This window comes from Schistocerca piceifrons, chromosome 6 (assembly GCF_021461385.2).
Source record: "Schistocerca piceifrons isolate TAMUIC-IGC-003096 chromosome 6, iqSchPice1.1, whole genome shotgun sequence".
NCBI classification, from domain to species: Eukaryota; Metazoa; Arthropoda; class Insecta; order Orthoptera; family Acrididae; genus Schistocerca; species Schistocerca piceifrons.
This window is the reverse complement of record NC_060143.1, coordinates 258,786,946-258,931,124: the sequence shown is the minus strand read 5'-3', so window position 1 is coordinate 258,931,124 and position 144,179 is coordinate 258,786,946.

Here is a 144,179-nt window from a genome sequence, read left to right as displayed (position 1 = left end):
ATCGACGCAGTGAAATATTGCTTCCAATACCGACATCGTGGTGGAAGAGAATAAGAAAGCCTTGGAAATTTTCTCTCCATCCGACGCACTTACAACCTGTGCTAAAGTTCTACAATTTCTGCTACCCACAAATCATGCGATAATGAATATGATTTTATTTCGAATAAATGTTAATCCTGATCCCGTAAGATATGCTTAGACTTTGCCAAAGATATTCCTTCCGAAACCTGTATGTTCCCAAACGATGATTAGTTTGGAATGGCTTTCATTCTGCACACTACCACGTTGAATATACAGAGTAAATTACGGAAAATAACTTGTGCCAAAGATATTCGTTCTGAAACCAGTATGTCCCTAAAATATTATTAGTTTGGAATGGTTTTGGTCTGTCTACTACCACTTTTGAATGTACAGACTGACATTACATTTTGTTAACTCCAAGATTCTGTGTTGGCGAGCTCTGGCAAGGTGATCTTCGGAGAAGGACTTTGTTACCACAGGTTGAAATGCTTGTTGGGAATAATACCTTTCGACAAATGGGAAATAATTTTACTCAGAACGTAAATATTAGCAGATTTAGAAGTGATATCACTGCCAAATGTTATTTCAACAACGCAGATACTACGAAATAAAATTCTGAGGTTTTTTAGCAGTGATCCTCCAGTTACCGCAAATGCTGCAACTTGGAATCATCCACGACAATACTTTCTTTCTCACAAGCCCTAATGATTATAGCAGTATTTCTCGAATTCTGGTGCCCAATGGGTTTCTACGAGATTAACAAACCGCATCTTCTAAACGTTTCAATTTAAGTACCCAAAACATATCTCTTACATTTCATGAGATTTGTACAGACGAGAAATCTCAGTTCTAGGAATCAACATCTGTAAAACAAGCAACTATGTTGTGGAAACCAGCTCGCTTCATTCATCGGCAAGACGAAGGGAACGATAGATTCCAGCGCCCAGGTTGACTGCGCTATGTTGGCAGAACACTTAGAAGATGCGACAAACCCACTAAAGAGACAGCCTACATTACACTTGTCCGTCCTCTGCTGGAATATTGTTGTGCGGTATGGGATCCTTACCTATCTTGGAAAAGGTGTGAGAGTGGTCACTGATATGATACGCATGTTGGGGTGGCAGTCACTGAAACAAAGGCGGTTCTCTTTGCAGCGAGATCTATTTACTTAATTTCAATCACCAACTTTCTCTTCCGAACTCGTAAATATTTTGTTGACACCCACCTACGTAAGGAGAAGATCATCATAATAAAATAAGAAAAATCAGAGCTTGAAAGGAAAGATTTATGTGTTCCCTTTTCCCACGCGCCATTCGAGAGTGGAATGGTAGAGAAGTAGTATGAAAGTGGTTCGATGAACCCTCTGCCGGGCACTTAAGTGTGAATTTCAGAGTAACCATGTAGATGCAGACGTAAATGTTGATACCGTGTCCCTTGAAGGCGTTTCATAATGGTCTGTACTGTCACTTAGTAAACGCAAAACGAGCGTAAGGAATATCAGACCAGCAGTGACATCGGATTGAAGAGCTCCTAGCAAACACAACTTGTCATTCTTAATGGATAGATATCTTCGGACGTAAAAGTAACTTCGAGCACATTCTAAAGGATTGTTACAGGAATACAACCTTTCACATTATATGTAGCTGACCTACTGAATAACGTTGAAAGTAGCACAAAGCTTTTCGAGAGTATTTATACTCTGTATAAAGAGAAGTCGCAACGCCAGAAAATTGAAGTAAATGCTGGGAAACCTTAAAGGGTCGATGGTTGGTGCAGGGCTTAGCAGTTAACCCGCACCATAAACAGGATGTAACGTACCGCGTATAAAAAGAACGAAAGACTCATTCTTGCACTATTACACGATTGCAGAAAAGTAACTTAAAGTACTTCACTTCCTCTAAATATCTGGGACAGTGGTTTCCAACCTTCCTTAGTGCATTACCCCTGAGTACAATTAGACATTAACTAGTACCCCTGCCATCTGTTGCCTCCATACCCCACATTATCACCAACTTTAGGACCTAACTAAACTGTAGAATGAAAGATTTTTATTAGAACACTTTCAATTTTAAAGTACTGAAATATGAATGATATTTAGTTTGCAAGCGCGCGCGCGCGTTTGTGTGTGTGTGTGTGTGTGTGTCTGTGTGTGTGTGTGTGTGTGTGTGTGTGTGTGTGTGGTAGAATGACTGACAAAGAAATTCGAGGTGCATCACAAGTGCTACCAATAACTCCTTCTGAGAAAAGAAAGCTAACTATTCACAGTGAAGATACACACCTGTTACAAAACATCCTTCCCCTCTCCATTGCGGAATTTGCTTGACCTGCACACTGCAACCTCATTCAGAATCAAACAAGTTTGAATTGTGCACTACACTTACTGTTGTTAAATCACTTCTTTGCTGCACGCATTACTTCTAAACTAGCATAAATTAGATACTTCAGGCTGTTAATGCTTTGTGTCTAACCACTCTAATAATATTTTTAAGTGAACACACCGCCATTTGACTGTATTGTTGTTTATTTAATTACGATCCACGTTTCATCCTTTAATAACATTTTCATGTGATTGACTTCCTGTCATTAATATATATTGCAGGACATCAAGCTCAAAACTGCCCATAAACTAAGATGTTTTGCAATGCATGTTAATGACATAGACTCAGTCACTTGAAAACTGTATTAAAGCCCGAAACCTGGCTCGTTATTAAATAAACAACAGTACAGTCAAATGGCGGTGTGTTCACTTAAAAACGATTGTATTATTGCTGCTCAGCAAAATGAAAAACTCTAATAATAATAATAATAATAAAACTGTGTACAACGCTATAACGGCTCTTAATATAGTTACTGTTGTGTCGTGGAAACTGTCAGTTGCGTCATTTATCTGCTTCGAAACGAGTATGAAGCAATTTCTGGACTACTGCAGGCACTATCTACAACGTGGAGAAGGCATTTTCTTAAGATATTTACCAATTGTTATGTATACGTCTCATTTTTATCTTCAGGAATGTATGGGACAAAGCTCACGATTGTCGTCATGTTCTCTTCACCGACGAGTGTCGCATATGGCTTCAACCTGACAGTCGTCAGAGACGTGCTTGGAGGCAAGCCGGTCAGGCTGAAGCCATAGACATACTGTCCAGCGAGTACAACAAGGTGGAAGTTCTGTCCTGTTTCGGGGTGGCATTATGTGGGGCCGATGTAAGCAGTTATGCAACGCACCGTAACGGCTCTATGATACGTGAATGCCATCCTCCGACCGATAGTGCAACCATATCGACAGCATATTGGCGAGGCATTGGTCTTCATGGGCGACAATTCGCGCCCCCATCGTGCGCGTCTTGTGATTGGCTTCCGTCAGGGTAACGACATCGCTCGGCTAGAGTGGCCAGCATGATCTCCAGACATGAACTCTATCGACGACGCCTGGGATAGATTGGAAAGGGCTGTTTATGGACGACGTGACCCGCCAACCACTCTGAGGGATCTAGGCCAAATCGCCGTTGAAGAGTGAGACAATCTGGACGAACAGTGCCTTGATGAAGTTGTGGATAGAATGCGACGGCGAATAATAGGCGGGCATCAATGCAGGAGGACGTGCTTCTGGGTATTAGAGGTACCGGTGTGTACAGCAATCTGGACCACCACTTCTGAAGGTCTAGCTGTATGATGGTACAACATGCAACGTGTGGTTTTATCAGCAATAATAAGGGCGGAAATGATGTTTATGTTGATCTCTATTCCAATTTTCTGTACAGGTTCCGGAACTCTCGGGACCAAGGTGATGCAAAACTTTTTTTGATGTGTTTATAAGTTGAGATATATAGAGTAATTCAATAATGTCATATGGATTAATGTTCTGGGTTAATTCGTCTTTGAGAAACAAAGTCGTTTTGCTCAGAAACGTGCCACAAGTATAATAGTTGGAGCTCACCCACAGTCATGTTGTAGGCAGATGTTTAAGGAGTTCGATATTTTGAATACTGCTTCACAGTATATTAATTCCCTCGTGTTTATTGCAAACAATACACTCCAGTTCAAAAGGTTCAGTGATGTACATAATTATAATACCAGAAGAATAAGATGACATTGATTACTCCACAGTACAGTTGTCTTTAGCAGAAGAACGGGTGCACAGTGTGGCAACCAATATTTTTATCACTTACCTAGTGAAATCAGACATTAGACTGCAAAGTAAAATTTGAGGGCAAATTTAAAATGATTTTCCTTGACACCACCTTCTACTCTGTAGAAGAATTTCTGATTTTGGAATACGTAAAAGGTAGTGGGAAGGAGTTACTAACATTTGCTGAGAAAAAATTCTTGTTGAAGTTCAAAATGAACTATATTGTTGGTGTAAAATGACTTGTTCTCAATCACTAGGCGCGACCGAGTGTAGTTAACACAGATTTTGGTTTTTGAGTCTTCTATTTTCGTTGTGCAATGGATAGATTCTAGTGAATACAGCCGATAGCTTTACTTATTTACTACGAAGTAATGTAAGGCCCATTAAGTAAACCGTGTTTACGTAATCCAAGAAACGCTTCTCCTAGAAGCTTGCAACTACGCATATGTCAACTCATACAGGGTAGGGGATTAATTGAGAACCTCTGCAGGTGAGATGGCATAATCTGATGTGGATAGGGACACTTAGACAGAACTAAGTTACTTAAACTTCTTACACTGTTGTTGGAAACACTCTTTGCCTATGTGACCTGAGAGTCCACAGCGATAGCACTTCACGTCAGTAGAGAAGACGTTTCTTCCATCATGACCTTTTGTCCCCGCGTTCGTTTGGAAATGCTGTGCTTATCTTCCTCGACACATCAGATAGCAGTACTGTCAAGAATACATCTAATGTCACATGTTCCACTTCCTGCGGGATGATTCTGTTCAGTACCTCATTGTTTGTCATCTGATAGATATACGCACTGACCCTCTGAACCCCGTGTACAAAATTCTCAACAGACTCATTTTCCTTTTGCAACACTATATTTAACTTTTTCCAAAGCATTGGCATCTTTTCTGCCCCGTACAACGTTGTACCAGACATTTCCTGAGTTCGTCGAACATTTCATCATTCCTTAGGTCCTCACGGTATTTAACAAGCGTTTTCGTTTCCTCAGCCAAGCGCAACTTGGGTACCTATAACAGCTGATTGTATTTCCAGCTTTGTAGCTGTCAATATGACATTTGCAAATGCTTGTATATCCTCCCCTGCACTGCCCAAAAAGGGTTGTCTAATCCAGTGGTGTCTGAATCGAAGGTTTGAATCCAAGCAGTCAAACTATAAGAGGCCCTGAGTGCTGTGCTGACGAAGTCCGCTTGTAGCGTCTCGTGAAAGCTCTCCCGTCTAGTTTCCGCTTTCTTGCTTCGCTAAGGCTACTTGCTCCAGCGCGTGGAAAAATTTTCTGGTGACCCGACCTCGGATTTTCGATTGACCAGCAACAGAAATTGTGGAGCGTGTGACTGAAAACATTACAAACGATTTTAGATATACTGACGAGGACAACAGCACTTTCTGGAGTTAATTATAAGAAGAGCCAATATATTAAATGTGATTGAAGGCCTTCACATGAAGCCGGCCGAAGTGGCCGCGCGGTTCTGACGCTGCAGTCCGGAACCGCGAGACCGATACGGTCGCAGGTTCGAATCTTGCCTCGGGCATGGATGTGTGTGATGTCCTTAGGTTAGTTAGGTTTAACTAGTTCTAAGTTCTAGGGGACTAATGACCTCAGCAGTTGAGTCCCATAGTGCTCAGAGCCATTTGAACCATTTGAACCTTCACAAGAAATCTGTCCTACAGTAGATCCTTTTCACGCAATTATTCCAAGGTGGGTACAAATTGTGTGTTTATAAAAGTCGTAGAATAACTGACAAATTTATCACAATAAGCTCTGCGATACTTGTTACCGTACATCATGAACATGCAGGCGAGAACGGGATTCCCATTTTTGTACAGAAAGTGTCGTTGAGGTCTGTTTCACTGAGAACTGGTGGGAAATCGAGTATGTCCCAGCTGCCTGTTACGTGTAAGCGTTCAGATAACCTGAGATGTATTTGAGGGTTGATTTATTTGCGTCTATTTGTGCCTTTACACTCACCAATTTAAGAGGGTATTGATATACAGCTCGTTCTGGCGAATCTAGCAGTCTTAATTTTCATATGTCTGCCCGTCTTTTGACGATTTTGTGAATTTTATAGACTTTGAGGGGTTTCACTGTATCTTACTCGTGATTTCATGCAAAGTGATCTGCCATACAAACACAATGTTACTTTCTCGCAACCAGTAGCTTGGAGTGTCCTACATTACAGCTCCATCTGCAAGATAAATTCCCAGAATAACTAACACTACTTGTACTGTTTATTCTTGATAACAGACCTCGCTACAGACGTTTAAGTTGTCCCCACCAACTTACTGAGAATCCAGCAGTGACAGGTATATTTCCATAGGGTAACACAGTGACCGTCTTGTAAATAAATACTTTTATAATATTTTCTTGCCACAGGTCACTTCAAACTGTACAATAAACCATTTAGATTTCTTGACAAATTATCATCAAATGTTCCATACAAGAAGAAAGAAAAATGGTGCCAACTAAATACTAATAAACGACATTTTACCTGTAACTACATGCACATTAATGTTACACTTTAATGGGTGAAAGAACAACTGGGAAAACCAGGAGAGATACCAGTGGTGTGAACGTAGTCACATTCTGATTGCTGGAACCGAAGGCTACACAGTTAATGACTAAAGTATAATTTTTTTTAGTTCTTTAGCCATATTGATATGTCTGACACAACTGCAACATTTCCACTGCACGAGGGATCAGTTTGTGTATGGGCCATTTTTCTTTCTTGGCTGTTCTAGCGATGCACAGTACTTTGGCACCGGGATTTCGGTGTGTACCGTGACTGCAGAGACGCACCTGTAATATTATATCAATTTATCTTTCCGAAGTGCTAAATGAAGCTATATGACTACCCTACGTGCTTATCAATGATTCACCCGTGTGCTTGAAAACACCCGGTCTGTTATCTGTTGCTCTAGGTATCAGACAACTTGAAAGTTATTCAGGCTTTCACAATGTATACAAAGACTGAAAAAGAAGATATGGTTTTAGATTATGACAAATGGTGCAGAACTGTTGGAATATCGGTGCAGTGGTACATTCAAAAAAAGCATGATCGTACCAAGCTTTCACAGGCTATCTTTCCAAACATGATATAAAACAGGAGTCGCACGTGTGTTTCGTTGTAAGATTAAGAGTATGAAGCAATCTAGGATGGCATCATTAAACAAATGATATATGCAGTGTGAGATTTGCGTGATGTGAAAATCTCGGAATGAATCCGCAGGAGAAATTTATGTATTAACTAAAGTAATATAGTAACTGGATAATGCTGGCGTCCAACAGACAATACCATTAATGCGTACTCCATTATACGAAAGTAAATGGCTTCCAGAGATAAAACCAAATTAGCTGAATGAACCAGTTCTTACTTTATATCTTGTAAATGTGAACTGCAAATGTGATCATACTATTGTCAACGCATATTGTAAACCTTGTAAATGTGTTCATAAATTTGTCCATTTTGTAATCTCATATTCTGAGTCTTTGTTTATTTAGAGAGGGAGTAGTTTAATATACTTTTTGATTGCATAATTGATTGAGGGGCAATTAGTCGGTGCACAATTTTATTGGCGAAAATTGGTACCGTTGTCGCAAAAGTAAGAACTCCGGAAATTTTTTGTGTGAAATCTAGTCGCGACTCTGTACTGGAAAGTGAGTGGGCAACAAGTGAAAAATGGGTATGTGAAGTAAATTTTTTGTCGGGAATAAATGGCAGGAGTTGTATAAGAAGAATTCTACCAAAAGGACAAATTAAAGGAACAGGAACGCAGTAAATAACTTCTAAGACTTCGTCAACAGAACTGGAGCAACTATGCACTCCTGCATACATAAAAGAGCTTTTACTAAATGTAATCAACGAAAGGAAAGGAAAGGGAGATGGAGAGGGAGAGAATGAGAGAGAGAGAGAGAGAAAGAGCAGAACGTGCTCACATCACTGGTAGAGGCATTGTTTGGCGTACTTTTAATCATTGTGCAAAATGTCCAGAAGTGAATAGCAATAACAGACAGGAGGAATCTTAATTTGATCAAGGGAAAAGGAAGGAAGATTAGGGTTTAACGGTCCATCGATATTGAGGTCATTATAGATGGCGCACAGGCTCTGGTTAAAGAAGGATCCGGAAGGAAATCGACTGTGTGCCCTCAAAGGAAACGTCATGGCATGTAACTGTAGCGATTTAGGGAATCACAGAAAACCTGAGTCAGCGGGCCAGACATGGATCTGAATTGTCGCCCTCCCGAAAACAAGTCCACTGTGCTAGCCATTGTGCCGTTAAGCTCAGTGTTATTAGGAGGAGAAAATTATTTGTGTCAGATAACTGTACATTTAAGAACATGTTCTCGTTTACATGGTATGTTTGAAAGATATTAGTCAATTTCACAATTATAAATAGCACTCACCTTACAAAATTCAAAACTGTTTTTTGGCCGCTACGGTCGCAGGTTACAATCCTGCCTCGGGCATGGATGTGTGTGCTGTCCTTAGGTTAGTTATGTTTAAGTAGTTCTAAGTTCTAGGGGACTGATGACCTAAGATGTTAGGTCCCATAGTGCTCAGAGCCAGTTGAACCATTTTTTGTTTTGTTTTTTGGCCTTTTCGTAGGTGCAGAGTGAACCCTGATGTAATTAAGAAAGAATCGTGAAACATTTTGCTCTGCAATTTTAGCCTTATTTCACAAACCCTATTCTTACTGTATGACCTAGGTTTGGGTTATAAGCCGCTTTCTTATACATGTCTCATTCCAAAGATTAAAACCAAGCAAAAATAAACTAATCGATTTATCCATGACTAAAACTATAAAATTTAATTCTATCGATAATTTTGGTGAATTACATATAGTTTTGCAAACCTAATTGTGCCAGCATTTTCAACATTCATTACTACAGGATTAGAATAACAATGAATAAACATACACTGGAGTAGAGGTATGCAAAGGAATGGAGGTTTTTTTTATGTGAATGAGGGTTAAAAGGTTCTTTTTCCATGCAGGATTTGAAATATGGTTTAAAAGGTGTGAACAATTAAACTGAATTTGTTCATTCAGTAATGAATGTGGTGATTCACACATTCATTTTAATTTCTAAAATTTCTAACAAGTGACTATTTCACCGTTTCCTTCGATGTGACGATTTGTAAGAATATATGAATCTGTAGTTTTCATTCATGCAATGTTCCGTGCAGGTGAACCTGGCTTAATCAATCTCCAACATCCGTCGTGTTCTGTGAGGCTAGTGAAGACTGACTTCTCAATCTGCCCAATAAAGGAACTCACACTCTTGGAAGATGATCTTGTGAATCCCACTTTTCAAGATGTCTGGTTGTTTATCATTCGAATTGACGCGACATACATACTATCGATGCTATATAGAAAATCACAGAGAATAGCCTTGCTCTGAAAAGTTTTACCTATAATACGAAAACTGCAACATGTCTTTTTCGGTTTACCTATGTTGTTCACAGCGTACAATATGAATTTAACTTGCTCCTTTTCTTTTTATTGAGAATTTCGTCAATAAAGTTTCAATCAAATTTATTATTTGTGGCTATTGTTTTTATGGTATTGAGATACCGACCTTATTTTTCTTGGGAATTTGTGATAGGAAGGAGGGGATGTTATGTGTCAGAATGCTGCATGTTTGTTGGCTGTAGTAAGTTGAGTAGAAGCTGGCATGAACGTGTCATTAAAGGTGTCTTTTCTGTACATTGTAGTTTTATAGTTCTTATTTTCTGTCTGTAAACTGATGTCTACGAAATTAATGCTGGAAACCCCTAACTCTATATTGACGATTATACTAGTGTGCCACTGGCTCATGTTTTCCAAAAACCTGTGGAGTTTAGTGAAACTTTACCACATACAGAGAATTTCATCAATGTATCTCACCAAAACATTTTTTGTCACTGATCCATTATTAAGAAAATCAGTCTCCCACTAGTATGTGAATACTTCTGCTAACAAGGGAAATGAGGCTGAGCCCATTGCCAGGCCATCTGCTTTCACATAATTGCTTCCTGGGAAGCATAAATAAGTTTGATTCAAACAGCATTCCATTCTCTTAATTATATATAGCTATTCTTCTGCATTCATGTTATGTAAATACAATGATTGTTACACAATATCTACAGAACCTTTCACAGCCATGTTCTAGAACCAGTTGTGTCCATCAAATGAGACTGCTTTTGCATCTGTTGGAATCTTAACACCTGTTAACTTCTTAACTCTATCTAAACTGTTCTTAATACTATATTTACTTGTGAAGTTGGGTCTGCTCAAGATGAATTTGATCTTCCTGTCTATATTGTGTACTGGTGTTTGTATTTCAAATACTTCTCAGCGGATTGAAACTTCTAGTTTGTGGAGACTGGGTAAGCAATACAACAATGTAGCTATACAATTCAACTGTAGACTGCTCTTAGAAACTCATTCAGAAAAAAATGATAGAGCAAGAGTTTACTGCCAGCTTAGACTAATCATTGTATTTAGCTCTTGGAGAATTTGTAGTTCTGTGGCTGCTCTAACTGGGAAAATTCGAATACTTTACTTCTACAATTCTTTTAGCAGCACTTCAATGATGATGACTACAGCACATAAAGAATACGTTAAAAGATAATAGTGCAGTTTACCGTTTATATATAAAACTTCAAATATGGTAAGTGGCATTTTAAAAGCAAAGGGTTCCTCTGGCACCTTTATGTCCCACAGACAGTAAGTAAATGTCTCTTCAGCTCAAAAGATAAACAACCAGACACCATGAGAAGTGGGATTTATGAAATCATCTGCTAATATTGCCAGTGTTGCCATATTGGACAGACTGGTAGGTCAATCTGCACTAGACTCAGAACATCATTGAACACTGCATAAATGAAAACCACAAATACAAAACAGATAGAAAAGTACTAAACATACAAGAAAAGAGTGCAAAGCTCACTCAGTTAGAAACTTTAGAAACTAAGGAGCATATGTGTGTATCCCCACGTTTATTAACTCAATTCAGTTATTAATCCCTTTTAAACAGTACTGTAACTACTACATAAAACTGCATTGGTGCGTTCATTCACATAACAAAAAACTCCATTACCACATGTAGCTCTACGACAGTTTATGTTTAGTGATAGTTATTGTAAATACTATACTAATGAACTGTGAACACTGTGCTAATGCATTTTCTTAATCCAAAGATAATTTGTGAAAAGTGTCAACAGTTATAATGTTTATACCTTAATGAATCGATTTAAAATCTTTACATTTTTGTCTTTGTTGGTTTTCATCTCTGTGATATGTACTAAAAAATGGACTCTCATGGGCTTAGGTTGTAGACTGGCAATAAGGCTTGTGGAGCAGAGCTAAAAATTGGTTTCATTTAGATAACAAGCTAGTTACTTCTCATTTTATAATTCATTCAGTAGATAAAGCAGATGGTTTTCATGTGGTTTAGCCAAGTCTCTTTGCCTGTCATTATGGTGCACTACATAACTGCGATATTTGCGTGACAATGAGTGATTAGTAATCTGGAGAGAGACCTGGAACTAATCGGAGTTGGTGTAACTTTAAAGTCAAGCATTAGTAGGTGTACCATGCAGGAGACTGACTTCTTAAGAAAGGGTATTTGTGCACTTTCACTAGCATTGTGGAGTCTGAAAGAGACATGATTACAGTTGCAATTTACCATTAAGTATTTACATTAATAATTATTACTAATCTACTTTCTTATGTAATTCAAGTGTTGTGTAGCCAAATAATAACAACATACCCCTGAAAGCTGCGGGATTCTATGGGTTACAAATGGGTCATTGTAATTTTGTGTTCAGTTTACTAATAGCAGAACTGTACTAATTCAGGCTATTATTTGCGCTTCTCTGAATTTGCACATATGTAGGAAAAACTAGAAATTGAGCTGCTCCAACTGGCTCTATTCCTTATATGAATATTAACTATTTTATGGCAATACTGAACAGTCTGGATAAGGTGTTATGAAACGGTAATCTAAATAATACACGATGGCAACAAAATTGAACACCATCATAGTTACAGAGAAATCTAACAAAAATATTAGAAACGATAGCACATAATCTACATGCAAATAGGGGGCAGCCTGAATGTGCAATCAGCCATAGGAGAGTTCTACATTTGTGTGGCCATATTGTCTGTAGTTCGTTTTCAACTATTGAGGATATCTTATTTCCATCTTTGCAACTACAAGAAAATGCGTGTTTTCGTCACCGAATTCGCTTCGTTTTATTGAAATAAAACATCATACCAATCTGTTACGAAAGATATTTACAATTTCACTGGCTCTGTAGACCAAAATCAGCCGAGAAACATGAAGAGAGAAAGCAGGTCGTCTTACTGTATCCTATGATGAATGAGTGAGAATGACACGGCCGTCAGTGAACAACACGTTGTCTAGAAGGGCCTTATCGCGGGATTCCTCTTTTCCTGCTCCTTTCCGTTACCGTATGTCAGAAATGTACCCAACAAGATTAGCTTCATATTACGTAAATAAGGAATAGAAATGGCTTTGCTTACAGCAAATACAGTTCAGTCCAATACAGGGCATAAATCCAACCCATTACCCCACTACCAGCAACTGGTCATATATAAAATGCAGTAAAACATGATACATATTACATTGCCTGAAATGTTAGAAAAATTCGTACTCAATACAAAGAACAATGTAACATCGACAAAGGCGATCTGGCAACTTTTGCTACACATTTAAGCGAATAAAACAATGTAGCTGATAAAACTGAAAATAGAACTAAAATATTATATACCCTGAACACCACACGGATGAACTAGAAATATTTTCGCGTTATGATATAAGACAAAATTCCACATTGGACGAACAAATCAGACTGGAAAAGTAAATATATATTGAAAATTTTTGGATTTTTGTTATAAAAGTAATACTTTCATTAGCGCCAACGGATTGGAACGAGATCTACATCATTAACAGGTTAGCGCCGTTTTATTTTAAAGGTTGTTCATGATTCTTTGCCATTTTGTGTTTTCCTTGGATAGTTGTCTAAAATTCGGACATGATGCTGTGGTGGTTCTATATGTACTGGTATTTATATGTTATGAAAAGTTGGAGTTAGTGTTATTCCGCCTGCTTCACAACTGGATAATTATTTACGTCAGTGATTCAGTTGTGGTATTTCTCACAGTTAGTTTTCCCGATACGATGTTTTTATGTTAAATGGCACTATCAACACACACACACACAATTCAAGATGTATAATTGGATATCACTTAAATTTGACGTTTGTAAATAATTTTTTGCTCTTATGTATTGCTATGCTAAGGAGATAATCGCAATTTCTGTAAGTGGGGTTAAAAACAACTTACTTAACTCGCTTTACTCAAATATGATTCAGAATTGGGAAAACTGATTAATTTTCTGTTTCAAAGGAAGAACCGCTAATCAAAAAAAATTTCCTACATTTACATTTATTTTTACTAGTCAAAATTAGCGAATATTAAGATTTATTACGACTCTCGGCCGTTATCATTTCCCCTGTGAAATTTCCATGAAGTATTACTTCATGCCGCGCGAGATTAGCCGAGCGGTCTTAGGCGCTGCTGTCATGGACTGTGCGGCTGGTCCCGGAGAAGGTTCGAGTCCTCCCTCGGGCATGGGTGTGCGTGTTTGTCCTTAGGATAATTTAGGTTAAGTAGTGTGTAAGCTTAGGGACTGATAACCTTACCAGTTAAGTCCCATAAGATTTAACACACATTTCATTTCATTTTTTATTACTTCATGAATATAGGAGCTGGTACAGAAAAAGATTAGAAACACTTTTGAGTAAAATTTGATTACATTTAGGCTAAATATTACATAAATTTTGTATGTTTTCGTATCTCATCACAAAATGGCTTCTTACACTACCCAGAAACAAAAGGGACGAGAGAGTGAGCTTTTTGCAAAGAACAAAGATGGAAATTACATCCACAGCTCATGTTAATTGATTACAGTTTCTTTGTTATTTTTCTGCGATAATATTTATTTCGTTACGACGTCAGTTTTGGTATATTTGAGAAGTTATTCAATATTACTTTTATCATGTTATGTGGCATATCGCCACAATGTATCTACCACACACCTTATTCACGAACAGAAGAAACACTTTACGCAAGATAACTAAGAATCAGATGTCACCCCAAAATATGCAAACTATAGGCACTCGTGAGACGTATGTATTATCAAATTCAAATCAACTTAACTTCTGGAATTTTTACTGAGAAATTGCATTTTTTTATTAATGAAATTTTATGTCTCTGTATATGACTTCTGTTCACATCGACCAAGAGATTGTATATTTTTGTACTTTTTCTTATTGGTTACGATAAGAAATCTGGCTGCTACTGTGGTTTCCATAATTGTACGAAGAAACAACTGGGTTGTTGACTCAAGACTCGAGCTTTAATTATATTTGCTTGCATCGAAATGGCAACACAGATAATTATAAGTAAAAGTAATGGAGAAGAAATTTGATATTATTTCTACTTCATTACTATGACCCACTGCAGATCTAATCCACAATAGTTAAAATGTCGCTCATTGTTGCAGAATAATAATCTAAGGATGGCCACTGCTGTTAGGAGAGAGATACTGTATAGCATCCCAGCAAAATTAGAATAATTCTTTGAATTAATATTTTATTGCCTATCGGATTGATATTTTATATATTTAATATAATTATGACACCACATCTGTGGTATATTTAATGAATGGACCATCATACTACGTGGCAAAACACATAAACAAACTCAAGATGCTACGAAATCATACAACACAAGAATGAAAAAGACAAATATGTTTACTAAAACAGAGAAAATGAGTTCCTGAGATGTAGACAACATGTACACCTTGATATCATCTACTAACACAGTAAAGCTGCTGAACAAAACATGTTAGAGAAATAGCCAAGACACAATGGTAATCACATCTCAAAATGAGACACTGACAAAGCTTCGTGTTGAGAAGAAATGGACTTCCATACGCCAAAGGCCAGACATTCTTGACTACATAGGCTAGTGAGGTATTGTTTCAGGACAACACATATAAGACAACAAAATCCCGAAAAATCGTACCTATAATCAAGCAAAAATTTAACTTTAACCTGTTCTCCATAAAGCTGTTTATTCGCTAACAATAAGAGAATAACAAAAAATTCTGTAATATATCTGACAACACCAATTATATGCATCCAACGTACGTGCTTACACTGTCCTGAAAAATTGTAAACTGTTAGTTGATGATAGGTCGAATTTCGTACCACCTGCAAAACATGGCCTAAACTAGAACTAAAATCTGAACTACTGAAAATGAAGTAGAAACCTATATTATTTAGAGCACATTACCATATAAAATTGTGGTTGTGGGACTACAACATTCTTGAAAAACAGCTGTGATACACGTCGCTTCTATTGTCACGTGCTCATCATCTCAGCTGAACTGTTTTGATCTATTCTACCTCCTCTGAAAGTTGCCTGGTCTGCAGTTTTACTAACAACAGTACTTGTAAATGTATCAAATGTCACAGTTATTAGAACGACTTTCGCTTTTAACTTTCAACTCTTTCCTTCCCAGACTAGGGTTCCTTGAATGAAATTAACCAATAACTCTTCTCCATCATGCATTAAAATTTGTAACATCATCACAGAAAATACCTGTATATGATGTTCAAGGAAAAAAGCCTCACATACTCTGCAGGAGATAGTACTGGACAAAGTAGAAGAAAAGTTCCTATAATTAACTGCGAGGAAAACAGCATCTGTTCATAAATGGGCCATTTTACTGGTTATGACTAATGTTCCGGATGAGATAAGTTTCAGGAGAGTTGGCATAGTAAATTACAATACTACTCATATAGGAGCAAAAGGAAATCCTCAAGCAGCCATACAGGTGAGGTGTCAGGACTGCTTCATTATCAAAGTCTGGTGAGGAACTGTCAAACAAATTAACAGGTGTCTTGTACCTCCGTTGTCTCTGCGGTGAATTAGCAGCGCTACTGGAGAATGTTACCCATCCATAAAAACAACTACTGTGGTCTATGCACGATGGGGCACTTCACCATTTTCTTCATTTCATCTGACAGTACCTCACCGCAAATTTAATAGGCGGTGGATTACTGAAGGTGGTCTGGTAGCGTGGCCTTCTCATCCACAGACCTGACTTTGTTGGATAGCTGGCTGTGGGGACATTTAAGGGCATTGGTATCTGCCCAAACCGCCGACGAAGTACCTGAGTTACAGGAGTGTGTGACCAATGCATGTGATGCAATATGAATGGAGCTAAATATGTCTGAAGGAGTGTGTGATTCATGGCTAGACTGAGCCGGAAGATATGTTTGGAGCTGTGTTAGCCGCATACTGCACTGCCTATAATGTCTTCTTGTACACTCGACAGCAAAGAAAGTGAGTCACGCCTGAATTCCAACATGTAGGCTGCACCTGAATGTATGCTACCAACATAGTATATCTGTGTTGCACATCGTCGCAACCCTCCACAGTACAGTCGTTCTAAGATACACAATGGGTACTGCAAGAAACTACTAGAGAACACCGGTCTTTATGACAGTCCGTCCAGATGTAAAGTAACACCACCATAGTACAGAAGAGATCAAACAGTCCTTAACGTTTGTAAACTAAACTTAATTATAATAAGTGACATTTCAAAAGTAATGGGACAACTAATTTTGTCACATAAATCGTTCAGTAATCCCTTAGGCACAATTAAATATTTCAGACAGTATATGGATTTATAAAGTTGTATGGATATTGGAACCAAGTTCTTTGCTGTCTAAAAGGTTTACCCAACACATGCTGAACGTCTTTCAACGTTCAACGGGGAGCGGTTTCGCATCAACTTTATGTAATACTAAGCAGTTAAAAGAAAGCGTGATTAACGGCGGCAACCACTCTGCGGAAATCCCAACATTAACAGCGAATCACAAGTAATATCACTGTTCAGATTACTCATCAACAGTTACTTGTACACAAAGTTGTACTTTAAATGACATAACCAACGGCTTTTGTTCTGGAACTGGGTGCAAACCCAGAACATAAAGCCATTGTTAGCCAAGCAAAGCTTTGTGCCTTATCGAGACTCGATCACTAGGCAGAAAGAGACGTCAAATATTGACGTTTGCACCAGTACCAGTTACCAGTATTCGAACGTAAATGACGATAATGTTTGTATGAAACCAGGAACCCTAATATGACAATTACCTTCTTGGTAATTAACCTCGAAAGACGTTTTATATTGTTGCATTGTCAAGGAACAAAGTATGCACATGTTTAAAATTGAATTGCCATCATGTAATGCTGGTGACAAGGATGCGAACCCAGCACCTAATCGGATTGTTGAATAAGTACGTAAAATTAGACTGTAGATATCACAGTTTGTCACCAGTAATGAGGTTGGAACCTTAAATGACGACTGAAGTTGTATTGGCTGACCGGGATTCGAACTCGGCACCTACCGCCGTTGTTGTCTAACCAGGAACAGACGAGAAGTGTCCACCATTAGTGAGATGTGCGCACGTTTAATCCAATATTGGTCAACCATTAGCGAGATGTGCGCACGTTTAACTAGAAATAAGGCGACGAAAACGTCTATGCTGACAGAGTCGAACGCCGCACACATGGTTATGAAGACACGTTAATAATCAAATTCTTATTCAGTAGTAGCTAGCAGTAGCATGTTTAGTTGCAAACCTTAAGGCCTTTCTCATCCCTGGTAACGTGTTGCCTAATATCTGCCGTATCATGGTGTTAATTGACAAGTGGATTGACTGCCGTAAAGAGCAATGTTCTCTAGTAGTCGTGTATCATTGAGATGTAAATGAAGTGCCTCAGCAGAAAGTAATTTCCGTCGTGCAGCACGTGTTGTTTCAGAGACACTGAGTACATGTTATAAGTACACAAAACGTGTATTATATACTACGTATATACTATTATTTGGAGAAGCTGCCGCCAAACCTGTTTACTTTTACATTCCGCTTAGTTGCCGTGGTTGAATACAGGTTTTCTTAAGGCTACATCTAATGCAGAGCGCTTACAGGAATGAATAGTTTCATGCGTCATGCTATTGTCAGCTAGGTGAAATATTTTGTGGTAGCTATGTTTAAAATGAATGTATTTTTGAACTTATTGTTCGTCAAATATTTGAATGAATCGTCAACTGTAGGTGCGCCTGCACATGTTATAGCATAACAGCTGTAGCTGCGTTAGTTTGTACTACAGACTTGGGTAGGTTAGGTGTAACTTTTGATCCTTCAAGGGGTGATCGTGGCCTTGCGGCCCGGGTCTGTACTAGCTGCGGCTCGCGAGCTACGGGCCAGCCAGGCTGGTCGAGGCGAGACGGAAGTTGGCGAGCTGGCGGTGGCGTTGGTGGGCCAACAGCCTGGGCCAGCACGGCTGCGCCGCATGCCTCTGCCTTTGCCGCTCCGTTTGACGTAAATATGTTTACCTCCTCTCCTAGCATCAGTATAAGAGCGGCAAGCAGAAATACACATCAGGCTGTCTGCCGTAATGCTTCACTGGGAGAGGTATCTTCGAGTTAGAGTCGTCCCTCTCATTGAAGAAGGAGGATGTTCCATCAGAGAAGCTGGCAGACGGTATGGCGTACCACATACCACTGCAACGAGATGGTGGAGGATCTGCCTTGAAAGAGGAACCACCAACAGGGCTCCTGGCTCAGGCAGGAAGAGAGAGAGCTCACGGCAGGAAGACAGGGACCTAGTGTCTAGGAGCAGAGAAAATCCTTTTCTGAACGCGAAGCAGTTGCGGCTCCAGTGACATGATTCGCCGAAGGCTGAGGGACGCTGGACTGCATGCACGACGATCCGCCGTGAAACAAGAGTTCAGCGAAGACAACGTTTTATACCGGCTAGCATTTGCGGAGCTACATCTTAGGGCGTCGTGGGACAACGTCATTTTCACTGATGAGGTGTTTTCCACCAGTAACGACGGTCGACGAATCGTTTACAGGTGGCAAGGGACTCGCCATCGACGTGAATATATAACCACGACGAGAAGAAGTGGCCGGCCATCTGTTACCTGTTGCGGTTGGATTTCTGCGAGAGGGGCGGGAAATCTTCACAGGATAGAAGGAACTCTGGACAGCGCGCAGTATGCCCACATACTGGAAAATGTGATGCTGCCGTCACTGCGAATGCTGTACGCAGACGGGGACGTCACATTTCAAGAGTGCCGTTCTCCCATTCACAAGTCTGCATTTGTCCAGCAGCGGCTCTCCACGATTGGCGTCAACGTCATGGACTGGCCGGCCCAGGTGGCTGATATGAACCCCATGGAAAACATGTGGGATGAGGTCGCCAGAACATTAACAGAGAACTGGCCACAAAACAAACCAAATACAGCGGACGCTCTTTGGGACTGTGTCCTGCAAGCCTGGGAGGAAGTTGCTTCTTCAGGCTGTTAAGTCCGACGGCTTATACATTCTATGCCAAGACTCATGATGTTGTTGTTGTTGTTGTGGTCTTCAGTCCTGAGACTGGTTTGATGCAGGTCTCCATGCTACTCTATCCTGTGCAAGCTTTTTCATCTCCCAGTACCTACTGCAACCTACATCCTTCTGAATCTGCTTAGTGTATTCATCCCTTGGTCTCCCTCTACGATTTTTACCCTCCACGCTGCCCTCCAATACTAAATTGGTGATCCCTTGATGCCTCAGAAAATGTCCTACCAACCGATCCCTTCTTCTGGTCAAGTTGTGCCACAAACTTCTCTTCTCCCCAAGCCTATTCAATACTTCCTCATTAGTTATGTGATCTACCCATCTAATCTTCAGCATTCTTCTGTAGCACCACATTTCGAAAGCTTCTATTCTCTTCTTGTCCAAACTATTTATCGTCCATGTTTCACTTCCATACATGGCTACACTCCATACGAATACTTTCAGAAATGACTTCCTGACACTTAAATCAATACTGGATGTTAACAAATTTCTCTTCTTCAGAAACGCTTTCCTTGCCATTGCCAGCCTACATTTTATATCCTCTCTACTTCGACCATCATCAGTTATTTTGCTCCCCAAATAGCAAAACTCCTTTACTACTTTAAGTGCCTCATTTCCTAATCTAATTCCCTCAGCATCACCCGAATTAATTAGACTACATTCCATTATCCTTGTTTTGCTTTTGTTGATGTTCATCTTATATCCTCCTTTCAAGACACTGTCCATTCCATTCAACTGCTCTTCCAAGTCCTTTGCTGTCTCTGACAGAATTACAATGTCATCGGCGAACCTCAAAGTTTTTATTTCTTCTCCATGAATTTTAATACCTACTCCGAATTTTTCTTTTGTTGCCTTTACTGCTTGCTCAATATACAGATTGAACAACATCAACAGAGACATTCAGCACAGAACTTTTCGTCACCTGATGTCTTGCTAAACATGCGCACATCTCGCTACTGGTGAACCAACAACAGCTATTTATCGTCTGTTCCAGGTTAGAAAACGATGCTGGGTTCGAAGTACAAAATAATGAAGGATTCTGGATAAAATACACTCCTGGAAATTGAAATAAGAACACCGTGAATTCATTGTCCCAGGAAGGGGAAACTTTATTGACACATTCCTGGGGTCAGATACATCACATGATCACACTGACAGAACCACAGGCACATAGACACAGGCAACAGAGCATGCACAATGTCGGCACTAGTACAGTGTATATCCACCTTTCGCAGCAATGCAGGCTGCTATTCTCCCATGGAGACGATCGTAGAGATGCTGGATGTAGTCCTGTGGAACGGCTTGCCATGCCATTTCCACCTGGCGCCTCAGTTGGACCAGCGTTCGTGCTGGACGTGCAGACCGCGTGAGACGACGCTTCATCCAGTCCCAAACATGCTCAATGGGGGACAGATCCGGAGATCTTGCTGGCCAGGGTAGTTGACTTACACCTTCTAGAGCACGTTGGGTGGCACGGGATACATGCGGACGTGCATTGTCCTGTTGGAACAGCAAGTTCCCTTGCCGGTCTAGGAATGGTAGAACGATGGGTTCGATGACGGTTTGGATGTACCGGGCACTATTCAGTGTCCCCTCGACGATCACCAGTGGTGTACGGTCAGTGTAGGAGATCGCTCCCCACACCATGATGCCGGGTGTTGGCCCTGTGTGCCTCGGTCGTATGCAGTCCTGATTGTGGCGCTCACCTGCACGGCGCCAAACACGCATACGACCATCATTGGCACCAAGGCAGAAGCGACTCTCATCGCTGAAGACGACACGTCTCCATTCGTCCCTCCATTCACGCCTGTCCCGACACCACTGGAGGCGGGCTGCCCGATGTTGGGGCGTGAGCGGAAGACGGCCTAACGGTGTGCGGGACCGTAGCCCAGCTTCATGGAGACGGTTGCGAATGGTCCTCGCCGATACCCCAGGAGCAACAGTGTCCCTAATTTGCTGGGAAGTGGCGGTGCGGTCCCCTACGGCACTGCATAGGATCCTACGGTCTTGGCGTGCATCCGTGCGTCGCTGCGGTCCGGTCCCAGGTCGACGGGCACGTGCACCTTCCGCCGACCACTGGCGACAACATCGATGTACTGTGGAGACCTCACGCCCCACGTGTTGAGCAATTCGGCGGTACGTTCACCCGGCCTCCCGCATGCCCACTATACGCCCTCGCTCAAAGTCCGTCAACTGCACATACGGTTCACGTCCACGCTGTCGCGGCATGCTACCAGTGTTAAAGACTGCGATGGAGCTCCGTATGCCACGGCAAACTGGCTGACACTGACGGCGGCGGTGCACAAATGCTGCGCAGCTAGCGCCATTCGACGGCCAACACCGCGGTTCCTGGTGTGTCCGCTGTGCCGTGCGTGTGATCATTGCTTGTACAGCCCTCTCGCAGTGTCCGGAGCAAGTATGGTGGGTCTGACACACCGGTGTCAATGTGTTCTTTTTTCCATTTCCAGGAGTGTATTAAAGTCGTTAAAATGTTTTGCTTTGTCTTCTTTTTCGTCATTTTTCCTCATTGGGAGCTAGATGAAGATCGCGTGGCAATAGAAAAGATACAATATGGGTTAATTTTCCTTTGAGTTGCCTTTTTAATACAAGTGGGTTTCTTTTGAATATACAGTTTGTTAAATATTCTATTCTGATTTCATTTATACTCTGTCTAGATACTTACAAACTAATCAGCGTAGATGGACTCTGTCACAGTAGATTTTGTTATTTGAAATACATCTCTCTCTTCCCCTCCATCCATGAAAACACCCTCCATCCTCCACACTATACGCAAATGATTTCATATTATGTTTACTCGATGTTTATATCTCTTATATTCTCTCTCACACACTCTCTCTCTTTGACACTATCGCCGCAAGAGCCCTTCTATTCCATTCCCCCAAAATTTTGTAAACAAATCTAACGTTTTCCATTTACGCTACATTTTCTCTTTTAATTGCTGCTGTCTTTACTCTCTATCATTCCTCTCAAGACCTATGAAACCGTATTCTTTGATCTCAACTTCCCTATAACCCATTCTTCGTTCTGAAAGCAGTCTTTCCTTATCTCTCGGTCTTAAGATAAAACGAACTGTGGCACACATCTAAGTAAACAACACTTTTCAAGAATTTCACGCTTATTTTTTTGCACTTGTATCCATTCCCAGATGCCGCCCTCCTTCCTGATATCCGTCCCTTGACATCTGCATCTACATCTAAATGACTACTCTGCAATTCATAATTATGTGCTTGGCAGGGAGTTCTGTGGTGTAGTGGATTAATCTTGTATTGATGTGTAAAACGTGTAGGTCCACTTCTCACGTCAGGCGTAGATTTTTAACACACACAAGTAACTCTCCTTCACCCCTAGTAACGCCAAGTGTAGAACGCGAGTAAGCTCCGTAGTTCAATATCAGCAGTAACGAAAACATGCCTTCGCTGCCGACTGGGGCAGAGCGGCATTCGTTTGAGCTGTGACAGATGGAGTAACCCCGGAAGGCAAAGACTCTGTCGCCAGCAAGCCATCGTAAACTAGAAAACGTATTTCATTTAATGAGCCAATGGCCATTTAAGTTCACAAGGCTCTTACTTTATTTGAAACTAGGGCGTTGAAAATTGTGGTGCTGGACTGGGATTCGAATTCGATTTCACTGTGTTCCCCATGATTGCAAACCCTTCTAGGCCTCCTCGAAAGGCACCTATCTGGTTTCGAATCCCGATCAGCACAAAATATTCATTATTTAATTTCAAGCCCCAGCATGTCCACTCCGAACTACTAGTGAAAAACAGTTGCATTTTCAACGTCTCTTCGTGCATTGTCAGCTGTAACGTGTTCGTTTCAACTCACAGCCACATGATGAGCTTTTTAGCACATTACAAGATCAAACGTTTCCTTACATCTTTTCAAGTTCAAACATTCCTCTCCATCCCGCTGGCGAAAACGGATTTGGGTCTGACGTTGTGTTCGTTGTGATCACCAACGACGATACGTTGTGGATTCAACTTCCAGCCCGCAGAGTATTTTTCATCAGATCTTTGAAAGTACAAACATGCCACTCCTAGCTATTATCGGAAAAGAATTTGATAGTTAAATTGTCTTCATGACCACGTGTGTGGGGTTTGAATTCCATTCAGCACAGAACTTTTCGTCACCTGATGTCTTGCTAAACATGCGCACATCTCGCTACTGGTGAACCAACAACACCTATTTATCGTCTGTTCCAGGTTAGAAAACTATGCTGGGTTCGAATCCTAGTCAGGCAAAAACAATTCTATCGTCATTTAAGGTTCCAACATCTCGCTATTGGTGAAAACATATGATATTTGACTTCTGATTTTACATACTTCGTTAACAATCCGATTATGTGCTGAGTTCGCATCCCTGTCACAAGCTTTAAATAATGGCATTTCAATTTTAAACATAAGCATACCTTGTTCCTTCGGAATGACACCATATTAAACATCGTTGGGAAGGGAACTTTTATGACGGGATTCCCAGTTCAGTACAAACATTTTCGTCATTTATTTTCAGGATCTGAATTGATAAGTGATACTGGTGCAAACGTATATACTTCACGTCTCTTTATGCCTAGGGATCGGTCTCAATAAGGCACAAACGAAGCTTAGCTTAGTTAGCAAAGGCTATAGGTGGTGGGTTTGAACCCAGGTCCAGAACGACGACGTTGGTAATGACATTTAAAGTTCAAATTTGTGCACTCGTAGCTGTTGATGTGTTACGATAACAGTGATATTACTGGTGATTCGCTGTTAATGTTGAAATTTCCGTAGAGTGCTTGTAGCCGTTAATCGCGTTTTCTTTTACTGCTTCGTCCAATATCCAGTTTCCAGAGGTACTCGCCGTTGAGCGACGTTCAGCACATGGATGGGAAACCTTTTCAAGAGCGAAAAACTTTTTTCCAATTGACGTACAGCTTTGTAACTCCATATATTTTTTCAGGTATGTAATTTTGACTAAGAATTACCCTACGATATATGTAAAATAATCCGTTTCCTCAGAACTTTTGGAATGTCACTTGTAATTAAGGTTATTTAATGAGTGTTATGGGATGTTCTCATGGCTAAGAACGTGTTTCCTAATATGTTTGGTAAGACGATATTAGTTGACGCTTAGACTGACTGCCATAAAGACCTTTGGTCTCTAGTAGTCTCTTGCGGTACCCATTGCGTGTAGTCAAATGACTGTACCCCACGGGGTTACGGTGCTTAGAGGACCTGCAACACAGCTACGTTATGTTGGTTGTATTTGGCATTGACCCACTTTTTTTGCTGTCAAGTGTACATAACAGACAGATTGGAATGACTGGACAAATTGTATATCTCAATTGATTATATACACAGGGTGTTACGAAAAGGTACGGCCAAACTTTCAGGAAACATTCCTCACACACAAAGAAAGAAAATATGTTATGTGGATATGTATCCACGAAAGCTTACTTTCCATCATAGAGCTAATTTTATTACTTCTCTTCAAATCACATTAATCATGGAATGGAAACACACAGCAACAGAACGTACCAGCGTGACTTCAAACACTTAGTTACAGGAAATGTTCAAAATGTCCTCCGTTAGTGAGGATACATGCATCCACCCATCGTCACATGGAATCTCTGATGCGCTGATGCAGCCTTGGAGAATGGCGTATTGTATCACAGCCGTCCACAATACGAGCATGAGGAATCTCTACATTTGGTACCGGGGTTGCGTAGACAAGAGCTTTCTAATGCCCCCATAAATGAAAGTCAAGAGGGTTGGGGTCAGGAGAGCGTGGAGTCCATGAAATGGGTCTGCCTCTACCAATCCATTGGTCACCGAATCTGTTGTTGAGAAGCGTACGAACACTTCAACTGAAATGTGCAGGAACTTGATGCTAGTACTGTAGAGCAATGAGTCGCATGTCAACACAAGCACCGAAGTCAACTTTACCTTCCTTCAATTGAGCCAACTGGCGGTGGATCGAGTACAGTACATACTGACGAAACTAAATTGAGCTGTAACATGCAAATTAAGCGTTTCCGGACACATGTCCACATAACATTTTTTCTTTATTTGTGTGTGAGGAATGTTTACTGAAAGTTTGGCCGTACCTTTTTGTAACACCCTGTGTATATATAGTGTTTCGGCAGCCCCTACCTGTGAATTTTATGCAGCCTGCAATATCTTCAAATACGACATGCAAGATTTTCATATTCTCTCACTCACTATGTGCAGACTATTAACCCTACAGAAAAAATTAGCAGGACGTTTTTGTAGGAAACTCAATGTTGTTAAGGGTGTAAGAGGTTCGAGCAGATGTAATTTCGATGTATTGCTCACGCGCTGCCTGCGATTTGCATGGTATAAGAGAATCTCAGACCAGAGAGCAGTGTTGACTGCAGTAGGAACTGTGTAGCTGTAGCAGTAAGTTGTTACTAGCGAGCGGTCTGGTCTGGTGTATCGTGTTGGCTGGGCCGGTCGTGGTGCAGTGATGCTGGAGCGTGAGCATTATTGTATAAGGTAAAAAGCAGCCTCGCGCATATGTAGTATTGTTATCTCAAGTCCCATGTAAATGTTTAAAATATCCCCTAATAATAATCTCTCTCATAAAAAGTAACTTGTAACAACCATTCATTTCAATTTAAAGAATTACTAGTTTCTCCAATCCATGATCATCCCGTTTATTGCAAAAGAAAAATCAGTTGTTTCCTTCCATTAATGACAAACCTTCGGCCTGCATTGCACAGGGCTGTGCCAGAAAAATTTATTGTAAGAGCAGATATATATGCGTTATCCGGCGACTGCATTGAGGTAAGAATTTTTCTCTTTTTATTCAGAATGATCTTTCAGGGCCATGGCGCAGCACTGCTGACGTCCAAATTTACCAGGTTAAATTCACAGTCAATTATTGAAAAGTTATAAGTGAGCGACAATTTAATTGAGAGGTCAGTTACATTGTATTATTACCAGGTTACTGAATTTATTTTTTTTTTTTTTGTTGGGACGTTACACTGAATGTGAACGACATTATTATAATTTTTACTGTTGAGAAGTTTAGGAATTTTTCTGTTTTGAGGTTACACAAAAAATGTGAGAAGAAATTTTTGTGGGGAGGTTACACATGTCGACATCCGGCCAGGATCCTTCTTTGTGAATTTCTGAGAAGTAGTCATGTATCTGCTCTTATTTACTTAATATTAAATGTAGTTTGCATCTGGCGCAACGCATTTACTAATTTGTCACTCTTTCTTTCACAGATCATCGGCAATTTATTGCTCTTGGTTGTAATTCTGTTTGTTCCATTTTTGCTTCGTCTTTGTTTCATTTTGTGCTTAATTTTGATTTGTGAAAAATGCCGCGAAAAACTGTTTACATTACATCGCGATGTGCAATGAGTGAAATAGCCGACTCGAATAATTTGACCGATAATACTTGCAACACTCAGTGAAATAGCGATAATCCTCTAATTACTGATAATCAGTGCGTATCGACCACTAGTAATGATTTTAATTCTAATGATGAGCAAACAAATTCAATTATGTCGACAGTAAATGTAACAATTGATGACGCGGCACGTTCCGTTTCGATGAACGCTGTACAGTTTGACACGCTCAGTTTGCAAAATTTGCATAGTGAACAGATAAATTTTTCTTACGAAGATGAACAATGTAGTCAGAATACGTCAGATTTATTTGATACCGGTGTAGTGACAAACAGTGCACATCCGATTAGGAGACCTTTTCGTGAATCAGATAATGACCAAATGATTTCACAAAACGTGACAAATGCAGATACACCATCATACAGTACAGAGAATAGAGTCGGTAATTTTGGCATGGATCAAGTTGTAGCATTATTACTACAACTCAAGAAAGAACAAGACGACCATTTCAAACAACCTAATGAATCGTACATACAACTTAATGAATCGTACAAACAACGTAATGAAAATCTCGAACAGTGGAATGAAAAACTAAACAACAATTTGAAACAACTTAATGAAAAACAAGACCACAGTTATAAACAATTTAATGAATCGAACAAACAGCTTAATGAAAATTTCAAACAGTCGAATGAAACACACGACAACCTTAATGAACAGAACAAACAACTTAGTGAAGTGATTACAGCTGTTGCCGTGCAACGACATTATACTAAAGAACAATTACGTGAGGAAATTAAGGCTTGTGCTAGAAATAGTAGCGAAGAGTTACGTGATACACATGCAGCCACAACAAAATCAATTAGACATGAAATTAGTGCGGTCGCTAAACAATGTTCTGAAAACGCAACACAGTTACGCGACGAGTTTAAATTAATGTCAGCAGAACTTTCAAACACGCTGGATGCGGAAGTCGATGAGAGATTTGAACAACACAACAGCCAAATTGACGAACGTTTTAAAGTGACAGAAATGAAAAATGTTTCAGTCTCTGACACGTCACAGCATACGCCACTTTCCGAACATTTGTCACACTCACACAGCCAGTGTAACTTAGGTAATTTACAGAGACTATGTGACTTAGATTCCGAACAGTCACAGACAAACGGATTATCATACAATCCTGAACCAGCTCAGACATTCGGAGACGATAATTTTGATTACAAGCACTTTCTATCCATGAGAAAATTAAAGGCATTTAATAATGACAGAACACCGATTCACCCTTTGGACTGGAGACAAAAATTTGCTTACGTATTTCCACCAGCTTGGCATGTAATGCAGAAACTAGCATTGGACTGGATACAACAATGTGTTTTTGAATTTTCACCGGCATTGCCTCTAATGCAGAAACTAAAATTAATTTGCAGCGCGTAACTGACCTCAGGGGATTCATTACGCTTCGATGAATATGTGCCGTAGCGTGCACAGGGCCCCGAGCCGTAGTAGTGCTATTTCATCTTTAGTTTTCTGCACTGCTGCCTTCTCTTCTACTATCCTTTATATCTATCAAAACAGCTCTTCAACTTTCGAACTATCTAGGATTAGAAACGTGTAAAGAAAACCTGATATGACAAGTTTTACCGAAAGTGACAATTTTCATTAGACACTCCAGAACTACCGGCGTAATTTTAATGAAAGACAGAAGTGTAATCATCAGTATGTACAAAATTTTCAGTTATCACAGACGCATTTTGGCAACAATAAAGGGTTTTCCCCACAACAACAACAATACCAGCTGATTAGCATACCTAACCTATAATGTAATGTGCAAGGTCAACCAAGCTTTAGTGTTTCGCCGCCTACACGTATAGCGTCGGCCCCGCCAATTAGTAACGGACAGCAACAAGGAAATCACTACGTACAGAAGACACATCATTTCAATTCCTATCGCAACGCGCCGTATAGCAATGACTATCATGACAGACGTAAAAGTAATGAGCACAATTTTCAGCGTACGTTTAATAACAGTCGGTCTTACCAGCAGCAGAATCATCTGCAACAACAGATTATCATGAATGAACCAGACAGTCGGTATCATCCCGTACCCAATATGTCAGGAAGAAATAACAGAACAGTACAAATAGTCGAAATGCCACAGCATCCTCCCGCAAATAACAGCACGTCAGAAAGAATTTGACTAGATACAGTACAGGTTGCCTCTTCCAGCAACGCAAGCAATATTTTTGACACAGAGAATCATGTTCACGAAAATGTTATTACTTTTGACGACAACGGAGACACTCTTTTGCATGAAAAACCTGTTATTAAAAAAACCATTTCCCACCCTATCATTGAAGTAAAGATTGGATCATCCACATTTTCAGCAGTGATTCTGGATCACCTATGTCAGTTATAAATGAGGAAACTTTCAATGAATGTAACAAAGAGAATATTTATCCTACGTTACAATTAGGCAGAACTAAAGTAAAAGGAGCAGTATCTAGTAAAGAAGTAGATGTAAAATTACAGACACACTTATCATTTTGTATTGCAGGTCATACGTTCCACTCAAATTTTTGGATTGTTCCGTTATTAACAACAGAAATTATTTTAGGTACGAATTTTTTGGTACAACACGACGCAGTTATTGACTTTCAAAATTCCTATTTAATGTTAAAGGATGAGATGTACAACTGGCATTAGAATTTCAGCACGCTTTATCTGCAGACGAACAGGCAATTAATCGAGCAGAGGTCATTTCTATATCGCGTAACACGGACTGTCATTCCACATTGTTCACAGATACGTATGTTCACAACTACAATACACCAGACGAAGCCGACTATGACGTTATGCAAATGATTTCTGATAAAGTTAAACAGAACAGTGCAAATACGGACGACGAACGTACAGAGCTACGCAAAATTCTTTTACAGCTAGCTCCAGTTTTTGACAACGTCCCTGGTACTATGTCCGGTTTCATGTATGAGTTTCAAGTTAAACAGCACGACACGTTTAAAGTCAAACATTATCCCATTCCATATATTCACAGAGAACAAGTTAAGAAAGAATTCCAAGCTATGCTTGACCAAGGTATTATTGAACCGGCAGTTAGACCGTACATAAACCCGCTCCGTATTGTTAAGAAAAAGGATGGTTCACTTCGCTTCGTACTTGATTCGCGTCACATCAATGATATTATTATTAATGAAAAAGATCGCCCACAGACACTAGAAGAACTTCTACAGAAATTTCATGGTACCGCTATTTATTCCACATTAGATTTGAAATCGGGATTTTGGCAAATTCAGCTCCATCCGAACTGCGGAAAGTACACAGCATTTCTCTCTTTTGGTGACTGTTACGAATTTTGCAAATTACCGTTCGGTTTAACTATTTCTTCAGCAGCATTTATTCGCGGTTTGAATACTATACTTCCGACTGAACTTAAAAACTGAATCACAACGTATGTAGACGACATTCTTATTGCAGAAGCTAACTGGCCTGAAGACAATCTGATTTTTGAACAACTGCTACAAACTTTTCGTGCACAAGGAATCACAGTTAATCTTAACAAATCGCACTTTTGAAAACTTCCATAAAATTTCTTGGACATGTAATTTCAGCAGAAGGCATTGCGCCTGACCCGGAAAAACTTCAAGCTTTACGTGACATTACTGTTCCAACGACGAAGAAACAATCACGCAGCTTTTCGGGATTAATTAATTTTTTCCGCAAATTTATTCACTACTCTGCTTTAGATACACCTAGATTATGCCAGTTGACTGGTAAAAACACTATTTGGTCCTGGGATAGCCAAGCACAGTCTGAATTTGTCAATCTGAAACAAGCTTTGTTGAACGCACCACATTTATCACACCCAGATGTTACTAGAAATTTTTCCATTGCCACCGACAGTTCTAACACCGCTTTAGGCGTAAACAATTTTCAGGAAATTGAAGAAGACGGTACTACAGTAATTAAAAACATCGCCTTTGCAAGTCACATTCTGTCACCTGCTGAACGCAATTATTCTGTTACAGAACTTGAAACATTATGTGTTGTATGGGCATTTACCAGATTTAGGCCTTTTCTTTATGGAAGACATACTACCGTTTACACAGACCATAGAGCTATCCAGTTTTTACTTTCAGCCAAATTTACACATGACAGATTAAGCAGATGGAAACTTTATTTACAAAAATTTAATTTTACAATTGTTCACATTCCCGGTACACAAAATATTGTAGCAGACGCACTTCCCGTTCTCTCAGCAACAATCAGCAAGACATCGCAACCAACTTCTGCCAAGCAAATTTTAGCGTCCTGTACATCCAACAAGTTGCATTTGAAAATTTCATTTCGTCGTCATTACGAGACATAGCACAGGAGCAGTGCAAAGACAACGTTTGGAAAGAAATTAAACACCTTTGGCAAGTATAAGAATAATGTTACCATCAGAAACCATTACTCTGTACGCAATGTCATTCTGTTTCGCCGCTCACACCATGACAGCAACAATTGGTTATTATGCATTCCTGACGAACCTGTTAACAAATTAATTTGGTATACTCATTTAAGTTACGCACATTATGCAGCCAGAAAATGTTTTCTTATACTGATATAGAACTGTTATTTTGCGAACATTTAGAAACGTATTCGACGAATTTTAGCGTCATGTAAAATCTGCCAGAAAGCTAAATCAGACACGACTTCACATATTCCTCCGTTACATCCCATTGTACCCGTTAAATTGAGACACATGGCCGCTGTAAACATTTTTGGTCCGATTCCCAGAACTAATAGAGGTTTTTGCTACTTCTTTGCCGCTGTTGAACTCACTTCGAAATTTGTTACCTTCATTCCGTTACGCAAAGCTACTGCTAAATCTGTTTCGAATGCAATTGTAAAACATTTTTTATTTCATGTAGTACATGTATTGAAAGTAATTTCCGATAATGGACCACAATTTCGATCTGCAATATGGACACATATGTTACGAGCTAGAATCATTTCTCCGACCTATATATCCAAGTATCACGCTTCTTCGAAACCTTGTGAACGACAGATGAAAGAAATTGGTAAACTATGTAGAATATACTGCCATAAAAAACATTTTGACTGGGACGTACACATACTCTCATTCCAGGATGTAATTAACTCCGTACCAAATGAATCTACTACGCTGTCTCCGACTGTTATACTGAAAAATGTTGAACCACCCAACAAAATTAGAGAACTTGTATCTTTTCCAACATCTCGTCGACTAGGCCACCATGAAATAATTGACATTGCGCTCAACAACATCAAACGTGCCGGAGAGCGCCGGAGAAGACAGCAAAAACAGGTTAGTACATGCTGTGACTTTCACGTTGGACAGAAGATATTAGTACGCACACACTATTTATCCAACAGAGGAAAAAGTAGATGCAGTAAATTTGAGCTTCTATACGCAGGTCCATACAGAATTCGCAGCATTCCTCACTCCAATGTAGTACACGTCGAAACTTTGAGAACCAGAAAAAGCAAAGGCAATCACCATGTCTCCAATATTAAACCCTTTATTGAATGAACATACTTTACGATTTATTACACTGTAATGCCATTTGCTGATATTTATGTGGCTACTTACGCAATTATATTTATATGACTATTTACTGATAATGATCATATTTTTTCTTGGCAAGTGCACGGCAAGGTAAGGTTAGCAGGTCGCTTTTCTTGTCGTTATATATCAGACCGTGCACATTTTCCATTTTTTGTTTATGTATGATTGTTTTCCTATCGAAAGTAGAATTTTTGTCTGTATGCACTATGTAATCTTTAAGATATAACAAACACCAGTTAACTTTGACATTTTTTTCCTATGACATCTCAATATCTTGACTATTCTACACTTTTTGCCACCACATTATGATACTGTGTGCATATTTTTTGCACTTGAAAACTGTCTATGTTTTTGACCTAATACGTTTTTCTGTCATGCTATGTTGTATGCTTAGTTGTATCACTAGAAACAAGTTTTTATCTAAAGGGTATATGATTTAAATGCAAGATATTAATCCTCATTCATCATTTTCAGAAAGCAATAACGTGTACAAGAAATAAATTAAACAAACCACAGTGGATTACTATGTATGAACGAAAGAAAATGCAATATCTTGTCATGAAGAGTAAATGGATCAGAATTGACAAGCATTAACTAGAATATACTATACACATCGTATGATAGCAGTCTTGACTAATTATTTTTCTTTCAGAATATGAGGCGATTAATGCAGGCTGTCAGACAGAACTACACATCTTAGTTTTAGTGATGAAATATGCTAGAAATAAGAAACTCTACAGTATGATTAGTTGTATGAAGTAAATGGTAACATGAATAATGAAGTGTCCTTTTTTGCAGATGATACTAAATGATGATGAATAATTATATGAAGAATATGCTAGTATGAATAATGAGGTTTTTCTTTGCAGGTGATGATAGTGATGAAGTTATGTTAATATGAATAATGAAGTTTTTCTTTGCAGATGATGATAATGATGACGTTTATATATTTACTATTAGTTAAGAGATGCTATATAGTTATTTAAGTATTTGTTGCAGTTCGTTTTGACAGTATGTCCTATGTCGCATGGTATAATGACTGAATGTTTTGGAAAGGACAGCTAGAGTACATACATATTGAGTACACGTTTCATTTCCTGTTAATTCGAAGTTCACTACTTTTCAGCATAATATGCGTTTCTTCTTTCAGCTCAATAATCCACTTTGTATTTTTTCCAGGAGAAGCTTTTCATGATACTAATGTGCTATAAGCACTTAATTATTAAATCTGTTCTAGTACTAGCATTTTTTTTACCCATTTGTGTGTATCATTCATGAATGTCATCACCTATACTCTGCTTGTTTCATAACCTTGCTACAGCTGACTCATGATGAATGACGTTATTAATCCTTATTTCCAGCAATAAGTCAAAAGCAATTATTTTAGTGCCCCAGCAATTAATTATCGATCCCAACGCAATTTTTTAGGTTAGATGGCCTTGGGCAAGTACAGAAAGGGCAACAACCTCAACGGGTGCAGGGCAAAGTCAGGACATGCGGGGACCAAACAGCAATCGGTATTGTAATTGTAAACTGTCGAAGCTGCGTTGGTAAAGTACCGGAACTTCAAGCGCTGATACAAAGCACCGAAGCCGAAATCGTTATAGGTACAGAAAGCTGGTTGAAGCCGGAGATAAATTCCGCCGAAATTTTTACAAAGGTACAGACGGTGTTTAGAAAGGGTAGATTGCATGCAACCGGGGTTGTAGTGTTCGTCGCTGTTAGTAGTAGTTTATCCTGTAGTGAAATAGAAGTGGATAGTTCCTGTGAATTATTATGGGTGGAGGTTACACTCAACAACCGAGCTAGGTTAATAATTGGCTCCTTTTACCGACCTCCCGACTCAGCAGCATTAGTGGCAGAACACCTGAGAGAAAATTTGGAATACATTTCACATAAATTTTCTCAACATGTTATAGTCTTGGGTGGAGATTTCAATTTACCAGATACAGACTGGGACACTCAGATGTTTAGGACGGGTGGTAGGGACACAGCATCGAGTGACATTATACCTCGAGCAATTAAACAAAGAACCGACTCGTGGAAATAACTTCTTGGACCTACTGATAACAAACAGACCCGAACTTTTCGACTCTGTATGTACAGAACAGGGAATCAGTGATCATAAGGCCGTTGCAGCATCGCTGAATATGGAAGTTAGTAGGAATATAAAAAAGGGATGAAGGTTTATCTGTTTAGCAAGAGTAATAGAAGGCAGATTTCAGACTACCTAACAGATCAAAACGAAAATTTCTGTTCGGACACTGACAATGTTGAGTGTTTATGGAAAAAGTTCAAGGCAATCGTGAAATGCGTTTCAGACAGGCACGTGCCGAGTAAAACTGTGAGGGACGGGAAAAACCCACCGTGGTACAACAACAAAGTTAGGAAACTACTGCGAAAGCAAAGAGAGCTTCACTCTAAGTTTAAACGCAGCCAAAACCTCTCAGACAAACAGAAGCGAAACTATGTCAATGCTAGCGTAAGGAGGGCTATGCGTGAAGCGTTCAGTGAATTCGAAAGTAAAATTCTATGTACTGACTTGACAGAAAATCCTAGGAAGTTCTGGTCTTACGTTAAATCAGTAAGTGGCTCGAAACAGCATATCCAGACACTCTGGGATGATGATGGCATTGAAACAGAGGATGACACGTATAAAGCTGAAATACTAAACACCTTTTTCCAAAGCTGTTTCACAGAGGAAGACCGCATTGCAGTTCCTTCTCTAAATCCTCGCACAAACGAAAAAATGGCAGACATCGAAATAAGTGTCCAGGGAATAGAAAAGCAACTGGAATCACTCAACAGAGGAAAGTCCACTGGACCTGACGGGATACCTATTCGATTCTACACAGAGTACGCGAAAGAACTTGCCCCCTTTCTAACAGCCGTGTACCGCAAGTCACTAGAGGAACGGAAGGTTCCAAATGATCGGAAAAGAGCACAGGTAGTCCCAGTCTTCAAGAAGGGTCGTCGAGCAGATGTGCAAAGCTATAGACCTATATCTCAGACGTCGATCTGTTGTAGTATTTTAGAACATGTTTTTTGCTCGAGTATCATGTCGTTTTTGGAAACCCGGAATCTACTATGTAGGAATCAACACGGATTCCGGAAACAGCGATCGTGTGAGACCCAACTCGCTTTATTTGTTCATGAGACCCAGAAAATATTAGATGCAGGCTCCCAGGTAGATGCTATTTTTCTTGACTTCCGGAAGGCGTTCGATACAGATGTGCACTGTCGCCTGATAAACAAAGTAAGAGCCTACGGAATATCAGACCAGCTGTGTGGCTGGATTGAAGAGTTTTTAGCAAACAGAACACAGCATGTTGTTATCAATGGAGAGACGTCGACAGACGTTAAAGTAACCTCTGGCGTGCCACAGGGGAGTGTTATGGGACCATTGTTTTTCACAATATATATAAATGACCAAGTAGATAGTGTCGGAAGTCCCATGCGGCTTTTCGCGGATGATGCTGTAGTATACAGAGAAGTTTCAGCATTAGAAAATTGCAGCGATATGCAGGAAGATCTGCAGCGGATAGGCACTTGGTGCAAGGAGTGGCAATTGACCCTTAATATAGACAAATGTGATGTATTGCGAATACATAGAAAGAAGGATCCTTTATTGTATGATTATATGATAGCGGAACAAACACTGGTAGCAGTTACTTCTGTAAAATATCTGGGAGTATGCGTGCGGAACGATTTGAAGTGGAACGATCATATAAAATTAATTGTTGGTAAGGCGGCTACCAGGTTGAGATTCATTGCGAGAGTCCTTAGAAAATGTAGTCCATCAACAAAGAGGTGGCTTACAAAACACTCGTTCGACCTATACTTGAGTATTGCTCATCAGTGTGGGATCCGTACCAGATCGGGTTGACGGAGGAGATAGAGAAGAACCAAAGAAGAGCGGCGCGTTTCGTCTCAGGGTTATTTGGTAACCGTGATAGCGTTACGGAGATGTTTAACAAACTCAAGTGGCAGACTCTGCAAGAGAGGCGCTCTGCATCGCGGTGTAGCTTGCTCGCCAGGTTTCGAGAGGGTGCGTTTCTGGATGAGGTATCGAATATTTGCTTCCCCCTACTTATACCTCCCGAGGCGATCACGAATGCAAAATTAGAGAGATTAGAGCGCGCACGGAGGCTTTTAGACAGTCGTTCTTCCCGCGAACCATACGCGACTGGAACAGGAAAGGGAGGTAATGACAGTGGCACGTAAAGTGCCCTCCGCCACACACCGTTGGGTGGCTTGCGGAGTATAAATGTAGATGTAGATGTAGAATGCATTGCTAGCAAAAGAAAGAAAAATATTACCAGTCCCAACTATTACCAGTATACAACCAACTAATGCTACCAGTTTAAGATATATTTCTAGTCCTAAATATAATACAAATTTTTCTGATGTATTGAATTCATTATATCTATGTATTATTGGACTACAGACCTTGAGTAATAGTTACAGTGTGTTACATTTTAAATATGTTCTATGTCACTTGAATGATGAGTTCTGAGTAATACTGAATGATGTTTTGTAATAATGCGTGAATGCTATGCCAATAATTTCTATAAATCATATTTTTGTTATGCTCTATAAATGCTATGCCAATAATTAACTCTTGTTTTGAATGATGACTTCTGAATAATGCATAAAACTGGTTTGTAACTGGCCAATGAGTGCCAATATTTACTGTAATCAAATGACTTATGAATAGTGTTCTGTAATACTCCATACATAGTACAGAAATGTTTAGTAACTAGTCAATGAGTGCCAACAATTACTCAAATCGGTTGATAGACTAGTGTAATTCTCAATGATGACTAGCATAAGACTTAATGTCCTTCACCTTCTGACCTAATTACCAGAAATTACTGCAATATCCGTTTGTCCTGTCCATCCTCATGATCATGGAGTACTATATTTGGTTTTTGCACTAATTCTACGTTGATGTGAGAGTATGGATTCTACAAGAATGTGGTGTTGACATATCAAGCCGTCCACCACCTTGAACGATGGAGATGTCATTATGGTCCTACTGTTTGGTGTACCTAATGTCCTACCAAAATGATAGCATTGAATATTAATACAACATTTCAGTGTCTTGGCTACACTAATAAATACTTCAGGGAAGAGAATTTCAGATTGTCTCACTTGGTGTTGTGCTTCTGTAGAATGATATGGACTTTCGGTGCAACTACGTGCAATCTACGGTGCTACAACCATGACGCAATCCTTCCCATTCCTTTCCTAGTTCTTGTAAAATGTTAAAGATTTTTACATTGCGTGTGCACTTTATTTCATTTGTTAATATGATCAGTCGTCCTAAATATGCTAAAGAGTTCTACAATGCGTGTGCACTTTATTTCACTCCATGATATGTTGTAAATATGCTAAATACTTCTACAGTGCGTGTGCACTTTACTTCACTCCATGATATGTTATGTAAAAATGCTAAAAACTTCTACAGGGCGTGTGCACTTTATTTCACTCCATGATATGTTATGTAAATATGCTAAAGACTTCTACAGTGCGTGTGCACTTTATTTCATTTTTAGGGTAATCAGTTCTTGTAAAATGCTAAAGACTTCTACAGTGCGTGTGCACTTTATTTCATTTGTTAATATATTTTGTACTCACTACATATACATTTTGTCATGTTCTGAACTCAGTGCTTGTGCACTCTATTTCATTTTTTATTCTGTTCCGCACTTATCAGTAATGTATATACTCAGTGACTGTAGACTTAGTAACTCAATAGATAATTGAAAAATTTGTTGCTCATGGCAAGTCCAATTGACTCACCATCGCTGCCAAATTTTTTGACCCCCCCCCCCCCCCCCCCCCCCGAGTGGAGGGTTATGTAAGAGGTCCGAGCAGATGTAATTTCGATGTATTGCTCACGCGCTGCCTGCGATATGCAAGGTATAAGAGAATCTCAGACCAGAGAGCAGTGTTGACTGCAGTAGGAACTGTGTAGCTGTAGCAGTAACTTGTTGCTAGCGAGCGGTCTGGTCTGGTGTATCGTGTTGGCTGGGCCGGTCGTGGTGCAGCGATGCCGGAGCGTGAGCATTATTGTATAAGGTAAAAAGCAGCCTCGCGCATATGTAGTATTGTTATCTCAACTCCCATGTAAATGTTTAAAATATCCCCTAATAATAATCTCTCTCATAAAAAGTAACTTGTAACAACCATTCATTTCAATTTAAAGAATTACTAATTTCTCCAATCCATGATCATCCCGATTATTGCAAAAGAAAAATCAGTTGTTTCCTTTCATTAATGACAAACCTTCGGCCAGCATTGCACAGGGCTGTGCCAGAAAAATTTATTGTAAGAGCAGATATATATGCGTTATCCGGCGACTGCATTGAGGTAAGAATTTTTCTCTTTTTATTCAGAATGATCTTTCAGGGCCATGGCGCAGCACTGCTGACGTCCAAATTTACCAGGTTAAATTCACAGTCAATTATTGAAAAGTTATAAGTGAGCGACAATTTAATTGAGAGGTCAGTTACATTGTATTATTACCAGGTTACTGAATTTATTTATTTTTTTTGTTGGGACGTTACACTGAATGTGAACGACATTATTATATTTTTTAATGTTGAGAAGTTTAGGAATTTTTCTGTTTTGAGGTTACACGAAAAACGTGAGAATAAATTTTGTGGGGAGGTTACAAGGGGGGTAGACCATCAAACGGGCCGACTTTGAGCAGGAGAGGCACCAGAGGACATTTTAATTTCCACTGTCTATACTTTTCCAAATAAATTCATAAAACTTTAACAGCATGACCAGGAAGGATTCAGGGTTCATATTCATAGGAGTGGAAGCTCAAAAACGTAACAAAACACATTTTTGTACATGTGAAATTTCATTATTTCTTCGATGACTTTTGCACAGCACAAACCATAGTTACAGGTGTATGAAACTCTAGAAGTTATTTAATTTATGAAAAAATGAATGAACTGTTACATTTTAAACTTCTTGTTTAGAAAAAACTCTAGTTTTATAGTTAATTATCTCAATTTTTTCCACAGTTTTTTAATATATTTGGAAAATTCTACAGTTTCATACACGTGCAACTACTGTTTGTATGCTTTGAAAAATTAATCGAAGAATCTCTCTTACTTAGGAAGAAAGGTGTGCCTTTTGCTACAAATGAAGCCAGTAATAAGTGAAAAAATGATGGAATTTCACATGTAAAAAAAGGTATTTTGCTACGTTTTTGAACTTCCACTGAGATGAGTGTTTTAGTCCTCAATCTTTCCTGGTCATGGTGACAAAGCTTTATGAATTTATTTGTAAAAGTATAGACAGTAGAAATTTAAATGTCCTGTGGTGACTCTCCTGCTCCAAGTCGACCCGTTTGACGTCCTACGTCCTACCCCCCTTAAGTTTTGTACTGGGAAAAGATTTCACTAGAGTCTACTTTTCGAATTATTCAATATAAAAGTACAAAAGTGACTTTCAATATTTCACGCGCAGCAAGCAAGAGAATATGAAAATCTTGCGAGTTGTATTTGCAGGAGCTGCAGTGACCCCAAACAAACACAACTCGTTATGTCTCTTATGTGCCACCCACTACTGACGGAAAGCGTCGATTATTTCTGCGTTAAAAGTAAAATGGTTTTCAAAGCGCAATTTTACAGCCTCATTCGATAAAGTAGTACTAATTTCTCTGTTGTGATATTCGTCGTATCGATAAGAAACACAATAAAACAAAATAACTAGTAGTCCAGCAGCGATAGCACCACACTGGTCTGTGCTGACGTCTCTCGCCATAGAGCAGCGGTGCTCAGTGGCTGATGGAGTTCAGCTTATTCTTTGAGTCTTACTGCCACTATTAATTACACATCGATTAAACAAATATCGCACTAAACTAATTTGAGACCGCTCTATCGAATGGGCACGCTGAATTCCGCTTTAAAATCCATTTCTTCTAACGGAAAACACATCAACGCTTACTGTGGACAATGACGTCGCTTGGGTGATGCAATACGCAGAATTTGCTGTGGCTGACTCTAGCTATGAAGTGACGCATTGTCTCATTGTTATAAAACGACCCTCATAATTTAATACTGATTTATGCGTGAATGAGCTAATATATCTTTATTGTAACGCAGTTGACTTAGCAAAATTTCTGATTGGAATATTTCCGAGAATGAAGTGGATGAAAAGGGGACTGCGAGGGGCGTGGCTTAAGTAAGGGGTGTGGCTTAGGCAGAGGCTGAGGCGAGATGAAGTCATCCATTGGCTCCTGCTTTACTCCTGTGAGTAGGTAACCTGACATTGTAGGTAAAATTTGGTCCTAAGAGTAGGTTAAACTCCTAATAATACTACAGGCCTTTTTCCTGTTGTGATGGTATTTTCAGTGGTGGAAAAGTAACGAGATTAAGAAACTGAATAAATAACCATCACCGGCCGGAGTGGCCGAGCGGTTCTACGCGCTTCAGTCTGGACCCGCGCCACCGCTGCGGTCGCAGGTTCGAAGCCGGCCTCGGGCATGGATGTGTGTGATGTTCTTAGGTTAGTTAGGTTTAAGTAGTTCTAAGTTCTAGGGGACTGATGACCTCAGATGTTAAGTCCCATAGTGCTCAGAGCCATTTGAACCAAATAGCCATCAGGTTACTAATGTGTAACGAGGCCTCAGACACCACGGTTCCATAATACCAAAATAGAAATTATTGCGGAACTACTACCAAAAATATTTTTGGTGGATGGTAGAGTTATATATATATATACAGGGTGTTTCAAAAATGACCGGTATATTTGAAACGGCAATAAAAACTAAACGAGCAGCGATAGAAATACACCGTTTGTTGCAATATGCTTGGGACAACAGTACATTTTCAGGCGGACAAACTTTCGAAATTACAGTAGTTACAATTTTCAACAACAGATGGCGCTGCAAGTGATGTGAAAGATATAGAAGACAACGCAGTCTGTGGGTGCGCCATTCTGTACGTCGTCTTTCTGCTGTAAGCGTGTGCTGTTCACAATGTGCAAATGTGCTGTGGACAACATGGTTTATTCCTTAGAACAGAGGATTTTTCTGGTGTTCGAATTCCACCGCCTAGAACACAGTGTTGTTGCAACAAGACGAAGTATTCAACGGAGGTTTAAGATAACCAAAGGACCGAAAAGCGATACAATAAAGGATCTGTTTGAAAAATTTCAACGGACTGGGAACGTGACGGATGAACGTGCTGGAAAGGTAGGGCGACCACGTACGGCAACCACAGAGGGCAACGCGCAGCTAGTGCAGCAGGTGATCAAACAGCGGTCTCGGGTTTCCATTCACCGTGTTGCAGCTGCGGTCCAAATGACGCCAACGTCCACGTATCGTCTCATGCGCCAGAGTTTACACCTCTATCCATACAAAATTCAAATGCGGCAACCCCTCAGCGCCGCTACCATTGCTGCACGAGAGACATTCGCTAACGATATAGTGCACAGGATTGATGACGGCGATATGCATGTGGGCAGCATTTGGTTTACTGACGAAGCTTATTTTTACCTGGACGGCTTCGTCAATAAACAGAACTGGCGCATATGGGGAACCGAACAGCCCCATGTTGCAGTCCCATCGTCCCTGCATCCTAAAAAAGTACTGGTCTGGGCCGCCATTTCTTCCAAAGGAATCATTGGCCCATTTTTTAGATCCGAAACGATTACTGCATCACGCTATCTGGACATTCTTCGTGAATTTGTTGCGGTACAAACTGCCTTAGACGACACTGCGAACACCTCGTGGTTTATGCAAGATGGTGCCCGGCCACATCGCACGGCCGACGTGTTTAATTTCCTGAATGAATATTTCAATGATCGTGTGATTGCTTTGGGCTATCCGAAACATACACGAGGCGGCGAGGATTGGCCTCTCTATTCGCCAGACATGAACTCCTGTGACTTCTTTCTTTGGGGACACTTGAAAGACCAGGTGTACCGCCAGAATCCAGAAACAATTGAACAGCTGAAGCAGTACATCTCATCTGCATGTGAAGCCATTCCGCCAGACACGTTGTCAAAGGTTTCGGGTAATTTCATTCAGAGACTACGCCATATTATTGCTACGCATTGTGGATATGTGGAAAATATCGTACTATAGAGTTTCTCAGACCGCAGCGCCATCTGTTGTTGACAATTGTTACTACTGTAATTTCGAAAGTTTGTCTGCCTGAAAATGTACTGTTGTCCCAAGCATATTGCAACAAACGGTGTATTTCTATCGCTGCTCGTTTAGCTTTTATTGCCGTTTCAAATATACCGGTCATTTTTGAAACGCCCTATATATGTATATATATGTGTGTGTGTGTGTGTGTGTGTGTGTGTGTGTGTGTGTGTGTGTGTGGACATTTATTGCTGCTATCACAGTCCTTCCTCATAAGTCACCTTTCCGCATCGCTCTTCCAGGCTGACCTATATTGTTAGCTCCTGGTGTGCATCACGACGTGACGGATTTCACGCTGTGCAGTGGCCAGAGAGCAGACAGTTCGGGTCAGAGGGCATACCCGCCACGCTGCGGGAGGAAGCGCGTACGGCCGCACCGGTGTGACCGCTGTGGTGCGGTTCGTTACGCCGCCACTGCTGAATGGGGTGGCGTTCTTCATGTTCGGGCTGCCTGCGGTCACTGCAGTCTTCCGTCGCAGTTGGCGTTTACCGTGAAACGCCGAGCAGCGAAAGCACAGGGGCAGCTCGGAACGTAATCAACATGAACCGCAGCTCAACCGAAAACATTTGAAAACCGAAATGCAGAAAGAAATTCATAATTATTTCATCACATACTCCATACTAATTTATGATACAAACCTAAATACGTGTTCGGTTGAGGCATAGGTTAGTAGCGCTTTTGTATTGAATGTTGGTATTCCGGTTGCTGTGGTTTTATTTATCAACTGTCGTTTTTACTTAATTCTCTTTAGGTATTTAAGCTCATACATTGTCACTGCGTGATCTATAGACATTGAGTGGAGCTATAAACGCTAAAAAGCGAACTGCCAAGCTGAGAAATCAGTACATTTCCGACATGTTCTTCTGTTTTAGTTCAATACAGGTGTGACAGATGCGGAGCCAGCCAGAAACATTTGTGTCGTAGATAGGGACAATGCCATTGGACAGAGCATGGCAAGAGAATGTTTTTCTCGTTTTAAGAAGGATCGTTTTGATATCAGTGTTCAGGAAGACATTCCGCGTTTCATTAATCCACAGTGATTCACGTTAGCATACTCGAGAACTAGCAAATGTGAAGATCTGTGATTATTACACCACCGTCTGACATTTGCATGTAATTGGGAAGGTCTAAAATCAGGTGCATCGGTACCGCACGTTCTCAGCCAAAATCACAAAAATTCCCTGTAGAAAGGTCTGTGCTCATCCGTAAAGATATTGTTATGCATCTCGTGGAACATCGACCTTATGATGTACTAGTTGCTTCCCCGAGGTATAACCATCACTTACAGGTATTGACAACAACTGGAAGCTCTTGTTGACGCAGTCCAAGAACAACGGTCGGGAAGAATGCCTGAAGTGATGGTATTCCAAGGTAACGCCAGCTCACGTTCTACAAGCTGACAAACAATACACAGGAGTTGAGTTGGGAAGTCATTCCTCACCCACCTTATTAATCAGATCTTTTGTTCAAATGTTTGTGAAGTCTTATGGGACTTAACTGCTTAAGTCATCAGTCCCTAAGCTTACACTTTACTTAAACTAAATTATCCCAAGGACAAACACACACACCCATGCCCGAGGGAGGACTCGAACCTCCGCCGGGACCAGCCGCACAGTCCATGACTGTAGCGCCTAAGACCACACGGCTAATCCCGCGCGGCAATCAGATCTTTTACCCTAAAATTTTTACCCTTCCCTGTCTCTATCGAACACCTTTTAAGATATTCCCTTTCCTCATGAAAATGCAATCCGAACGTGTCTCGACGAGTTCTTTGCGTCAAAAGCAGGTGATTTCTATAACAGCGAAATCGAAAAATTGCACCAGTATTGGCAGACTGTTGTAAGTAGTGAAGAAGAATATATCACTGATGACTAAATTCTCTGTTACATGTGTCTGATGTGTTTGCTGAACTTACGAAAAAACGCTACGTACTTATGCATCAACCTACTATTGTATAGAATGCAACTGGAAATTAGCCACTTGTTTGCTATCACGGGACCCTTAAAAATGGTTCAAATGGCTCTGAGCACTATGGGACTTAACATCTGAGGTCATCAGTCCCCTAGAACTTAGAACTACTTAAACCTAAGTGACCTAAGGATATCACAGATCCGTGCCCGAGGCAGCATTCTAACCTGCGACCGTAGCTGTCGCGCAGTTCCAGACTAAAGCGGCTAGAGCCGCTCGGCCTCACCGGCCAGTAGGGGACCCTTAACTGATATGCAAGGAAAGGGGCAGAATCGTTACTATATGCAAATCACTACCAGTGGGTATGTGCTGAAGCGGTACAGGGTGTGCAACTCAATATTATAACAGCCCTGGTACAAATCCTATGAAGGATTGCTAGTCTCTCATATAATTTATTCAGCAAATTACTGATTAATGTTTCTCTTCAAAAATGATGATGGGAAAGAATCTGGTGAATCTGACCGTTTAACAAAAAAACGCCGTTCTAAAAAATTTACAATTACATTTATTCTCTTTAAATTGAACACATAATTGATCATAAATTTGTATAATAAACAGTTATTTATATTACAGTAATTCACACGTATATTGAAAGATGTGTTTGCAATAATATAGTACACGCGACACTGCATGGAATCTAGCGTTCCTTTCTACTACGAGAAGCAGGAGCAAAGAGAACAAATGAAATTCATAATAATGATACACAAGTGGGTATTCGGACGCAGTACCATGATATCACTTAAGGGGGTAAAATGGTTCTATAGATGCCACCGCTCAGAAACCTCGATTCGAATTTTTGGCGGCTGGGAAATTAGCTGAAACGCTACAGGATGGAGCTGCGTATATTACTGACCGTGCGGCGCACGGCGGCGTGCTACATAGGTTCCACCTTGGAGACCGATTGCACTGCGACCGTGAAAAAAAATTAAGTTTATGCCTGGGTGCTCAACAAGTGAACCTGCGAATGAAATTACTCTACGGCGAGGGCGGCAATGTAAGCGATCAACTCGTGGGGAAGCCAGGAAGCAACTCTCCTCTTCTTATCCGCCACATGCCCCAACAGCAACCGCTCCTCTTGCGCCAGAACTCGGGCAGTTGCCGTCTATAAACAAAGATTTAACCAATTATGGCCTTACAAGAACAAATTCGTGTAGACTCCCACTACCGTATTCCATCAACTTAGGTGCCCTTCCCACCAGTTCCTCACGATACCTGCATATGTATGCTGAAGTAACAGTCAAGCAGCCTCTCATAGCCACCGCCAGGGCTTTACGTGGATATCTTCTCGGCGACAGGCACCGACGGTATAATATAACTGGCGTGCTTCGTGTGGCGCCATTTTGTCGGCTATCCATTTGAGCACGGCGGCCATTTCCCTGAAACGTCCCAGACAATACAACAGCCACGGCGCTGAATTGGTGCATTCCTGCACAAAACATGAGACTTTCGCGAGAAACTTGGCCCCTGTCATTGTAAAAATAGCGAGCGTCCACCAGTCTTGCCCAAGAGACCTGACATCAAAAGAGAAGCCGCCAGTCAGGGTTCCGGCCTCTGTCCACAATTTTCGGATATTTGATGTCTCCCCACCTCCTGCTGTCCCGAGTAGTCGGTTTCCTCACATCCAAAAAGTTCCCGCACGTCTCTTTGGGGAAATTAACCAAATTATAGTATGCATGTGTCTTAGTCAAGATCGTGTACATGTCGGTACATATCATCAGATTACCTACTTTGCATGGCAGTGCAATATATTAGCGAAACAATGTTTATTTTCATGCACGCAAATTTAGATTTTATAAATACAATACGATGTGGTTTGATGGCCCTTAATAACTGTCTGAAGGGGCTACAGGGCCTGCCATCTTGCGTTAGCCCATCGATTACATTAGATTTTTATAAAACGTGCGTGCCTCACTTCAGAAATGGGGGCAGTGTGGCACAACACCAAGAAAGAAATCACACCTATTTCGAACATTCACAACATGCTCAAAAGAACCAAAGGTTTCAGTAAAGAAACAAAGGTTAAGAATTGCCACCCTCTCTCCATTTATCAAAATAAAGACAGAATACATGCAGACATTCTCTGGTACACCACAGTCATTCATTCAGTTTATCACATACTTTCGGAGAACTGGAACCCATGCTGCAACCCTAATTGTTTAGATTGTGCCGGATGGGAACAAGTTCTCTATAAGTAAAAAATTACAATTAATCGAAACATCTGCTTGTGCCAGTAAGAAAGCACCACAGACATCCACAAGGAAAGGAAATGAAAACCTACACACAGTCCAGTTGTGTTTCTGACAAATTAACGTACCACACACAAAGATCTGTCCTAGAACAACAGATGTTTAATGTATAATGAATTAAAGTTGATCAATATCCTGCCATGTTCATTCATGTGTAGAACAATAGTCATACCCTAGACACACTCATCTACATCTACGTGATTACTCTGCTATTCACAATAAAGTGCCTGGCAGAGGGTGCAGTGAACCACCTTCAAGCCGTCTCTCTACCCTTACACTCTCGAATGGAGCGCGGGAGAAAAGAGCACTTAAGTTTTTCTGTGCAAGCCCTGATTTCTCTTATTTTATCGTGATGGTCATTTCTCCCTTTGGTAGGTGGGTGCCAAAAAAATGATTTCGCAATCGGAGGAGGAAACTGGTGATTGAAATGTCACGAGGAGAACTCATCGCAACGAAAAACGCCTTTGTTTTAATGACTGCCCCTCCCTTTCACGTATCATGACTGTGGCATTATCTCCCCTAATTCGCGATAACACAAAAAGAGCTGTCCTTCTCATATAAAAGCAGAACAATGCAACATAATGAATTACATGATGGTGGAAAGCAACCTAGCTCATAATGAACAGAGGATGACGTACATAGACATCTAGATTATGACAAAATGAGTGTCTAGTAGGATAGTGTTTACGTCTGTAAGATTATAAAATAATGAGAGCGAAGGATATCATATTGATAAAAACGTTGAGTAAAATTATATTTCATGGACAATATGCAGAAGAAAAGACATTGAAACATTAAATAATTAAAATATTGCAGCGTTTAAAAGGCTGAAAGTACCAAAAGCCAGTGTTCAGTAACTAATGTGTAAACTGTTTCAGTTGAGAACTAATCGATAGTATGAATGAACTTAAGTTATTGAGTGTGGAATTGTATTAGAATTCTATCAAAAAATGAAAGTATCTATCAGCAAAAAAAGTAGCAAACTGAATGTGTTCTGTCACATGTGTCTAACAAACATTATTTATATACAAACACAAAGAGAGAAAACGCACATGAAGAGTGTTGTGCTGCATTGAGAAAAATTTTGAGGTGATTAGTTGAGACATATTAGACAACAAAACAAAATTAAAATGTGCCATTACAGAGTGCAAACATGTGTATAAATACATACGAGTTGAACTGGATCGTGTTTCAGTTGTTGCAACAGTCAGTTGCCTAACATAATGATTGTAAAGAAACTTCCACAAGCATACCTCAACACAAAAAATTTACTGCACATAGTAATACATAGCACCTTGAGAGAGTTGGCACACGTGGTCTAGTGGTAGGGTCTTTGATGAGTAATCAAAACATATTGAGAGGTGGCATAAGCCCCCTCTCATATTTCTATCTTACTCTGAGTAATTGGATTTTCCTCTCTAATTGTATGCGGTGAAAAGTTGCTATTCCTTCACATGCGGACTTCCCACGCAGCGTCTCTCGCCACCCGGGTGGTCCAGTGACAGGCGAGTGCTGCTGAGCTTGAAAGGGTTAAGCTGATGGGTGTGAGGGAGTCGAGTGGATGCTTTTCAGACACCGACATTGTCATAACAGCGGGAGCGACACGCCCACAGGGGCCTGAAGGAGTGGCTGGGGCTAGATATTCCGTTACTTAGCAGAAACTTAGTGAAAACACTTTCTGATGGGCTACCAGCAAGGCGTGGGAATGACTTGTGTTCCCAGGCAGTCTTGGTGGGCCAATTTCCGCGTTTTATGCAAAATCGTATGTTTGATTGACTTGCTCAGGGCATAGCTCCGTGACGTAGCAAAATCGGCGCAGAAATTGGCGCCAAGAATCTCCATTGGTGGAATGGTAGTGCTTTGGCAATAGAGTGGAATTTTCCGCCGGTTTTCGAGTTGCTGATTGGGACGCTTAACCACGGCCACTGTTGTGGGGGTGGGAATGTTCTGTGTTCGGTTTGTATGGGTGCTCTTCAGGGGTCGGCTCTCGCCTTTTGGTCAGGGTAGGTTACAAGACTGAGCTCTCCCTGCTCTGGACAGCCTGCCTTCCGTTGGCTGTCTAATATACTATCATTCAATTGTAACTGTTCGACGAAGTTGCTGAAGTTTCGACTTCAACGTAACTTTCTGAGTACAGTTGGCAATTGAGCGTTCTGCGTAAAAGCGGCCTATGTTGTCCATATTGAGCAGTTTTGGCTAAAGTTGACTGGATCGGAGTTACTGTGTGACGCGCTTGTTAAAATCAATCACTGTACCTCAGTGATTGTGTGGCGAGCCTTATTCGTCTCCTTCAGAGGCGCATTTATATTAATAGGAATTCTTTCGTCTGGAACAACCAGTCCAGGATAATTTGTTTCGGGCTATACTCGCGATATTATCATCACCATGATGGGACGTCGAAGCAACCAGCCATCACTTCCGGTACGTCAGATCGTGTACTTGCAGTTAAGAAGGCAGCTTGGTAACGTATGTCCGCAGCACCAGCAGATTAGAGAATTTGCTCTGTGATAATCAGAGCTCAGCAGAGCGCGCCTGTTCCCGTTTTTTCTTACATGGTTCTGTCTTGGATGCTCATTGCCTGAGTTCTCACTACTGTAGCAGCAATTAATGTTGGGTTTGCTGGGTGTTTCTATAAAGATTTGAGTTGCAGGGAATTGGCTCCACATACCACTTGGTCATAAATGTCACAATCTAGTTTATGGACAACCTCACCTTCACAGCATTTATTTGAGTATCCACTTTCACGTGTTGTGAATGTTTTATGTGTTTTGTTTACTATTTTGAGTTTAGTCACAATAAATCAAATTGTTATTTTGGACAGAACTTTCATTCTGTTAATCGGTAGAGCAACCCTTTCATTTCTCACTACGTTAATGAAACTTTACTCAATTTCTATTCAATTAAATTAGAGCAGGTGCCAAACTCTTTTCTACTCCACTTGCAGGGTCGATTACAGTCAGTTCACGTTTCTTCTTAATACGTGTGCAACAGCAAAAGTCGGAGTTCGAAAAGGCGGGACTTAGAGCATCATTTAAATATGAAGTTCGAGAAGAATTTAGTGTTAATTACACTGTTAGCCCCGGTACTCGCAATATTTGGTCCCAAGTTCAAAACTCGCTACTGCCTAAACTTTGATTAATCATCAGCATTGGCGGGCTAAGTCTTCCGGCGTAAGAAGTCACCTTCATTCTGTCAACAGCCTTGTCATAGAGCGCTGAGGAGCGGACAGAGTTTCACAGGACTCTCTTGTCCTTGGGGTGTTCAACTGCCCCTACAGGAGGAAGAATCAGCAATGATCAACGGCATGTGAATGCACAAGGCAATGCATGAAAGACTCATAACGTGTATCCGTAGGACATGTGGCCTGTGATTGAAAAATTGTCGTGACGAACTCTCAATAGGCAAAAGGTTCTGTAATAGTGCCGTATTCGGATCTCCAGGAGCGGACTGGCGTCAGGGAGGAGACCATGAGAAAAATATTGAATAAACAACGAAAGGATGACGCTCTACGAGTCGGGGCGTGGAATGTCAGAAGGTTAAATGTGGTGGGGAAGCTAGACAATCTGGAAAAAAAAATGCAAAGGCTCAGTCTAGATATAGTAGGTGTCAGTGAAGTGGAATGGAAAGAAGGCAAGGATTAATGGTCAGATGGGTATAGGGTAATATCAACAGCAGCAGAAAACGGTATAACGATATTAGGATTCGTTATGAATAGGAAGATAGGGTAGAGAGTATTTTACTGTGAACAGTTCAATGACAGGGTCATTCTTGTGAGAATTGACAGCATACCAACACCAACAACGATAGTTGAGGTGTACATATCGACGTCGCAAACTGAAGATGAAAAGATAGAGAAAGTATGTGAAGATATTGAAAGGGTAATACAGTATGTAAAGCGAAATAAAAATCTAATAGTCGTGGGGGACTGGAATGCAGTTCTAGGGGACGGATCAGAAGAAATAGCTACAGGAGAATATGGGCTTGGAAAAAGGAATTAGAGAGAAGAAAGACTAACTGAGTTCTTAATAAATTTCTAATAGTAATAATGAATACTCTGTCAAGAAACACAAGCGGAGGAGGTATACTTGTAAAAAGCCGTGTGTTACGGAAAGATATCAGTTAGAAATTCCGAAATCAGATAGTGGATTGTAACGAGCACCTAAGAGCAGATACAGAATCAGATCACAATGTAGTAGTGATGAAGGGTGGGCTGAAGTTAAAGAGATCAGTCAGGAAGAATCAATACGCAAGGAATTGGGATATGGAAATACTAAGGAATGAGGAGATATGTTTGAAGTTCCCTAAGGCTATAGATACAGCAATAAGAAATACGTGTAGCTCAGCAGGCAGTAGAGTTGAAGAGGAGTGGATATCTCTAAGAAGGGCATTCACGGAATTTGGAACGAAAAACAAAGGTACAAAGAGGGTAACTGCGAAGAAGCCATGGATAACAGATTATTTCAGTTGATCGATGAAACAATGAAGTACAAAAATGATCAGAGAAATTCAGGAATACGGAGATACAAGTCGCTGAGGAACGCAATAACCAGGAAGTCAGTGAAGCTAAGATGAAATGGCTGCGTGAAAAATGTGGAAAAAATCGAAAAAGATGTGATTGTCGGAAGGACTGACTCAACATATACGAAAGTCAAAACATCCTTCGGTAAAATTAAAAATAAGAGTGGTAATATTAAGAGTGTAACGGGAATTCCATTGTTAAATGGAGAGGAGAGTGCGGAAATGTTGAAAAAGTACATCGAAGGCGTCTATTAAGGGGAAGATTTGTCTGGTGTGACAGAAGAAGAAACATGACTTGACAAGAAAGGGATAGGAGATCCAGTATTAGAATTTAACAGAACTTTGGAGGACTTAAGAACAAATAAGGCAGAAGGGATAGATAACATTCCATCAAAATTTCCAGAATCATTGGGGAAGGAGCAACAAAACGACAATTCGCGTTGGTGTGTACAATGTAAGAGACTGGTGGCATACCATTTCACTTTCGGAAGAGCATCATCCACACAATTCCGGAGACTCCAAGCCGGAGACTACCAGAGAATTATCGCACAATCAGCTTAACGGCTCATGCATCCAAGATGCTGACAAGAACAACATACAGAAGAATGGAAAAGAAAATTAAGGATGTGTTAGACGACAATTATTTTGGCTTTATTAAAGGTAAAAGCACCATGGAGGCAATTCTGACGTTGTAGTTGATAATGGAAACAAGACTAAAGAAAAATCAAGACACGTTCATAGGATTTGTCGACCTGAAAAAAGCGTTTGAGATTATAAAATTATGCAAGATTTTCGAAATTCTGAGAAAAATGGGTGTAAGCTATACGTACAGACGGATAATACACAGTATGTAGAAGTGCCAAGAGGGAATAATAAGAATGGACGACCAAGAACGAAGTGCTCGGATTAAAAATGGTGTAAGACAGGGCTGTAGTCTTTCACCTCTACTGTTCAATCTGTATATCGAAGAAGTAATGACGGACATAAAAGGAAGGATCAGGAGTGAGATTAAAATTCTAGAGGAATGGATATCGACGATATGGTGACTTTTCTATCCTGAGTGAAAGTGAAGAAGAATTACATGATCTGCTGAAAGGAATGGTCTAATGAGTACAGACTATAGACTGAAAGTAAATGGAAGAAAGACGAAAGTAGTGAGAAGTAGCACAAATAATAACAGCGCGAAACTTAACATCAGGCTTGGAGGTCACATGGTAGATGAAGTTAAGGAACTCTGCTCCCTAGGTAGCAAAATAAGCTGTGACGGACGAAACAAGGAGGACGTCAAAAGCAGACCAGCGCTGGCAAAAAGGGCATTCCTGACCAAGGGCAGTCTACTAGTATCAAACATAGACCTTCATTTCAAGATGAAATTTGTGAGAAAATAAGTTTGGAGCACAGCAATGTATGGCAGTGAAACACGGATTATGGGAAACCAGAACAGCAGAGAATCGAAACAATTTGGATGTGGTGCTGCAGACGAATGTTGAAAATTAGGTGGACTGATAAGGTAAGGTATGAGGAACTTATGCGCAGCTTTAGAGAGGAAAGGAATGTTGGGAAAATACTGACAAGAAGAAGGGACACGGTGACTGAACATCTGTTAAGACGTCAGGGAATGATTTCCATGGTATTAGAGGGAGCTGTAGAGGGCAACAACTGTAGAGGAAGAGAGAGATCGGAATACATCCAGCAAATAAATGAGAACGTAGTTTGCAAGTGCTACTCTGAGGTGAAGAGGTTGTCACAGTAGAGGAATCCGTGGCGGGCAGCATCAAACCAGTCAAAAGACTGATGACTCATATCTCCAGGAAACAGGTGAGCACGATCGTGTCGAGGGTGTGACGAGAGAGGCAGAGGAGGCTGGAAATGGTGCATGGTGAAGTGTACGAAGCCCGCTGGCGAACACTACGTGCGATGCAGCTGCCAAGAGCACAGTGTCTCGTCAGGTGACCATTACGTAGCTTTTTGATGGAGTGGCATACATTGCGTCCATTCTATCCAATCCCCTAAGCCAGACGCCAGCAGGTGCATGGACTTGCCCCGCATCCTGTCACAGGCTAGTGTTAACGGTCGGCCGAGGTGCGTCGGCTTGCTACTGCCGGCTTGCACATGAGCATGTCACGTCGACCCTTACTGTCCGCTTGCAATGGAGAGACCAGGAGTCCCTTAGTGCTGGCTGGCATGTACCAGCCCCCCGCCCCCAACTCCCGCCCCCCCCCCCCCCCCCCATGGTGGGCCGTGAAACCGTCGTGTCCGGCGCGACCCCGTATCAGCGAACGGGTCTCAAAGCCATGTGTGCTGTGCCTTCTCATCGAGAGCGAAAACTGTTGTGGCTGGGAATTATAACACATCGATCGCTCGAGGACTGTCTCTGGCCTTGCGCTGCACATGAGTCGGCTGCTTAACTGTTCTCTCCCTCTAGCACACCCCTCCGTACTCGTGTACTGGGTCGCGCAGCGGCGACTGTAGGGCTTCATTGCAATCACTGTACAACAGTGACACATTCTGTTTCTGGTGCACTGTCCACAACCCCTAAAAATATATACAGCTGCGTGAAAGCAAAGAACTACACATCTCGTGAGATGCAAAAAGGAACACGACACAAGGTTAACCTAATTTCTACACTAATCTGGCAATGTACATAACTTATTCCTGGGAGTGCCGCAACTAGTGTATCAATTCCTAACTTGCTCAAGTAAGAGATTTAGAAGTAAATGGTTTGGTGACCACCTATTATTATTAACTTGAAGTAGTGTTTGTAAAAGCACTCCGCTTTCAGGCCACGAGTGGCCTACCGGGACCATCCGACCGCCGTGTCATCCTCGGTGGAGAATGGCGATAGGAGGGGCGTGGGGTCAGCACACCGCTCTCTCGGTCGTAAGATGGTATTCTTGACCGAAACCACTACTATTCGGTCGAGTAGCTCAATTGGCTTCACGAGGCTGAGTGCACCCCGAATCAAGTAGTGTTTATGATTAACGAAATCAGAAATCCAATGCTGCCCGTCACTATCTACTTCTAAAAATAACCTTATGAAATGCCGTGCATAGAAAATCAACACGTAGGTAATTAAATACGCTTTTGTAATTATTATGGTGCAGGTAATGGGTAGTTAACATAACTGAAATTATCTGCATACTTTTTGTTTTGGAAGATTATGAATAATTTCCCCCTCTCCTTTATGTGTGTGTGTGTGTGTGTGTGTGTGTGTGTGTGTGTGTGTGTGTGTGTGTGTATGTATGTGTGTATGTGTGTGTGTGTGTGTGTGTGTGTGTGTGTATGTGTGTGTGTGGGTGGGTGTGTACACATCAGGCCTACGCCTATTTCTGCTTTATTCTTCACTTCCCTTACATGAGGACTGCGCCTGTGGACATAGCTCAGCACCTGTGGACATAACTGCAACATATCTCTGAAACTCATTGTCACAAAGAAAATAACATCAGAACGGCCATCGGCCTGCACATTCATCGACGAGGCCGAAATTGTAAATGAGTATACGTAATTGATTGATATACGCAAAAACAATATAATTCTCATTGCATGTTACTGAAAAGCTTGATGTCCCCGCGGCAGTGCGGAACTCCCCCGTGACATGGCGTACCTCCCGCTTAGTTTCTGAGATTTGTGGATCTATCTGTGGTCTACATGCTGCCGAGCAGGATGATTTGATTTCTTTGAAACATAATATATTGATGGAAGCTGAATGAATGAATTAAAGTTTGTGCCACGGCCGTCACTTGATGCCACGTCTCCTTGCTTATTATGCGAGAATGCTAACCATTACACCACCATTACTATAGCTAACGCTGCTGAACGGACAAGCCAATTCCAATGCCATAAACTTCAGTTCATATCTTGAGCTTATATTCTCCTTCTTAGGAGATTCCGGCATTGGAACAGCACCCCAGCGTTGGACGTAGATAGAGACTTAAATGCCTCTAATTATAAGATAGTAAGATACTGTTAGTCGTGAAGACCTGCTAGATCTTATTACAGATCTAGAGCACACGAAATTTGTGAAACCTACAAGTTAGTAAAGAGTGTGTGAGTTGATCGGTTCATAGTTCGGGTGTCAGTATGATACTTGGACATTGGACGCATCACTATATCACACAGTAAATTGTGGACGCGCCTAAGGTCACTGCGACATTGAAACAATCGCAAAACGGTGGGGTGACAGCAGATACGGCGATGGTGGGCTCTATGGTCCCATCAACACCTTAAGCATTGGACTACGGAACCTGGCACTCCAAAAACTGGAGAGACCTCGGCCTCCTATTTAAAACAACTATGACCCTGCACACTGCTCGCGAGGGTGGGCAGTCTGGCTACCTTAGCATCCTAAGAACACAACAGATATTCCAAGGATTGATGTCTGCCCTAATGTGTGGCCGTATTCGTCAGAAAGAAAACTAGTAGGGCGTCAAGTTACCTACGCGAGCGATAATCTCTCGTCCTTTTGCACTCTCATGTAAAAAACACCCCTGTACTGAACCAAAACTTTCGATCAAACCAAAGACTATTCCACTACAGTCACGACAGGCCTCAGGGAACAGGAAGGTGTCATTCTCTACGGAGCAGACAGATCACGAACACGTCGAGATATTTGCCAAAAACAAAAAAAAAAACTTCGACAACCTGTTCTGACACATGCACGAATATATCCAGGGACCGCGTCTGGTGCCCAACTGCCATTCACGCAAACCAAGTAAAATTTGACCCAGAGAAGCACACCAAACAAACAAACAAACAAACAAAACAAAAATAAAAAATAAGCAGATAATCAAGAAACTATCATGGATCCTATTGTACACAGAGTACCACAAAGAAAACAATCAGAGAATCAGACCTAATAGCAACAAAAAATGAAAATAACAAATGACAAAGTTCCTGTTCTCGATGTGGCTTGACATGACTCACTTGGTGAAGTCCAATAGAATTCCTCGACCTTGACTCCAACTCCAGTGAGTGTGTGAGCTATTTTCCACACACGAAATGGCAGGTTATAAGTCGCGAAAAACTTACGGTGCTTTTCTCCCCTTTATTTGACAGACGAGAGCACCTTGTCCCCAACACGAAATTCCCATTCTCTCGCCGTTCTATCAGCACGTGCCTTTCTGCTTCGGGCTGCCGCCTGAATCCGTTTAAGTGCGAGTTCAAAAACACTTCGATGCTTCTCACGACACCTGTTTTGGGATATTCACAGCTTTTCTGATGAGGTCCTCAGGTTGCCTGTTGAGCCGAACTGTCACTGCTGCCAATTGACTCCGCGCAGTTCGTCGTTCAACAAGTCTAGGAAATCGTTCAAGAACATATCCCACGTGGTGTGTTGCCTTCTGCTGTATATCCTGCATAGGTTCCCCAACTGTTTCATTACCACCCTGTTTAGGTGGTAGGAGGATATGAAAACCGGTGATGTTTTGTGACTCCTTCGTATCTTTCCACAACGATGCCCGGAATTGCGGACCGTTGTCGAAGATCATTTTATCAATAATACCCCTCTGATGGAAGGAAATCGTTTCTGAATGCCCTAGAAACGGTCAGCGCTGTCACCCTCTTTAGTGGCGTTAAAGTGACCAATTTCGACGTCAGTTCAACGAGTATTAAGGTAAAGCAATACTGCCTCATGGTCTGGGGTAATGGTCCCACAAGGTTTGTGGTCACGAGTTGCTACAGTCTGCTGAGGACAATGGAGTAAAGAGGGGTCTGCACCATTGTAGTGGTGTGCTTAGCTTTCCGACTGTTTGTGCACACAGGCAGAACATTGGCGATTCCTCATTCCATATTGTTGATATGGCCAATCGTTCTTAATTTCTGAAAGCACTCTCTCGCCGTAAGTGACCAAACTGACATGGATGTGTCAGATAATATTGTTAGTCAGGTGTTCCAGCACACAAAGACTCCAGAGGGAGTCATTCACACTACTACTGTGGAATAAAATCCCTTTCCGAAGGAGACAGACTGATCTCATCACAGCTTCTCTCTGCTCTTTCCATTTCTTTTTTACTTTGTCAATTCCTGGGTCCTTATCCTGCTCGTTTATTATGTCTCTCATGGCAACTGTTACATCCTCTTCTAACGCAACCTGTCTCATATGGTAGAAACAGAAATGGTCTTCTTCGAGTTCCTCATGGCAGCTCTCAACGAAGCCAGTCAGCGACCGTGACAAGGCGTCAGCTATGACGTTCGTACTCTTGAACTTTGAAAATCAAACTGATGAACCGCTTATTAGTCATTTCACCGTGAGCAGGAATTCCAGGACTTTGTGGTTTGTATAGACCCTTGTCCTCCAACCATATAAAAAATATCTCTCTGGCCTCCCCACATCCCGGCGTGTGCTTCCAGCTCGGTTAGAGAGTGATTTTTCTCACTTTTCGTGAAGACGCGACCCCCAAACGTGATGGTTTTCTAAACCGGATTTCCAGCATCCATATATTTTTGGAAAATCAACACGCCAAGTGACAGAATACGTGCCTCCAGTAAGGCCGATTTGAGCGACTGAAACTGCAGTTTTGCCTCCTCGTCCCATTCGCAAGGCGTATTCTTTCCCGTGGGTGCAGTAAGGCGAGAACAACTCAATGTTTCACTGTGTATGAATCGCTGGCAGAAATTGACGACGCCTAGAAACGCTGACAAATGTCGCTTTGTCGTCAGGCTAGGATACTTCGCTATTTCCTATATTTTTTCTGAAGTAGGTCATATTCCCTCTCCCATAATCACGTCCTAGGAAGTAAATCCAAGAAAAGGACTTTCCAGTGTCGACCTTGACACTGAGTTCCTTGAAGGCATTCAGTGATTCTCATACGACGACACTGTGTTGCCGTAATGATTTCTCAACTATTAACAGATCATCCACATATGTTGTGACTCTCTGTTTGAGAAAATCAATGATGATACCATGTAGTCCTCTGATAAAGGCTGAAGACGATACATTCAGACCGCACGGCGGCCTCCTGAACTGATAGCACTACCCAAATGGAACGGTTATGTACTGCCTACCTGCCAAAAGCTACTGCGCAGATTTAACGACGGGGAACTCACACACTGTGGAAGTTCTCGAGCAGTTCCTCCAACCACTCTGGTCTATCAGTCTCAGTATAATGATAATTGGTCGGGGTCTTAAACAAGGCGAATCGATCCATCTTTCTTTTCCACTGCCTAGATGGGGTTGTTGTAAGTGGTTCTCGCCGGTTCTATCACCCCGTCATTCAACATGAATTGCAGCCGTTTCCCGATCCATACGCGGAATGGCGTAAGTAAGATTTGCAATCCTTCATATGAATGTGTGGAGTCTGTTCTTTCGCGCATGAAATAAGAGACATCAAGAATTCATATAATATATTAGGCTAGGTGGGCAATGCATCCACCCTCTTCAGTGTGGATGCGCAAATACGTTTGATCTCGTATGGGAATCTTAGAGCAGCGAACATGGAGGAAAAGGAAAGTTACTGCGGATGGGTGGCGCTCGATGGCAATGTGGATCGGCCGTGAGGCATACCGCCATATTCCGATAACGCCGCGTCACGGATGTCGCAGTGCTTCACGCACCCGTCTAGTACGCAAGAGATCCCGGGTTCAAATTCAGGCCTAATACACATTTTCACTCGTCGTCGCTGATTCTGCGTTTCTGCGTGTGTCCCGATGCAGCTGTCAGCCGTGATCAACTTCCTTTTCTTGTCTTCTCCCCCTCTCTACCTTCAATTTACATAATTTGAACCGTTTGCTATCAGACATAAAAAATAATGGTCTTTTATTCAGCTATCAGAATACTTTTTCATAGTAATTTATCGTTTTCCCGAGCTACCACCTCTCAGGCATTATATCTTCACTCGCGCTAGAGGACAATACAAAATTTCTTGCGCACGCGCTATTAGCTTTCCGCGACATACAATAGAGCCGCCGTTCGCAGTCTGAATTCAGTTCCGGCAATTTCGTGTGGCAGCTTATTTGTCTGTAGATGACGGCCAGGTTGACGGCGGAAGTATTGTGTCAAGGTGACTTAATGATCCGGCTGTACATCCGAGAAAAATATTATTATTATTAGTGATTTCTCTGGTTTCGGCTCTTAGGGAAGAATAGGCTGCCATTCCCTCTAGATATTCAGAAACCCCACTGAAGGTATCCCCTGGAGAGTTCAAGCCCTCATAAGGATGAAGGGTACGGATTCTGCATATTAATGTCGACTGATTGCTGTCTGGATTTTTCTATCAGATAATTTGACCCACTGAAAATGGTTTGAAAATAAGAGCGTAACGCGTCTTGCAATCCAGAAAATAGCAATTTGTTTGGAATCAGAGACAGAATTAATACTTTAGGGACATACGTAAACACGATTATTTTTGAGCATCTGTCATATAGAGTATAATTTACGACATAATAAACTGTTGTCTCTCAATACGTCCATAGCTTCAATATTTTAATAACTATAGACGTTCAGGGCCAATTTACCAACAGCCATTTCCTGTACGTTGCTATGTTTCTATGCAAGTAAAGTCAGTTAACAAGAAAACTTTATGGAAGAGAAAGAGTTAATGTTCAATTTTCATTTCTAGTTTTTCTAAGAGTATACCATCAGTACACGAACATGGCAGGTATACTGCTGTAGCCAAATGTAGCGTGCTCTCACAATCGGCGGTGCTACATACAAGCAGCAGGTAGCGAGCGCACCGGTACAGGATTGAGACGTGCCCTCCTCCACCACGTCACATCACATGACCTGATCTCGTGTTCTCCGGAGAGGGATGAAGCTGCCGACATAGTGACACAAGCCACTGTTGCATTCGGCTTATATCTTTGCAACATACGTCACATATAGGCTCTTCTTCACCACCTATGCTGCACCCTTGAACTTTGTTTGTTCTTTGATTTCCCATAGCAGTACAACGGGCTTTACTCACGGACTTCCAGCAGTTCATATTGTTATTTCTTTGCGCAACTGCAGTCGGAAATTCGGGTTATGCGCCGAACTCTCAATCCGTACCGAACTTGTAACATGTGTCCTTGTTCAAATAAGTGGAACGGAATTGCTGTTTCAACACCTGTCATCATTTAGTTCAAGGAGAGGCTATACAGGTATCAAAATCCGTTCACTTTCTCTGCTAAAGCTGTTGTTAATCATTTTCCAATTTATTTCAATAACATCTTGGAATAAATTAAATCATTATTACCACATGGTGTTAATGATAAGGAGGTTTATGAAAAATTTAGGAAATATAATTCGGATGTTATACAACTCATATTTTTGTGTGGTTAACAAATGAATCAGCAAAGTTTTTGTTTATTCTTCAGTCAAACTAGATCTGGTATAGTTGAGAGACCGGCACCACTTCGAAATTATTACCTATTTAGTATGTCTTAGCCATGAGCTTTTCTGTCGGCACTCATGATGGCTAAAGAGGCTAAAACTTGATTTTAAAAATAAAATAAATAGTTCCATCGGTTTCTGATTATGTTAATCGTATATTATTTGTTGTTTATAATTGCTAAACCTACGGTATTTCAGTATTCATGTTAAAAATGCATTTAACGTGCGTTTACTGCCTCAAAATCTGTTTTCTTCTAATGAATACCATCAAGTGACATGGAAAATTTGCCTACAGTTTTCGCGCCCGTAGAATTGTACAGATTCATGATTGAAGAAGTCGGATCCTCTTACATCAGGTTAAAGCCATGTTCCTAACACGAGCAGCACACAAACACCCCAGCGGCTGCCTGGCATAAGTGCACCCAGCAGCGGCTGCACGTAAAGTAACACGCTGTGCACACTACACTCGAGAGACTTCGTAAGTGATCGACCTTTTGAGACTAATTACCAAATCATGAACAATAGCATGTGTCTTTCTTACTCTTCCCCTGGTTTTATTTGTAGTTGATTTGTATTAACATTGGCAGCACAAGGTATAATTTCCGCTAAATAAAATCTGGCTGAACGTCATTTAAAAATATGAATAGGGTGTGACGCTTTTTCTCGAAATAGATTTTACTTATCTTTTTACCATATATAAATGATTTCAAAACTATTAATTTCTGAGGTTACGGCAAAGAGAAGGAGTCAATAATCGACGTTACTAAATAAGCAACCACGAAATGACGGGTAACAACAAGATATTTATTCAAAAAACGTACATATAAAGTGTAATTAATAGAGACACCGACTTTTCTGAAGAAAACTATCGTTTCCTCAGAATGGCCAAAATATAACTAAATTACAATTGTAACCGAAAAACACGGAATACACCTAAAGAATCTCACTGATATTCAATAAAATAAAACATAATAAAATTATATTCTGTGTCTTCAGGCGATTTTTACTAGCCTCACTATAAGTCCCATTATCTGATACTAAATGTCTTCAGTAATTACATTTCACTAGAAACATATCCATTTCATACTCCGATTCAGTACTGTGTTGTGTTGCAACATATATCATGTCATATTTTCGGAACCTAATCAAAACCTCTAATAAGCAGTTTTAAAAACTGTTCAATAATATAATGCAATGATCATTTCAATTTCAGCCTTTCGCTTTCAGAGACCATATAACTCTGACAAATGGAAATCAACGCATCTCTTTGCACTACGGGCTGATTGACCAATACCTCAGGCGTTGTCAGCGAAGTGTTCTTCCATGCAATCTCCCATGTGCTAACAGTTGCGTCCTTGTATCGCAGTATGTGCTCTGAATACCCTAACATACACTACAAACAACAAAGTAGAATAGCTATTGTCATAAGCGTTGATTATTTTAATACATTTTTTAATAGAGCATTCACCATCAACGGTATAGTATTTTATGATTTTATATGCTGTCTTTGTCGTATCCTACTCCTACCAAGGAGCAGCAGCCTCTTATTCATTAATACCCCTTTCTTTGCACAAAATCAATTCTGTTAGTTTGGCTGTGGGCTAAGGCTAATTTCCTCCCCTCTCCAAGCTTAAAAACGAAGGGCTGAACTGTTGGTATGCACAGGACAATAGCAGGGACGAGTATCGAACAAAGAGAAGACAAATGGAAGTCAAAGACCCCAGCCCTCTCTGTCTTGCCGTAAGTGACTTGGAGCACGTTGGTAGAGCGATATTTCCCGCTGAATTCGTGGGCGCGTGTTTCCATTGATTGCTGGAAATTAGAAGCTTCAATACCTCGCTAGAAATTCTATCAGCAAAAAGGGGCGAACAAGGAATCTGTAGAGCACGCTATGGACGCGAGGGGACACTTTGAGTACCTGTACCACGAGAAAATATCGTTGAGACGGAATGCAGCTGCTTTCTGGTGTACAGTTAGGCTGCTCTGTGTCCCAAGCTCTTCTCGAATCGCTGAAATCTTCGCAAGCCAAACTCCTTACACCACCCTGTTTTAGACGAGTTCGTGTGTTCGTTCTCTTGCTTCAATAACTGTAACTAACATCTCCTCTCGCTGCCTTCTTATTGTTGTTGTTGTGGTCTTCAGTCCGGAGACTGATTTGATGCAGCTCTCCATGCTACTCTATCCTGTGCAAGCTTCTTCATCTCCCAGTACCTACTGCAACCTACATCCTTCTGAATCTGTTTAGTGTACTAATCACTTGGTCTCCCTCTACGATTTTTACCCTCCACGCTGCCCTCCAGTACTAAATTGATCCCTTGATGCCTCAGAACATGTCCTACCAACCGATCCCTTCATCTAGTCAAGTTGAGCCACAAACTCCTCTTCTTCCCAATTCTATTCAATACCTCCTCATTAGTTATGTGATCTCCCCATCTAATCTTCAGCATTCTTCTGTAGCACCACGTTTCGAAAGCTTCTATTCTCTACTTGTCTAAACTATTCATCGTCAATGTTTCACTTTCATACATGGCTACACCCCATACAAATACTTTCAGAAACGACTTCCTGACACTCAATTCAATACTTGATGATAAGAAATTTCTCTTCTTCAGATACGCTTTCCTTGCCTTTGCCAGTCTACATTCCATATCCTCTCTACTTCGACCATCATCAGTTAATTTGCTCCCCAAATAGCAAAACTCCTTTACTACTTTAAGTGTCTCATTTCCTAATCTAATTCCCTCAGCATCAACCGACTTAATTCGACTACATTCCATTATCCTCGTTTTGATTTTGTTGATGTTCATGTTATACCCTCCTTTCAAGACACTGTCCATTCCGTTCAACTGCTCTTCCAAGTCCTTTGCTGTCTCTGACAGATTTACAATGTCATCGGCGAACCTCAAAGTTTTTATTTCTTCTCCGTGGATTTTAATACTTACTACGAACTTTTCTTTTGTTTCCTTTACTGCTTGCTCAATATACAGATTGAATAGCATCGGGGAGACGCTACAACCCTGTCTCACTCCATTCCCAACCACTGCTTCCCTTTCATGTCCCTCGACTCTTATAACTGCCATTCTTCTTTCTTTACAAATTGTAAATAGCCTTTCGCTCCCTGTATTTTACCTCTGCCACCTTCAGATTTTGAAAGAGAGTATTCCAGTGACCATTGTCAAAAGCTTTCTCTAAGTCTACAAATACTAGAAACGTAGGTTTGCCTTTCCTTAATCTTTCGTCTAAGACACGTCGTAGGGTCAGTATTGCCTCACGTATTCCCACATATCTACGGAATCCAAACTGATCTTCCCCGAGGTCGGCTAATACCAGTTTTTGCATTCGTCTGTAAAGAATTCGCGTTAGTATTTTGCAGCTGTGACTTATTAAACTGATAGTTCGGTAATTTTCACATCTGTCAACATTTGCTTTCTATGGGATTGGAATTATTATAGTCTTCTTGATGTCTGAAGGAAATTCGCTTGTCTCACACATCTTGCTCACCAAATGGTAGAGTTTGGCCAGGGCTGGCTCTCGCAAGGCTGTCAGTAGTAGTAATGGAATGTTGTCTACTCCCGGGGCCCTGTTTCGACTTAGGTCGTTCAGTCCTCTGTCAAACTCTTCACGCAGTATCATATCTCCCATTTCATCTTCATCTACATCCTCTTCCATTTCCATAATATTGTCCTCAAGAACATCGCCCTGTGTAGACCCACTATCTACTCCTTCCACCTTTCTGCTTTCCCTTCTGTGCTTAAAACTGGGTTTCCATCTGAGCTCTTGGTATTCATGCAAGTGGTTCTCTCTTCTCCAAAGGTGTACTTAATTTTCCTGTAGGCAATATCTATCTTACCCCTAGTGAGATAAGCCTCTGCTTCCTTACATTTGTCCTCTAGCCATCCCAGCTTAGCCATTTTGCACTTCCTGACGATTTCATTTTTGGGACGTTTGTATTCCTTTTTGCCTGCTTCATATACTGCATTTTTGTATTTTCTCCTTTCATCAGTTACATTCAGTATCTCTTCCGTTACCCAAGGATTTCTACTAGCCCTCGTCTTTTTACCTACCTGATACTCTGCTGCCTTCACTTATTCATTCCTCAAAGCTACCAATTCTTCTTCTACTATATTTCTTTCCCCTATTCCTATCAATTGTTCCCTTATGCTCTCCCTGAAACTCTGTACAACCTCTGGTCCTTTCAGTTTATCCAGGTCCCATCTCCTTAAATTCCCACCTTTTTGCAGTTTCGTCAGTTTTAATCTACAGTTCTAACCAATAGATTGTGGTCAGAGTCCATATCTGCCCCTGGAAATGTTTTTCAGTTCAAAACCTGGTTCCTAAATCTCTGTCCTACCATTACATAATCTATCTGAAACCTTCTAGTATCTCCGGGGTTCTTCCATGTATACAACCTTCTTTCATGATTCTTGAACCAAGTGGTAGCTATGATTAAGTTATGCTCTGTGCAAAATTCTACCAGGAGGCTTCCTATTTCATTTCTTAGCCCCAATCCATATTCACCTACTATGTTTCCTTCTCTTCCTTTCTCTACAGTCGAATTCCAGTCACCCATGACTGAAATTTCCGTCTCCCTTCTCTACCTGAATAATTTCTTTTATCTCATCATACATTTCATCAATTTCTTCATCATCTGCAGAGCTAGTTGGCATATAAACTTGTACTACTGTAGAAGGCGTGAGATTCGTGTCTATCTTGGCCACAATAATGCGTTCACTATGCTGTTTGTAGTAGCATTCCTATTTTCCTATTCATTATTAACCCTACTCCTGCATTACCCCTATTTGATTTTGTATTTATAACCCTGTATTCAACTGACCAAAAGTCTTATTCCTTCTGCCACCGAACTTCACTAAGTCCCATTATATCTAACTTTAACCTATCTATTTCCCTTTTTAAATTTTCTAACCTACCTGCCCGATTAAGGGATCTGACATTCCACGCTCCGTTCCGTAGAACGCCAGTTTTCTTTCTCCTGATAACGACGTCCTCTTGAGTAGTCCCCGCCCGGAGATCCGAATGGGGGACTATTTTACCTCCGGAATATTTTACCCAAGAGGGCGCCATCATCATTTAACCATACAGTAAAGCTGCATGCCCTCGCGAAAAATTATGGCTGCAGTTTCCCCTTGATTTCAGCCGTTTGCAGTACCAGCACAGCAAGACCGTTTTGGTTAGTGTTATAAGGCCAGATCAGTCAATCATACAGACTGTTGCCCCTGCAATTACTGAAAAGGCTGCTGCCCCTCTTCAGGAACCACACGTTTGTCTGGCCTCTCAACAGATACCCCTCCGTTGTGGTTGCACCTACGGTACGGCTACCTGTGTCGTTGAGGCACGCAAGCCTCCCCACCAACGGCAAGGTCCATGGTTCATGGGGGGATTGTTTCGTTTGCAATTCATTTTTTCATTTATTCCTTGATACAACAGAAAATGACCTGGGATTCTTGTAGTAAAAGACAGACTTCAAGCTTTTGGACTGATTAACAGTTACTTTTAAACGAAGAAAATTTGAACTGTTTCGTATGCAATTCAAATTTGCTTCGTTTAAAAGTAACTGTTAATGAATCCAAAAGTTTGAAGTGTGTCTTTTACTACAAGAAACCCAGGTCATTTTCTGTTGTATCAAGGAATAAATGAAGAAATGTGTGAGATACGACTAAACAATGCATTTCACTTCATGAGGCGCTATTGTGCTGCTCGTAACCGTTGCGTTAGATTAAAGAAATTGTATTACTAGTTTTCTGGCCGGAAATTCACCCCATCTCATTTAACCACAATGTATCCATTACACATATGTTTTACGACACCATCATTTGATAAAAGGACAAAAGTAATTAATGATTAAGCGTGTTAGTGACGCACTTTTGCCTATTTTCAAGCAAGACTGCCGATTAAGGTTACTATTTTACCACTAGATCACTAAATGCTACCGAACTTAAAATCACAGCCGGCACCTCATAAGGCGTGTTTCTGCATTTGTCCATTCCTATAGTTTGACAGTAGCTTTTTCTGGAAAATCTTAAGTCCTAAACGATCCATGTTGCATAATAATATCTAGGCCTGCTCCAAAGGAATATCTCATTCTCTCATCGCTTCAAAAACTGTCCTTAGCGTAGCTTGGCATCCATCTTATAAGCAATGACGTTGGAGACGCAGCAGTCCATATTGCATAGGACAGCAATGGCAGGCGGACATAAGTTGAGGCCCACATAAACGATCGTCTGGGTAACTGTTAGATTGTTGTGGAACTATTGCAAGATTTAAATAGCCACCATCGGCACATGCTGCATATAAGGGAAGGTCTATGACACACAGGTACGTGTACAGAAATTGGAAAGATAGAGACATTTCCGAAAAGACACTCTGACAACACCATTTTATGTAGTAAGATACCCTTGTAGGTTTTTTTCTAGTCCGCTCGGTGAGCAAGATTTCAGTCATATGAGGAATACTTCTGAACTTAAGAAGTAATTTCAAGCGTGATCCCGGTTCCAAAGACAATAGGTTTTGTCAGTTGTGACTACCAGCCTAAAGAGCCATGGTCGCCAAATACTGACTAACATAATTACTTAAGAGAGAAATACTTGTGTAAGTTGATGTTGGGGCAGATTAGCTTAGATTTTGGAGAAACATACGACCACACAATGCAGTACTTAACCTACGATATCTCTTAGGTGACGAAATGAATAGGGGTAAACTTACGTCCATAGAATTTTGAGAATGAGAGAAATCTTTTCACAATGTTGACAAAAATACACTCTTTGAAATTATGAATGCATCAGGGATCAAATAGAAGAAGTGAAAAGTTATGTACAACTTGTACAGAGAGCAGCTTACAGTTTTATGAGTCGGTGAACACGAAAGGAAATAAGTAGTTGAGGATGGAGTGACACACGTTCGCAGTCTCTCGCCAACGTTATGGAATCTGTACGTTTAGCAGGCAATAAAGAAAAACAGATTGAAATTTGGAAAGGTAATTAAAGTTCAGGAACAAGAAATAACAATCTTGCAGTTTCCCGATGATATTGTAATTCAGTCAGAGAAGACAAAAACTTGGAAAATAATTATAACGATATGGATTGTATCATGTAAGGACATTACAAAGGAAATATCAACAAATGTAAAATGGTGATGATTGAATGTAGAACAAATCATATGATGCTGACGGCATTAGAGGCATTTAAGGCAGTACACAAGGTTCGCTGTTTGGGCAGCAGATTAATATTCCGACTGGCAATAGCAAGAAAAGCATTTCTGTAAAAGAAGGAATTTCTTAACATTCAACAGAATTTAGCCAAGAAGTCTTTTCCTGATGCTTGTCGTTGGACTGTAGCTATGAACAGAAGTGAAACGTCGACGAAAATCAGTTCAAACAAGATGAGAAAAGCTCTTGAACTGTGATGGTGAAGATTAAGTAGGTAGATCAAATAACAAATCGGAAGTTACTGATCGAATTACGGAAAAAATGTCCATAGCGTAATGTGACTAGAAGAAGGGATCGGCCAATATGACACATACTGAAGTTCAAATACGCATCAATACGTTAATGGAGTGAAGGGTGTGATAAAAGTTGTAGAGAGAGATGTAAGCAGAATACAGTTCTCGTGGTCAAATGTAGTTGGTTGTATTAATTATTCAGAGATGAAGTGACTTACGCAGGCTTCATTAGCTGAAGAGCTGCGTCAGACTATTCCTTGAATGAAGTGCACAACATTAACAATATCAGTAAGCTGAAATTACTTGGAAAAATAACTGCGACTATTTACTTCTGTTTCTGTGTGGTTTTATGCGTCCCACCTCCACTTCCTCACCTGTGCTAAGCTCTTCACCTTCGAATAGTACCTGTACCCAACATCAGCAAAACTTTGTTGAATGTATTGCAGTCTCTGTCCCCTGTGCAGTTTATGCTCACCGCAGCTCCATCTAGTACCATGGAAGTTAATCTGTCTTGCATTAACATATGTTCTAACATAAAGGTACTTGAAACTTCCGGGAGATTGAAACTGTGAGCCACATGACGAGTCGAAGCCGGGACCTTTCACATGCTGGCAGACAGTTTTGATCTCCCAGGAACTTGCATATGAGGGCATGCTTCGCTGCAGAGTGAAATTCATGATGGGATCAAGTTCTTTCCTTTTTGCAGTGCTTTCTATATGCTTCTGTCCTCCACAGTTCAGCGGAGGGCCATCTCTTTTTTATCTTATCGTCACACCAATTTCTTAAATGTCCTTTTGTTGCACCACACCTCAAACGCTTCTATTCCTTTGTTTTCCGCCTTACCTGAAGTCTATGATTCACTTCCAGACAATGCTGTGCTCCTCAATTTAAGTCCTATATTTTATATTAGTAGACTTCTTTTGACATGGAATGACTTTCTGCCTGTGATAGTCTGCTTTTTTATGTTTTCCTTACTTCGTTTGCTATACTTTATTTTGTTTCCAGGCCTGGATTCCAGCACTTCGTTGTCGTCAATTTTGATGTTTTTCGTGGGGTTATTCTCAGTCTACAGAATGTGTTCATTAGACTGTTGATTCAACTTTAACAGTTCCCCAAATTTTTCCTCACTTTCACCGAGGATAGCAGTATAACCAGTGAATCTTATCATTTATATAATTTCACCCTGAATTTCAATCCTTCTCCTGAAACTATCTTTTCATTATGCCATTGCTTCTTCGATGTGTACACTGATATAATTCGAGGATTTCTACAATTCTTCGTTCTTGTATTTAATGTGTATTCCCCATCTTTCCCTGTAACTTACACTTACTTTCCTGGGATTTTCAAACACCCATCACCATTGTACAATACAGAATGCTTTGTCTAGTTCGATAAATCCTATGAAATTGTCTTCATTTATCTTAAGTCTTGCTATCATTAACACGTTCAACTGCCTCTCTGGTGATCTTACCTTTCCAGTAGCAGAACTGCAGGTCTCCTAAAAAATCCATTCTTCTATATGTTATCTTGGTCAGCAACTGGGATTAATGAGCTGTTTACCTGATTGTACAATAGTTCTTGCAGTTTTCTGCTGTTGCATTCTTGAAGACTGCGTATGATATACTTCCGAGAGTCTGATAGTTTCTGCTCAACAAGCTTAATAGTCATCTGGCTATCATCACCTCAAGTGATTTCTCATATTCTGAATGAATATTATTTGTTTTTTGCACTTTATTAGATCTCAAGGCTTCCAGATCTCTATTAAGCTGCGACTATTACCGAACACCTACGTCATAAATATGGACTCCAATTTTGCTTCTGTTCCGTCATCAGACAGTTCCTCCACTTCGTAGAGCCTTGAACGTACTCTTGCCGTCTATCCACTCTCTCCTCGATGTGTAACCGTGGAATTGCTCTTGCATTTTTAATTTTGAAGCTTTTACTTGTAATCTGACCGAAAGTTGTTTTGATGTTTCTATGTACTTAATCAGTTGTTTGTATGACCACTTCTTTTTCGATTTCTTTCCTGTTTCCTAATCCCTTCAGTTCATTGAAATATTTCTTCTGATGCTCAAGGCTTTTCGTGCATACACTACTTGTATCCATACTTGTTCGTTCAGCTTCTATGACTGCCCGTCATTAGAGATGTCCATTCCTCGTAATATAACTGTCAGTTCTAATGATTATTATCTGGCACTAACCGACGTAAATTATTGAGGACTGCACCAAGAATGATTTCAGTTCTGTGACCACGTGGCAGTTGACTTACCTGCATATAAAGAAGGAAGGACTTAGAGCCGTAATTTCACTGGTACTACGTTGACGTCTATCGTTATTTGTCAGGTATAGGTGTGCTAGATGATATCGTGTTCATGGACTGGAGACACTCATGTACCGAGAATGCTTGCTCTGATCATTACATGCAAGAGAGAAGAATTTCGCATTGAATAGGTCACTTAGTCTCCAATAATCCAGATCGACTTGCGTGCACAGTTAGTTATAAATATCTACTTCCAAATTTAAATTAAGGACATGTGGCTTGTACAAATTTATTGTGTTCAATTCTCCAGTATGATTACACCTCGAAACTAGTTGGAGAAAGAAATATAATTATCAACTTTCAGGCGAACTGAGTATGTCTTTCATACAGTCTCTTGAATTTGTGAAGCTAAACCTAGAACTATTCTCATATAAACTAGTAGCAACCAATAACATCCATATAACAAATGTGTTCTTACGATGAACAAATCTCAAAAACTTTTCATCAAACAACTAATAAATTTTGTTTGTCCATGATATATGTGATATTACTCTCTCTATAATGTTTTGCTAACATCAAATACGTCTTAGAAATTAGAATATGACACGTAGATTAACGTCAGAGGAATAAATTCCATTAATCCTAGAACTGACAAATATACATTAAATTCGACTTTTACTGGAAACTCTTTTCATCTGGAGTTATTTTTTGTGTTTTACGGACGGTAGATATGTCATATTGACAGTTGCGTTGATGGACGTCCGAAACGTAAAAATATAAATGTTTGCAAATGTGTGTCATGTTTGGCTTATGAGTTTATAAATCTCCACACGGCAGCCGTAGGCACTTAATATTCATTTGTGTTCGCGTGTTCTCTAACGGTGCTACGTACTCATTTTGTTTTACGTAGGAATGACTGTATAGTATGTTGTTACATTACATACGTTTTTGACTCTCCTTCGCAAGCTTCGTTTTTGCAATAGAAGTGAATAACATTTGACTTAAGCATTTGTTAGGGTATTAAGCAGAGTTCAAATGAAATTTGTGCTTGTCCAAGCGAATCAGAAGAATGATATTACGGTATTGATTTGAGTATAGTGATGGTATGTGCGTATTTTTCTCTGTAAATATTACTCGAAGAAGTGAGATCTCATGCAGAAACTGATATCAGGAAATCTCGTAGACTGTAATATTAGAAATATTGAGAAAGTTATTGGATGGTAGAGATCCGAATAGCTTCAAACGACGTCTCAAGAGAGAGCTGTTACCGCGGGTTATTCGCAGACGCTTCACGACCACGGAGATATACGACAAGCGGAAATTACATTTCGACAAGCCATATTACAGCGGCGGCTCCTACATCTACCGGTGGCTGTAGACTCCAGAGTGCACCGGATAACGTAGATTGGATCGAAAACGAACATCAAACGGCAATGCGAAATTTCGTAAAGCGTGATTAGCCGTAACGTAGACGTATTACATCTGTAGTAATGATTTGGTTATTTCTCGTTAAAGGACTCGAGTCCCGGAAGGAGTGAGTAACAAGTAGCAAGCTAAACATCGATCCTTTCCCGGTATTAAGCTAGTTAAGGATTCGAATAGCAGACGCATGGAATTTGCGTTGTCGGGACTAGTTTCAACGACGGGTATGTCAGATTATCGTAAAGTAATGACGAAAACTTAAGAGAAGCTCCAATGTCGCTATTCGTCTAAAGAAAATAATGGACCCTGTGTCAACAGATACCGAGTACAATCGTCATAGTGAAGTGGTTCCTTTTGTATTACTTAATTTCCTGTTCACTTGAATTTTACACACATCAAAAAAAGTGTTGCATCACCCCGGTTTCCAGAACTCCTGAAGACAGATGTTGACTGTGGACTTTGTATCACAGACACACTCTCTTTGACTGTTCAGAGATTTCACTAAACCTTCACAAGGATGAGGCCTGCCGGAGTAGCCGAGCGGTTCTAGGGGCTACAGACTGGCACCGCGCGACCGCTACGGTCGCAGGTTCGAATCCTGCCTTGGGCATGGATGTGTGTGATGTCCTTAGGTTAGTTAGGTTGAAGTAGTTCTGAGTTCTAGGGGACTGATGACCTCAGCAGTTAAGTCCCATAGTGCTCAGAGCCATTTGAGCGATTTTGAACCTCACAAAGACGTAAACAACAATGCATGGGCAGCCCCTATTAGACTTGAGGGGCCCGACAGCCGATCAGTTCCAGTCATTCCACCAGGGAGGAGGTACATGGCTCGTCCGTAGTTAAACCAAGCCTATATGGTCAATACCGCATTGTTACTTTATGGCAGGAAGGGATCTCAACAAGGGAAAGTGTGCCAAGAATTCGGGGCGAAACGAGAACAAAGATTAGATTCACTGGTAAAATTGCTATCGTCAGAGAACGTGAAAGAAGGATTACTAAATATATTGAAGAATTTGTTTCTGAGCACAGAATGTGGACTGACAATAAATCGAAGAAAGACAAATAATGCGAAAAGTAGCAGAAAAGAAATAAAAACGAAATGCTTAACATAAAGGTAGGTGATCACGAAGCTGACGAACTGAATAAATTCTGCTATCTTGAAAGCAGAAAAACTTATAACTGTCGAAGCAAGGAGGATACATAAAGCAGACTAGCACACGAAAGAGGAGAGCTCTCCTGGTCGATGAAGCTCATTAGTTCATTAGTAGGCCTCTGAGGATGAAATTTCCGGTGTTGGGAGCACAGCATTGTATGGAAGTTAACAACGGACTGTGGGAAAGCCAGAAGAAAACGGAATCGAAGCAGTTCAGGTGTGGTGCTACAGATGCGTGTTGAATTAGGTAGACTGATATGGAATGAGGAGGTTCTCAGCAGAATCGGCGAAGAAAGGAATATATTCAAATCACTGACTAGAAGAAGGGACAGGGAGACTAGACATGTATTTAGACATCGTGGAAAAACTTTTGTCTTACTAGTGGGAGACGTAGAGGGTGCAAACAGTAGAGGCAGACAGATATAGGAATACAACCAACAAATAACTGAGGACGTAGGGTGCAATTGCTGCTCTGAGTGTAATAGGTTGTAGAAGGAGAAGATTTCATGGTGGATCGCATCAGACCGGTCAGGAGGCTGAAGAGTAAATAAATAAATAAAAAAAAGAGTATGATACTTCTGTTTAGAACCTGGGACCTCAGCTCTGCGGTTCCTCCTCAGCATACATTTTCTCAAGCACAAATCAAATAACATTATCATTTTACGTCTAAAAAATGTTTCATTGTCTCCCTAAAGATATTTCTTCGACATTTTGGCAGAGAAATCTTTGGTATTTCATATATTTTGTACACGTACTTCTTAGCGTCTGGTTTATATCATCAAGTAGCTGTTACACGTGAAAAAAGTGACGACTTAAAGAAAAACACAGGACAGCATGATGACGGAATCCCGGACCTCTGAACTCTGGCACTTACGTACTATCCTCCTATTTTCAGGTCCGACTATCACATGCCAAAGTGGCACTTGACAAATAAATAAAAGTGCTTCTGCGATGAATATTGGTACATAATATTCTGCTAATTTCAAATAACACTCACAAAATTTCCTTCTCCTCATTATGTATCAGGTGAATTCTCACTGCAGTTTTCCACGAATCGCACATTATGCGTTGTTCCTGCCTATAGCATGAGGAGAACCAATACAAATAGACAGTCATAGAACTCTGGAGTTGACACAGTCGCACTGTTAAGTTATTCACTTTCACCTGAACTACGTTGAAACAATGGGCGCTAGGAAATGAATTCTTCTGCAGGAAGTGTCATTTTGTGTTAGCACTCGTACATTTTTGCGTGTTTTGGGGCAGGAGCTGCACTTTATGAGAGATATTGAAACATACCTTGAGAACTGCTGCTGTGCTCATATTTAGACAAGAAACCACAATAGCAACTGGTTCGATGTTCGGTACTTGTGATTATAATGATTATGAAACACACCTCTAATTCAAGTTGTTAATCAACATTACACTACAAGCTGCACCTAATTCACACGCCTTTCCGAACATTTTGTTACTCAACTGATACGCGCGATTACAAATTCCTGAACAAACTGGTACATCGATGACTCATGCACATTTTTGAGGCGTGGCTGGCTGGTAAGCCGCATATTTTCATACACTCTAAGATTTAAAAGGTTTAACAAATGCGACTTATGTCCTCGTGTGCAGTGATGCTAAGCTCCGCAGCATTTGTTCTACGTGACATGAAATATACACTCATCAAAAAAAGTCTGGCTTCACCTCGGCTCCGATAGTTCCGGAAACTCTACAGAAAATTGGAGTAGAGATCAACATAAACATCATTTCCGCCCTTTTTATTTTTCATGAAAACCACACATTTCTTGTTGTTCCTCCACACAGCGAGACCTTCAGAGGTTGTGATCCTGGTTTCTGTACACACAGGTACCTCTAATACCCAGTAGCACGTCGTCCTGCATTGATGCATTCCTGTAGTCGTCGTGCCATACTATCTACAAGTTCATCAAGGCAATTTCGGTCGATATTGTCCCGCTCCTCAACGACGATTTGGCGTAGATCCCTCAGAGTGGTTGGTGGGTCAGGTCGTCTATAAACTATTTTTGGAATAGTGTCTATAAAGAGGCGATTGAAATTAGGTTGGCTGATAATTTAATCAACAGAGAAAATGGGTTTCCTCTTAGCAAAACGTGGAATCCTGTATTATCTTGCATCAAATCTGAACGTTCTTCGGTGCGGCCTTGATTTCGATATATCGTTGCCAGCAGTGTTTCACTAAGGGCGGCGCCACCTCCCTGTTTTGGAAGCCAGAAACCGTGATGGGCGGCGCATGCGCCGTGTACTGAACGATGGCCTATATAGGACGTCGAATTGCAATCTTGCGTCAGTTCTCAGCGGGACTCATCAGCAGAAGCAGCATTTCCTGAAGATGGCGAACAGTTGGATCGCCGAAATATCGAGTCAAGTTGATTTTAGGATCCGGCAGCAAACCCGAAGAGACTTTCAAGACTTATTACGCCGGGAAAGCCTACGTAGTCACGTCTATCAACAGCCCTTTTCAATCTATCATAGACATGTTCGATAAGGTTCATATCTGGGGAAGATGCTGGCCATACTAGTCGAGCCATGTCGTTATGCTGAAGGAAGTCCTTCAGAAGATGTGGACGATGGGGGCTCGAATTGTTGTCCTTGAAGACGAATGCCATGCCAGTATGCTGCCTATGTGGTTGCACTATCAGTCGGAGGATGGCATTCACGTATCGTAAACCAGGTACGGTGCCTTCCATAACCACCAGTGGCGCACATCGGCCCCACATAATGACACCCCAAAACAGCAGGGGACATCCACCTTGCTGCACTCGCTGGACAGTGTGTCTAAGGCATTCAGCCTCACCGGGTTGCTTCCAACACGTCTCCGGAGACTGTCTGGTTGAAGACATGCGACACTCATCGGTGAAGAGAACGTGATGCCAATCCTGAGCGGTCCATTCGGCATGTTGTTGGACCCATCTTTACTGCGCTGCATAGTCTCGTGGTTGCAAAGATGAACGTCACCATGGACATCGGGGGTGAAGTTGCGCATCATGCAGCCTATTGCGCACAGTTTGAGTCGTAACACGACGTCCTGTGGCTGTACAAAAATCATTATTCAACATGGCGTTTCTGTCAGGGTTCCTCCGAGCCCTAATCCGTAGGTAACTGTGCTGTCACCGCCAGACACCACACTTGCTAGGTGGTAGCTTTTTAAATCGGCCGCGGTCCGGTAGTATACGTCGGACCCGCGTGTCGCCACTGTCAGTAATTCCAGACCGAGCGCCTCCACACGGCAGGTCTAGAGAGACGTACTGGCTCTCGCCCCAGTTGTACAGCCGACGTTCATAGCAATGGTTCACTGACAACTACGCTCTCATTTGCCGAGACGATAGTTAGCATAGACTTCAGCTACAATTGCTACGACTTAGCAAGGCGCCATAATCCTTTGCTATATATATTGTGGTTATAACGTGTATCCTCCAGAGCGATGTTCTACAAATGTGGATTAAAGGTAAGTATTCCAGAAGCTACGTACTTTTCTTTATAACATTCATTACGTATCCTGTTTCAGACCTCACGCCAGCCTGCGTGAGTTTAAGCGCGTGCCTTTCGGCTTCCTCTCATTGTGTCTAGACTGTCTTGTCTAGACACAACAGTAACGATCATCCACTGCAGTAGTAGCCCTTGGGTGGCCGGAGCTAGGCATGTTATCTACAGTTCCTGTCTCTCTGTATATCCTCCGTGTCCGAACAACATCGCTTTGGATCACTCCGATACGCGTGGAGACTTCCCTTGTTGAGAGCCCTTCTTGGCCCAAAGTCACAATGCGGACGCGATCGAACAGCGGTACTGATCGTCTAGGCATGGTTAAACTACAGACAACAAGGAACGTGTACCTCCTTCGTGGTGGAATGACTGGAACTGGTCGGCTGTCGGATACCCTCTGTCTAATAGACGTTGCTCATGCATCTTTCGGTGGGTTTAGTGACATCTCTGGACAGCCAAATGGACTGTATCTGCGATGCAATATCCACAGTCATCGTGTACCTTCAGGAGTTCTGGGAACCGAATGATACAAAACTTTTTTTGATGTGTGTAGTGCCGCGTTGCTAGTGACAACTGCCGTCGGCCGTGAGAAGTTGCTAACAGGCACGCCTCGTCCGAGCGCTTAAGTTGTGCCGCTTACCATCCGCTGCAGGAGGGAACTCTACGTCGCCAGTGTTGCGACTGGGGGTCACAACAGGCTCAACACCACGTTTTGTTACGAAGTACGAAATACGACGACAAGGAGACGTCCAGTGTAGGTCTAACAAGGGAAAGACGCCACCTCGAGTGGCCAGGAAAGATTGAAAGTACACTATTTCACCAAAAGAATGAAGCATGATGTGGGGGGGAAGGAAATAAATTGATATCTCACATGTTGAGAGGATATGTGATGTTATTTCAGTAATTACAGTATCGAGTCGCATTCGGAAGAAAGCTGGCGGCATGGGTCTATTTATCAGTAGACCAAGCATCCCTTCTCCCCTGGATGCATGCACCAATTCGACTGCGAAGGTGGTCATAAAGCCGTTCTATATTGTCCTGGGTCAAGTAGGCCCGCAACTGTTGTAACTGGTCCTTGATATCCCGGATGCTGGTACCGGTACAGAGTTGACGGTCGAGCTGGTCCCACACATGTTCTTTTAGGGACACATTTGAGGATATTACTTGACACGAGTTCCTCAACGTTACTCAGACAGGTCTTTGAGAAATGATCCTTTCGTAGACAAGTTTTGTTCAAATGTGTGTGAATTCCTACGCGACCAAACTGCTGAGATCATCGGTCCCTATACTTACAAGCTACTTACACAAACATAGGCTAAGAACAACGCACGCACCCATGCCCGAGGGAGGACTCGAACCTCCAGCGGGAGGGGCCGCGCAATTTGTGACATGGTGCCTCAAACCACGCGGCCACTTCGCGTGGCACTAGTACTGTCCTGCAAAAGAATGGAGCCACACTACTGCTGCATGAGAGATAACAAATGAGAACGCAGGATCTCCGTGACCTAATGTGGTTTGTGATTGTATCACTGTCTTCTTTATCCGAGTTCTAAATGCAGCCAAATAACTGCAATTGTGAATCAGACTGCAAGCCCAAAAGAACATTATCAACAACGATTACTGTATATCTTAACGACATCTTGCAACCACAGATTTAACTTTTCTCTAGTTTTCACGCTAGGTGCTTTTATTTATTTTTTCTTAAAATCAGGCATCAACAGTACTTTGGATTAGACGAATGTGCTAGTCATCTACATACTTCCATAAAAATTTAGCACTCATTTTGTCTGCAAACTCAACAGAACATTATCAATATCGATTACTGTCTTCCATAATGAAATTCTTCAGCGATAGAAGGTTTGTAAGCCAGATGTCTTTATTTTGTTTTATAAATTCAGGCATGAACAGTGCTACGTAACAAATCTTTGCAATACATTTGTTATGTACAAGGACATGAATCGTGAATAAACGTGATTCACAGTAGGGAAGACCGCGGTTAGGATCAGACATAGGGGTGAGTCTTCATTTCCTTCCGTAATTCCTACATTACTCCAGTAGAATTTACGACGATATTTTAAATTAATATACCTAGATCTCTAGCTCTAAAACGGTTAACGCTGTGTTAAGTTAATGGCCTGAGTGCTACAATAAGGCATTATGGCACATATTCTGATGTAAAGTACATGAAACGACAGTTCCGATGGTCTGTGACAGCTCTATAGAAAAATCATTTCATATAATTCATTCCAGCATTTTATGAGCGGTAAGCACACACTCTGTTCGTTTTTTTCGTAACGTTTAACTAGATAACTTCTAAGTGGCCGTGCGGTTCTAGGCGCTACAGTCTGGAGCCGAGCGACCGCTACGGTCGCAGGTTCGAATCCTCCCTCAGGCATGGATATGTGTGATGTCCTTAGGTTAGTTAGGTTTAATTAGTTCTAAGTTCTAGGCGACTGATGACCTCAGAAGTTAAGTCGCATAGTGCTCAGAGCCATTTGAACCATCAATGTTTGGATAGCTGTAACTAGATTTTCTGACATTGTAGAACCAAGTTTAGGTGATGATTTCAAATGATCATTGAAAAAATATAACTTTTAATTGCTTTCACCTCCCCTGTAGCCGAATCAATGGTAACTGAATCAAACCTTAGCGCAGAACACAGGTCTTGCTGGCGGTATGTTGGCTTGAGTGATTACACTTATTGAGTTAAAGCCAGAGAGCCCTACGAAGATTCTCTGTGTGTATCGTTTGAGCCTCATGTCACGTCGTCAGCGTCTAGGCGGGTGGCTTGCACGACGCTGCTGAACTAATTAGAGAGGCGGGCGTGAGGCGACTTGTGCCAAGGGATATTGCTTGTCTTCAGCAAGCTGGGATTCCGTCTGTACACCAGGCCGTGGCCAATAAAACACTTGGTGAGTGGCTGAGTGTGCACCGAAATCTCACGCAAAACATTAACTTCCGTTACGGTTGGAGCATTATGGACGAAAATACGCAGGGCTTGCACTGTTAAGAGGAACCTTAAGGCCAATTAGCACCGATCACTCATTGAGTTAAACCAAAAAAAAGAAAGAAAACGAAAACGACAAGTAGCACGCAAGAGAATGGCAAGTAAAACAGTAGAACGGAATAGTTACAGGAACGTATAAATTTAGCAATATTTAAGACAAATTACCAGAATAAATTACGATTAAGAATCAGTTCACAGAACCAAACGATATTTAGAATTTAGGGCAGATGAGGACTGCTTAAAGAGCAGAAACAGGAATAAATAGGAAATTAGGTATGACGTCAAGTTTTTTGTTACAACCGGTCAAAAGGTTTGCGTTACTCATCAGATAATGGGGAGACTAACATTGCTGATTTTCTTGAGACACAGGAAAATTAGCAAATATTCAGGATGTAGACTGCAGCGGAAAATGTGATTATGTTGTATGAATATGAAATGGAGTGTACTTACATGTAGCCATGTGAAATGATGTTAGGCACACGATGAGCCTAACCGATGATGGGTATCAACTGGAGACAAAGTCTATAAATGAGATTACAGTACACGGTCTGTAGGGGGTGTTTTTTGGTACAGTAGATTTACGATGAACAAGATGATGATGACTTAAATGTTGGCAAGCACTGATAAAGTTAACGAACAGATAGAGTGGACCTTGACAACGAAGGGATGACTTGTGGCAAAAATCAATCTGAACAAAACCAGTAATCCGTTCAGTGTGCTCTAATATTAAAGCGAACCAGCACAGGTTTATTGTGCTACGAACGGCTTTGTTCATTAGAACATCAGGTTATCGGGTTCTGCCAGTATCATGATCTAAGAAGCCTGGGTGTCTCATGCACGATCACTAGCTGTCTTGTGCAAGATCATATACACATTTCATTAAATACACTCCTGGAAATGGAAAAAAGAACACATTGACACCGGTGTGTCAGACCCACCATACTTGCTCCGGACACTGCGAGAGGGCTGTACAAGCAATGTTCACACGCACGGCACAGCGGACACATCAGGAACCACGGTGTTGGCCGTCGAATGGCGCTAGCTGCGCAGTATTTGTGCACCGCCGCCGTCAGTGTCAGCCAGTTTGCCGTGGCATACGGAGCTCCATCGTAGTCTTTAACACTGGTAGCATGCCGCGACAGCGTGGACGTGAACCGTATGTGCAGTTGACGGACTTTGAGCGAGGGCGTATAGTGGGCATGCGGGAGGCCGGGTGGACGTACCGCCGAATTGCTCAACACGTGGGGCGTGAGGTCTCCACAGCACATCGATGTTGTCGCCAGTGGTCGGCGGAAGGTGTACGTGCCCGTCGACCTGGGAAAGGACCGCAGCGACGCACGGATGCACGCCAAGACCGTAGGATCCTACGCAGTGCCGTAGGGGACCGCACCGCCACTTCCCAGCAAATTAGGAACACTGTTGCTCCTGGGGTATCGGCGAGGACCATTCGCAACCGTCTCCATGAAGCTGGGCTACGGTTCCGCACACCGTTAGGCCGTCTTCCGCTTACGCCCCAACATCGTGCAGCCCGCCTCCAGTGGTGTCGCGACAGGCGTGAATGGAGGGACGAATGGAGACGTGTCGTCTTCAGCGATGAGAGTCGCTTCTGCCTTGGTGCCAATGATGGTCGTATGCGTGTTTGGCGCCGTGCAGGTGCGCGCCACAATCAGGACTGCATATGACCGAGGCACACAGGGCCAACACCCGGCATCATGGTGTGGGGAACGATCTCCTACACTGGCCGTACACCACTGGTGATCGTCGAGGGGACACTGAATAGTGCACGGTACATCCAAACCGTCATCGAACCCATCGTTCTACCATTCCTAGACCGGCAAGGGAACTTGCTGTTCCAACAGGACAATGCACGTCCGCATGTATCCCGTGCCACCCAACGTGCTCTAGAAGGTGTAAGTCAACTACCCTGGCCAGCAAGATCTCCGGATCTGTCCCCCATTGAGGATGTTTGGGACTGGATGAAGCGTCGTCTCACGCGGTCTGCACGTCCAGCACGAACGCTGGTCCAACTGAGGCGCCAGGTGGAAATGGCATGGCAAGCCGTTCCACAGGACTACATCCAGCATCTCTACGATCGTCTCCATGGGAGAATAGCAGCCTGCATTGCTGCGAGAGGTGGATATACACTGTACTAGAGCCGACATTGTGCATGCTCTGCTGCCTGTGTCTATGTGCCTGTGGTTCTGTCAGTGTGATCATGTGATGTATCTGACCCCAGGAATGTGTCAATAAAGTTTCCCCTTCCTGGGACAATGAATTCACGGTGTTCTTATTTCAATTTCCAGGAGTGTATCTCCTGAAATTCGTACTCGCTTTCTGTAAGGATAGCAATCTCATCAGTGAATCTTATGACTCGTATCACTGTACTCTGAATTTTATCCCATTCCTGAATGTATCTTTTATTTCTGTTTTTACTTCTAAACTGTACAGATTGAAAGACAAGAACGGAAGACTGCCTCTCTGTCTTAAACATTTTTAATACGAGAAATTCATTTTATGTGTTCCATTCTTATTATCAATTCTTGGTTCTTGGAAGTACTCGTATTATATATTACCCATCTCTCCAAATGTCTTTCATGTACTTTACTGATAATTTCGTACAGCTTGCACCATTTTACATTGTCGAACGATTCTTCTAGGTCGACAATTCTATAAAGATGTTTTTTCTTCAGTGTTTCTTCCATAAACAGGCGTAAATTAGGAATTGTTGTATGGTGCCTTCACTTTAATAAAGCCAGACTGATCCTCATCCAAGAGGTCTTCATTTTCTTTCCCATTCTTTGGACATTATTCTCGTCAGCAATTGTGATGCCTGTGCTGTTAGGCTGGCGCTAGGCCGGATGCCGTGTCTCACACCTTTACTGCTCGCCATGCTTCTGCCACACGGCTTGAACAAAAATTATTTTCTACACGGAGGCCACTACTGACAACGTTAACAAATCAGTAGAACGGCAGCAGTCGTTGTCGAGCGGATCGTATTTGTTGTCAAGTACTTGTACTTCGTCAAATATGTTCAAATGTGTATGAAATCTTATGGGACTTAACTACTAAGGTCATCAGTCCCTAAGCTTACACACTATTGAACCTAAATTATCCTAAGGACAAACACACACAGCCATGCCCGGGAGAGGACTCGAACCTCCGCCGGGACCAGCCGCACAATCCATGACTGCAACGGGCTAGACCACTCGGCTAATCCCGTGCGGCTGTACTTTGTCGTTTTTCCACTTCAAAAGTAGTGCGACTCACTTCACCTACTTTGTTGGCATGAGAATGTGACGGCAGCGTGAGAACAGACGAATCCCAACATCAGTGGCAGAATGTGGGAAATTGTTGAGGGATATTATATGAGTATGCTGTTGTGAGGACCCGTTGTCTACAGTGCTTTGTTACGTTGTAATAATGTAGTTGTTATCTACAGTTGCTTCTATCATCTCTGTTTAGGGAAAATAGCTTCACAATAGTGGAAAAACCTGCAGCATGCAGTCAATAATACGTTAAAAAAATCTCATGTGCGGCTACGCACAGATCATAAATGTACTGTGATATGACGAGATCTTTCATATTCACTCAACGTGATTCATTAAAAGCGTGTTATAGGGTTCTGTCTCAGCCACAGCTTAAATGTCTAATAAAAAACATCTGAAATGGCTGCCGAAAACTGCCGGTACAAGGAGTCATCCACGCTGTGCTAACGATCTTGTCAAAGAGAATGGAGGGGCGAACAGAGGTTCCTCGCACCCTCTCACCCTTGTCGAGGGAAACTGCCCCAGAAAGTTGAGAGAATCAAAAATAGCCAATGCCATTAGAACAGATAAGGCAATGGAAATCAGTGAATTAAAGGCATTTCGTGCTCATGTTCAGGAGATGTAGTCTGTAACTGAAAGAGTGTCACGATGGTTTCCCCATTGGCTAAAGATTCCGGACTGGTCTGTCATTCGGATCTCCGGGAGAGGACCGAGACGGGGGAGATCACCATGAGAAAAGACTGAATGAACAACGAAAATACGAGTCGGAGAGTGAAATGTCAGAACTTTGAATGTGGTATTGAAGGTAGAGAATCTGAGACGGGAAATACAAAGGCTTAATCTAGACATAGAGAGTTTAGTGGAGTGAAAATAAAAGTCTACTTTTAGGATTTTACTGCCGAGAGACATTGTCCTATTTAAAATTTTGTAACTGTTGTAAGTATTATAGGCTGCAAATACGTGTCATTGTCTACAAGTCGATTCTGTGACAACTGCTTATCCATACTGCATACCACATCCGAAGTATTTGCGATGCAAGTGTTATGTGACTCACCCCGTATAAGTGATTCACAGTTCACTAACATTCATTAGGTAGAACTGGCACTTTCTCAGCACGATAATAGTGATATAACGTATCCCATAAGAGAGAAAGAAACAAAAAATATTTTTCATGACTTCTTTCAAAGAATTATTAAGTGGTTCTCTCAAGATAGACTCTCGTTATATTTTAAGAAAACACAATATATCCAGACCTGTAGTACAAATAGTCGTAGCAACAAAAGATGTAGTACATGAACGGGAGTCAGCAAACAGGTTACAACGCTTCCGCTTTCGGATGTACATGCCGGTTTTAAATGGGACAATGTCTGTGGACAGTAAAATCTCGATAGTAGCTTAGGTTCCAGATTCCTCAAATATCTTTCGAAATCTTACTGAATGCTTTCTCAGTATATTATTTTGAAAAATTGGTTCAGGAGTCCACTGGAAGTGTAAATGTCGGTCGAAACATACTTTACCTCTTAACCAACAAATTATCGTAACCATATAGGGACAATGATAATTACAGGGAGTAGAACCCATACGGTTGTTGTGCCTAGACTGGATACCATATGATCCAAACCCCATCCCCCCCCCCCCCCTCCCCCCAAATAAACGCAAAATACATCCGCTTACTAAAGCAGATGAAAATTCTGCTTGACACTTTCCTAAGAGACAGTCTCCGCTCCTTCCAATCTAACAGTGTTAGCACAGACCAGACGTGGTTTAATTTTAAAGAACCATTATGGTCGGCATTTGACAGATATATACAAAATAAATTAATAAAAGGTGGTACTGATTGCCTATGGCAGTCAAAACATGACAGAACACTGATGCACATGCAACGAATAAAGTATGCCAAATTTAAAAGAAGTCAATATCCCCATGATTGGCGAAGTTCAACACAAGCTTGAAATTCAGAGTGGATTTCAATGAGAGTTTGTATAACGGTACTCTGTCTCGAAATCTGGCAGAAAATCCAACGAGATTTTGGTCGTATGCGAAGCATGCTCATGGCAAGACACAATCAATACTTTCATTGCGAGGTAAGAATGGTGATATTACTGATGATAATGCCACTAAAACAGAGTTACTAAACATGGTTTTCAAGAAATTGCGTCACAAAAGTAACATGAGTAACAGAAGCAGATATCTTCGGTGCAGCGAAGCAGCTTGAAACGCCTGGTGAAGGCACGGTCTCCGGTCCAGATCAAATGCCAATCAGGACCCTTCCAGAGTTTGCTGATACAATAGCTCCGTACTTTGTGATCATATACAATAGCTCGCTCGTAGAAAGATCCGTACCTGAACTTGCACAAGTTAAATCAATACGCAAGAGAGGAAATATATACATATCATCAACGTCGATTTGGAGTATGATACTGGAACATGTACTGCGCTCGAATATTATGAATTACCTCGAAGAAAACCGTTCACTAACAAACAGCCAACACAATTTCAGAAAATGTCATTCTTGCGAAACACAACTGCCTCTGTGATATCAAGCTGTAGTGAACGCTATCAACAGGTAACGTAAAACTGATTCCATAGTGCCAGATATTCAGAAAGCTTTTGACACCGGTCCTCAGAAGCGACTTCTAATCAAATACTGTATATGTTAGGGATTACTGCGCTTACAAATGGTAAAATGATTGTTTATTAAAACACGTGCAGTTTCGCGGCTTCACGCCGCATCATCAGGTGAACCTGAGCTGTGCATGGCTCCTTTTCATGCCATTTATTGTTTGTCATCTTCTATTACGGTACTGCCACCTCGTTTTCTTGCTCCATTTACTGACGTCACTATCTTCCTGCCTTACTTGCCCGTGATTGGCAGCAGCAGCGCGTATCTGTAAGTGCACTGTCGTACCATCTCTGGAGCGACCGATAGTATTGGAACGTCCCCTTTGAACAATTATACAAGACTGTGCTTAAACTGACACACAATATTTTTTTTAGCGCAACGTCATCTGACTTTCAACAATCTCTACAAAAGAATGGCCCTGACTAACATTAACCTATACCTTTCACAAATCACTTACCTCACAAAAATCTTCGTTACTCGAACTACTGCAATACAGCGAGCGCCACTACTGCCAGCTAAATAAAAGATTCAAACTTCGGAAGGCACTAACTACTGATAGGCATAGATAGCAAATGAAAGATTTTAATAGAGAACAAACAATGTATTTACCTTCATAGTCATAATATATATAGCAGTTCATGACATCCAGTCTTACAAATTTCATAACTCCGCCATCTCTCTCCCCACATCCACCACCGCTGGCGGCTCACCTCCAACTGCGCAACGCTACGCGCTGTTCACATCCAGCTGCCCAACACTACAATGGCAGACAACAATGCAAACCAGCCACAGACTGCACACTGCACAGACAGTGATTTTCATACAGAGCGCTACGTGGCGTTACCAATATAAAAACCTGAACAGCCTACTTACAGTATTTCCGGGTGGTCGTGTGTCTGACAGTGAGTTAGGGCGATATCGGACCTGGACCGGTTGGAGTCGGAACGCGGCACAAGTGCAGCAGTGAAACGCCTGCGCTAGGAGGACAGAGCGTATTAGGTTGTGGAAAGTGGCCAAAATTAGTTCCTGTCAGTTGCACTCAACATACAAACTTTACTAATCAACACACAATATTGCAACAAGGATGCAAAACACTTAAAATTTAAATCGACCTCCCTTGATTAACCTTAGATCGGCTGTAAGCCACACTCAAAATCCAAGACACAAGGCCTAAGCAAGAAATTGAAATACAAGGTTCTTCTGGAGGTTTCACCCTAAAATATTTTATAGCTCTTCAATCTAAACAGCCTGAAGACCTTAGCAATTTAATTTTAATGGAACTTGGCAGGAGGCCGCATATTAAGCAATAAGAAGAGTTACATTCAAAAGGCAGAAGGCCTTATCTTAAAACATTTCACGCAAAAGGACAACACAAAAACATTAATTTAAGAGACATTAAAACTCGGCTGAAGGCCGCACATCAGCAAATAATTTAACGGCTTAAGCCCCAGAAAGAAGAGTTTCAATTTTAAAAGGCAGAAGGCCGTATGTTACAAATTGTCAAACAAAATTCGGCTGAAGGCCCCTACGAAAAATAACAATCCCATGCCTTACGGGCAAGGCAAGAACATTAATTTACGAGGTATTAAAACTCGGCTGAAGGCCGCACATCAACCAAATAACTAAATCCCAGACAGAGAAAATACTATGTAACACACAAGGAACGCCGCCCAGAAATTTCCAAGTGTCGGCCCAGAATTATGACACTAACACCTGTTTAGGCGAGACAGGCAGCCGGACCATCAATCTCTAAATCAGGAGGCAAGCGAACCGACAGTCAGCCGACTAACGAACCATCTAACTGATTTCGGTCACCAGACCAAAAACACTACAATCAAATTGCCCACGAGGTGCAGAGACCAGTAACACTCTTCTTCAAATACTGGTTCGTTAATAAGCCAAGGCACAATAACTACTGACATACATGAACATCGCAACGGCTGTGGAACTACACGCCGTGGCGGACAGCATCAACACGATAAGAAAACACTCACTCGCTGCTCTGTCGCAGCCGACCAACTGGCTACTGCAGTATGCAGACAGCATTGCAGCTTTTAAAGCATTGCTCAGTCGAACTGACACAGGGAACACAGTGTTGCACAAAACACTGCCACAAGAAACTCGAACACTCGTAAAACGAATCACTGATGAACAACTAGAGCAAATCACAGGCGGATGTACACACAAACCCGAAGGACGGTCGGTGATGAAACACATGTCGTCTGACCAGACGGCCGACCAACAACCTAGGTCGTTGGCACTCAAACCATGTGTAGTGGATGGGTGCCAGGAGATGCCGTATTAAAACTCGGCTGAGCTTTTCTAAAGATTTATTCGCTTCCACTACAGTGCTTCGTTGACCTCGGTCCGCATCACAGGCCCTGTAATGCTGAGGCCACTGCCCCAGCGACCTGTGCAACGCAACACTGTGTCGTGCTGTCCTTGTTCGCCAGCTGTAGAGTTCCGATTACGTCAGGATGGCTATACCAGCAGCCGACTCAGCGGCCACCATCCCCATTGATTCCGCGCTGCTCCACCGGGAGCCGTAGGCCAGCCCTGCTGCTGCTTCTTCCTCGTCTGGCATAGCTGGGAACGTGGAAGCAACGACCACCCGTGATATGGCGTCGGATTCTGTGGCCCCTCGCCACGAAAGTCCCAGCGTGTGTCAGGAGCCGTGACGACTGTCTGCGGTAGCAAACCAAAGAGTGGCCCGCCCCGGCTGGCTGTGGATCCCGCATCGGCCTTAGAGGGTCGAACCAACCCTGCTGTTGCTGCGTGTAGCCCGGTGGTGTGACACGCGCCGCCGTGCAGCAGAGCTGCACACTTCGATGACTCTCGTTAGGAAACATCACCTATTTATACTCGGCTGCCTCTGTTTCGCTAACGCATCGCCCCGAGTCACGTGCGCCCAACACCCCGGTTGTGCCATTGGGCCCCTTCTTCCTGTAACTTGCGACATTCTAAATGCTGCATTTACGTTTTTCAGTGGTTCGATGGCCCCTGTGGCCTCCATTCCACTTCTCAACCGATGGTCAGCGTTACTTACTGGAATCCGGCCCGCACCTGGCTGTACCTTGTGCTCAGAATATCGGACAAAACTAACTTTCCCTATCCTAGACGGTGGTGCCCCTACACATGTGTGTCTGCAAAGGTCGGGCGAGTCTTGTCTACCCAGAGCTCACTTCAGCTCCAACCCAACTCAACCCAATGTCCAACGGGAACTGGGAGACACGGCGATGCGGGCCCACTGGTACGGACCAATCATGCAGAGGTAAGTCTTGCCCATTGGCCACAACGTCTCAGCACAAGAGGCGACCAACTGAACGACCGACCAACGGTCGATACCGCTTCCATCTCCGTCCGTCGGACAGTTCATCCTGTGTCGCAAGCGGTCGGCGAGTACTGGCTGTCCGCGCCTCCCTAGCGCTCCGTCCCCGACTGTTGCTACGTCCCGACGGCACTCCAACCGCTCCAGTTACGACCTCCCTCTAACTCACTGCCAGACACATGACGACCCGGAAATACTATCGGTCGCTCCAGAGATGGTACGACAGCGCACTTATCGATACGCGCTGCTGCTGTTCACGGGCAAGAAAGGCAGTAAACGGAATAAGAAATCGAGGCGGCAGTACCGAAGTAGAAGATAACAAACAATAAATGTGATGAACCCGAGCTGTGCATGGCTCTCAACCTATAACGCAAAAAGGAAAGTACAGTGTCACAACGTTTCTTGGATATTAAAATTAATAAAGGAATTTCTAAAACGTGCTCACGACGTTAAAAGGTCGTATTATACGCATCGCTTCTAGTCAAAATTTTCTGTTCAGAGAATATCGTCAATACTATGGCGATCGAAAGGTAAAAATATGTGATCTATTGTTTAAAATTTTCCTGAATCTAAAAATAAAAATTTATAGTGAGCGGACGCAAATTTTTTTAAAAAAGACGCCGGATTGGCGATAAAGTATTGTCACTGCTAACATGATTAATCACGGCAGACGCAAATTACCACGTGGGAAGCATCAGGTGGCAGAGATAATACCTGTATGACAGCAGTGTTGGTCAGTGCAGGGCAAGGCAAAAGCGGCCCGCACGAACGACAGAGAGAAACTAGTCGACTTGCGGAACGGAAGTTATTCATGTGGAGAGAATGACGTCATATACTTATGACCAGGAGCGCTGAGTCACTACCTTTACAAGCAAGAATAATACAGAATTTTATAAAAATTCCACTTTCTCTAATATACTCAAAATATGGCTTCCTTTTTTATGAAGTATTTTTAAATTGTCTGAAGAGCTTGTGATGTTGTGGCTCTCATCGCGTAAGTGCGCTGTTAAAGTAGATAGCGGATTATTTAAGTTAAGATGTTCTTGAAATCTTATTCGACATAACCTACCGGTTTGTCCTATATATTTCTTAGGGCAATCACCACATGTAATGCAGTATACAGTCACTTCACCGTATTTATTTAGCGCAGCGTTTTCCTTATGCCTCACTTTTCTGCCTGGAACTGAAAATGTAAAATACGTTGGGATAATGTTTTTGAATCTCATTCGTCTGCCAATTTTTTTCGGATATTGCGACCATATATTGTATTCCACAACAAAATTGAACGTTCCTCTGTCTGTTCCGCTGGTCTAAGCGTTATAAAATGTGCCTCTAATCCGCTATGGGAAGGAAGATTTTTTTTCAATATAGTTCTATCAGTAGCGTCAGCAAATTCTCGATCATACCGTTATACACTGTATAACTTCATATTGAGCCACTTGAGCTTCTGAGGTAAGGGGCACTGCATACATACAGTTTAATCTGGCTCGGAATGCTGTGGATCTGTACTTCATTGGATGACATGACTGTCTGCATATAGCCAGATCTGTCGTGCTGGCTTTCTGTAAATATGGAAACTACATTTCCATTTTTACACTCTCTTGGAGGTCCAAAGAAAGTGTCATTTTCAGCCGACTGCCCAATGAACTGTATCTTTTGGTTCAAGCAATTTCGGTCCTACAGAAACTAGTCACTTTCAACAATATTACCATCATGTAGTATAAAATGATCGTCAGCACATCTGTCCCATAAAATTAATCTTCTAGCAAGTTGAGGAAACTTTGTCATAAATTCTTGCTCGAAATTGGTCATAAAAATATTTGCCAAACAATAGGCAAGTGGTGAGCCCGCAGCTAAGCCTTCTTGTTGTTAATAAAATTCATCGCCGAATTTAAAATAATTAAATGATAAAACAATTTTTAATAGAGCCTGCATTCTTTCAGCTCCTTAGATGGTGTGTGAGTGTAGCATAAGGAAAACAGAGGCTAAACGACGCTAACTTGTAAACATATCAAACAAATAAAATTAACACCTGAAAGTAATGTCTTTTCCGTAATGGTACGGTAGTAGCGTTGTACGATACACTTGTCAATAGCAATTACGTTAATTGAACTTATCATTCAATAAAGAAATGTCAGTCACGATATTCCACATATTGTTGGGAGAGAATCCAATTGGTCTTCTTACATGTGCGCTGTCTGATCAAAAGTATCCGGACACCCTTATATAATGCAGAATTTACTACTAGATGTCTCAATAGGTGGACCCGCCGGTGTAAAAGGAGGTACTGCATATTTTGTTGTCAGTACAGAAGCAGTATCAGCACAATGGGTTGGCCAGAAGACCACAATGACTTCAAACGTGAATTAGTCAGTGAACGTCAGCTAAAGAACAAATCCGTAAGGGACATTTCACTTCTTCTAGAGCCACGCAAGTCGACTGTTGGTGACGTGACTGTTAAATGGAAACGTGAAGGAAGAGCTACAGTAAAATCCAGACCAGGTACACATTATGAATTGACGGACAGGGCTCATCGAGCATTGCGAAAGGTGATTGTAAAAGAAAAAATAGCATTTAATCAACGGAAGGAATCATTCATGAGGTCCAAAGTGCTCCCAGAAGTCTAGCTATCACAATGACAGTGCTTACGGAATTAAATGAATGGGGTACAGTGGCCATATAGCTACGCACGAACCACAGGTGGTGGAAACAACGACGCCACTAGATGGATGATAGGCAAGGAGTAATTACAAATGATGAACTGTGCTCCACCCTGTGAAAATGAGACGGAAATGTTTTAGTTTGGCTGCTAGCTGGAAAATGTTGTCTGCCATCATGTGCGGTGTCAACAGTAGACAGTTGTTTTTTTCGTGCTTAGTATGTGGCCCCGTATTGCACTTAAGAGAACGCTCGATGACGTGTATAGGGACAGTTCGCAAAGCTGATTTTTTATATCAGCACGGCAATGCACCCTCTTAGCATCTGTGAGGCAATTATTTACGGACAGTAACATACCGGTACCAGAAATGGAGTGACTTCTGCAGAGCCCCGATCTGAACTCAATGGAACCCCTTCACGGCTAGTTACGACCTCAACTGTAGTCCAGGCCCCAGAGTCCAACAACACTACATCCTCTATTGGAAGATAGGGCTGCCACTCTGCACAGCTCCTCAGCCATTCAGACACCTAAACAGCGGAGTTTAAGTCATTATAAAGGCAAAAGGTTGACACACACCGTATTAATGCCTACTACATACTTTTAATGAGATAGTTTATATGGTTACAATATGTGTGATGGTACGTCACATAAATGGACATCTGGAGAAAGGGAAAGGAAGTTTTTGTTGTGCGACTTGTGAATTATAAATTATTTAAAGACTGTGTACGCGTGCGCGATGTATAAGAAAGATTAAAAAACTAAAATTATACCACCAAAAATCACAAACAGCGATATAATATAAAAAAAGAACATTCTTTTTGTGTGTTTACTGAAAATAAACATGACCAGAGACTATTGCTTGATTGAAAGCTCTCCTGTTTTTCTTTCGTCTAGAGGTAGGCCGCCATTGTAGTGCTGGATAATATTTAATATATGTTTAGTTGTAATTTAGTAAAATATACTTATAATTGTTATTAGAATGTGTGTATTATTGACTTGGTTGTCACCTCTCATGATCGCAACCATTAATTGTAATTAACCTAATTTTTACAGAAATTCGTAGTGCAGGGAGTTCATCTCCCCTAGCAGGAATTAGTCGGACATTACGCTGACGATTCATATTATTAAATGTAAACGCGAGAGACTTCTCAGTTTTGATCTTTCATTAATTTCAAAGTTAAAGACAGTAGTGATATATTTCATTTCCCATAATTCACAGCTCTGAATAAGTTCAGTATGTTTCATTTTGGCCGCACAACGGCAGATGAGATTCTCTCCAGTTTTGCCTTGCAAATAATGAACAAGAAATATTAAAAATATTTTCATTCAATAGGCTCCGCAATACCTCAGTTAATCTTTATGTAGTTTGGTACATAAATAACCAGTAGCCCCTGAGACCCATATTAATAATTACAGTTTGCGTAAGAATACGCATATTGTCTTTTCTAAGTAGCAGCGCTCACGCAAACTGTTTATTAGAAGGCGGTGAGTCGCGCGTTGTGTTTAGAGAATATTATATCGTACGTACTTCGCGGCAGCCGATGTCCGTACGAGTGTCTCATGCTAGCCCACAATATTTAAAGCCACCCCAACCAAAAATCATAAAATATATAATTGTAATAATAGAATATATAATCATCCCGTGATAACGGACACACACCCATATATATACACTTATACCGTGATACATGGTAGAACCTCAGTTTACCATGCACACCTTGGTTGTGAATAGCTGTGTTGTTCGTCCCCTGGAAGTTGGGCAGGAAGAGATGGTATTGCTACCTGGGGCAGCCCTTGCACCAGATCTCACTTGATTTCCTCTTGTGCTATTATGTAGAAAAGCTTGTCTACGAGACACCTATTGAGACTACAGATCTCCTCACCGGAATACTGCCTCGTTAGAGCATTCTTGAAAAAATAGTCTGATCGTTGTATCGGGTGTGAAGAAGTTCGGGGCTGCTGTGTCACGCCTGTGTTTTTACACTAAATGCTGGATACTTTTTCTTGCAACACAGCTAGAAATATGACTTCCCGGCGGAAGTAATGTGGGCTCTGTCCCAAAAATATTGCTGTATTGTGAATGGTTGCCACGGCTTTATACAATCATCACAACAAATTTTTAACTAGTGTTGAGTCTGCGAACTTATCGCTGATCGGCTGCCGTGTATGATAGCAGCCCCATGTTGGGTGGATAACTGGCAAGTTTTGCTCGACATCTTGTCAGCCATTTCTCTCCTATTGTCACAGAATTAATTTTGTTAAACGATTTTAAAAGATTTTTTTGTGTAGAGCATCTATAACTTGCTTCTAGCTGCTCTGTTCATCCCAGATTAGCTAATAAATGTGGATCAAAGATTTCTGTCTCGTACAATTCACCAGGGTTGAAATTTTTCCATCACTTAACCTCTCGAGTCCATTCTCCGTATACTGCGGATGCACTGCATACAGCGTTGTTTCTGCATACACGGTGGCGCCAGGACATAAAGAGTCCCGTATTTGCAGTAAAGCGGGCGCTGGCATTTGTCGTGTTTACAGTGACGTCATAACGTATGACACGGTCTGCTGTTCCGGGAAGTGGTCGCAGGTGTTTGGGCACACACAGCTCTCTGTGATTAAGCGGGTCGGGCACTCGCAAGGGGTTTTGTCAGCGCCTACGGGGGGCAGACCAGGCGCCGGTAGGCAAATAACTCGCCTTAAATACTGCAGTAGCAGCACCTGCGGCTGTGGGATTTTACGAGTGTACACGGGTTCCAGGTTAAGCGAAGCAGTCTGCAGACACAGATGAAAGTGTCAGGCAGGTGAAAGCTTTGTGGTTTAGCCGAAAGCCTGCTACATAAGTTGTAACAATTACCAGGTAGCTGTAAAAATAATTGTGATAATCGCCCTTTCTGGATCACTATTGCAGGACTTTTAGCGTCTCTGTAAATGTTTCGTTGAGTAATGTGGCAACTCTTTCAATAGGCTCGCTGAATATGTAGTCTCTACACTTTTTATTTAAATCCTGTATCCATCCTCTTTCCCTCTGGTGAAAGCTAAAGAATTGAATTTAAATTGTGAAATGAAAGTGGAAAGCAAGGTAATCGGATCTTCGACTTGTAATGTTTTTCTTTCTCACTAACTGGTTTTCCGGTTGTTTGGCCATCTCTACATAACAACTGACTAACGTTCACAAATACCCTAGAGCGCAACAGTCGTGCTTTTTGTCATGTATTTTACAACCGAATTACTTACTAAGTGTGTACAGCTTGTAATATTTATGGCTTAGTCAGCCATAATATTAGGCTCCAAGAAGCTGTTCCCAGAGCGGTGGAGATGCAAGAAGTATATAGATGACGAAATGTGGTGTGAGGTACCTGTGACAGGTGTTAGATTCGGTACCATTCCCGTGAGAAAGACCGCCTGCATAATGCTGCTACTCTGTGATTGGCTGCTGTGTTCGGAGCAATGGCGCCAAAATGTTAAAGTATAGTAATTTTTATTAGTTAAACTACTCATTGGAATAACTTCACTATTTAATATAAATATCTCTCAACAGCTGACTATCAATCAGTCATTTTAGAATTATTAAAAACAATTTAAATCAAAAACAATAGACTGACGAAAATGCAGACGAAGCACTTCGGAAGTGTTCGGGTCACGCCTTTTCTGGTATGGCGCGTGAAGTGTTCCTGTTCGTCACTCTGGATTAGGCAGTAGAGAAGAACAGACATGTTGTCTATCGTACGTTGTGTTTGCCAGTATTCAGTATTAAATGATTCACTCCGGTAGTCATGAGGCACAGACACTTGCCACAAATAGTGTAAAGATACATTTTCGTAAACATTGTGTTTGATCATGTACTTTGCTGTATCAGAAGGTGTTGTATTAAGATCACGTAGTCTTCTCGTTTGGCTATATTAAAATACGCGAGTGACATGCCAAAGAAGTGATACATTATTTCAGGACAGAACATCACTAATAGTCAGTTTCAGCCTCAAGATACAGAACCTACGACCTGCATGCTGTAGTCTGCGCTGGGGACACCAACTTGAAGACAGCAGGTTAGTGAACTATAACAGAACCTTCGTATTCCACACAGTGCAGTGGAAACAACTAGGCGCCTCGCGTGTACTGCATGCACAGAACAAATGTGCTCAGTGACACGTCATCTGCAGTAGTGCAGAGAAAAGTAAAGGAGGATGATCGTTATTAAATCCAACAATCAATTCATTCTTCCTTTCTTGCCGTAAGCTGTGTAGAAACAAATAAATACGGAACAGATAATCCACTTCGTAGACAACAGCTATTGTAAGAGAGGCAAATTTCAGAGCAAAAATCTCATGGTTTCTTATTTGTAACACAAATTAGTATTTCCGACTTATTTTATTTTTCGAAGAGGGCTTTGTAACTCAAATACTATGCGTGATACGAGAATATTAAACTATAGTTTTGAGATTAAATTATACCAAAACAGCACACCGCTGCAACGGTGGAACGATCAACTCTGAAGTGTACTGTGACACACTCAGCAAACTGAAGAAAGGACTTCAGCGTGATCGTGACCACAAAAATGCAAACGGACTTCTGTTTCTTCGTGACAATGCGAGGCCTCATACAAGTATGCTCACCCCAGAGGAGGTCACAAAGCTTCACTCGACGGGTCTTCGTCATCCGCCTTACAGCCAGGATTTCGCACTTTCAGTTTCCCATCTGTTTGACCCAAAGAAGGATGCACTCCGCGGGAAGCAGCACACTGATGAGAGGAAGATTACTGATGCAGAGAAATGTTGACTCAGACGTCGATCTGTAGAGTGTTACCATGGAGGAGTGCCGGCCCTTGTAGTAAGGTAGCGTAAGACCACCTATTTCAACGGAGATTACATATATTGAAAAATAGGGTTTTGTAGCCAAAAGTGGGGGGGGGGGTAATATGTCGTGTGAGAATCATGAATAAATATAACCTGCTTTCAGACCAAAATGTGCATTACTCTTTGATCACCCCTCGTATAATTCAAGTTGACGTTACATTGAGTGTAGCTGTTGTACTGCGTGATGGATGTGCTCTGTTGCACGCAATAATTTAGACCGAGTGAAGGATTTTATGCCAAATGGTTACTGACACTCAGTTGCTTCCAGTAAGCACGTTTTTTTTTTTTCTATTTGTTGCCTATATGTAGAATTTCTGTGTTTGCTTCGTATCTGTGACCTTGCCTCGGGACATGTCAGCAGTTGTCGACTTTTGTAATCGCCAGCTAAGCTCAAACTCATATGACGTTGCTGTTTGAGAAATGTAGTGCTTAATACAGTCCGTAATTGTCATTTTGTAAACTACACTCTTAGCCAACACCTGTATTTTATCTTCGTAGTACCTCTTACATAGAGTGAAGTTTCGTAGTAGAAAGATTTTGAAGTTTTTCGTGAATTACTATACAATGCAACACCTCGAAGCTGCAAGTCTAATTAAAAACGCCTTGACAACTGTACAGATCCTTGACATACCGCCCTAGTTCCCAATTTGTCACTTACAGAGCATGTCTGGGATCCGATATCAGACACACATTTTCATAGCAGTTTCCTAACGTCTATCTTGAAAAACTGATTCAGCGTGTGTTCAAGGCACAGCAAGAACTACCTCGAGATGATATCCTTGTCACATTCAGCATATTTGCATCCACATCTATACTCCGCACGCCACCTTGCGTACTTTGTGTACCACTGTCTCTCTTCCCTTTTCCTGGTGCAGTCTAGAATAGTTCGCTGTAAGGACGATTTCTGGTCAGCCTCTGTGTGGACGCGAATCACACTCTTTTTAAGTTTACGGTCTTTTTGCGCGATAACTTGGGTGGAAGCAATATATTTGTTTACTCTTCAAGGAACGTACGCTCTCGGGACATTTACGGTAAACCACAGCATGACGTAGAATGCTTCTCTTGCAGCATTTACCGCTGGGGCTGGTTGATCATCTCCGTGACGCCTTCATGCGAACTAAATGAAGCTGTAGTGAAACGCGTTGCTTTTGGCTGAACGAGGGTTTTGTAAACTACTTCCACTGTGCATGGACTCCTTTTCCTGAAGATTCCACCAATAAATCTCAGTCTGGCATCTGCCATTCCGTGTTTACCTTTATGTCGTCGTGCTGCTTTAAAGTCCTACACATTTTACGGAAATAAATGGTTCTAGTGATTGTTCTGCAATATTGTGATCGAATAGTAATGGCTCTTTCTGTCTAAGTGTACGACATATGACTGATGACCATAGATGTTAAGTCACAAAGTGCTCAGAGCCATTTGTACGAAATATGATACATTTGTTTATATAGAGGGTAGTTGCCACTTCCTGCAACAGGCGTCGATCCTCTGCATGTCTTCCTGCACTTAGCTACAACTGTATGATGTTGCGGCCTTTCTGGGTACAATAACATACCCGAGAATCCTCATGGAACTTCCAACGTGGCCTAGTATGTCATTAACATGTGTTGTGAAAAGTAATGGACTTTCAGCACTCTCTTTGGGTATACTCGAAGTTATACTTGCATCTCAAAGATGTCATGCTGTGTTCTGTTTGCTAGGAACTCTACAGTCCCACTACGCTGGGTCTGAAAGTCCGTGCGCTCGTATTTTGTTCATTATGCGACAGTGTGGAACTGTACTGAACGCCTTACGGTATCCACCTGTGCACCTGTATCTGCTGCTTTCTGGGCCTCGTGGGCGAACAGAGCGATTTGTGTTTCATATTATCGGTGTTTTCGGAACCCAAGTTGATTTCTACAGAGGAGATTTTCGGTCTCCGGAAATGTCACAATACGCGAGCGTAAACACGTTCCAAAATTCTACAACAGAACGATTTAAGAGATATAGAGCTACGGTTTTTTGCATTCACTATGTAAAATTATGTAGGAACCCCATCGAGTCCTGTTGGGTGATTTCAGTTGCTTTTCCGTCTCATGGCCACTTATATCGATATCAGCTATTCTGCCATGCGTCCGACGATTTGTAGAAGGTAGACATACTACAGTGCGATTTCCTCTGTGAAACAGTTTTGGGAAAAGACATTTAGTATTTAGGATTTCTCTCTGTCGTCCACAGACACAGAGTATATCATAGTATTCATACTCGTGCGATCTCAAATCACACAGATCTTGGTCATACACATCATTCCAAAATGGAATTTAGGATTCATCGTTTAATACACGTTATACGGTGGACATCTCTGCAAATTTTGATAAATATCGAACTAGCGCTCCATGGTGTAAGCCTTTCGATTTCTTTTCAATGAAAATGCATCACTATTTCTGTGAAAACATCTCCTCTGACGTAAAATAACAGTTATATGTGAACTCTTCTCTCTGATTTTATCGTACCATTAGGAGAAAAATTCTTCATCTATACCGCAATTACTTACTACTCTGTTTACCATAATTTGCCTCAAAATCTATTTCGACACCCAAAGCCGTCTAAGATGTAGTCAGAGTATCTAGCTTACTTGATTGCCCCTTTAAGTGTTGCGAGTGCCGTTTTCTGTTCGTTTACTTTACAGAAGCGGCATTTCGAAGCCGGTTTGCACTATAAGGCAGAGTTTCTTTGATGTACAAGACACAGGAATGCCTGCCTGTCACTGCTTTAGATCGTTCCTCCACATGTTACTTGGTTTATTACTACCGTGCCAGACGTAAATGAATTCCCAGAATTCATTAAAATTGAGACAAAAGTTTATTTGCCTTTCGTGCCTGTCAAAGCAATGGCCAATCACTTTGATCTTCCCATATTACCTGCATATTTCAGTATTTAACAGTAATAAGGAAAGTTACGGTGGCACTAAATAATATGAAAGGAAGAGAACTGCAGGAAACGAAAGAGATATGAAGGATTTAATTTAGGAACACGTCTTTCTCTTTTTACTTGGGAATATGAAGACATCATCTGTTCTTGGTAGTATGTAATTCCAGTAAGTACGTCTTTACGGGAAGAACGAGACGACAGAGTAAAACATTTCGAAAAACAGTATTGATGTAAGATCAATTACGTTGGATGACCCAGTATTAAAAATCGATGAGCAGAGTCATTTATGACGCAGGTCGTAAATTGTCGAATTTCGTCTTTGTTTAGGGAAAAATTACTTATTCGGCATCACCATGTCATGTACGTGCATTTCTGGATAAATGGCTTTTTCAAACGTTAATGGTCTCCAACTATACGCAACCACAGTCTTGAATGTTGACATTTTCCATAACGTGATTGTCTCACTTTTTTTAATTATCTCTGGGAATACTGGGAGAAGTACCTTCATCCATCTACGTACGATATGGTCAATTGCTTTTTAGTGTTTTTTTTTCATTGAAGAATTAATTAGAAGTTACCTACTTTCTAAGTATAAGCACTGTTATAGATGGTATCATATCCAGAGTTTGCGATAAGATAGTGATATTTGTACTTTGAATTTTTCAAAACTATTCTTATTCCGATGCAAAGGCCTTGTCTGGGACTGTTACTTCTTATGAGTCCAACGTCACAAAAATGGTTCAAATGGCTCTAAGCACTATGGGACTTAACAGTACCCTAGACTTAGAACTACTTATATCTAACTAGCCTAAGAACATCACACACATCCATGCCCGAGGCAGGATTCAAACCTGCGACCGTAGCAGCAGCGCGGTTCCCGATTAAAGCGCCTAGAACCTCTCGGTCACAGCGGCCGGCTCCAACGTCACACAGTGGACATTTCTACCATGTTCATTTCTGAACTCCTTACGTTAGCATTATATTTATGGTGAAAGGTAGGTTTAATAAAACTAGTTTTAACCTGCCTGTCGCTATATTTTGGTGATTCTTAACTGAAACAGCTCATTTTGTGCGCACATGTGTAAGGGATAGTTAACTGAGATAACTCTCTTAGTACGAAACATCACAGTGTCGCCGAAACTAGAACGCATCACTATTCCTTTGGAACATGAAGGTCATCAGTTCTTCAATTTAAGTGAGAATGTTTCTTTGAAGTTCATAGCCCTCACTTAATGTATTGATTTCATTGGTCTCAGGCTTCTTAACTACGTCTTAACGCAGTCATGTTCATAGCAGCAACTGAATTCAGTTCCACTTTCATCTTAAGTTATTGATTGCTGTATTGCTTTTCCATATTAAACTGTCACGTTGACTTGGTAACTGTTGAAGTAGTAAAATAGCCCGCCAACGGATGTTACTGGCTAAGAAAGGTTACTGATATTTCTTAATGGCAACTCCTCCTACTCATTAGATGAATTTTTGGATATAGTACGTGGTCAATTTCCCGACCTCCAAAAAAAAAAAGTAAATAAATAAATAAATAAAAATAATGAAAAAATTGACTGTCATGTAATATTTTGTCTAATGTAATATCTTGTATAGACATCTTTTATTAACCTGACACGTTCCACATCATTACGAAGTGTCGTATTCATGATCTATGGAACAAGTACTAGTCTAATCTAGTCTAATGTAATCTAATCCAACCGATTCCGTGGGCAATTCCACAGAAACCTCGACGAAAGCAAACGATGAATCGCTCATTATGACCCGACCACTCGACCGGAAAACTTATGTTTTAACAACGTCTGCAAAATGGTCATATATGTTTTGGTGCAAACCGGTTGCACACGATCTTTCCACGCGAAACCTCAGCAACGACTGTTCTCGCATCGCATAAATCCACTAGTGATAGCGCTTAGCCACTGATGAATGAAAGAGCAATACAAATAACTCCTGCCGGAAAAGATGCGTTCAGCTTCGAATGTGATGCTTAACGGGTACGACTGACTACATCATACCCCTGTCTATAACTGTATCCCTTTGAAAGCATAGACATCACAAGTATAGTGGAGTTTCCAGTTTACTAATTTAGCGTATCTTTTCAAAACATCCAACTTCTGATTCAGTAACGAAAACTTCTCATCATACGATTCCGTAAATAGTTCCTTACCGAGATCCAGCCTATACAGGGTGAGTCCGTGATGGTGCTACAAATTCTCTGGGGTAATGGAGGAGGGTAAATGTATGAATTTGACGTAAGAGACTCTGGTCTGGAAACGAGTGAGTCGAAAGCTATAAGCGAAAATTGTTCTGATACCTCTGACAGTGGAATTTATGTACCGGTATTGGTACTGCTAAGATTATAGAGTAGGCAACCCCGACGAACAGTTAAGGGTAGAGGTTGGAATAATAACACAACTAATCCAATGCATGTGGCGTACTGTGTACTGACATCAGCATTAGTGGTGTAAAATGTCTCTACTGTAGTAGACTACAATTTATGTTTACAAGTTGAAGTACTGAAGTCGATCAACCCTAATCAAATGGAGTTGAATCCGGTGATGGAACTGGCAGACATGATTTTCGCGATGGGCAAGTAAATGGAATCAACAGAGAAACGGAAACGTTGTACAGAACCAAATATCCTTGAGGAAAACATCCGGATCACCCTTATGTTTCCACGACTGTTCCAACGATTAAGTGAAACAGGGCAATTTGTATCACAGTACAAAGACCAAGGAGGACACCCAAATGCATGAACTTCCGACTTGGAAGATGTAGTGTTTGCTCGAGTGGATGAGGTGCCTGCAATCGGCACTCTTATAAGTTGCACATGAAATGAAAGTTTCGCATTCCTGGAAATGCAGCTACACCACTACCATCCTCAGAAACAGTATTCTTTGAGTCCGGCTGACTCTCGTGTCGAGTTCAGCCAATGGTTCTTGCAGCGCCTAAAAGTCCATCCTCGCTTACCCGCGTACGTACTTTTCACGGATGAAGCATGTTTCACCACAGACGGGGTGCTAAATAGTCGCAATAGTCATCTTTTGGCCGATCATAATCCCCACGATACAGCTGTGAAGTGCCATCAACATAAATCATCAGTAAAACTAAGGTTGGCATAGGCATAGTGATTACGTACTAGGCACACTTTTTCTTCCTCTGCGCTTTTAGGCACCAGTGTACGCATTGCTTACCAGAAACATACAACTCAGGTTCCTGGAACATATCCACTTGTTATTCGTGACTGAATATGTTTCCAACATGGCGGAGGCACATGCCACTTTGGACTGAGGCTACGCGAACACTTGGATCAGACATTCCCCGACAAGTGGACAGGCAGAGGGGACCCTGTTTCGGGGCCAGCACGCTCACCTGATCTCACCCTAATACTTCGTCCTACAGCGAGACTGTGGAACAGATTAAGCGTCTCTTATTCCGACATATTGTGACATTTAATAAGGCGACAATAGGGGCACGTAATCAACGCGTTCAGTTGTCGGCGGACACGATAGTTATTGGTGTGTCGCATACCGATATTTGTTCCATGGTTTGCCTGTCTGATAGTTCACTGGCAGCTATTCATTAGCGAACCGCAGCGCTGTGTCAAAAGGTCAGCTAATGACAGATGCCGGCCTTTGATTACAAGTGTGCCTCAGATGTTAGTGTCCCTTGTATGAGAACGATGCAATGTAGACGAGTGATGAAATTGAGTCAAACAGTGCTGCGACCAGTCCTTAATAAGGACTTTCATGTTATGCTTTGCACACGGTACGACTTACACGATTGACGTCAGCGAAATTAATATTGGCCACTACTTTCCAAGTACCTAAACGATACAGCAAATTTTGCATACACGCATCTGAAAATGCTGACTCAGAATTCCTACAATAATTTTTTGCATTTTAGAAATACTAACGTAAAAAATAATTTACATTAATATATCGCATTGAACGATAGTCGTTTGTCCTCAGTCGCATCCATATCACATACTAAATATATTCAAATTCAGTGTGGATGTTGTTGTGGTTCTGGTCTTCAGTCCAAAGCCTGGTTTGGTGCAGCTCTCCATGCTACTCTATCCTGTATAAGGCTCTTCATCTCCGAATAACTAGTGCAACCTACAATCTTCTGACTATGCTTATTGTATTCATCTCATGGTCTCCCTCTACGATTCTTAACCTAGATGCTTCCCTCCAGTACTACATTGGTGATCCCTTGTTGCCTCACAACATGCCACTACCAACCGATCCCTTTTTCTAGTCAAGTTGTGCCACAAACTCCTCTTCTTCACAATTGTATTCAGTACCTCCTCAGAAGCTACTTGATTTACCCATCAAGTCGTCAGCATTCTTCTGTAACACCATATTCCAAAAGCTCCTATTCTCTTCTTGTCTAAACTGTTTATTGTCCATGTTTCACATCCATACATGGCTACATTCCAGACATATACATTCAGAATAAACTTCCTGACTATTAAATCTATACTCGATGTTACCAAATTTCTTTTCCTCAGAAACGTTTCCATGCCATCCAATTCTACATGCTATATTATCTCTACTTCGACCATGATCAGTTATTTTGCTCCCAAAATAGCTAAACTCATCTACTACTTTAAGTGTCTCATTTCCTAATCTAATTCCCTGAGCATCACCTGATTTAATTCGACTACATTCCATTATCCTCGTTTTTATTTTGTTGATGTTCATCTTACATCCTCCTTTCAAGGCACTGTCCATTCCGTTCAGCTGTTCTTCCAAGTCCTTTGCTGTCTCTGGCAGAACTACAATGTCATCGACAGACTTCAAGGTTTTTATTTCTTGTCCATGTATCTTAATTCCCACTTCAAATTTTTCTTTGGTTTCCTTTATTGGTTGTTCAATATACAGATTGATTAACAGCCCTGCCTCACTCCCGTCTCAACCGTTGCTTTCCTTTCGTTTCTCCCGACTCTTGTAATTGCCACCAAGTTTCTGTACAAATTGTAAATAGCCATTCGCTCCCTGTTTTTTACTCCTACCACGTTCACCATTTGAAAAAGAGTGTTTCAGTCAACATTGGCAAAGCTTTTCCTAAGTCTGCAAATGCTAGAAACTTACTTTGCCTTTCCTTAACCTAGCTTGTACACGTACAGGGCTATTACAAATGATTGAAGCGATTTCATAAATTCACTGTAGCTCCATTCATTGACATATGGTCACGACACACTACAGATACGTAGAAAAACTCATAAAGTTTTGTTCGGCTGAAGCCGTACTTCAGGTTTCTGCCGCCAGAGCGCTCGAGAGCGCAGTGAGACAAAATGGCGACAGGAACCGAGAAAGCGCATGTCGTGCTTGAAATGCACTCACATCAGTCAGTCATAACAGTGCAACGACACTTCAGGACGAAGTTCAACAAAGATCCACCAACTGCTAACTCCATTCGGCGATGGTATGCGCAGTTTAAAGCTTCTGGATGCCTCTGTAAGGGGAAAACCGATGGATCGGTCGTGGTGGAGATCATGATCAGCAATTCATGTCATGGCCTCCACGCTCTCCCGACTGAACCCCATGCGATCTCTTTCTGTTAGGTTATGTGAAAGAATCAGTGTTTAAACCTCCTCTACCAAGAAACGTGCCAGAACTGCGAGCTCGCATCAACGATGCTTTCGAATTCATTGATGGGGACATGCTGCGCCAGGTGTGGGAGGAACTTGATTATCGGCTTGATGTCTGCCGAATCACTAAAGGGGCACATATCGAACATTTGTGAATGCCTAAAAAAACTTTTTGAGTTTTTGTATGTGTGTGCAAAGCATTGTGAAAATATCTCAAATAATAAAGTTATTGTAGAGCTGTGAAATCGCTTCAATCATTTGTAATAACGCTGTATTTTGCAAACGTGACTTATTAAATGCTAGTTCGGTAATTTTCACACCTATCAGCACCTGCTTTCTTTGGAATTGGAATTATTATATTCTTCTTTGAGTCTGAGGGCATTATTCTGTCTCATGCATCTTGCTCACCAGCTGAAAGAGTTTGGTCACGGTTGGCTCTCCCAAGGGTAGCATTAGTTCTAATGGAATGTTGTTTACTCTTGTGGCCTTCTTTCTAGTTAGGTCTTTCAGTATGGATAGAGAGCGTTAAAAGGAAGTGTTTAATCTCTGTGAGCCCAACATTCACGTTAGTCTTTAGTCAGTTTCAGAATTTGTTTACAAACGCGAAACGTTTCGTATTTTTACAAAGTGTTTATGTTACGCAGAGTATCAAATCAAGGCTGGACATAGCATTCCAAGGCAACATTCCTTTAACTTTTGGTAAGATGTTAATTTAATTTAATACTTTCCTAGGAAGTGAGCAAATGCCTAGGTGTTTTACATAATCAAAGTGTAATATTACATAAAATATCATTTTCATACTAGAAATTTGTACATGTAATGGAAGTTAAATTAGAACATGAAAGTTATTAGAATCGTGTCTGACAGCCTACTTGTCTCAAAGTAGATGTGCTTTAATACCTTTTGACCATTACTAATATGTAATAAACTAATGAAGAAACAACGTTTGACAATATATTATAAATACGCAATAACCGAATTCCAACAAGAGTGGACAGTAACTGTTAGAACAATGATGTCTATGGATCTTGTAACTGCCAAAATATTTCAGTTATCTTTTTTTCATACTTCGTCTTATACATAACCGGCATTCTTCTAACTGCTTAGGCAAAGTATTAAATAAGATGCTTTTCATTCCGATTTTATAGTTTGCCGGTACTATATAAATTTAACTTCAAGGATGTTTTCTTCTCTCGCAGCTACTAATCCATGACCATGCTTGTCTGGACGGCGTTACAAGTCTTATTTGTAATCTTGGGGTCATGACAGCAGGTGACCCCCACGTAATCTGTTCTAGCAAGTAATTAACGTTCATGAGCCACACTTGATAAAGGTCATGGTTGTAAATTGATTAATAGCTGTTTAGGGAAAACTTCCTCATTTGAGAGCGAAGAGTTTGCTAGTACTTACAGCAACGTAGTTAGTAATGGACCTAACACATAGTGACGATCACTGATAATGAATACAGCTTAGTTCGAACTTTCTTTTCTTTTTGGAGCACAAAGGCTATTTTCTTACTAACTTCCGAGTAAATTGCATTTGTTGTTTATTCTAATTGCATTCGATTTCGAAACAGTTATCGAAATGAAATACAGCCGTACGCTGTGCCACAGAATCCTCTAACACAGAATACATACGACGTCTTTGCTATAGTTTTTATAGTTACCTTAAGATGAAGACATAACAGGTTTCGAATCCGACTGCCACCATAATGAACGACAAACACAGCTGAGTGGAAAATCAATATAAAAATAACGTATGTATGCCAAAGTAAACTAACTTACGGCTAAAGGTCGCATTACCTAATGTTATGGAACCCACAAAAGCGACAAAGCTTGTTAAAATGGTGTATGTGAAGCAATAGAATTGTATAACTTTGCGGAATGAGTGCTTCACTCTGCAGCCGAGTGTTCACTGTTTTGAAACATCATAGCAGACTAGGACACTGCTGATACCGGACTAACATACGCTTCTAAGCTGAAACAACACAGTCGTTACCTACCAATAAAGCTATTTACTGTATGTTGCACACAGTCGTCAGTTCTGTGGTGTACGAGTTTCTTAAGCATTAGCAGTATCTTAAGCATTAGCGGTATCTATAGACTCTGTTGCCGTATAGGTGGGTCTCGGCTAAGTTCAGTTTTTGATGTTTTGCACAAGAATATTACAATTCATTGGGAGCTTCGTCTCATCGCTTTATGGCAGGAATTTGAAGCCCTCTACATCATTTTCCCGAAACTATGAGAGCACGAAGACAAATTTTTTAATTACTTCAGGATGTTAACGATATCATTTGATGAATTGCTGGTGCATCTGAAGGCTGCTACTCAATGCCAAGGTCCATTTATGAGGGAATGTATCCAATCGATTCAGATGTTGTCCCTTACTCTGAGAGAAGACAACACAATCAATATAATTTATTAAGGAGTCTTCTTTAACTTAGGATTTAATAAAAAATCGAAATAACAACGGTTTAGAAATACACTGAAGAGCAAAAAACACTGGTACACCTGCCTAATATCCCCCCTCTCCCCACGAGCACGCAGAAGTGCCGCAACTCGACGTGGCATGGACTCGACTAACGATACGTGTCGATAGCGCGACTATTGCACTGCAAGGCATCGACTGTTCCGCACAGCGCGCAAGGTTTTCTATTATCTCGGGCGATCTTACGCTGTTTTACATAAAAAGGACTTATTATAGTGAAACATACTTTGTAATATTAGTTTCTAATGTTGGGGCGGATTTTTCTCTGTAAAATTTAACTATGGGGCCCAAAGAAGATATTTAAAATCAGAAAATCCGTTCCTGACTCTGGTATTTACGTAAGCACCATAACATTACTATTTAAACCAATTGCTGCATCCGCAAAACATAAGCGGGATAATATGAAGATCACTGCGTTTAATGGTCACACTGGATTTAAAGACTAGAGGCATTTATCGAGAAATTTAGGAAGGTATGAAAAGAGTCCAGGTAACTACTATCTTTCAAAAACTATTTAGAGGTAAAAATTACGTACTAAAACGTCAAATAATAGACTCTGTAAATCAAGCTCAAACAGACCGTGAGAAAAAGAAGTGGATGGCAGTTTTGGAGTGGATAATCGGGATTATGAAGCATTTAGCTTTTAGGGGGTCTACTGAAAAATTATTCGAATCAAATAAAGGAAGTTAGTAGAATGTATTTCTAATTTTGATAATATACTATCAGAACACATTGCACGAATTCAAAGTGCTCATCATCACATGCCCCATTATCTTGGCCATAATATCAAAACGAATTAATTAATTTAATTTCTACAGTTTCAATCTAAATACTATTCAGTGATTCTAGATTGCACACCTGACCCTTCACACACAAAATAACTTACTATTATTGTAAGGTTCATTTATTTTAAGTCGTGCCAGAACTAGCTAACGTAAGAAATCATTTTTTTCCGTTTTGCTTTAAACTTATACTACTGGACGAGGGTAAGCAACTTATTTGTCAGATTTCTTAAATTCATGCAGTGTTGAACTAGAAGATTTACGAAGCCAAGGATATGATAATATTGTAAATAAGACAAGAAAAAAACTATTGGACGTGAATCCTCGTGCCTATTACGTTATATGTGTAGCTCATACGCTGAATTTGGTGGTAAGTGATGTTGCTAGAAGCTCATTGAAAATATAAAAATATTTTCTATTGTTCAGGTAATAAATTTATTATTTTCGGCATCAACTTCACGTTGTGATGACATTATGAAGTTGATACCTAATTTGACATTGAACCTTCTTTCCAAAATATAATGGAAAAGTAGTCTCCATCGTTTAAAATCTCTATTCTTTAGTAAGGGTAAAATTTATGACATGTTATCCTATATTTATAGTAGTGACGCATATGACAGTGATGCCAGGAACATGATAAGCTCATAAATGTAGAAACTAAAGAAATGAGAACCTAAGGAATTACAGGTTCCTATGTTCACTTGTAATATGGTACAACTTTTAATAAAAAATTGGTACTGTAAGCAAAACTTGGCAATGATGAATTATTATTCTTTCATAGGTGGTCAAAATTATCGTGTAACCCCCCCCCCAACCCCCCCCCCCCTCCACCCCCCATGAACGATGGACCTTGCCGTTGGTGGGGAGGCTTGCGTGTCTCAGCGATACAGATAGCCGTACTGTAGGTGCAACCACAACGGAGGGGTATCTGTTGAGAGGCCAGACAAACGTGTGGTTCCTGAAGAGGGGCAGCAGTCTTTTCAGTAGTGGCAGGGGCCACAGTCTGGATGACTGACTGAGCTGGCCTTGTAACACTAACCAAAACGGCCTTGCTGTGCTAGTACTGCTAACGGCTGAGAGCAAAGGGAAACTACAGCCGTAATTTTTCCCGAGGGCATCCGGAAGTAAAATAGTCCCCCATTCGGATATCCGGGCGGGGACTACTCAAGAGGACGTCATTATCAGGAGAAAGAAAACTGGCGTTCTACGGATCGGAGCGTGGAATGTCAGATCCCTTAATCGGGCAGGTAGGTTAGAAAATTTAAAAAGGGAAATGGATAGGTTAAAGTTAGATATTGTGGGAATTAGTGAAGTTCGGTGGCAGAAGGAACAAGACTTCTAGTCAGGTGACTGCAGGGTTATAAACACAAAATCAAATAGGAGTAATGCAGGAGTAGAGTTAATAATGAATAGGAAAATAGGAATGCTACTGCAAACAGCATAGTGAACGCATTATTGTGTCCAAGATAGATACGAAGCCCACGCCTACCACAGTAGTACAAGTTTATATGCCGACAAGCTCTGCAGATGACGAGGAAATGTATGATGAAATCAAAGAAATTATTCAGATAGTGAAGGGAGACGAAAATCTAATAGTCATGGGTGACTGGAAATCGAGAGTAGGAAAAGGGAGAGACGAAAATGTAATAGGTGAATATGGATTGGGGCTAAGAAATGAAAGAGGAAGCCGTCTGGTAAAATTTTGCACAGAGCACAACTTAATCATAGCTAACACTTGGTTAAAGAATCATAAAAGAAGGTTGTATACATGGAAGACGCCTGGAGATACTGACAGGTTTCAGATAGATTATATAATGGTAAGACAGAGATTTAGGAACCAGGTTTTAAATTGTTAGACATTTACGGGGGCAGATGATGACTCTCACCACAATCTACTGGTTATGAACAGTAGATTAAAACTGAAGAAACTACAAAAAGGTGCTAATTTATGGAGATGGGACCTGGATAAACTGACTAAACCAGAAGTTGTACAGAGTTTCAGGGAGGGTATAAGGGAACAATTGACAAGGACTGGGGAAAGAAATACAGAGGAAGAAGAATGGGTAGCTTTGAGGGATGAGGTAGTGAAGGCAGCAGAGGATCAAGTAGGTAAAAAGACGAGGGCTATTAGTAATCCTTGGCTAACAGAAGAACTATTGAATTTAATTGATGAAAGGAGAAAATATAAAAATGCAGTAAATGAAGCAGGCAAAAACGAATACAAACGTCTAAAAATGAGATCAACAGGAAGTGCAAAATGGCTAAGCATGGATGGCTAGAGGACAAATGCAAGGATGTAGATGCTTATCTCACTAGGGGTAAGATAGATACTGCCTACAGGAAAATTAAAGAGACCTTTGGAGAAAAGAGACCCACTTGTATGAATATCAAGAGCTCAGATGGAAACCCAGTTCTAAGCAAAGAAGGGAAAGCAGAAAGGGGGAAGGAGTAAATAGGGGGTCTATACAAGGGTGATGTACTTGAGGACAATATTATAGAAATGGAAGAGAATGTAGATGAAGATGAAATGGGAGATACGATACTGCGTGAGGAGTTTGACAGAGCACTGAAAGACCTGAGTCGAAACAAGGCCCCCGGAGTAGACAACATTCCATTAGAACTACTGACTGCCTTGCGAGACCCAGTCCTGACAAAACTCTACCATCTGGTGAGCGAAATGTATGAGACATGTGAAATACCCTCAGACTTCAAGAAGAATATAATAATTCCAATCCCAAAGAAAGCAGGTGTTGACAGATGCGAAAATTACCGAACTATCAGTTTAATAAGTCACTGCTGCAAAATAGTAAAGCGAATTCTTTACATACGAATTGAAAAACTAGTAGAAGCCGACCTCGGGGAAGATCAGTTTGGATTCCGTAGAAATGTTGGAACACGTGAGGCAATACTGACCTTACGTCTTATCTTAGAAAGTAGATTAAGGAAAGGCAAACCTACAATTCTAGCATTAGTAGACATAGAGAAAGCTTTTGACAATGTTGACTGGAATACTCTCTTTCAAATTCTGAAGGTGGCAGGGGTAAAATACAAGGAGCGAAGAGCTATTTACAATTTGTACAGAAACCAGATGGCAGGCATAAAAGTCGAGGGACATGAAAGGCAAGCAGTGGTTGGGAAGGGAGTGAGACAGGGTTGTTGCCTCTCCCCAATGTTATTCAATCTCTATATTGAGCAAGCAGGGAAGGAACAAAAAAAAAATTCGGAGTAGGTATTAAAATCCATGGAGAAGAAATGAATACTTTGAGGATCGCCGATGACATTGTAATTCTGTCAGAGACAGCAAAGGATTTGGAAGAGTAATTGAAGGGAGTGGACAGTGTCTTGAAAGGAGGGTATAAGATGAACGTCAACAAAAGCAAAACGAGGATAATGGAATGTAGTCGAATTAAGTTGAGTGATCCTGAAGGAATTAGATTAGGAAATGAGACAAAGTAGTAAAGTAGGTTTGCTATTTGGGGAGCAAAATAACTGATGATGGTCGAAATAGAGAGGATATAAAATGTAGACTGGCAATTGCAAGGAAAGCATTTCTGAAGAACAGAGATTTGTTAACATCGAGTATAGATTTAAGTGTCAGGAAGTCGTTTCTGAAAGTATTTGTATGGAGTGTAGCCATGTGTGGAAGTGAAACATGGACGATAAATAGTTTGAACAAGAAGAGAATAGAAGCTTTCGAAATGTGGTGCTACAAAAGAATGCTTAAGTTTCTAACTAATCTGTAAGTACTGAATAGGATTGGGAGAAGAGAAATTTGTGGCACAACTTGACTGGAGGAAGGGATCGGTTGGTGGGACATGTTCTGAGACATCGAGGGATCACGAATTTAGTATTGGAGGGCAGCGTGGAGGGTAAAAATCGTAGAGGGAGACCAACAGATGAATACACTAAGCAGATTCAGAAGGACGTAGGTTGCATTAGGTACTAGGAGATGCAGAAGCTTGCACAGAATAGAGTAGCATGGAGGGCTGCATCAAACTAGTCTCAGGACTGAAGACCACCACAACAACAACAACAACAACCGCACAGGCAGTGCATCTAAACAATTGCTATTTAATTCAAAATCGGTTTCTGAAGATTTATAATGTCAACCTGAATTGACCGAAACTGTTCTCCACGTACCCGAAAACGACATTTTAATCACAAAGCTGCAGAAGAGCCGCCGGCCGCGGTGGTCTAGCGGTTCTAGGCGCTCAGTCCGGAACCGCGCGACCGCTACGGTCGCAGGTTCGAATCCTGCCTCGGGCATGGATGTGTGTGATGTCCTTAGGTTAGTTAGGTGTAAGTAGTTTTAAGTTCTAGGGGACTTATGACCACAGATGTTGAGTCCCATAGTGCTCAGAGCCCATTGAACCATTTTGCAGAAGAGCCCATTTCAGACCCAAATACACTCCTGGAAATGGAAAAAAGAACACATTGACACCGGTGTGTCAGACCCACCATACTTGCTCCGGACACTGCGAGAGGGCTGTACAAGCAATGATCACACGCGCGGCACAGCGGACACACCAGGAACCGAGGTGTTGGCCGTCGAATGGCGCTAGCTGCGCAGCATTTGTGCACCGCCGCCGTCAGTGTCAGCCAGTTTGCCGTGGCATACGGAGCTCCATCGCAGTCTTTAACACTGGTAGCATGCCGAGACAGCGTGGACGTGAACCGTATGTGCATTTGACGGACTTTGAGCGCGGGCGTATAGTTGGCATGCGGGTGGCCGGGTGGACGTACCGCCGAATTGCTCAACACGTGGGGCGTGATGTCTCCACAGTACATCGATGTTGTCGCCAGTGGTCGGCGGAAGGTGCACGTGCCCGTCGACCTGGGACCGGACCGCAGCGACGCACGGATGCACGCCAAGACCGTAGGATCCTACGCAGTGCCGTAGTGGACCGCACCGCCACTTCCCAGCAAATTAGGGACACTGTTGCTCCTGGGGTATCGGCGAGGACCATTCGCAACCGTCCCCATGAAGCTGGGCTACGGTCCCGCACACCGTTAGGCCGTCTTCCGCTCACGCCCCAACATCGTGCAGCCCGCCTCCAGTGGTGTCGCGACAGGCGTGAATGGAGGGACGAATGGAGACGTGTCGTCTTCAGCGATGAGAGTCGCTTCTGCCTTGGTGCCAATGATGGTCGTATGCGTGTTCGGCGCCGTGCAGGTGAGCGCCACAATCAGGACTGCATACGACCGAGGCACACAGGGCCAACACCCGGCATCATGGTGTGGGGAGCGATCTCCTACACTGGCCGTACACCACTGGTGATCGTCGAGGGGACACTGAATAGTGCACGGTACATCCAAACCGTCATCGAACGCATCGTTCTACCATTCCTAGACCGTCAAGGGAACTTGCTGTTCCAACAGGACAATGCACGTCCGCATGTATCCCGTGCCACCCAACGTGCTCTAGAAGGTGTAAGTCAACTACCCTGGCCAGCCAGATCTCCGGATCTGTCCCCCATTGAGCATGTTTGAGACTGGATGAAGCGTCGTCTCACGCGGTCTGCACGTCCAGCACGAACGCTGGTCCAACTGAGGCGCCAGGTGGAAATGGCATGGCAAGCCGTTCCACAGGACTACATCCAGCATCTCTACGATCGTCTCCATGGGAGAATAGCAGCCTGCATTGCTGCGAAAGGTGGATATACACTGTACTAGTGCCGACATTGTGCATGCTCTGTTGCCTGTGTCTATGTGCCTGTGGTTCTGTCAGTGTGATCATGAGATGTATCTGACCCCAGGAATGTGTCAATGAAGTTTCCCCTTCCTGGGACAATGAATTCACGGTGTTCTTATTTCAATTTCCAGGAGTGTAAGATATTTAAATTTTTTGTTGTTGTTTGACACGGCTATCTCACAATTAAATCAAAGATTTATTGTTAACAGAACACAACAACAAATATTCATTTTGGCAAAACATTGAAACCTGGATGGAACTGGAGTGATACCAAAGAAAAATACAATGGCTCAACCTAGAACAAAAGCTAACATATGAATATAGAACGGTTGTCGATGGGTGAGATCTATTTAATGAACTACAATTGCTTCCATTATTTTTTGTACGAGAAATCACAATTCCACTCGATGGGTTAAATTAAACTTATCACTATAATTAAATATCTGCGTTTCGAAACGTTTCAACACTTTTATGCATAGGTCTTTTTCAGAGTTACAAATAACAACAAAGTATTTGCGATCAACCATGAACCAAGACAGACTGACGCGTTTAGCCACCATAAGTATTGAAGTGAAACTAGATTTCATAACAGATGGTATCATTAAAAATTATTCGACTTAAAAGCCAGAAAAATGTTTCTCGATGTTTGAAAATGTACCTAATTTTATTTTAGAGTAAGTACTAAATAAAAAAAATGGAACACAAAAATTAAATTTTTCTTTTTTGATAGAGTGGGTACTAGAACTCAGGTAGACAGAGAAAGTTATGTTGAGAAAGAAACAAAGCCAAACAGCTAATTGCAGCATCCAAGAAGAAATCTTGGGAAGACTTTGGAAACAGTTTGGAGACTTTGGGTAAAGCTGCTGGAAAACCATTCTGGAGCGTAATTAGCAGTCTTCGAAAGGGAGGTAAGAAGGAAATGACGAGTATTTTGGACAGGTCAGGAAAACTGCTGGTGAATGCTGTTGATGCCTTGGGCAGATGGAGGGAATATTTTGAAGAGTTGCTCAATGTAGGGGAAAATACGACCAGTAATGTTTCAGATTTCAATGTACAATGGGATAGGAATTATGATGGAAAAAGTATCACGTTTGAGGAAGTGGAGAAAATGCTCACTAGATTGCAGTGTAATAAAGCGGCTGGGGTGGATGAAATTAAGTCGGAACTCATTAAATACAGTCGAATGTCAGTTCTTAAATGGCTACACAGGATAATTGAAATGGCGTGGGAGTTGGGACAGGTTCCATCAGACTGGACGGAAGCAATAATCACACCAACCTTCAAACTTGGAAACAGAAAAGATTGTAACAACTACAGAGGTATCGCTTTAATCAGCGTTGTGGGTAAAATCTTCTCAGGTATTTTTGAAAGGGAAGTGTGAGTAATAGTTGAGGACAAACTGGATGAAAACCAGTGTGGGTTTAGGCCTCTTAGAGGTTGTCAGGACCAGATCTTTGGCTTACGGCAAATACTGGAGAACTGTTACGAGTGGAACATGGAATTGTATCTATACTTTATAGATCTAGAAAAGGCATATGACCAGGTTCCTAGGAGGAAGCTATTGTCTGTTCTATGAGATTATGGGATAGGAGGCAAACTTTTGCAAACAACTAAAGGTCTTTACATAGATAGTCAGGCAGCAGTTAGAGTTGACAGTAAATTTTCATGGTTCAGAGTAGTTTCAGGGGTAAGACAAGGCTGCAACCTGTCTCCACTGTTGTTCATATTATTTATGCCTGGGTGAGATTAAGATACGTGAACATAAAATAAACAGCCCCGGACTTGCGGATGACTTAGTTGTGATGGCACATTCGATTGAAAGTTTGCAATGTAACATTTCAGAGCTAGATCAGAAATGTAAGGATTATGGTATGAAGATTAGCATCTCCAAAACGAAAGAAATGTCAGTGCGAAAGAGATATAAACGGATCGAGTGCCAAATAGGAGGCACAAAGTTAGAACAGGTGGACGGTTTCAAGTACTTAGGATGCACAGTCTCACAGGAGGGCAACATAGTGGAAGAACTGGAAGCGAGGTGTAGCAAAGCTAACGCAGTGAGCGCTCAGCTACGATCTACTCTCTTCTGCAGGAAGGAAGTCAGTACCAAGACTAAGTTATCTGTGCACCGTTCAACCTTTCGACCAACTTTGTTGTATGGGAACGAAAGTTGGGTGGATTCAGCTTACCTTATCAATAAGGTTGAGGTTACGGATATGAAAGTAGCTAGGATGATTGCAGGTACTAGTAGATGGGAACAATGGCAGGAGGGTGTCCACAATGAGGAAATCAAAGAAAAACTGGGAATGAACTCAGTAGATGTTTCATTCAGGGCGAACAGGCTTAGATAGTGGGGGCATGTTACACGCATGGGAGAAGCAAGGTTACCCAAGAGACTCATGGGTTCAGCAGTAGAGGGTAGGAGGAGTCGGGATAGACCAAGGAGAAGGTACCAGGATTCGGTTAAGAATGATTTTGAAGTAATAGGCTTAACATCAGAAGAGGCAACAATGTTAGGACTGAATAGGGGATTATGGAGGAATTCTATAAGGGGGAATATGCTCCAGACTGAACGCTGAATGACATAATCAGTCTTAAATGATGATGATGATGATGATGATGATTGATATGGAGCAGCAGAGGGGTGCTCAGGCTATTTTACGCACCTCAGCGCCCAATATCGTTAACATGGAACTGCAGTTTGCAAGTTCCTTTGTGTGAGTGGAGAAGTGTGTAACTTTATGGGTGGTGCTTAAAAGCCGTTTTGATCTGTCTGTTTAATTTTGATATAATCATGGAACTTTGTGACATCGATGGTAATGTGTCAGAATGTTGTGGAATGAACAATTCTCAAATAAAATCAAGTTTGCAACTGTAGTTAAATTTTATTTCAAAAAGCATACTCTGATTGTAACACGACACTGTTAAATAGTCCTGCCCTGCATTCAATTCGGTGTCTGTTATACTGAACGAGGGGCAACTGCCTCGCCGCATTGGTCAGGCGTCATATCGACGACGGTAGCCGCTATCTGGTTTGGCTAACACTTTGGTGGGTGACCATTCGGGTGTGTCGAGCGCTGTTGGCAGTCGGGGTGCATTGAGCCCTGTGAGGCCAGTTGAGGAGCTACGATGAGAAATAACGCCTGTGGTGATGAAAACTGACAACTGCCGGGAGAGCCGTGTTCCACTACATATCCGCATTCAGGAACGCTTATCGACTCATGATGACACGGCGGTCGGTAGGTATCGTTGGGCATTTCGAGGCTTGTTCGGACGGAGGAGTTTGTTCCGGACGGCGTAAAATGGAGACAACAAAGAATGCACTTTTGGCGAGTCACTGGGACCTAAGTAGAATGCACCGTTGAAACCAGGATTCGTAGGTACTCAGAGAGTGCACAGGGTAAGGTTATGATTGTGGATGGTGTCGTAAACAGTTACTGTGAGTTGCACAATCGAACACGCAACTTAATTTTTTTAAGAACCACTACTTTACACATTGCTTTAAAAGATCGCAACTAAACAATACCGCTTAAGGCCTAGTTAAGGAACTTGAGATGCTCTCGGGGCTGAAGGCCCAAAACCACACCAAAAACGAGAATGGCTGAGGGCCTGGCTTAGAAATCAAAAGCAATTAAAAATAGATGGTACTTTCTTTTTCCTTTAAAAAAACATGCAATTGAAAACAATAAGCGGCTGAAGGCCTACAGTACACGTCTGAAGGACGACTATAATTAAAACGCATTAATAAACAATTTCTGCAACCAAAAAATTTCTTTTTAAACTTACAACAGAACGGTGAAATGCCTAATTAAAAATATAGTAACTTATTGCATGGCTGAAAGCTAGAAGCCGGCCGGGGTGGCCGAGCGGTTCTAGGCGCTTCAGTCTGGAACCGCGCGACCGCTACGGTCGCAGGTTCGAATCCTGCCTCGGGCATGGATGTGTGTGATGTCATTAGGTTAGTTAGGTTTAAGTAGTTCTAAGTTTTAGGGGACTGATGACCTCAGAAGTTAAGTCCCAAACTGCTTAGAGCCATTTGAACCACATAAGAAATAACGGCTGAAGGCCGAACAACAATTCAAACAAACAATTTAAAATAGACCCCTTCCTTGTTATAAAAAATTTTCCTTCAAAGAATACACATGGCTGAAGGCCTTATTAGAAGGGGTTCATGTAAATCCTCGGCTGAACGCCACACATAACACATCGAACAGTTAACGAGTAAGGGGCCTGGATTACAAACAACTTCAGATGGAACCAATTTTAAAGAGAAAAATTTTCTTTTCCTTTTTTAAAATAAAATCAATCTTCAGAATTATAATTTAACACAGGTGAAGGCCATTTTGTAAAATTTAAGAGAACTGAATTAATACACAGCCAAAGGCCACGTGCAATACTTCAAACTAAAATGAAAATCACAATCAAAAACAAACAGAACAAGTGGTCTCAGAAGTGTTCCAAGGGTCGGTCTGAGAAGGTAGCTCAAACTTAAGGTGAGGTGAGACAGACAACCAAGAGTTGAAGTTAAATAATCGGATGGCAACGCGAACTTTGGACGACCCAAGGACCGATCAACAATTTAACCAATTCCCTTCTGTCCAACCAACGGCACAACGATGGATAATATCAGCAATTGGCGTCTAAAAATAGCCAAGGGAACAATAACCACTCTAAGCAAAATATGAACCAAACAACTTAACGGTTGTTGAAATACACATGGTGCCAGACAAACTCAACACTACGAGGAAAGGCACACTGCCGGAAAACTACTCTAACGACCAGGGTAGGTAACTGGGGCGTTAACGGCCACAGGGCAGAATATACAGCTGGTGCACTTCACTGGCAAGTAACAGTCAATTTAATAATTAATCGCAGTGTAGGAAGACGGCTGCAAGATTTTGCCGACCCCAACACATCATACATTGCTAGCCCAAATGGCCCAGGGAGCAACAACCCACAAATGAACGAAGAGATGTCACAGTAGTTGAGGTTTCGTAACAGGTTAACTGATCACTCAACTTCAGCGTCCAGATACGGTGGGCAACGAACTTTGTCGCTCTCACAGCTAGCGCCTCACGATCCAACAGTGCGCTCCCGGCCTGACCTCATGCCACGGAGAGTTCCTCGCTGCTCTGTCCCAACCGACTGACTACATGCAGCACGCAGACAATATTAAAATAGCTGCTCAGTCAAAACCACACAAGATACACACAGTTCCACGAAACACTTCCACAAACAACTCGAACAATACTAAAACCAATGACTGTGGAACAACGAGGACGAATCTCAAGTCGACACACTCGGAGAACCCAGAAGCGGTCGGGGACCACATACACGTCGTCCGATGAGACGACCGACCAAACGACCAACTACGGTTATCCCCACTCAAGTCATGTGTGTCGGCAACGGAGGGGCTAGTCATGGCTGTCCGGACCTCACTGCTGCTCCGTCCCGACTGAACTCCGACACACGAAGACCCGGAAATACTAGCGGTCGCTCCAGTGCTCTTATCGATAAACGCTGCTGCTGCCACTCACTGGCAGGCAAGCCACCAACTTAGTGACACCAGTAAACCGAATAAGAAACAGGACGTCAGTAACGTAAAGACAAGATGTCAAGCAATAAATGGCACGAGCACGAGCCGCACATGGCTCTACCATAACAGGTACTTGGAGATTGTTATTTGATCGTAACAAAATATAGAACACAGTGACTCATTATTACCAGTACGTTACACTGTTATCGATGTGTAACACTGGTAGACGACAAGAATGTTTTTACGATTTTCTGCAAAAATACAGTGGACTTCTGCCAAAATTTAAGGACAGATCTCCTTCTATGACTGAAAAAACATTGGACCTAGTTGCTATAAAGGTAACAATGACGTATATATGATTGCTCCCAAATTCATCATACACAATGGATTGGACAGCAACACATGTTGTGCTCCAAAGCTATAATAGTGCAAAACCTTTTGATGTCAGACATTAACTTATATCATTATACCTTTGTACGTAAAGTAATTATAGTCACTACTTTCCTAACTGAATTAGAAAGCGAATTTTTCAGTCCATCCTATTATAACGAAGTACGTCAGCTACTGTGAAAGAAGGTTCTTAGATAATTCAGTAACCGGATGAAGAAATGTGTCAGATACTCGTTACCACTACGCATCTCTTACATCTTTGAGAGTAGTACTTGGTCACTGCACGCAACCGAAACTCGTCAGAATGAAACAGGCGTCCTAGAAATGCAGCCGGTTGTGTTTATTATTCACGGAGAACCTAACCAAAGGGAAGTTGTGGGACATCAGTGACCTAAAAATGTAAGCCAGATGGAGAATACAAAATTTTATTTAATGTAATGAAGTGAACAATACTGACAATCAATAACACAGAAATGAACACTATAGAAAACTGCAATAAAATGGCTCTAAACTCCGTGGGATTCCCGTTCAGTTGGAAGACTGTAGCAGGCTAAAACGAATAAGAATCTCTGCTCTAAGCACCTCGCAAAAGCAAGATAAATGAGACACATATATTTAATATGAAGAACTGAATATTCAATGAGCACAACCAAATGAGTTAAATGATCACACCCATGCCTTCAGATGTCAGTCAGTCAGATCGGTACCAAACGTTGTATATTGAAAGAGTATCAGCCAAAACAGCGCTATATGCTGTCGCACAGGAGAACCTGCATAAACGGTAAGTAGTAGGTAACACCTGACCCAGGGAGCACAGGAAAAGCTTAACTGTGAGAATTCTTGTAGAGCTCCCTAGGGGAAGTCGGTAGAGCGTTGGGTTGTCGCACCAAGGGACCCAAGTTCGAGGCTTGGTGATGCTAGTTTCAGAAGTATAGCACATGTTAAACTGTTACACTGAACAACACATTCCTGACATCTAAAAGTACTTTTCGGAGTTTATAGCAATGTTCTATTCGCAGTCCGCCTCCGCTTTGTTTATTTGAATATAACACACCTCAAGAGTACATTAACAGAAGAATAGAGAAACAATTGCAGCATACGCGCGAAAGTATTAACATTAAGAGAACTAAGCTTTTCACTTCGGCACTGTTGTGCGAAACATTCTCGTACGTTTAGCCCCGTCAGTTCAGGATAATCCCTCATGCTTTCGACGATTACCTCTATCGTCTTCGTAAGGAGCAAATGACTGTCAAAACGACTGCTGTAGTGCCCTTCTATAGCCCATAGACGACTTCTGATTGGTCTGTAATTAGCTACTACTGTCGCAGACGGCGTCAACGTCTGTGCTGTTGGCGCCATCACCTAACATAGACACACATATCTCCGCCTCTTCTATGCGTCGAGGATTCGCTTCCATGCACCGCTAAGATTATATATGCTGTTACAGCTGACGTTCTTTTCGCACATCCACATTTCTAAAGCCTCTTTAATTACAGAATCCCACTATGTATGAGCCTGGGACTAAACTTTTGTTGCGCCAAACAGTATTTACTTTGTTTGTGAAGCTGTGCTCAGCAGCTGCAGATTTATCCGGTTCTCGATTTTTAATATGCCGTTAAGGTTCTACACAGCAGTCGGAAACGTTACTGATGGACTGACGGACGAAATTGCTTCCGCACTCGCAAGCGACGTTATTAATCGCAGAAAACCTGTTGCTGAGACTGTACTTAACAGAGGTAGAATCTCCTTTATCTTCTTAGGACATCGGAAAATAGGACTTATACAACATCTTTCCAAGACGGCCAATTTTTCTGAATGTAAAGCCGAAGAAATGAAGGAAAGCTGACGGTGAGTGGTCACATGAATGATCAACATCTTCACCTTTCCTTTCATTCAGAACGCTGACTTCATATCACATGAACCACAGCCGGTCTTTGGGATTCGTACGATTAATTCCGGAATGCAATTGTTTCTCGCCAGAGAACTTAAACTACTATATTCTGGAAGAGAAAGGTAAAGGAAATACTACTCCTCGCTAAGGACGGACTCTGCCTCAGGATCCCTGGGATTTATAACATCCCTTGTGAGTGAGAAAGCAGTTGCATCGGCGTAACGTTGCAAAGCGACATGAAATGGAACGCTTATGTGAGGAGTGTGGTAGGAAAGACGAATGGTCGACTATGGTGTATTGGGAGATTCGTAGGAAAGTATGGTCCATCTGCAAAAGAGACCGCATGTAGGACGCTGGTGCGACCTGTTCTTGTGTACTGCTTGAGTGTTTCGTATCTGTACCATTTCAGAAGCGGGCTGCTAGATTTTCTACAGGTAAGTTCGAACAACACACAAGTGTTAACGAGATGGTTTAGGAACTAAAGTGAAGCGACCTTCGTTTCGAGGAACAGTACTGACACCCAAACCTCCAGAAATCAGCCACTCAGATCGGTACCAGACGTTGTATGGAAACAGAGTGTCAACCAAAACATGCATTTTCTTCTGCTATAAGCTATCGTCCGGTAGAACAGACGTAAATGATAATTAAATGTAACACCGGAACTATTGGAGCACAGAAAAGGGTATCTGTGAGTGACTGTGTTGCAGATCTCGCGCAGGTGAGTTGACAGAGCCTGAGATCGTTGTACAAAAGATCTCATGGGAAAGCCCAACTAATGACAATTTTTTCAACTGTTTACATGTGAAACTGTTATATGGGATAACATTTTTCGGACTTTAAAAGGACTTTTCGGATGTGTGCGTCAAAACACGCCTACCTATACAAATGTACTCTACAGGTTTGCTACTTTCAACTAACGAAGCGAAAGCAGACTAGCAAAAAAAACATTGTCCATTCACATGCCAGGAAAATGTTCACCCATATAACAGTTTCACACATTAACAGTCAAAAGAAATTGTCATCAGTGAGGTTTGAACGTGTAACCTTTGTCATTATGACCTCACGCTCTACCAACTTACCCACGCGAGATCTACTGCACAATCACTCACAGATACGTTTTTAATGTGCTCCGTAGTTCTGGTGTTGTTTTTAACCGTTTACGCACCCTCTACTGGAAGACAGCACATTGCACATTGCATGAACTGTTTTGGTTGATGCTCTATCGACACACAACATTTGGTACCGGTCTGAGAGTCAGACGTCTGAAGGTTTGTGTATGAGAGAATTTAGAGAGCTCACATTTGAAGATGACTGCAGAACGATTCTGTTGCCTCAAACGTGCTTTCATTGCGTGTAAAGACCACTAAGATAAGATACGAGAAATTAGGGCACATACGAAGGAGGCTTATAAACAGTCGTTTCACCCTTATTCTGTTTGCGAACGGAACGGGAACGGAAATTGCTAGTATTGGTACGGGATACCCTCCGACAGGCGCCGTAAGGTGGTTTGCGGAGTATCGATGTATGTGTCATGTTACATTTCAAAAATTATTTAAAAAGTCGTCCCCAATATGTACTTTATAAGAGAACGTATTCATGTGTTTAATGTAACTGAAATATTTTTTTGACCTGATAAACCTTTGGCTGAAGAAAGGTTTTATCTGCTGCCCACCTCTCACCTCGTATGGAACTAAAATAAAACAGGTGTAACCGGTAAAATATATCAATCTGACGAAGGTTACTTGCAAATGTAGCCGATGCGTTGGTTTTTTAAACAAAACGAGGACGCAGTTACATACCTGGAAACATTTCGCTGAAAATTGCGGCAGTCACGGAAACTCATGCCCACACAAAACATTTCCGCTTAAAACTACAAAGAACAAATAAGCGCAAATAAAGACGGTACGACGGATTCCGGGAACATTATTTCCCCAAAAGCCTCAAGCACGACATCCACACACTTGTCCAAGAAATTCATAAATCAAAATTTGATGAAAGTGGCTTTTTTTACTTTCCACTAAGACGACAGATGCTTTCAGAAGTAATTTATCTTACGTTTCTTGCTCACGTTAAGTCTTTCTGACAACTGTTTTTACGTCAGAAATATACAGTCACTTCACAAAAGATGAATAGTATCGAATATGCACAAAGAAATGAAGGCGTCGCTGTTCAGAAGAACTACGTTTTGTAGAAGTCGCAAGGTCATAATAGAAGATAAAAACACTCAATTGTGGCTGCAAGGACATCGATTTTAAAGTCTCCAGCTACTGCCGTGCCTCTGATTAATGCCATATCGGAATTGGTGGTTGATATCTTCGAAGCCCTTATGGAATGAGACGAATACCTCTGTCTTTAGTTTCCCGCAGAACGTTAAGAAAGAGGATTAAATGCACTACCAGTCAGTTTTTCGAGCCTACTAAAAACTGATAAGTATCTTCTTCATATGTTCATGGTACTTAGCGCGTAGATCGCGTAAATCGTGAAGGAATTTCGATATATCTGATCAAATCACAGACATTCAGGTAAAGCAAAAAATATCTGTATATACACTGACGGAAAAATATTGGAACACAAAAAGTCTGTGGAGTAAATATACTCTTTGAAAAAATGTGGAAAACAAAAAAAATCCTAGAAGAATGGAAAGCTTCCTTGATACACCCATTCCACAATAAAAGTAATAAACATGGTGAGAAAAGCTACAGAGAAATAACTTTACTGCCAGTAGCGAATAAAGTATTTTCCAATATTTTATTAAGCAGAATAAAATTGGTTCAAATGGCTCTAAGCACTATGAGACTTAACTTCTGAGGTCATCAGCCCCTAGAACTTAGAACTACTTAAACCTAACTAACCTAAGGACATCACACACATTCATGCTCGAGGCAGGATTCGACCCTGCGACTGTAGCAGTCGCGCGGCTCAAGACTGTAGCGCCTAGAACCGCTCGGCCACACCGGCCGGCTAAGCAGAACAGAAACAACACTAGACAGTAACTTAGGTGAACCTCAAGATGGTTGTAGGAAGGGAAGATCATGCTCAGAACAAATATTAAATCTCAAGTCCGTAATTCACTGGAAATTACTTAATACAATGGACACTGTTATATTTGTGGATTTCAAAACGTTTTTCATTCTGTTGACACAGAAACTATAGATAAAATAATTCGAGAATTTGGCATAAAGTCGAAACTGACAACCTAATCCGTGAAATCCTGTAAAGTTTCAGATTGTAAGTAGGCTGTTTAGGATTTTATGTTGGTAACGCCACGTTGCGCTCTGTATGAAATTCACTGACTGTGCTGTGTGCAGTCTGTGTCTGGTTTGCATTGTTGGAATATTTGCTATTGTATTGTTGGGCAGTTGGATGTGAACAGCGCGTAGCGTTGTGCAGTTGGAGGTGAGCCGCCAGCAGTAGTGGATGTGGGGAGAGAGAAGCCAGAGTTTTGAGATGTTTATATGAGCGGACGAGCTGGATGTGTGTCCATCAGAAAAAGGAAATTTTCCAAACTGGATGTCACAAATTATACATATATATGATGACTTTTTAACATTATTAAGGTAAATACATTGTTTGTTTTCCATCAAAATCTTTCATTTGCTAACTATGCCTATCAGTAGTTAGTGCCTTCAGTAGTTAGAATCTTTTATTTAGCTGGCTGTATTGGCGCTCGCTGTATTGCAGTAGTTCGAGTAACGACGATTTTTATGTGGTAAGTGATTCATGAAAGGTATAGGTCATTGTTAGTCAGGGCCATTTTTTTGTTGGGATTATTGGAAGTCAGATGGCGTTGCGCAAAAAAAAAAAAAAATAAAATAAAATAAATAATTGTGTCAATTTACTGTTGATCTGAATGAGTAAAGAGAGAAATGTCTGAGTACGTTCAGTTTTGCTCAGCTGTTAGGAAATCAAATAACGTAGAGGTTTACCAGCACAGTAATTCATACATTTTTCTAAGGGAATGTTTCGCGATATAGTCAGTAAAGTAAAATTTCATACCTTTCAATTCTTTTTGATGGTGTCTTAGAGAAAACAGTGACAATTTGAAAAGAAAAACTTATTGAGCTTAACATTTCACCGATAAGGCTAGGAAGAGGTTGCACAAAGACCGAAATCAACTGTCTTGCGTTTGTAGATGATTTTGCTATACTTTCCTAAAATGTGGCATCTGCTATAACAGAGATAAATCTCCTCGAATAAATACCCAGCAGATCCGGCTTAAGAATCTCTGTACGAAAACAAAATTTTTAACAAACGTTGAGGATGCTCCAAAGTTACTAGAAAACATATTGGCCAAATAGAGTATAAAACTGCAATATCTAGGGGAGATAATCCAAGAAAATACTTTAGCAAATCTGCAGTAGAGGAAATGATACATAGAATTGGGAGGGAATGTGGTATTAACAAGGAACTGTGCAACGAAAAGTACCTATCCAAAAATTCAGAAATAAGGGAATACAACACAGTAGGAAAAGCCAGTATGCCGGTATGCAAGCGGTTGCCTGACATTAAACTATAATTTAGATAAATGATTTACGCGATTTATGCGGGAAGTACTACGAACATATGAAGAACATACTTATCATTTTTTGGTAGGCTCGAAAAACTGACTGGTAATGCTGTTAATCCTCTTTTTTTAAGGTTCTTTGGGTAACTAAAGACAGAGGTATTCGTCTCATTGCATAAGGGCTTCGATAATATCAGCCACCAATTATAAGAAAAATATTTTGAACACAAAAAAAAACACAGCAGAAGGTTGGAAATTTCAACGTAACACTGGAATATACCAAAATATAGAAAAGAATTCAAAAGTAATGTGAAAAAGAAAACTCATATTTTTTTGATAAACTAATAAGATTTTCAAATATTTGTGGGGTAAGGAGTCCATAACAAGCTGAGTCAACGAACTAAAAATGATCTTAGTAAGAAAAAATATGAAAACACAAGATATAGACAACAGCGAAGCCTTTCGGGAAAAGTATTGAAAATTGAAGGATTCCAAGGAGGGGTAGCTAAAAGGTCTGGTTCGAATGGTCTGAAGACAAAAAGAAGAAATATAGTGAACAGATGAAAGCATACTGGAAGAAAATAACAAAGAACGAAGAACTGAAAATGGAACGTGACCCGCAAAGGGCCTAGTCGCAGAACGGAAAAAAAGTGTAGAGTAATGAAATTTCGGGAATATGCTTTTCTAGGTCACGTATTGAAGTGGTTAACGTTGCAATTTCACAGGTTAACGTAAGCGCGAGACAAGTCATTATTAATGTGAAATGCTGGTACTTTATTAACCGATGTAACAGCCAGAATTTTGAATGTAAGCATAGAAATATATATAAGTTTTGCTGAACAGGTGATGCTTGTCAGTTAGCGGAATGGCGTTCCATGCATGTTGCACTTGTTCGGTTAGTACAAGGCCGATTAATACTCTTTGTGGATGCTCCTGAGTTGTCGTCAGATAGTGTCCCATATGTGCTCATTTGGAGACAGATCTGGTGACTGAGCAGACCAAGACAACGTGCCCATACTCTGTAGAGCAGGGCGGGTTACAACAGTGGTATGTGGGGAAGCGTTATCCTGTTGCAAACCAGGCTCTGGAATGCTGTTCATAAATGATAGGACAACTGGTCCAATCGCCAGACTAACATTCAGATTTTCAGTCAGGGTGCGTGAGATAACCACCAAGGTGCTCCTGCTGTCATACGAAACCGCACGTCAGACCTTATCTCCAGCTGTAGGTTCAGTGTGTTCAGCAAGCAGGAAGGATGGTTACCGGCCCTCTATTGGCCTCCTCCTAGTCAACACACGGCCATCACTGACGCCGAGACAAAACCAGCTTTCATCAGAAAACACATCAGACCTCCACCATGTAATCCAATGAAGACAAAAATGGCGGTGGTTTGGGGTTTGGGGATAGTGGAAAGCACGCTACAGAGCATCTGGTTCGGACCTGTATTTGAAGTAACAGAGGCTTAAAAGTTCGTTCGGTCACTGAGGTGCCAACTGCTGCTGAGGTAACTGCTGCAGATGCAGTACAATGAGTCAGAGCCATGCAACAAGCACTTTGTTTTTCCTCTCGGCTGTGCCACGTTGCCGGAGCCCAATCTTATTGCGACTGTACATTCTAGTGACGACCGCTACCAGCAATCGCGTGCCGCGATTACATACCTGCCAAGCCTTTCTGCAATATCTCAGAAGGGACATCCACCTTCTCGTGACCTATTACACGACCTCATTCAAACAGTGAGGTGTTCATAATGGCCTCTTTGTCGCATTAAAGGCAACTCACCGCGTCCCATCTGAAAGGTAACTAACGCTTACGATCGTCGCAGCGTGCATTTAAAGCAAACTTGATTTAAAACATCATAGTGACGCTAACAGCGTCACGATTATGCGACTGGCTAAACGGCTTTGAGCACTATGGGACTTAACATCTGAGGCCATCAGTCCCCTAGAACACAGAACTACTTAAAGCTAACTAACCTAAGGACATCATACACATCCATGCCCGAGGCAGGATTCGAACCTGCGACCGTAGCGGTCGCGTGGTTCAAGACTGAAGCGCCTAGAAACGCTCGGCCACGGCGGCCGGCCGCGTATACGACTGGCTAGAAATTTGAATGGGTATCATCTTTCAGGAACACGCTTACCAACTTTCGCTTATGTCGCATAACTCCTTCTTGGTGTTGCGTTTTTTTCCATCAGTGTATAAAAGGCAATGAGTGAATGATTGATTCATCTTCCTCCAGCCCAAACCGCTAAGGGCACGAATTTGAAATGCGGAGAGGTTGTTAATCTTATACTACAGGGTCGATTAGGACAAGACTTTTCGAATCCATTCGTAAGGGGGAGAAACAGGGCATGAGAGGTTTTTTGAAAATATGTTGCTATTAAGGCAATTTTGAAGCTGGACTACGATAATTGGTATTAGGTATCTCCGTGAAATGGTGGGTGGAAATTTCCCTTCGAAAATCAATAATTGTTTAAGAACTACTAAAGTATTTTTGTAGCTATTAGTACTTGACTTCTCCTTATAAATAGAAAAATATGCGTTTCAACGCATCCCGAAAATCAACCACTGTGAGGATGAAATAGGGAATGAAATGTTTTATATAAATATTCCATTATGAAAGCATGTTAAAGTTAAATCTATGAAAATTTGAATTGGCTGGAAATAGAACATGGTTGTTTCCCTGTTTTCCGAAATTCAACCTCTATGGGGCTGAAATAGGGGATGAAAGTTATTAGAGAAATATTTCATTATGTGTTCTCCGTTAGAAACGAAGGAACAGGCAGCTGACTGTTTTCGTAAATTCAACAACTGACGGGATGATACAGGAGCTGAAAGCTTTTAAGAAAACAGTTCGTTATAATAAATAAAGTTAGAGATTAACTTGTGAAAATTGGTATTTCAGTCTCCGTTAGATGTGAGGAAATATGTGTTGGGCGATGAAAGATTCTGTGGAAACATCACCACAGAAACGCAAAAGGTATGATTAACAAAAACTTTGGAGTCAAGCTACCACAAGCACTTTCGAAAAGACCATGCTTCTATGAGATTAATTAGTGCGAAAAGTATAGAAAATGATGCAGATTGCGAACAACGTAAAAATTCTATTATAGAAAAACAAAACAAAATAAAAATAATATGCTGATCATGCAGTCAACGCGAGATGGCGTTCCGTATCAATTTTACGACGTCCTGCATTACCTGATGGATATATACTAATAACCATCAATGTTGCAAAACTATGATGGTGGCATGCAAGAAACATCAGATTGGTCTAACATCGAACATGCTTTGATATGCAAATGGTAGCCCTTCAACGCCACCGACCAAAGTTAGTAACGCTATCTTCATTCCATTTATAAGAAACGTTTACGCAGTGGTTTTATCGTACAGAAATAGCGTTTCGTTGTTGGTTGTCATTGAGAACATATTGTTACGCCTATTGTAAGAAGGAGAAATGTTTCCCTAAGTATCGGAATCCGACAGCGGCAGGACGGTGGCCTGACGAGATAGTAGCATGGAGATACCGTCACCCGTTCTGGTCGGGAGGAAGGTATTAGAAAGGATTTCCGGTTTTAAAAGTATTCACGAGTCCCCAGTAATAACCATCGTGCCGGTAGACTATCAACCAGTCGAAGTGACGAAAATGTGGGCAGTGTACAATAGCAGCATCACGCTAAAGCTGGATAACTTGCATCAGTATCACCCCAAGTGAACCTGGTGTTGCTGTAGACACTGTTCGCAGTATCACGCATAACAAGTCAGTCCGACGAAAGGTGTGCGCGATGTTTGCGTCACACAAGTGGACACGAGTGCAAAATGAACAAGCGTCGCAGGACGCTGTTGATGCAGCCCATATGGACGCCGATAGTTAGTTGGATATTGCAACGGGGAATGAAACGTGGTGTTTCGAATACGATCCATCGACGAAATGCCAATAGGCCGGTTGACGCACACCAATGGAGCGACGCCCGACAGTTCTGTGGTCTTCGAAATCGCAGCTGAAGACAACGCTCATCGCACTCTCCGATTCTCGATTAAATGCTTCAAATGGCTCTATGCACTGAGGCTCCAAGCATCAGAGGTCATCAGTCCCCTAGACTTAGAACTTCTTAAACCTAAACAACCTAAGGGCATCACACACATCCATACCCGAGGCAGGATTCGAACCTGCGACCGTAGCAGCCGCTCGATTAAATGTTCATTGGACATTCGTCATCTCTGAGCGGATTCTGAAGCATCTATTCCATGTGGAGGTCCTAAAAGCACAGCCCGTAAGTTCTCCGTGTCTGACCCAAAGTCTACGAGTCCATTGAATGCTGTACTCTGTACGATTTTCCTCCTGCCAAAAATGGAGCTCTTGTGTCTAATTTTATTGGCCAAAACAGGATAACATTCCATAGGTCCCCTCATTTGGTCTCAGAAGACTTCATGCTCTTCCCCAAATTGGAATCTGCTCTCAACGATGGGAATCTTCCTGTTGTTGATAAAGTTCTACGGATTGTGATATCAATTGTGAGCAGTATTCCAGTCGAAATTTTTGTCAACGTGCTCCACAGCCTCTGCGTCTAATCTGCCACAGCGCGCAAAGGGAAGGGATAATTGTGTGTGTATTGAACTGGGGACTTAGAAACGACCGAGAGGCTTCGTCCCCGACATAGCCCTCAGTGGTTCATAACCACAGAATAGGCTACAGCAGTCCACTCACCCCACCGCCGCCCCACACCGAACTCAGGATTATTGTGCGGTTCGGCCTCCAGTGGACCCCCCCCCCCACATCCCCCCACCCCTCGGAAACGTCTCATACAAGACGAGTGTAATAATATAAATGTTCGGGTGGTAGAGTAATTAATGATGGTGTACGCGTGCATGGAGACAGTGTTTGCGCAGCAATCGCCGACATACACTCCTGGAAATGGAAAAAAGAACACATTGACACCGGTGTGTCAGACCCACCGTACTTGCTCCGGACACTGCGAGAGGGCTGTACAAGCAATGATCACACGCACGGCACAGCGGACACACCAGGAACCGCGGTGTTGGCAGTCGAATGGCGCTAGCTGCGCAGCATTTGTGCACCGCCGCCGTCAGTGTCAGCCAGTTTGCCGTGGCATACGGAGCTCCATCGCAGTCTTTAACACTGGTAGCATGCCGAGACAGCGTGGACGTGAACCGTATGTGCAGTTGACGGACTTTGAGCGAGGGCGTATAGTGGGCATGCGGGAGGCCGGGTGGACGTACCGCCGAATTGCTCAACACGTGGGGCGTGATGTCTCCACAGTACATCGATGTTGTCGCCAGTGGTCGGCGGAAGGTGCACGTGCCCGTCGACCTGGGACCGGACCGCAGCGACGCACGGATGCACGCCAAGACCGTAGGATCCTACGCAGTGCCGTAGGGGACCGCACCGCCACTTCCCAGCAAATTAGGGACACTGTTGCTCCTGGGGTATCGGCGAGGACCATTCGCAACCGTCTCCATGAAGCTGGGCTACGGTCCCGCACACCGTTAGGCCGTCTTCCGCTCACGCCCCAACATCGTGCAGCCCGCCTCCAGTGGTGTCGCGACAGGCGTGAATGGAGGGACGAATGGAGACGTGTCGTCTTCAGCGATGAGAGTCGCTTCTGCCTTGGTGCCAATGATGGTCGTATGCGTGTTTGGCGCCGTGCAGGTGAGCGCCACAATCAGGACTGCATACGACCGAGGCACACAGGGCCAACACCCGGCATCATGGTGTGGGGAGCGATCTCCTACACTGGCCGTACACCACTGGTGATCGTCGAGGGGACACTGAATAGTGCACGGTACATCCAAACCGTCATCGAACCCATCGTTCTACCATTCCTAGACCGGCAAGGGAACTTGCTGTTCCAACAGGACAATGCACGTCCGCATGTATCCCGTGCCACCCAACGTGCTCTAGAAGGTGTAAGTCAACTACCCTGGCCAGCAAGATCTCCGGATCTGTCCCCCATTGAGCATGTTTTGGACTGGATGAAGCGTCGTCTCACGCGGTCTGCACGTCCAGCACGAACGCTGGTCCAACTGAGGCGCCAGGTGGAAATGGCATGGCAGGCCGTTCCACAGGACTACATCCAGCATCTCTACGATCGTCTCCATGGGAGAATAGCAGCCTGCATTGCTGCGAAAGGTGGATATACACTGTACTAGTGCCGACATTGTGCATGCTCTGTTGCCTGTGTCTATGTGCCTGTGGTTCTGTCAGTGTGATCATGTGATGTATCTGACCCCAGGAATGTGTCAATAAAGTTTCCCCTTCCTGGGACAATGAATTCACGGTGTTCTTATTTCAATTTCCAGGAGTGTAGTATAACTGAGGCGGAATAAGGCTAACCACCCCGAATTCACCGAGGCAGATGGAAAACCGCCTTAAAAACCATCCACAGGCTGGCCGGCAGACTGAACCTCGACACTAACCCGCAGGGCGGATTCGTGCCGGAGATCCACACGCCTTCCCACTCTAGAGGAAGCGCGCTTGACCGCGCTGCCAGCAGAGCGGACAAGGGATAATTACTAATATGATAAAATTCCTTATCATCATTTTGTATTTTAGTTTGAGGTACACCTAAACTTTATGTTACCTGATCACCCACTTGGGCATTTCCCCAACCGTTCCTCTTGGCCTTGTGAGGCCACTTCAGGTTGTACTCATTCAGCAGGTTTAGATGTGCAGACGCATATCTGGAAAGCTCCTTATGTTAAAAAATATTACGTATGTCTTGCTTCTCATAAATGAGGAATAGCAGAGGATGCTAACATCATCAAAATTGGATGTGTGTTACTTCAGGTACACCAGAGACATACTGTGAGAAGTAGATGTTGTATATAATGTTGTATATTACCTCCTGGTGAAAAACCTTTCAGGAAAAACGGAGACTGAAAGCAAGCCAAAGAATGCCGTATATGTGGGAATTCGTGTCGGCCGCTAACATCTATAAATTCAATATTTCTTGTATGTTCTGCTCTTTAACCTCAACAAATTAAGTGAAATGTATGCTGTTGTTATAATTCCTTGTGGCTCAATGGCCCAATGATACTGCATCACAGTTCCATCTTTACACATTTTTATTCGTTGCTACCAGTTTCGAGCTCAGCTCATTTTCAAGCGGTACCTACATACAGTCAAGCTGTCATTCGTACATATGTCCTTGTATATTTACATATCTAAAATTGGGCTGTGTCATAATTTTTTCCTTGTGCCATCATATCGTATTGCTTTTTCTCATTTATGAGGTGCTTTATTATATTTGAGCAAGGTTGTTACATTATCGAGTTACGTGTCAGAGATATGGTTCTGTGTTAAATTTAAGTATTTGAAGGAAATCGATTACCTATTGCCCATATTTCTGAGAAATTTCACGCAATATGAGGAACATTTCTAGTAAATTAAGTAAATCATTTCGTAATACTTACGTTAATGTTCGCTTCTGCACATGTAATAAACTAAGAACAAAAATAATGCACAGAACAGACAAAGCTAAAATACACGACCAAATGGGAACATAAAAATTTAAATGCCGCGTCCTTTGAACGTCGGCCAAACGGGACGAAAATTAACAAAAGGTATCAACAATATGTAAACAAAATCGAACACAACCTCTCCATATTTAATATAGATCTTCGAGAAAATCTGCACTCTACGGTAGACATAAATACTATTCTTTCCATTCTTTATAAGCGAGAAAGGAAGCTACATGGAGATCTTTGAGGAATCAGAAATGTACACGCAGTTGGCTATATGTCCATATAACAAACGAACAAACCGAACTCAGAGCTATAAAAATGTATTGAGAACTTCGACAAAATTACCGGTGAGAGATAATTCAGACAAAAAGGAAAACCTAAATTTTTCATGCGGTATAAATCGATTTCCGTGTAACATATAAACTTAATACTAAACCATGTCGCGGACACATAACTGGATAACGTAAAACCACGCGCAAATACATAATATTTAAGAAATAGCATTTACGATCTTACAGCGTAAATAAAACATATGTAGACAAATGTACTAATGATAGCTTGATTGCATGTAGGTACAGCTTGAAAATGAGATATAATCGAAACCAGCAGCAATAAATAAAAATATATGTAATAAAAGAATTGTGGTGGATTGCAATTACGAAAGTAAGCGTTCCATACTTGTGCTTCAATGACATCAGTAGAGCCCTTAGTCCTCAATAGAAGAAACCATGTCTCTCTCTCTCTCTCTCTAACTGCCTACCATGCTTTATTCAATTAATCAACGTTCACGTCTTTCACAAAATTGTCGATTCTTTCAATGTTTTTGGGTATGTGTGCTACATATTATTATTATACTTCTGTGGGCACATAATTTTGTGAGTATGCTTGACATTAAGAACGTCCTGGCGCCTAGATATATTTTCGTCTTAAGTCATTATGGACGTAAATTTCTTTTTCAAATAAATTTCGCAGAGATGTTTAAAATAGCGGTTCCTTGCAATTGGAATATACGTGTTATCTTGTTGTATCACGTATGGATTTCCATGGATGAAGGGATAACGAAACAATGGATATAAACAGCGCGTCAGACATGAAGCTCTAGCTGACAAGATCTGTAGGTCGCCGAGGATTACGCCGATTGTGTTTATCTATGCAAACACAACTTCGCTTGACCTCAAGCAATCTCTCACATTAGTTTTCATATGCCGATGTTTCACATTGATTTCATCATCATGAGAAATGTTAGCCATTCCGTAGCTGTAGCACATCTATGTCTGTAAAAATATGTCTGCTTACTTGCTTTGTGTGCGTATTAACATACTCTACGTCCTGTCAGCGCAAATAGGCATATTTTCGGTGGGGTAATGTGGTGTGTTGCCTTTCTCTTATCACAAGCAGAAACACTTACAAATGACTCGCAGTGTTTTACAAATGATTCCAACGTAATTACATAACCATTCTGTTACACTTTCTGTGTATAACGTAGATGAATACCCCGTATCTTGCAACTGCATTGTTCAGAAGGTTGCAGCATTTGGCGACAAACGAACTACTAAGCATCCTAATAAAGAATTTCTGCGCAATCACTGCATCTCATTAAATTTCGAGAGATATCGCCTTAACCTCACGCAGCAAGTGCAATTAATTCCATTGAAAAATATTTTGAAACAACTTTAAGCATATCTTCATTGGAACAGCAAACTAACAAGTTCAAAATATGATTTTTAAGGCACATGTTGATTTTAAAAGGTCTGTGTAATCAGTTCTTATTTTCTTTACTGCTCGAATTATCTCTCCAGTTCCAGTATGGTTATTGTGTAGCTAAACTTCTGAGAAATTAACTTGTAAAGCAGGTGCCGAGTCAGCACTGGAATTAAATCACACGAAACTGCTGATAAACTAATGATTAAGGAAACAGGTCACCGCAAGGAACGTTCTGCAGTGTCACGCTGTAGGTGGCAGCTGGTACACTGAATCACATAAGTAATTCATATAAGGAATACATTAATTGTACTTCAGGTCACACCAGAGATCCTTGTTTAGTAAAAACTGTCGTTTTCCACCAGATAGTAAACTGAAGCATGATTAACCGTCAGTTGAGAAGGAGCTTCGAAAAGCGTTAGATTAAACTGACATAAATTAAAATATTGTGACTGAAGACGCATTACTGGTATGCATTTCACGTGAGCAACTGACCTATGAGATCTGTCAGACATGTTACCCAAACCGTTCTATTTGCTGTAAGTGCTACGGTGACTGTCCAATTGTTTTAATGACGCAATCATTATTTGGAAGAGATATAGCGTTAGAGTTTGATGATCCTTTTTTACAACAAAAATGGCTCACTCAGTGGACTTTAAATACCTTCCGTATGCTAAGAATGAACCGAAAATATTGCAAGATTTGCATGTGATCGTTTGCGATATGCAATTTTCATCGAAGATTGCTGTTAAACCACAACTCGCTTCCGTCCTGTCTTTGTCTGGGTATTCGTAATTAGAGTCAATTACGTTTATTTCACTAAAGTTTTCACATGAAAGAATATTTTCGCTACTGACAAACATTTTGTAGCCTGTTTTGTTAGCATGCGTAATAAAAGATGCGTCATTAATAAAGTAAGTGAAGGGGAAATGGTAGACAATTAAAATCACTAGCATAGATGAAAAATTATAGACATTTTGTTCCTGTCAGGAACTAATTTTTCTATGGAAGCAGCAATCAGCTGAACTCGAGCGATGTCTTACGCTGAATTAGCATGCCCACACAGATGAAGAACAATATTATAGCTGGCAACAAAACGGATTACGATATAGGCTTCCATGCATGTGCATATTGCTGAATCATATTCCAAGTTGTTATTAGGCAATAATGCAATTTGTTTTTAGTATAGGAAACGTATTTGAAAACTGTATCTCACATATATTAAACAATGATTTGTGTTCCCTGTGCTGTCCAAACAGGGTGAAAAAAAAATCCATTTCCCATTGAGAATACTGTACATACGATAGGAAACAATCATTTACTATAGAGGATTCGCTTTACGATTTCAGTGCATGTCCTTTATGGGTCAGCTGATTTTAGAAGATGTCATACTTACTACTAAAGTTTTCTGTATTTTAATAATAATGAAATGCCGAGCTGGGACTAGTAGAAGTATGTGGTGACATATACTTGTTTGTTTGAGTGTATGTGTGCGTGTAATGGTGTGCGCGCGCACGCATTTGTGCCCGGTCTTGGCACATCTTGCTGTTGTTATGTTATTTGTAGTGCTTATGTTTGTGCATGTCCACATCGAAACTTGCAAATTTAATGCAACTTGTTACATCCTCACATCTTAAATAGGAAAGTGAGGAGCAAAGCGTACGATGGAGACAGGGCATGGCATAGGTATTTATACAACTATTTTGTTATATTACATGAGCATTCTACATCATGTCCATTAAACGTATTTGGTCATAAAAATGTATAATGCATTTACACGATTTGGTTCTCTCTCTCTCTCTTCTCTCTCTCTCTCTCTCTCTCTCTCTCTCTCTCTCTCTCTCTCAGGAAAATTAATTTTATTAATCGTGAAGTAAGCGTGTGCACATGAAAATGTAGGCAACGCGTGTTACAAAGACTTGTTTGGTCAGTCAATAATCAGTAAATCAGTAAGTGAATTGTTAATGGCGTAACGTCACGAACCGTGCTTGAATTGAAGGGTCGCGGCCAGTAAAGGTCAAAGATCGAAGATCGAGGCCACGAAAGGCCAAGGCCAGTGAACAAGGTCAGAGAGCAAATTCGATTCAAGGCTAGCGTTACCCTCCAAATCATACAAATAAAATATTTTGCTCGTTCCTGTTACTGACCACAGTTAAATAACTGAATGAAATAGCTAACTAGCCAGCTTATGCTGAAATGTTAAAATCGCTGGATATAAAACAAAATGGTTTTACAATAGCAACCATACACTACAACAATGAAACTAGGAAAGCTCTCCATAAGACAATGCATAGCCCTTAATGACGAATTAAGCAATCTAGAAGTATAACAGACCAAATTTATGAGAAAACGTTTAAGTCCAATAAGAACCACAGCGGTCTGGGAATTTAGAACCCATGTTTATACATACCAGATTTGGAAGGACACTTATCTTTTTTTACTTGATGCAGAGCATCCGTCAACAGGCTAACAATCTGCAAAAAGCAGTATTGGGAAATGGAGAATAGGAAAGAAGAAGAAAACAGTATTCAGAAAGAGTTTCAGAAGGAAATTAAGATTGCAAGGCGTAAAAAACGGAAAAGAAAAGGTGAAAGAGTACTGGAGAAAAAATTTAGTTAATAGTTCAAATGGCTATAAGCACTATGGGACTTAACATCTGAGGTCATCAGTCCCCTAGACTTAAACCTAAGTAACCTAAGGACATCACACACATCCACGCTCGAGGAAGGACTCGAACCTGCGACTGTAGCAGCAGCGCGGATCCGGTCTGAAGCGTCCTCAACCGCTCGGCCACAGCAATTAATAATTGGAAAGGAACTGAAATCGGCACGGTCTTCGTGTGGTCGTAAGAAAAATTATATATTTATTCATTGAATAGTCATTTCTCCTACACATCAACATCCAATGAAACAAAATGCTCTATTAACACTAGCACATTACAACTGCCCTTCGCCAAGACATTTACTATTATTAATGAAAACCACACCCAGTTCCATAAATAACTTCACTACGTGATCCAAAGTATCCTCACATCCCTAAGAAATGTGGAATTGAACACTAAATGTCACGATAGGGCTCGCATGTGCAAAGCAAGGTTTGGAGAATTGTGTTCTCAACAGAGAGGCACTAACAACAGAATGAGTCAGGCAGGAGAGCTCAGTAACTTCGGCCGTGGTCTGGTCATTCGCTGTCACCAGGTTAACAAATCCATAAGGGACATATTAAGCCTTGTACATCCCCCCAGGTTGACTGCCTATCGTGTGATTTTGATAAGGAAATGCGAAGCACCAACGACAGCGAAGCCCAGACCAGACAGACTTCATCTACACCTACATCAACATCTACGTGATTACTCTGCTATTCACAGTTAAGTGTCTGGCAGAGGTTTCAATGAACCACCTTCAAGCTGTCTCTACCGTTCCACTCTCGAACGGCGCTCGGGAAAAACGAGCACTTAAATTTTTCTTTGCGGGTCCTGATTTCTCTTATCTTATCGTGATGATCATTTCTCTCTATGTGGGCAGGTGCCAACAGAATGTTTTCGCAGTCGGAGGAAAAAACTGTGATTGAAATTTCATGATAAAGATATCTTCGCAACTAAAAACGCCTTTGTTTTAATGATTGCCATTACAATTCACGTATCATGTCTGTGGCACTATCTCCCCTATTTCGCGATAATACAAAACGAACCGCCCTTCTTTGAATTTTTACGATGTCATCCGCCAGTCCCACCTCATACGGATCCCACACCGCACAGCAGTACTCCAGAATAGGGCAGACAAGCGTGGTGTAAGCAGTCTCTTTAGTAGACCTGTTGCACCTGCTAAGTGTTCTGCCAATGAATTGCAGTCTTTGATTTGCTCTACCCACGACATTATCTACGTGAACGTTCCAATTTAGGTTAGTTGTAACTGTAATCCTAAGTATTTAGTTGAATTTATAGCCTTTAAATTTGTGTGACTTACCGCGTAATTGAAATGTAGCGGATATCTTTTAGTACTTATGTGAATAGATTTACACTTTTCATTATTCAGGATCAATTGCCACTTTTCTCACCACACAGATATCTTATCTAAATCATTTTGCAATTCGTTTCGGTCATAAGATGACTTTACAAGGTGGCAAATGACAGCATCATCTACAAATAATCTAAGAGTGCTGCTCAGATTGTATCCTATGTCGTTAATATAGATCAGCAACAATAGAGGGCCTATAAAACTTCCTTGGGGAACGCCGGATATTACTTCTGTTATACTCGAGGACTTTCCGTGTATTACTACGAACGGTGACCTTTCTAACATGAAATCACGAATTCAGTTCTACAACTGAGGCGATATTCAATAGGCACGCAGTTTGGTTAAAGACGCTTGTGAGGAACGGTGTCGAAAGCCTTCTGGACATCTAAAAGTACGGAATCAGTTTGACATCCCCTGTCAATAGCACTCATTACTTCATGAGTATAAAGAGGTAATTGTGTTTCGCAAGAACGGTGTTTTCTGAATTCGTGCTGACTATGTGTCAATAAGTCGTTTTCTTCTAGGTAATTCATGATGTTCGAATATAGTATATGTTTCAAAACCGTACTGCAAACCGACGGTAGTGATATGGACCTGTAATTAAGCGGTTTACTATTTCCTATTTGGGTATTGGTGGGACTTCAGCAATTTTCAAATCTTTAGGTACGGAACTTTATGTGAGCGAGCGGTTGTATATAATTGTTAAATATGGAGCTATCGCATCAGCATACTCTTAAAGGAACCTGACTGGTATACAATCTGGACCGGAGGCCTTGCCTTTATTGATTTAAGCTGCTATGGTTCTAGGCGCTCAGTCCGGAACCGCGCGACTGCTACGGTCGCAGGTTCGAATCCTGCCTCGGGCATGGATGTGTGTGATGTCCTTAGTTTAGTTAGGTTGAAGGAGTTCTAAGTTCTAGAGGACTGATGACCACAGATGTTAAGTCCCTTTGTGCTCAGAGCCATTTGAACCATTTTTAAGCTGCTATCTACTTCAATGTTTCTCATCTCCGCAGTTGTTGTTGATTGGAATCTAAGAATATTTACTTCTTCGTATTTGGTGAAGCAGTTTCGGAAAACCGTGTTTAATAACTCTGCTTTAGTGGAACTGTCATCAGTGATTTCACCGTCGTTATCTAGCAGTGAAGGTATTGATTGCGTCTTGCCACTGGTGTGCTTTGTGTATGACCAGAATATCTTTGGGATTTATCCCAGATTTTGAGACAGACTTTCGTTGTGGATATTATTAAAAGCATCTCTCATTGAAGTACGCGCTATATTCCGAACTTCTGCAAAATTTTGCCGATCTTGAGGATTTTGCGTTCTTTTAAATTTGGCATGCTTTTTTCGTTGCTTCCGCAACAGCGATCTGACCCGTTCTGTGTACCATGGGGGATCAGACTCCATCACTTATTAATTTGTGCGGTATATATCTCTGAATTGCCGTCGATACTATCTCTCTGAAATTATTTCACATTTTTTCTAGGCTTATGTGATGAGATCGGAAGAAGTGGAGACTGTCACATAAAAAGTCGTTAAGAGCATTTTTATCAGCTTTTTTAAACAGATGTACTTTGCTTTACTTTTTTATGGTTATACGTGTTACGGTAGCCTAGCAGCAACTGCCTTATAGTCTCTAATCCCTGTATTCTTCATGATATTCCCTATTTGTCCATGATTATTAGTTGGTGAAGGGTCAAGTATCCTTTCGCAACCATTTCCGTTTCGAGTGGGCTCAGAAACAAATTGTTCAAAATAATTTTCAAAGAAAGCATTCAGTACAATTTCGGATGACATTTTAACCCTTCCGTCGGCTTTAAACTTGTAATTTCTCAAGGACATCGACGGTAGATTGAAGTCTCCACCAACTATAATTGGGTGAGTGCGGTACCTATTTGAAATGAGACTTAAGTGTTCTTTGAAGTCTCGAACCGCGCTGCTGCTACGGTCGCAGGTTCGAATCTTGCCTCGGGCATGGATGTGTGTGACGTCCTAAGGTTAGTTAGGTTTAAATAGTTCTAAGTCAAGGGACTGATAACCTCAGATGTTAAGTTCCATAGCGCTTAGAGCCTTTTGAACCCTTTTGTTCGTTGTACTTTTCAGTAACTCTATTTTCTGAGTCGGGGGTAGGTAAAACGGGCCAATTAATATTTTAGTCCGATTGTCAAGTATAACCTCTACCCATACGATTTCGTAGGAACCATCTAATTCAATTTCACTACAAGATAAACTACTTCTGACAGTAATAAATACTCCACCACCAACTGTATTTAATCTATCCTTTCTTAACACTGTTAGATGGTTTGAAAAAATTCGGATGAACTTATTTCCTGCTTTAGCTAGCTTTCCGTATGTATAACTATTTGAGCTTCAGTGCTTTCTACTAGGGCTTCAAGCTGTGGTTCTTTCCCTGCACACCTACGACAATTTACAACTACAAAACCGATCGTTTCTACAACAACCTTACTTTGTTTTACGTGCCTCCTTTTAGACGGACGCCCTTTTGTGGTTTCCTGAGACCGTCTAACCTAAAAAACCGCCCAGTTCCTTCCAGACAGCCCCCGCTACCCTTGTAGCCACTTCCTGTGTGTAATCGACTCCTGACCTATTAAGCGGAACCCAAAAACCCACCACCCGATGGCGCAAGTCAAGGAATCTGCAGCCTACACGGTCACAGAACGGCCTGAGCCTCTGATTCAGACCACAGTCGGTTCTGTAGACGATGCTGCAGATGGGGATCTCTGCCTTAATCTCGCAAGCAAGACTGGCAGTGCTTACCATTTCCGCTAGCCACCCGAAACCAGATAGAATCTTCTCCGATCCAAAGCGACATACGTCATTGGTGCCGACATGGGCCACCACCTGCATTTGGCTGCACCCCGCACTCTTCATGTCATTAGGAAGCACCCTTTCCACGTCCGAATTCACTGCCCCCGGTATGCACACTGAGCTCCTTCACTTCCTATTCAGCCACGTTCCTAAAAGGCCCCAATACGTGCCTAACGTTGGAGCTCCCAACTACCAGCAAACCCACCCTCTATGAATGCCCAGACCTTGCGGGGCAAGACGCTTCCTCTGAAACAGGGTGGACGACTGCATCCGGTTCAGAGACTTCGTCAGCCACAGATAACGCCCGAAACCGCGGAGGCCCTACGATCGGCCACTTGGAAAGTTTTTCGCTGCCTGGCAGACTTTGGAATGATGTCCCATTCGACCACAGGTGAGGTGGCAACCTCAGTGCAGGCACTACCGGGGGCATCACAGCAGTGGGCCGATCGCGGGACACATGGGACGTGCTCGACGTCCCCCGCATCCCCAAGTCCGAACCCCCACAGTGATGCCACTTGGCAGCAGCCTCAAGCTGTGTGACGGGAGCCAACTCTGCCTGGAGCTGTTAGGGAAGGGTCACCAACTCACCTCGCATCTGTACTCAGCAGTCACAGTGCTTATCCATTACTGAAGTCGCTTCTGTTTGAAACTTGTAAAAATATGCAATAATCGAACGGTGTACTCGCCTTATTAGCACAGGAACTCGAGCGGCTCTGTCACTGAAGGTCTAACCAACACTAAGCTGTTCTAACCAAAACAAACAAAAGCCTGCACGATACGAGGTAAACAAACAAAAGCCTGTACGATACGAGGTATAGTTAGGTATTAACGGACAGGGACCGTCGAGCACTGTGGAATGTGGCTATAAAACATCGCATAAAATTGGCAGAAGGAATAACGGGAGTCCCAGAATTCTACCAGCAGTCCAGGTAGCACAGAGACTATGGGCAGGGAGTTAAAAAGAATGGGGTGTAATGGTCGATCAGCTCCTCACAGTCAAACGTGACGCCTGAGGTGATGTAAAGAGCGAAGCCAGTGGATAGTGGATGCCTGGAATTTGGACATGTTAATCTGTGGCAATACGATGGATAAGATTGGAACTAGCGAACGTCTGGGGAACGTTACCTGCCATAATGTGTAGTGCCATCAGTGAGGTACAGAGAAGGTTATATTATGGTGTGAGGGGGGGGAGGGGGGGCAGGGCGTTTTTCATGGTTAGGGTGCAGTCCACACATTGTGCTTAAAAAACGCTTGTTGCGGATGGCTATTGACGCATAGCTTCTGTACTCTGCACAATAGCTGAACAGTTTGGAGACTATCTGCTTGACGATACGTGCTTTGTAAACCAGCATCTGTGAGCAAATGTTATGCAGACAATAACAATCCTGTAATAGGCTCGCCTGCTCAGAGTTCCGATTGAACCCAATGGAACACCTGTGGTATTAAATAGAACCTCAACGTTTCTCCAGGTCACAGCATTCAACATTACTAATCTCTGGTTTTAGCCTAGACGAAGCATAGGTTCCCACTCCTGCACAGACTTTGAGACACCTCTTTGAAGGTGTTCCCAGCATAATACAAGCTGTCATTAAGACAGACGGTGGATTAAGACAGACGGTGGACACACCACATATTATTGGCTACTAATAAGTGTAAGATACTTTTGATCTAATAGTGTAAGTGTATCAGTACTATTTTCCTACAACTTCCTTCCCTCCTCTCTGTCACCACAACGAATTCCAATATATAATGATATCAGTTTTCTGTCTCCTACATTTCACCACAACGCACCCCATTGCTTTCAGTCTGTTAGTCTTGTCGGTTCCTTGTGCGCTGCGGGGCGTTGTGGAGGAACCTGTCTCTCCTTCCATAAGTTGTCTGCAGACTTCCTCGTTTCAGAGGGTGACGCCCCTGTTCGATAGGAGCAGCGTTGTTTCTGGTGAACAGCGTAGCCACCGGCTCGTGTCACCCAAATTCTACTCC